Source organism: Ascaphus truei, chromosome 6 (assembly GCF_040206685.1).
Source record: "Ascaphus truei isolate aAscTru1 chromosome 6, aAscTru1.hap1, whole genome shotgun sequence".
Taxonomy (NCBI): Eukaryota; Metazoa; Chordata; class Amphibia; order Anura; family Ascaphidae; genus Ascaphus; species Ascaphus truei.
This window is the reverse complement of record NC_134488.1, coordinates 90,743,410-90,865,080: the sequence shown is the minus strand read 5'-3', so window position 1 is coordinate 90,865,080 and position 121,671 is coordinate 90,743,410. Positions and strand designations below refer to the sequence as shown.

The 121,671-nt window shown below is 42.8% G+C and overlaps 2 protein-coding genes across 7 annotated transcripts in view; one reads left to right on the top strand and one right to left on the bottom strand.

Annotated features, from left to right (window-relative positions):
- KAZN (kazrin, periplakin interacting protein) overlaps positions 1 to 21,440 on the bottom strand; it is a 411,605-nt gene extending 390,165 nt beyond the window's left edge. The window contains exon 1 of one of the 5 annotated variants that reach the window (XM_075605079.1): positions 20,939 to 21,440. In XM_075605079.1, coding sequence (XP_075461194.1) covers positions 20,939 to 21,005 — 67 coding nt within the window. In that variant the 5' untranslated portion in view covers positions 21,006 to 21,440. The remainder of the gene's footprint in view (positions 1 to 20,938) is intronic. The other 4 variants (XM_075605083.1, XM_075605080.1, XM_075605078.1 and 1 more) reach the window with 4 other exon arrangements.
- An 18,300-nt stretch (positions 21,441 to 39,740) lies between these two features.
- LOC142497373 (membrane-spanning 4-domains subfamily A member 4A-like) lies at positions 39,741 to 101,778 on the top strand. Of its 2 annotated transcripts, XM_075605075.1 has the most exons (7): positions 39,741 to 39,896; positions 53,281 to 53,455; positions 61,908 to 62,036; positions 69,464 to 69,520; positions 75,435 to 75,602; positions 98,167 to 98,286; positions 100,803 to 101,778. In XM_075605075.1, the coding sequence occupies exons 2-7, from the start codon at positions 53,291 to 53,293 to the stop codon at positions 100,905 to 100,907; spliced, it is 744 nt and encodes a 247-aa protein (XP_075461190.1). In that variant the 5' UTR covers positions 39,741 to 39,896; positions 53,281 to 53,290; the 3' UTR covers positions 100,908 to 101,778. The 2 variants fall into 2 exon arrangements, with proteins under 2 accessions (XP_075461190.1, XP_075461191.1); XM_075605076.1 differs by lacking the exon at positions 75,435 to 75,602.
- Positions 101,779 to 121,671: the final 19,893 nt, after the last annotated feature.

The window sequence follows — 121,671 nt, the reverse complement described above, 5'->3', positions numbered from 1 at the left end:
AAAGCCAGCACTCACTACCCACGCGCCACTCGTACTGAACACCCACCCGCCGCCTCACACACGCTCACACCCTAGCAGGACACACGCCTCACATTTTTACATCGCTTATGTCACCAAAATATACATTGTACTGTGGTGTGTTTACAATAAACCATTTTTATACAACATCGTATTACATTTTCTTCCATCTTTCTTTTCAACATTATTATCCAACCTTTCCAACAAATACTCAACCTATTGTTCCATGAGATTACGTATTTGCATCCCGGGCAACGCCGGGTATATCAGCTAGTATATAGTATATAGTATATATATATATATATATATCACATGAACAGCCCAGAGACCAGTAAAGGAGACCGCAAACTGCAAGGAGTAATCCAAAAAGAAAATGTATTGGAACAATAATTACACGATAGCCAACGTTTCGGTCCCACAGGGAGATCTTCCTCATGTGAAAAAATCATTATCTATGATAAATGTTCCTGTATTTATATCAAAGCAGACTGAAACTCTGGAGAACATTTTTTTTTAAGGAATTGGAAGGTAAATGTGACAAAATCAGAGTGATAATGTGTATGTCCAGACACAGACTATGAATATATTTAGCTCGTGTGCTGTATAATATTTCAGAAACTGAAACAGACTTGGATAACAGATGTGAGATGAGCTTGCAGTCCTAAGTGTTTTCTATCTGAACTAGACCACTGTGAAAAAAACATTTATTTTATCTTCACCGCTTTTCTGTTGTATATAATAACTTCTTTCCTCAAGCAAGAGGTAAAGAAAATGTGAAAATGCCGCAAAATTAAACACATAATAGCTTTACTTGTGACAAATAGAAAAATAAAATAAAACATATGGATGAATGATCACAATGAAAAGGTCACCAGCATATATCAACACTTTTATCAATAACATATAATTTTAGCTTGTTAAAGAACATCAATGATGCATGTTCTGCAAACAGCCCATATTCCTTAAATCTAATTTTTAAATGTTCTGCTTATTAACTAAAATAAGTATTCTTATAAATAAATCCCACAACCGACAGATAATCAAGCAACAGCAATGTACCACAGGCATGGAGTGCAAATGTTTACATTTATTTGACTTATTTACATCCAACACTTGCCTTCTCCTTGCTTGTAATATACAGTACGTTTGAAGTGAAAATTAATTTATTTAAACAAAAGGAATTCTTTCCCATAATTACAATTTCCTGTTGAATAAGCTGGATAGTTTGGTTAGTTTATGAAACTCAAGAGACAAAACACATGTCAGGAAGTGGTTGGGAAACATACTTCATAGACCACGTTCCCATGACTTATAGCCCACTTACACATTTCTAGTTCGAGATGGCACAGGGTTACACTGTTTTCAGTCTAACTTAAGAAAAATAGTTTCCTACAGAAAATGATCCAGTGGAAAAACACTTCTAGGTATCTAAAGTTTAATTTATAGTTGTCAATGACCAAAAATGAACCCCTAAATGTATGCAATTTATTCATTTTGGTCAAAGGCAGGATTGCACTTTCCAGTTATGTTCCTGTTTACAGAATAAGTTAAGAGAGGAATTGTTCTTTTTCATTTATACAGACATGTTTTACCAGTAGCCACTGTGCAAATAAAACCGGGGCTCATTTGGAAGGCTGAGGACAACAAAGATCAAGTGCAAATACTGTTTTAGTTAGAGTAAAAACCAAGTTAGACACACTTGTGAAGGTGAAAAAGTAAAAAGGGAGGGGGGTATAAATAGAGTCCTTTGATGGGTGCTGCTCCTACAGTAGGATGGACTCAATCCAGGTCCATAGGAATAATGAGAGCAGAGGGTCAGGAGCGCACTCACATCCAGGGATATATAAAAAAATGGGGAGAGAAATACACATATAGTGCAACAGAGTATGATGACGATAAATTGAATTAAAAATATATATATTTCACTCACATTTGGTGTGAGTAATATAGGCCTTGTAGTTATTAGGAGTCACCACCTCAGAAGATGATTGGATAATGATGTTCATCATGAACGTGGGGAGGAGAATCCCATGACAAGAAAAATAGAGGACACAAAAGATAGTGCAGATTGCTTTATGAAAAAATATATTTTAAAAAAAAAGTAATAAACTCACAAACATAAGTCGTGTGTGAGCATTGGGACCACCCTGGTTCAGATAGTGACGAAAGTCCAACACTCCCTCCTTCTCTGGGGATCCACCCGTGGTGGCTGACATGACCCCTGAGGAAGTTCTTTTCAGAACGAAATGTGTAGGGTGAACATCACAGACCAAAGGAGGACAACTGAGCTGTTGGCGTACTGTGAGGAGTCCTTCCTTCCCTGCAGGCTCCGTTGTGGACGGCCGCCACGGGTGGATCCCCAGAGAAGGAGGGAGTGCTGGACTTTCGTCACCATCTGACCCAAGGTGGTCCCAATGCTTGCACCTGACTTATGTTTGTGAGTTTATTACTTTTTTCAATATATTTTGTCATAAAGCAATCTGCACTATCTTTTGTGTCCTCTATTCTTCATGTCAGGGGATTCTCTTCCCCACATTGCTGATGAACATCATTATCCAATCATCATCTGAGGTGGTCCCTCCTAATAACCACAAGGCCTGTATTACTAACACCAAATGTGAGAGAAATATATATGTTTTATTCAATTTATTGTCATCGTACACTATATGTGTATTTCTCTCCCCATTTTTTTTATATACCCCTGGATGTGAGTGCGCTCCTGACCCTCTACTCCCATTTGGAAGGCTGTCTAATTCACATTGAATCCTATCTCCTAGGAGTTTGTATTTCTTTGATAGGTTGTCTGACTGCTGGTTCACTTGTTTGGAAAGCATGTCCACTCAATACTTTCAGGCTCCCACTATTTGACTGCAAGAGCAACCACTTAATGTGGTCTCCACCTGTTCCTTTCAGGTGATCACGTGGTGCAATTGTGATTACGGTTCTAACTCTCCCCTTCCCTAACCAATGCCAAGGAAAAAGAGAGGGAATGAGCCAGGGAACATGAGATAAGAACTTTTGGAAAGACTGAGAACAGCACACTGTAATACTGCCCTTTCGTACATACGTATGATATTAATGGTGCGGTTCTTGCTATTGGGGAAGTCAGAATGGTTGAGGGAAGATTATGGCTCCAGTATTGTATTGTAACAATCTTAGCTGATTGGAGTTGTTTGATACCTCTGCATTTGTCTGTCTTTCTTCAGCTTATTTGTATCTCCTTAGTTGTGGTATTGGCAATATGGGGCATCAGCCATCACAGCAAGTCTGATATCCCTTTCTCCACAACCAGTCTATTCCTAACTCAAAAGAACTCTCCAACCTGCCATAAAATCAAAGCACAATCGAGATGTTCTCTGTCAAGTGAGCTTGTGGATGCCAAAATATTGTAGTGACTGAGACATCTTTTTACATTATACAAACAATATAGCTCATTACCAAAACATCTAATACTAACCATTAAATCAAAATATATTTATGATCTGTTTTGATGTTTACTCATTTATTTCTTGAAAATATGGGAGATTTGCTTTTGATTCAGTGGAAATTGCAAAAAAAAAAAAAAAGCTTTACTATTGGAATATCAACTCTTTCTACATAACAAAATAGTTTAAGAATAGGTTTATCTTGTTTCCATGGTTTCTTTTCCTATCTGCTTTAGTGCCTGACACTCCAAGACAGAACATACTGTAGTGTTCCAGACTAAAAGCTACAAATGCTTTTAACATTATACAGTAGTATATGCTTTATGGCTCTGGCAAAACAGCTATTCACCCTTTAGGATTAGCAAATGTATATATTACAACAATAAGAGATTGAAGGCTCTTCCTCTATTTATAACAACATATTAATCTTAAATTAGATTAAATGAAAAGTATATTGGTACTGTATAAGGTAATGGGTTTCTACTGCCCTTTATGGTTTACTGTAAATACCAGAAAGAGGAGGGGAGTTGACCATGATAGTACTACTAATAATAACAATAATAATAACATATTCAATTGCATACATTTAGAGTCATATCCTTTAAATTTATTTTCACAACTCCCAAATGAAAAAGCTGAAGCATGGAGTAAAGAGAACAACAGCCATTAAACCCACTAAATGTACAGTATGCTTACTATATATACTTTGTTTTGTGTTTGGGTTTTTCCTTATGAAGTCTTTGAAAAAATCTTGAGTTCTACACACTATTACACTGTATGATAATGTTCTTGCTGCTATACGAAACATAGTATTGCAACAAGCACCGTGGTGTATTTATTCACCACCTACTTTTTTCCCAGCATGCATAGGTTATGATGACTTAAGAGACCTATATGGTCTTGAAAAACAACTCATGCTGAAAAAAATATTCATTTTTGTCCAATTTATGTAATCAGAACATGTAAATAATTCAGTTTATGCCAATAATTTGTATAATATTCTAGGATACTGTAAGGAATGGGATGCTTTTGCTCATTATTCTGTAGTGCACTATGTCAAGTTTAGGGTGGTTGCAATGGTAGCTTTGGGCAGACCTGCATGGTGTTGCATCTTCAGTAGCCGCATGTGTGGGCCTGTGTGCTCTCGCATATGCAAAACGAGAACTTACATATACCAATTAAAAATGCTTTTCTACTGGATTTCCTCTAGAAGGAAAGGATGCACAGATTTGTGAGAGGCTATAATGACTAACCCGACTATTAATAGGGTGGCTACTTCAGCTTAGGGTCCAACCAAGCTAGGGAGGGGAATGTTTTCAGTGCTTCCTGCTTCTAAAATAAGGCAGTGGGAGGCTGGAAGGCTCCGGCACTTGCACCATTTACTGGACAGGAGTTTGCCTATTGAGCAGCACTTCCATCCTTAGAGTTTTGAAAGTGGTCAGCATCGAGACATGCAATCCATAATGATGGGTATTGTAATTCTTTCTTAGGCTGCGTCCATAGAGACTTCAGCCGTGCGGAGGCGCGCGGAGGCTGAGGGAAAGCGGGTGCTTTCCCTGGCCTTAGACCGTGCACCGTCCAGGGGCATGTCGGGGGGGGGGCTGTGATGTCACGGAGCTGGTTCGCCCTCATTGGGCGGACCGCTCACGTGACCGGCCCTGCGCTCCGGCGAGCGCAGAAACTAAAATTTTCTTAAGACACACGCTTCCGCACGCTTGCGGAAGCGTGCGCGAGCCCCTGCTAAAGCCGCTCTCATTGCGGCTGCAGGGGCTCACTGCCGAGCAAGGCACACGGCAAGGCCTATAGCAAGGCACACGGGCCATTGAAAGAGGGTGGACAAGGGACAATGCAGAACGCCAGGTGGGAGTGAGGTTACAATTACAAATACCCAAGGAAGAGGCTCCATCTATCTAGATTCCAGCACAGTCTACATGAGGAGGGTTCCAGGGGTACAATCAGAGCTGTCACAATAGTCTTGGATTTTTTTTTTTTTTTAATTGTATGTTTATTTGCTGTTATATTTTTTTAATGTCTATAATAAACATTTTTTTTAAACCTAAGTAGGGCTCATTTTGTTCACGGAAAAGGGGCAAATTTCAGCAGTTTGCAAACTCCAGCAAAATGTTTATACATGTCTAGTACCCTATCTCACAACACTTATTCTGCTAATCTCATGAACAAAATGAATGATACAATTAAATGTGCTTTAAGAAACGTACAAACTGATGCTTAATGCAAACTAGTATAGCAGGTTTTTCAATCAAAGAACATACTTCTATATTCTAAAAATAACATATTTTCCTTTATTGGGTCTTACCTAAAAGGCAAGTTTTCTCACACTAGGAAATGCTAAATTTATTAGAGCTTTAGCTATGAAGCCCCAGTCTCATGTAGCAATACATGTTGGATTTACACTTCGGTCCAAGGTATGCAACATCATGTCTAATACGTGTAATGTTAATTTTTATAATTTAAGATATTCTTGTCTTCCAAATTCTGTTCCACAAGCTCAGCTTAATACATAGAGGGTGATGTATCATTTCTCCGGCTGCAAAAGTGGGGCAAATAACTTGCATCATATGTATGAAGGAAACCATTACCATTCACAGCAATTAATAAAAATGTTTTACCTTGACAGATACAGATGTAGCAAGGCTTACTGCCCTCGGTGCTGCGATTTGGAGCGGCTCATGCAGCTGCAGCTCTCACGGACGGTAGGGCAGTAAATTTCCCAGAAGGATTAGCGCTGAGGGTGTTCCTGCTTCTGAATGTGACTCCCACAGCATTAATCCTGCTGGGCCAGCCACCAGTCTGTAAGAGCTGTGCAGAGAGCAGAGAGAAGCAGACTCTCTCTGTGTCTCCCCGCACAGCTCTTACAGCAGATCTTGCACTTTTTATTATGATTTCCCAATGGGAAAAGCCCATACTTTTATTGGCCAACAGAAAGTCTATAAATGCTTCCTTGCCTGAAGAGTCTGACCAAATGCTGTGTGCCTACAATGTGACCGTGTCTGGGAGGAAGGAGGACTGAGCCAGAGGTTTAATCACAGTGAGGGCACACACTTTACAGTCTAATGTAACATGGAAGCCCACTTTAGATGCAATGATAGGAAAAACAACGTTTCCGGAGACCACGGTCTCCTTCCTCAGGTGTAAAGAACATTGAACAGCATTTCTTTATATAATTCAAATCAATATACAGTACAGCACCTATTCCCATAGCCCTTCCCCTGAATCTCATGTGGACTCCCTTGGTCAACTTGATCTCATAAACAGGATTTTTCAGCACTTCCGGTCTCACTGGTGGTCCACTTGAAGTGCAATTCGGGCACAATCTGTCAGTGCTCAACAGGTGGCAATCACAGAAAAGTCACACCCCAGAATTCTTAGCAACCCTTTTCCCAATGCACAATGGATGGGTGTCGTGTGCAGAGGTGGCAGATTTAGGAAAAATATTTTTTTAACTGGAGTCCTCCATTCTCTATTTCCACCACTGCAGAGGACCTGCCAAGAGTCTGCATTGAAATCACTGGTTCTCCAAACCGGTACTTTTCAACTACGGTTTCTAGAGAACTGGTGGGAATCAGCTCAATATCACCCCTGAGTACACTGCCTGTTTGCCTGACACTGGCTCATAAAACATCCCTGAAGCTGGCAGCAAGTAATTAGAGAAGTATTTACCAAATCAATCATGTCACAGTTTAACATAGATTATTTCATAGCCAATACTTATTAATGTAAGGGCTGCAATGCCAGTGTGTTGTGTTGCAAGTTGTCAATATTTGCCATGTGATCGGGAATGCTTATTTCAATCCATTCATTTTATAAAAGGCACAGGTTCAATTTCAATAATAGTGTTCAGATGTATGTCCATACTGAATTCACTAAGCGTCTCCTACCATTCCGGTGCTGGCGTGGAGAACACCTCACAGCTCGTCGACTTAAATGGGTTTGTGAGGTGTCTTCCAGCACCAGAATGTGTATTATGGCAGAAGACTGGAGTATTTTACTACTTGACATGATAAGAAGAGAAAAACAAAATCATTGTGCACTACAACCGTGGGATAATTTATGCATATTCACTGAGTAGAACACACACTATATCATTTTCTGCTTGCAGCAAGTAGTGTCTGACCATTAACTATTTTTCTTAAGCTCAACGTAGGCTGTGTTATAAACTGCCTCAGTCCCATGAACCAATGAGCATATTCCATGTTTCGCGGAGCAACACGTCATCATTTCAGAGGAGAGGGAGTGGCTCATTGAGTAAAGACACTGACTGGCACTGAGAGTTTGAAGCAGGGGAGCCTGGTTCAATTCCTGGTGTCGGCTCCTTGTGACCTTGGGCAAGTCACTTTATCTCCTTGTGCCTCAGGCACCAAAACCATAGATTGTAAGCTCTACGGGGCAGGGACCTGTGCCTGAAAAATGTCTCTGTAAAGCGCTGCGTACAATTAGCAGCGCTATACAAGAACATGCTATTATTATTTCACTAAAAAGTCAATTGTTTTCTAATTCAGAAAGACATAAAACTACCCAGCAGGTGTCGGAAGAGACGGAGGAATCATCATTGAACGATCAGTTTCATCGTTTGTGGGATGTGGAATCTGAATCATTATTTGGGATGACTGTGTGACATGCTAGTTCACCAAAAATATCCACTTTTCCTTAGCATTGCTTGATGTATCTGGGCTAATGTATCAAGAATTGTGCTTAACTTTTTGCCCCATATACAATAGAAAAAAAACAATGACAACCCCAATAACAGACCCATATATAATCATCGAATGTGAAGAGAAAGAGAATGCCGTGTTTGCCAGTCTGTGCCTCATGGACGTGTAGACAGATTTACACAAACATCATATGAATGGAAAAAAAGGTCCAGAGCCAATAGATAAAAAAATATAATGCACAGTGTTATATATTCAAAAGTATGAATCCAACGTTTAGGTCAATAGAGACCTTCTTCACAGATTAATACTTTTTAATATGTAACACTGTATATTATATTTTTGATCTATTGACTCGTATGCTCTGGATTCTGTTTTGCATCCATGCCCCATCTACAACATCTTGCAAGTTGGGGTGTATCAAAAGAACAAAAGAAGGGTTTAGGGAGAAGTTACACAAGACATACAGTAGATTATAATGAGACATAACAAATTGTGAGCCTCTGTGCATCACTTTTGCTCCCAACAATCTGACAAAACTATCTGCAGCAGATGTAAGAAACTATTTCTACATTTGATGCAACTGTGCACTGACAAATGGTGTAATCTTCAAAACACGCTTCTCTCTGTGTCGATAGACAGGTCCTAAGGGGAAGATGAATCAAAGATAAATGTGTTCGTGCTTGCTTTCTGTATATATATGTGTGTGTGTGTGTGTTTGTGTGTGTGTGTGTGTGTGTGTGTGTGTGTGTGTGTGCGCACGTGCGTGCGTGTGTGTGTAAGAAGCCTGTTTGTGAAGTGTAGCACATTTGATGTAGACTGTAGAGTGCAGACATGTTAGCCTCACCTGAGACACGGCAGATGGTTGGAATACAGCTCATTAAATTATTTGTGTCAGGCAAGTTCTCCAATAGACCCTCGCCAAACTGCAAAATAGTACACTCAGGGAAAAACTGGCGCAACGTACTTTGATGCAAAGTTCTCTTTGGCCCCGTTTCCCCCCCCCCAAATTGCCTTAGTACATAGCCCCCTGTATATCATAGGTTTCCTTCTGTAAAACCGATGCAAATCAAAGGCATAAAAACAGCAAAACATCACAAAATATATACATTTTTTTATTCGGTACTGTACAGTGATTTTTGCACCACAACTTGATACACAGATCTAATTATGCTTTTGTTGAGGCCTACCTAAAAGATCATACAGAAGTCAAAGTTGTTTTCTGTTATTTGTGCTATTTTATTATATATTCCTTTACAATAGTTGGTTAGAATAGTTGGCCCAGCCCCCGGAAAATTACTTCTACACGGCAGAATAAACATGTAAAGAACACAAAATACATAAAATATAGGAAACTATTTCATTCAAACTGAGAGGCTGTTTGTCGCAATTTCAGAGTTACTGCTGAGAAGAAGTTCAGTTAGGTAGTTATGTCGAGACACATCCAATGAGGCAAATGGAAAAGGAGGATTCAGATCGACATCAACCCTATCTAGGAGAGATGAGTGTGATATACCCTATAAAACGAGCAGAGACGTTCACTGAATGACATAAAGGCACTGGCGTACCAGCCCATGTGATTTTCTATGAACGTGTTAAGGGCAATGAAAGGGTTAATTTACAAAGAAGCCTATATCATCTCTATACATCACTTCCTGATTACTTTGAGGTTTTTCAGTCTGGCAATATATTTCTCCTCTTTATCAATGTATTTATCGTAAAAACAAAGACAGAAACAGCTGTGCCTCGGTTCTGTGGCATACGTCATCCCATATAGTAATGATTCGGATTCCACATACCGCATAACGATGAAACTCATCGTTCATTGATGATTACTTGTGTGCTACCGCCACCTGCTGGATAGTTTCATGCCTTTCTGAATTTGAAAACAATTGTCTTTTTAGTGAAATGATGAAGTATTCCTCCACGAAACATGAAATATGCTCACTGGTTCATGGGACTGAGGCAGTTTATAACACAGCCTATGTGGAGCTTAAGAAAAATAGTTAATGGCCAGACACTACTTGCTGATAGCAGAAAATTATATACTTTGTGTTCTACTCAGTGAATATGCATCCCACAGTTAGGCCGCGTCCATGGATAGTGCTTGCGGGCGGAGGCGCGCTTACACTCGGCACTGAGCCCCTACAGCCGCAATGAGAGCGGCTTTAGTAGGGGCTCGCCTACGCTTCCGCAAGCGCATGTAGGAAAATTGCCGGAGCGCAGGGCCGGTCACGTGAGCGGTTCGTCCAATGTGGGCGAACCAGCTCCGTGACGTCACTGGCCCGCCCACATGCCCCCAGACGGCACGCTGTCTAAGGCCAGGGAAAGCACCCGCTTTCCCTCAGCCTCAGCGCGCCTCCGCCCGCAAGCGGTATCCATGGACAAAGCCTTAGAGTTTCTGTTTTTCTCTTCTTACTTTGTCATGTAATCCCACATATACTTGCCGAAGCAAGTACAAAAGACCCCTACTGTAACAGCACTCGCCTAAATGAATATATGGTGTGTATATTAAAACATAACTTTGAATAGTTAAATGGGTTAAGATAAAATTGGACAATAACACATGCCAAAACAGCACATATAACCAATGGTCACTAGTATAGTGATAAAGTTAAAAGGGATATTAAATAGTCTACTCGCAATCTGAACACCAAGAATTGGTGCAGATACTTAATTAGAAGGGCTAATAAGTGGTAGAATAAGACAACCTTCCCACCACTAAATCTTAGTATGATGATAACATAGTGGTCAACTGCTTGTATGAAAAGGTTGATGTGTGGTCAGTTAGGTGTATTCATGAACACCATATGACGTTAATATTAGACCACAAGTACGAATATGCCGACAATGGGCGAACAAAAGGTAATTGATGTATATCAAAGAGCAACTGTATTAGCCCATGTGAGAGCATGTTCAAAATATAAATTCGCAACGCAAAAATAATACATCTTGGTAAAAACCAAGTTAGGCTACTGTGTAGCTAATGAGTTAATTAGTGATTTTAGTGGTGTATGTAGCCTGATGGTAGGAATAGATTAGGAAACACCACTGACATGAGAGCTCTGGCACTGTAGGTGTTAATGTCAGGTATATCTCAGGAGTGTTTAAGTCGTACAATCACTAAATCTCGAAAAAGAGCAGTGTTTAAACGCATACAAAAATGCTTCTTTTTTTTTAAACCAAATAAAATATATTGGACCACAGTATTTCCAGATGCTCAATAACCACATAGGTTAATATATAAACACCTGCTCATATAGGTCTGTATAGAAACAATTGCTTTTGTGGTCAGTTCGGTGTATTCATGAAACCATACAATAAATAATACTGAACCGCAGATAATGATATGCAGTTAACATGGAGGGGAGGTATTAAATGCAAATACACTTAAAGTGATGTGTTAAATCGCACCACTATTCACATAATTTGTGCATTCGCCTACTCAGCATGGTGTATTCATGAACACCACCGGAATTAATTAGCCGAGTAAGGTGAAAGTGCTTAGATAAGTGTATATTGAAAAATCTTGTCTGTGGGGAGAAGTTGGGCTGTCAGTAGTCTGCATTATTCTGCACTGAATAAATGTCAGCAGACAAACAGACAAGGTACTCTTTTGCCATAGCAAGAGATTGCACTATAAACCGCGATAGACATAGTGGTAACGAGCATAGTTAGTTACATTTGTGTCAGCCGCATCTTGTTCTCCCTCCCCCACCTCTACTGAGAAACGAAGTGACGTCACCAAGCGGCGCGTATGTCAAGCAGTAAAATACTACGATCATATGTAATAGACAGTCTTCTGCCATAATACACCTTCTGTTGCTGGAAGAGACCTCACATGCCCATTCAAATCCACGAGCTGTGAGATGTTCTCCACGCAAGCACCGGAATGGTAGAAGACACTTAGCGAATTCAGTATGGACATAAATCTGAACATAATTATTGAAATTGAACTTGCGCCTTTTATAAAATGAATGGATTGAAATAAGCATTCCCGATCACATGCAAATATTGACAACTTTCAGCACAATACACTGACATTGCATTCCTTACTTACATTATTCTCATGGAGCTCTTACATTAATACAGTACGTATTGGCTATGAAACAATCTATGTGAAACTGTGACATGATTGATTTAGTAAATACTTCTCTAATTACTTGCTGCCAGCTTCAGGGATGTTTTATGAGCCAGTGTCGGGCAAACAGGCAGTGTACTCAGGGGTGGTATTGAGCTGGTTCCCACCCGTTCTCTAGAACCGCTAGTTGAAAATTACCGGTTTGGAGAACCAGTGATTTCAAAGCTGACTCTTGGCAGGTGTAACTAGTGAATGGGGGACTCCAGTTAACATTTATATTTTCCCCAAATCTGCTCTCTCTGCACACGACACCCATGCCATGGTGCGTCGGGACAAGTGTCGCTAAATATTCTGCGGCCATTGTGCGTCGGGACAAGTGTCGCTAAATATTCTGCGGCCATTGTGCGTCGGGACAAGTGTCGCTAAATATTCTGCGGCCATTGTGCGTCGGGACAAGTGTCGCTAAATATTCTGCGGCACGACTTTTAGGTGCTCGTTGGTGATTGACAGCTAATTGCATTTCAAGTGGACCACCAATAAGACCAGCAGCGCTGAAAAATCCTGCTTAGGAGACCAAGGGAGTCCAAATGAGATCTGGGGGAAGGGCTATGGGAATAGGTGCTGTACTGCTTATTGATTTGAGTTATATAAATGTAGCCAAGTCCCCTTGGACTACTGATTCCCTGGCCCCTCCAACAGTGTAAGTCCCAGTTAGGAGTGAGCAGTGTTGGGGATAAATCATGCAGGGCCTGTTATGCTGTTCTATGTGTTATGTTACCAATAAAGTTCAGGATTAGCCTGCTATTGTAAGGGGGGGTCTATGACAGTAGGTAGGCCGGCTTACAAGCCACTCCCCAGGGAAGAAGGGGGGTTTCTCCTCTATAGAATAGAGTAAGGTTTGGGGTGTAACAGTAGTTTTGGGCTGTACTTCAGAGTGTGCGGACGCAGCAGAGTGTCTCTCCCCAGAGGGAGCAGGCTGAGACCTCGCCCCAGCAGGGGGTAAGGTATTATGAAGAGCGATAGTCAAGGCCTAAAGTCTGGGTACTGCAATCAGGGACTGTGACATGTGTATATCATCATGCATGTACCAATAAACCCAGTTATACCCAATCTGGTGTTATGATTGAAATGTCCACTAAGAAGAAGTGTCCCTGAGGTTCATCCTGGAAGTGCTGTCACTGAAAGAACCACCGTGAGCCTGTCCTGATGTCCTCCCCACACCACCGCAGAGATCTCCAGCCTCCTGTTTATCAGCCAGGTATGCACCAGCACCACAGAATACACGGGTAGCGACCCAGTCTCACATAGGAAGGGGGGAAAGGTGCTACATTTGGAGGCACTGCTGACATAGGCATCAGGACATGCTTTTGCAGCAGGATGGACATTTGTTTATTATATTAATCATGTGTGCTTAGGACTCTAGGGAGTGCCGAGGACTGGGGTCTAGGCATCTAGGCCTGGCAGCTCTGCACTACCCTCTCTGACTATCTGGTGACAGGTATCGTACGAGGGGCGATTGAGTCCCTCTGCTTGAGCAGCTGCACAGTACCAGGCAGTCCCCTTAGCGTGGGGCTGCCGCACAGTGGATTTACACGACGAACAAAGGTAGGGACAGCTCTACGATGCGTCACCGGGGAGGTTGTTGCCCAACCATATTTAACTACAAAGAAAGGTGTGGGGCTAGTTCCCTGAGGTGTCTCCAGGGAGCCTGTTGCCCACCCAACGATGAAGATGGAGGGGGTAGTTCTGCGACGCGCCATCATGGAAACTAATGCCCACCCACCTTTACCCCAATGTATGCGCGGGCCGGCATCTGAGGAGGGGAGCCCACTCCACGGGTGCCAGAGCCTCTGCTGGAGGAGCTGCAGCCATGCACAAGCGGCCCCCAAAAGGGAGCTGCATCATGTTCTTTCACCATGCAAAATGGCGGTTCCCGCCGAAAACGGGAGACCGCATGGCAACTGTGCAAAAGTTGCAATACTTTCACTGCAAACCTATGGATTTGGCACAGAGCCTGGCCGCGCCCTTCTGGTAAAGTTATTCGGGATTGGCGCGAACGCCAAGTCCCACCCTGTTCTCCCAGTGGACTATCTCCAAACCAGAGGGAGGAGCTGTGGGCGTATCTCTCTGCTGCCGAGCTGCGGATACAGAGATCTAGCCACAGACACACGTGGTAGAACTACTGCACAGTCGCATGCATACTCGCTCCCTCTGTAAAGGACTTTGACGATGGAGGAAAAAAAAGGGCGTTCAATTCGTTCTCCCTGGAGGGTTGCTGCTACTACCCAATGATGGGGGAACTCACTCCGCCTGGTCTGCCCGCAGTGTGCGCGGGTGGAGCCTGCACTGGGATTTGCTTCCTGGTGCTCAGAATGTACCACACCGTACCTCCGTTTCCAGGGACCTGGCACAGAGACGTCTACCCCTCTACCGACCAACAGATATCACCGGGTTCCTGCAGTGATTAGTGCAGATGGCTGGACAGATCTCCGAAGCCCCTCGGCTTGATTACTAGACTATGCTCTAGCACCCGGTGAGTCCCGACCTCCGATGTGGGATTCGCCGATCGCTAAGTACGGACTCTGGGGCAGGGTCGCTGGGAGTGCTGGGAACTGAGGCTAGTGTTTCATCCAGCCCTGCGGGAGTTTTCATATCAGACGTACCTGTGCCCACACCGCCGGTGTGCGGTCACGTGAGTCCCCTTCTACCGTCTCACCCATCCCAGCTCCGATCTACGCCTTGAAGAGGCGAGCCGGTGCCTGGAAAGGCCCGGCCGAACAAGGCTTGCCACGCCCTTGTCGCTCTGCTCACCCCATGAGGAACCATCTGCTGCTGGATCAGCTTGTTTCCTGCCAAACATCGCAGGTGCATCCATTGATGCGGTCTCGGACGAAGCCTCCACCGATCCCGAGGCTGCGACTCCGTTGTCCCTCTTGAGTCCTATCTCCTATCCGGGCGTACCGACCTAAGATGTCGTTCCGCGCTAGAACGAGGCTCGTGGAGGGATGAGCCAGCTCTGCCTACAATGCCAAGCCGTCTGCGAGGCCTGAGATCGCGTCATGGCCTACGTGGCCACCACCTACGGGGAGTGCCCGTACAGGGTGATCAAAGCTGATGAATATTCAATGGTGATACCGGCCGGTACTGCTGTTCTCCCGGCTTCTACATCCGCCCCTGCTTCGGTGGTGAGTACCCCCATGGCATACCTCTTTTTGCAGAACTGCCGAGCTCGGAAGCAGGGGTCTGATCAAACATGCCGCTCCATAGAAACCCAGGTCCTGGAAGACATTGCCCAATACTAAGGAGCTGTTGCTCGAGCTCTTGGACGTGGGCAGCAACTGGCCTTGTTACGGACAGCTTACCGGCTGCAACTTCGGCTGGGGTACGATGCCCCAACTGCCCAGAGAACTTAGACTTTGGAACACGGGACTTATTTTTTCTGCCCCTCGGTCTTGTTCAGTGCCGTTGCCCCACCCTGATCATTCCTCAAGTCCGGAACTTAGTCCCAAGGGAGCGGGTGGTGATCACGGTAGCTATGGTGATAAGCCCCGGTCGTCTAGTCCTGTTACTCCTGTAATGATGGTAGCCATACCCTCTGTGACAACTATCTCATGTGTGACTGATAATGTATCCAATGAGACGTAACTCGTGCCGTGGTGGGATCCGCAATTTAGGGGATATGTGCCCCACTTAAAACGAACTAGGTTCGTGGTAGAAAGGGGGTCCCAGATTTACCATTGGTGGAAGGATGGTAATTTCTCTGCGGAGCAATAAGCAGAGATAATGTGCGAGTGCTGTGCCAAAATGGCGAAGGGCCTCTTCTCCAGACCAAAAGGAGAGGACTCGACTAGTGAGCCTCTGTGGATAGGACCCATATACTGTGTAATATCAGGACAGGCCTTCGGGCACAATCTGACCAAAAGTAGTCGCGCTGATAGTGTGCTCATCCAACGATTTAGATTGGAAGGATATGATTACCCCTAACTTCCAGAGGATGTAATGTGTACGGCCAAAAATCACAGAGAGGTGTGGGTGCGTGTAGCTATTATGGGCCATGTAATGCAAATTACTACTTGGTAGTAATACACACCAATGGGAAGAACGATTTGCTTTCCTAAGTAAAACATGGCATGTAGGCCGCAATATACACCTAAACAGGGTATTATGTCGCTGAAAATGGCCGCAAGCGTTGCTACTTTGCGACGGTTACTGACAGTGCGGGGAATCTGGTGCGCAAACCTGACCCTGCTCACTATTATTGACGGTCAAAATGTACGGTGTGTCATGTTGAATTCCTTGCATTTTATGTTAAAATGTATAATGGTGGGTGGGTGTTACGCCCTCCTGCGGGGTCGGGAGGGCTTTTCAAAACCAAAGGGAGAGTGTAGCCAAGTCCCATCGGACTACTGATTTCCTGGCCCCTCCAACAGTGTAAGTCCAAGAAAGGAGTGGGCAGTGTTAGGAATAAATCATGCAGGGCCTGTTATGCTGTTCTATGTGTTATGTTACCAATAAAGTTCAGGATTAGCCTGCTGATGTAAGGGGGGAGTCTATGACAGTAGGTAGGCCGGCTTACAAACCACTCCCCAGGGAAGAAGGGGGGTTTCTCCTCTATAGAATAGAGTAAGGTTTGGGGTGTAACAGTAGTTTTGGGCTGTACTTCAGAGTGTGCGGATGCAGCAGAGTGCCTCTACCCAGAGGGAGCAGGCTGAGACCTCGCCCCAGCAGGGGGTAAGGTATCTATGAAGAGAGATAGTCAAGGCCTAAAGTCTGGGTACTGCATTCAGGGACTTTGACGTGTGTATGCCATGCATGTACCAATAAACCCAGTTATACCCAATCTGGTGTTATGATTGAAATGTCCATTAAGAAGAAGTGTCCCTGAGGTTCATCCTGGAAGCCTCAGGATCCTCTTGGACTTGAGACGCTGTCACTGAAAGAACCACCGTGAGCCTGTCCTGATGTCCTCCCCACTGCAGAGATTTCAAGCCTCTTGTTTACCAGCCAGGTATGCACCAGCACCAGCACCACAGAATACACGGGTAGCGACCCAGTCTCACATAGGAAGCGGGAAAAGATGCTGTTCAATGTTTGTTACACCTGAGGAAGGAGACCGCTGTCTCCGGGAACTTAGAGTGTACAGTATGTGCCCGTTACTGCGATTAACCCTCCGGCTCAGTCCTCCTGCCTCCCGGACATGGTCACATTGTAGGCACACAGCATTTGGTCACAGGCTCTTCAGGCAAGGAAGTATTTAGGCTTGCCGTTGGCCAATAAAAGTGTGGGCTTTTCTTGTGGGAACCTGTTTACACAGACTGTGATCACGTATCCTTGATCGCACCTGCCACAGCATTCATGCCGACACTGCGACCACCTGTGACTATCGATACCCGGGACAGACAGGTTTCTAAAGGTAAGGTTTCTATTACAAAATACATTTTGAGATATGTTCTTGCTGCTCCCCCATCTGCTCTCCCCTGTGCTCCCCCCTCCCTGCACCCTTCTGTGCTGTGGGCTTATAACGCTTTGACCAAATGGTTTAACTAAATGACCCTTACTTATTAGAATACAACCATTTAAATATTTTACTATATATTGTCTGTCACATTGGATGTAGCATTGGGTATTTTTGTATTTTGTTGTAAAGCTCAATTGTACTAGCAAAAGGCTATAATCAAATGAGGAAAATGTGAGCTGTCTACACCAGTGATTTTCAACCGGGGTTCCACGAGCACCCCTCAGGGGTTCCACGGCCGCCAGGGTGGGACAACTCTGCCAGTTGTCCCAGGCCTGGTGGTGCGGCGGCACCCCATGTAGTAATGACCTGGTGGCTCCCGAGCTCAGCAGCAGCCGCCGCCTAATCACTGCTATCCTTCCTATCCTTCCTCTCCTTCCTCTCCCTGCTCCGGTTGGCGCCGGAAGACGTGTCAACATCCAGCTGACAGGAGGGAGAGGAAGGATCAGATAAGAGCACGCTGTCAGCCCTTAAAGTGTCTGTGTGTTAGCAACCTTAAAGTGAGAGTGTGTGTATAAGTGAGAGGGGGGGGGTTGTGTGTGTGTGTGTGTGTAAGTGAGAGGGTGTGTGTGTGTGTGTGTGTGTGTGTGTGTGTGTGTGTGTGTGTGTGTGTGTGTGTGTGTGTGTGTGTGTGTGTGTGAGGTGTGTGTGTGTGTGTGTGTGAGAGAGGGGACAGTGTGTGTAAGTGAGAGGGGAGAGACTGTGTGTAAGTGAGAGGGGTGTGTGTGTGTGTGTGTGTGTGTGTGTGTGTGTGTGTGTGTGTGTGTGTGTGTGTGTGTGTGTGTGTGTGTGTGTGTGTGTGTGAATGAGAGGGGGAGAGTGTGTGTAAGTGAGAAAGGGTGTGCGTGTGCGTGCAAGGGGGAGAGTGTGTGCGGGAGAGGAAGCGTAAGGGGGAGGGTGTGAAGGGTGTGACAAACGGCTTACTCCGGGGCTCCGTCGTTTGTCCGGGACTGTTTAGAACACGGTCTTTTAGGGTAGGTTAAATGATGAGGCGTCACGTACTGTTCCTTTAAACAGGCTATGCCTGGTTTATTCAGTCCCAGGCACTGAGACTGCCACAGTGCATACAACAGAAAACAGATCAAAACCAAAAGCTGCTCACCTGAGCGATAACTTAACTTAGATATCCCTGACTCAGGGTTGGAAGTGGCTTTTCCACTTCCAACATCAAAACACAGTACCTTTTGCAGTCTTACACAAATGAACAGAAAGATTGAACCTGTTTGGGGAAGAGGCTTCTCCCCTCTGTAGTTCAGCAGCCTTCCAGCCTCCTGGCTCTTGTGGGGAGACCAGAGCAAACAGGAAATCAGTCTTTCATACCTGATTCCTAATTAGCATGACAGGTGACAGAAATCAGGCAGCAGACAAACTCTGGTCTGGATCTCTCATCCCTCAGTTCCAGCGCTTGCCAAACTGTGGGATGGAGTGTATGTATTATAAGGCTGCACTCCAAGGCCAAACAGGATAGAAACTGTCTAGTATCCTGGGAGCCCTATATACGGAATTTATTACCATCCCCTGGTTTCTGTCACAAGGGGGAAAGACAAGAGGTGAGGGGCGACAGGGGGTGGAGAGGGGCAAGAGACAGGGGTTGAAGGTTGGGGTTCCCCAGAATTTCACAATCGAATTTTGGGGATCCCCAACCAAAAAAAGGTTGAAAACCACTGGTCTATATGATGCCAACACATAGTACCAACTGTCTAGAATGTATTTTTTATTGTTGTACTAACCTCAAGAATTCCTTGGTATAATATATATACCTGATGAAGGGAGGTTTATTCCCCGCCCTCCCCTCCCCCCAAAAAATGTTGTGTTAAAACCTCTGCACATTAAGCTGTGAAAACAATAAACAGTGGATCCTGCTACTTTGGAGTCCCACTATCTTGTGAAGTTACTTTCACGTTTGTTGTACTGCTTAATGTAGGCGGTTCCAACAGGACGCTGCCTTGTGCATATCAGCACCAGAGTTATGCCGATGGTGACCGCAGGAAAATCCAAGTATATGTGAGTGTGCCTATATCGAACTGTTTTATGTTAATATATATATATATATATATATATATATATATATATATATATATATATATATATAGCAACTGTAAATATTACTGTATGTTCATTTGCATGTCTTAGACAGGTCTGCAACCCTGTCTTTCCCCATTGTCACCCAGCATACAGCGCTTCTACTGCAGCAAGGGATTCTGGGAAATGACATGCAAATGAGCACTCAGTGCCACCTTTTGTCTCAAGCTCGTATTTGCACAAGCAAATCCTCAAGCCAATGCATGCTGTTTTAAACACAGCTTTTAGACAAAGGCTGGGATGAGATGCAAAGCCATTAAACCCACTCACAGACATGTTTCAACTTTGATGGGTATCATCAGTGTGAGGTTGGTCTTAATGGCAAAGCAGGTTTGAGACTAGACAAGGTAATCACCACTACTATTAAGGTTATGGTGGGTAAAAAAAGTGACAAAAAATATTTATATACATATATACACACATACACACGCCACCTGCAGCAGCCAATGAGAATAGTAAGGGCTGCCAAAGCAACAACAACAAAAAGTTGATAATAGGGGTTCACATTTGGCTTTTCCAACCCATGTGCATTCATACCTTTGGCACAGAATCCACTGGTCCACTTATATACCATGAATTGTTCTCTACTCCCATCAATTCTTGTGGATGGAGAGTATGAATGTTTATATGCGAGATGGTTAGGTTTGTGTATGTTTCCATGCAGATGTGGTTCTATTTCTCTAACTGCATCTCCAGTATGTTTCAATCAGCAACAAAAACAACCACCACTTTGTCCTTCACCTGATTTGTTATGCAACCTTATAATTTGAGTCACACAATTCTAAGGATTAACTTGAACAAAAATAACAATCATGACTTTCTGGAACATATTTTTTTATATCAAAAGGTAAGTTATTCCTGTGTAATTACAAGATAGTGAAAATAATAAACAGCATTGTATAGTATAAGGTAATAAAAATGCCCTATGTGTTGGAGGTCACACATAATTAAAAGTTCAACATTCCTATTAACTTCAGGAAACCCTGCTTAGCATTTTTGTGACTAAATAAATGCTATCTAGCACACCCCATATTTCATGCATGTGCACAATTCTGGGGAACATTTGATAAACCAGAAAAGATGAATTCACACTAATGTCAACATATGTCTTATTTATGAACCCTGCATATTTTAATATCACACCTACCTGCCTCCATTACTTCACACTGCTGTCCAAAGACCTGGGAGAAGGTGACAGGCCCAGCTGCGTCCATAGCTCTGAATGTCACGTGTCTCTATCCAAAATGCAAAGGTAGTTTGTTTGCCAATATGACAATTCTCCCCCCCTGTCTGATTCAAAAAAACAAACATGTACACTGTACACAAAGCATCAGTTGTCCGAGTCCCAGAAAGCCTCCCCGCTTCTGTCGCTATACCCTTCAATCAGATGCAATGAAAGAGGGTGGGGGGAAAGCCCCCAGTGGCAGCTGCAGACCGTCTTGTAAAACAATTTCAGCTATCGCCTCCCAAATGCAATATCTTGCTGTATTTGTGTCATGTTTGGTAGCCGGGGCATATTCCCAGATCAGAGTTGGATTGAAGGTTGAATTTGACCTGCTTAAAATTCCAACAAGATACTGTATGTTAGATCTTGATGTTGTGCGTGTGAGTATTATGATGCCTTTAGTGATCTGCAAGCCTCACATCGACTTGTGGCTGCACACACGAATGTCTCTGTATGTACTACTAGTGCCTGCCTTTTTCTCAGCCTCGCATAAAAGAGCTAATGCTATTCTTCAAGTCGGACTAAATGAATGCACAATTGCTATTTTGGAACATCAACACACAGAGGATGTTTCTCCCCAGTGCGTCTGGATCAGGGATTTTCTGAGTCTCGGTTTCCTTTTTCCAGAATGATCTGCACTGTAGTGTTTTGTCAAACTGAGTGATGCTATAAGAAGAGGTTGTCATTGCAATTGTGGGTACAACCCCCTCTTAATCTGTTTCAGTGAATGAATACATTGCAGATGTGGTTTTTTTTAGTGTTAGGTACTGAAGATATGCTTTGCTTCTCTGCAGTGATCACACTCTGCGGTGGCTGTCACCATTCTGGAAGCCTGGCTGAAACTGGTGATGTAATAGCTATTCCATGCCTGACTGCATGCAAGAAACACCGAAGTCATGCCAGGGATAGGTACATCCCTCCACGAATATAAACATGCTTGCCCCTAAAAATATTTTGTTGTTCTGTTATTTTTTTCTTCTTTAGGAATATAGGCAATAAATGGTCATGGAGTTGCCAGTAAACTGTATTTTAACTTTAACTCTCCAAAGGGGAGCAGAAAACACAAAGGGAATGTTCATGCTGATGACTCTGTTAGCCATTTAACATACCTAAATTGTAATTCACACACTATTGACAACGCTCCTGATAAAAATGATTTCACTTCCAGAAGTACTCTTACCAAAATTAGAGAGAGAGATGTATTACCAACCCCCTCCCTAGCTAGAAGCCCACTAATAGATGCACTCCTGTGATAATAAATGTTATGTTTTAATTAAGAGAAACTACACATATATAATAAACATGAATCGTGAAATAATAATAATATAACGTTAAGTGAATTAAAATAAGTAGGAGTAGGTCTGGTATTAGTGAAGCTGACTATCAGGTGTATAGCCCTAGTGTCGAATAATATAATCTTAGACAACTCCTAGAATTAAATAGGCAATCAATCCACCTGTAGAACCTATCTCATCTTGTACATTATGTGCATTTTATTTGCTATTCCTTTCCTATTGGTCTAGGTGTGCTGATGTTGACACACAGGAGTAATCCACTTACCACCAACCTATGATTACACCAAGCTGACCCGTATCACTGTAGACTATTATCACTTAGTTGTTAGGAGTAAAATTAAGCAGTGATGTTGGAACTGTGTCATGGTTAGCATTTCGTTTATATCTAGCTTAGCCTTTACCATCTGACTATCACATTACCACTTATGTTTGCGGTTTGCTTTATACATTGCAATCTTTGGTTGGTTTTCAGGTATGCTGTGTGAGGGTTAACATCTCATTACACAAGGAGCACATTTATACCAATTTAAGTAGTTACACCTAATAGGATTAGTTTCCCTACATATAGTTAGGTTCTACAGGTGGATTGATTGCCTATTTAATTCTAGGAGTTGTCTAAGATTATATTATTCGACACTAGGGCTATACACCTGAAGTCAGCTTCACTAATACCAGACCTACTCCTACTTATTTTAATTCACTTAACGTTATATTATTATTTTTTCACGATTCATGTTTATTATATATGTGTAGTTTCTCTTAATTGTTATAATAAATGTTATGTTTTAATAGCACAGGAGTGCATCTAGCCCAGGAGTGGACTTCTAGCTAGGGAGGGGGTTGGTAATACATCCCTCTCAATAATTTTGGTAAGAGTATTACAGTCAGCCCATCTGATGCACCCGATGCCAATCTAGGCATTTAGGGCGCAAACCATTTTTTCAAAACCACTTTACCTTCACTTAGTGAGCAGTATATATACCCTCTGTGTCACTTCCAGAAGTATATTCAAGAACAAGACTTTTTTTTTTTTATAAACAAAGATTATTGTTCTTTTGGAAGTACTGTAACAATTGAAGTGGCAATCCCACTTTACAACCACTTACATAGATCTCCCTGTTCCTAGAAACACATTGACCTTTTTTTAAGACTTTGTTCCTTTAATAATGTATTATTTCATTTTCTGTAGAAAAATGTACAAAGTAACATTCAGAGGTATGTGACCGCAAGCTGTTTATCTGCAAATACAGAAATCAGTGAGACACAGCGGCAAGTAGTCCTGGGTCCTGCAGGCCATAGCCGCATCATCTCCGTGATTTAATTTTAACGAGTGCAAACATTCAAACAAGTATACATTCATACATGCACTGATATATATTCTCTTGAAAAAGGGTTTTTGAATGTGTAAGTATTTTACTGTGTATTTCTGTCATGTTGGCTGTAGCATTGGGCTTCTCTGTCGTCTGTAAACATTCAAAAACCCTCTCACTTGTATAGATAGAAACTCATACAAATACATAAACATTCACACAAAGTGATACACACACACACAAACACACACAAAGATAGTAATAAACACACTGATACTTCCATACTCATACAGAGCACACACATTATACAGTATATACCATCATCATCTTCAGCCCTTGCCGGTCGACTGCTAAATGAGGGCTTCCCACTGATCTTTCAAATGAAACAAATTGGACTCAGTAATAATATATGCACCTGGATTGAAAACTGGTTAAAGGACAGACAACAGAGGGTTGTCATAAATGGAACTTTTTCAGGTTGGGCTAAAGTCGTGAGTGGAGTACCTCAGGGATCGGTACTGGGACCCGTGCTTTTTAACTTGTTTATTAATGACCTTGAGGTTGGGATCGAGAGCAAAGTCTCCATCTTTGCTGATGATACTAAATTGTGTAAGGTAATAGAATCAGAGCAGGATGTAATTTCTCTTCAGAAGGACTTGGAGAGACTGGAAACGTGGGCAGGTAAATGGTAGATGAGGTTTAATACAGATAAATGTAAGGTTATGCATTTGGGATGCAAGAATAAAAAGGCGACTTACAAATTAAATGGAGATATATTGGGGGAATCCTTGATGGAGAAGGATTTAGAAGTGCTTGTAGACTGCAGACTTAGCAATAGTGCCCAAAGTCATGCAGTAGCTGCAAAGGCAAACAAGATCTTATATTGCATTAAACGGGCAATTGATGGAAGGAAAATAAACATAATTATGCCCCTTTATAAAGCACTAGTAAGACCACACCTTGAATATGAGTACAATTTTGGTAACCACTCCTTAGAAAAGACATTATGGAACTAGAGAGAGTGCAGAGAAGAGCCACCAAATTAATAAGGGGGATGGCCAATCTAATTTATGATGAGAGGCTAGCTAAATTAGATTTATTTACATTAGAAAAGAGGCGTCTAAGAGAGATATGATACCTATATACAAATATATGCGGGGACAGTACAAGGAGCTTTCAAATTAACTATTTATCCCAAGGGCAGTACAAAGGACTCGGGGGCATCCCTTAAGGTTGGAGGAAAGAAGATTTCACCAGCAACAAAGGAAAAGGTTCTTTACAGTAAGGGCAGTTAAAATGTTCTTGATGAAACTCGATGCAGTGGTGTATGTGCTGACCACATTAAAGCGTGTTGTCTCAACCTTCCTCCTTGAGGGTGTCAAGAGTGTATACCTGTCAGTCTGTCTTACTCTGGACAGTGCATCTTCAATGTCAGCTGGACCATAGCCCCTCTCGTAGAACTGCTTTGCCATTTGTATTAAACCATTATCCGCTAGTTCTGGGTCACTTGTAATTCTCTTGACTCGTAAGAGTTGCGAATATGGTAATCCCTTTTTGAGGGGTATTGGATGGTGGCTGGATGCGTGTAATAAGGTATTCTTGTCCGTAGGCTTCAGATAGACTCTAGTTGCAAGTGTATCCCTATTTTATAAACCACCGTATCGAGGAACGTGATTTTCTTCGAACTGAAGTTCATAGTAAATCTAATTGTAGATGGTATATTGTTGAGGTAATCAACGAACTTCAACAGCTGTGCTTCCACGCCATCCCAGACGATGAAGATATCATCTATATAGCGGACGTACTTCTTGATGCATTGTGCAAGAGGTGCATCATGCAATATATGTGTATGCTCATAAACATCCATATACAGATTTGCATATGAGGGTGCCATATTCGAGCCCATGGCTGTACCCATGAGATGTAGAAAGTAGCTCCGTTCAAATTTGAAGAAATTCTTATGTAGAATTATTTTGATGAGAAGTAATAAGAACTCAGCTGGAGGGCCCATATAGGTCTTGAAAAGCACCCAACCATGCCCGGATCGCATCAAGTCCCTCGTTGTGTGGGATATTAGTGTACAAACTGGACACATCTAAAGTCACAAGTAGACTTTCAGTTGAACCAAAAGGGAGATTTGTGATCTTTACAATGAAATCTGTAATTTCTTTAATGAATGATTTCATATGTGCCACCAGCGGCTGCAAGAAAAAGTCCACATACTGCAAACCTGTATATGGATATTTATGTGCATACACATATATTGCATGATGCACCTCATGCACAATGCATAAAGAAGTACGTCCACTATATAGATGATATCTTCATCATCTGGGATGGCGTGTACCCATATGCACCAACTGCCATACACCGGGGTTAGCAGTACTCCACATACTCTTTAGGTGGGTCTGGCTCTGTGGACACTGGGGTGGTTAGGTGCCCAGGGCACGCTCAGTACTTTGGAGGGGGACTCCACCGGGGTGGTGTATATTGTGTGGGTACTGTATTATGGGGCCTTGTATTGTTATTGTGTTGTTTAGTTATATGTGTCAGTAAAGATAAGTTAGTTATACCAGTGTGTGTATCCTTATTCACTGACGGTATTGGTTCCTGTGAGGGGTTATCCTGCAGCGCTAGGATCCCTCCCAGGTGGAGGCGTTGTATCCGGTAAGAACGAGATCACCCCAGGCTCCCAGTGGCGGAGGATTAGGCCTCCTGTACGCCTGACAGGTACTTAGCACGTGTAGTTCCCTTAGTTACGGGGAAAGGGGTCTAGATAGATATAGATATATTTATATACATACACACATACACACACACACAATGCGCACATACCTCTTGTTTATGTTTTACAGACACTCCTCACCTTCTCCCGTAGAGAGGGAACTTCAGACTACCACATTGCAGAACAGTTTTATATGTATTGGCTAATTACAGAATTGGCAAGAAGCTCAGAACCTAGATGGAGGGGTCAAACAGCTCCAATAAAACTATTTAGCAAAATATAATTAGGCGAGCTCAGACCTACCACTATAACCAAATGTGTCAGTTACACTACAACTTTCAATACCTTTATGATGCATTCTACAAGGGAATTGTAGATATGTTTACACCACAGAAGATGTAAATAGAAACATCAGTAAACAGAAAACCAACACAAGAAGCTACATTTTTAGCTTTCACTTTTTTAAGGAAGTTTTTTTAATAATTGTAATTTGTCAACAATACAACTACATTACTCCCATCTAGTAAATCATTTAAATACACTTTTCATATCCAAATTAGCATATTTCCCAGGTATCCCCCTCCCCTCATAGAGCAGGGCTTAGCAACACCTGTTCTGTGCCTTTGACAGAACGGCCTCTCGTAGCATATACAGTATTTGGCAAAAATGTGGAAAAAGGAGGGGGAAAAATTCATCAAAATCTTGGCAAACACTTTTGAAAATATCTGAATTTCTTCAAAATGTTGATAGGCAACACTACTAAGCCAAGGCAAGTTGGGTTCCAACTGAGCTACATGTAACCATACACATGTATTTCGTTTCAATATTGAACATGTGGAGTTTTTGTTGAAGATTTACACAAACATAATTATCTTTAACCTGTCACATGTTCTGTATAAAAATCAAGTATATAAAAACTATATTATATGAAAATATATATTTTTTAAAATACATGTAAAGAAGAACTGTTTTTTTTTTTTTTTTTTTCCAAAGATTTTTATTAGGCAAATACTTATTTTACAATGTACATGTCATATATGTTAATACAGCCTAATACAAGTTTTCTCCATTTTTTGGTTAAAGAAACCAGAAAGAGAGAGGAAAGCCCATCGCCCCCCTGACCCTCCTGGGGTTGTGAGGGGGGCGCGAGTATGGAAACAGAGAGTCAGAGTATAGAAAGGGAGAGAGGGGAAGGTGGGGAGGGGGGGGGGGGAGGGGGAGGAGGGGGAATACCTGTTGCTTATCGCGTCCTCAGAATATTTCTATTGGAGTTTCTAGACTCGTTCTTTTTACTTTTCATTTTTAAGTTAGGGGCGTGGGGGTGCCATATGGGTTAGCCACGGATCCCATGTTTTATTAAAGGAGTCCGTGGATCTTTTCAGAAAGGCCGATAATTTCTCCATATTCATTACCTCTTGTATCCTATTTTTTATCGTTTGTTTTGAGGGGGGAGACACTTTCTTCCAGGCGGCCGCCACTGCACATCTAGCCGCTGTTAGGATGAAGGAGATTAATTTACTTGTTGGTCGGTCCACATTTTCTAGGGGCCTGGCCAACAGGTAGGTCAGCGGGTCAACAGGGATCTTGAGGCCGGTGACCTCTTCTATTAATTTTTGAGTGGTTCCCCAGTATTTTTGAATTTCCGGACATGTCCACCAAATGTGTGCCATGTCCCCCTTTTGACCGCAGCCTCTCCAGCATAGATCGGACGCCTGTGGGTAGATTTGATTTATTCTAACTGGGGTAAGATACCAGCGGAACAGTATTTTATATATATTTTCTTTGATTGTGGTACATATGGAAGTTCCTGAGGCGTTCTCCCAAATTCTTTCCCAGTCCTCTCGGTCTATAACTATTCCTAATTCTGCTGCCCAATGCAGCATATAGTCATGTATGGGGGCTTCTATAGCCCTTTCCAATTCTGCGTAAATTTGTGTTATAAGACCTTTCTGGTGGCCTGTTTCTCGACAGAGCCGCTCAAAAACTGTGAGAGGGGGAAATTTCAACGTTGGGGATAAGGTTCGAATAAAGTGCCGAATTTGTAGATACTTGAACACGTCCAACCTTGCTATTTCATATTTGGTTTGTAGATTTTGATAGCTCAGGAATTCTCCAATACTCAAGAGGTCAGCGATCGCTCTAATATTTTTTGCTTTGAATTGGTCGAATTGTCTGGGCTCACAACCAGGAGGGAATTTCGGATTTTTGTGAATTGGTATGAGTTGGGATTGGGGCGAAGTGAGCTTAAATTTATATTTGCATCTCGTCCAGGTCTCCCATGTGTGTCTCATTGGGCCTAATTTAAATTTACTATTCTGCATGTCTTCCCTGTTCAGGGACCAAAGGTAAGCTGGTAGTGAAGGCGTCCCGGCGTAGTATGTTTCTATATCTAGCCAACAGTATTGGTTTGGGTTGGCATTCCAGACTACTACCTGTTTCAATTGTGCAGCTAGGTAGTATTTTGTGATGTCTGGGACCCCAAGTCCTCCTCTTCCCCTTGATGCCATGAGAACTGTTCTAGCGGTTCTAGGTTTCTTACCTTGCCAAATGAAGTGGAAGATTAGTTTTTGTATATTCTTTAATTCTGAGCCAGGGATGTGGACCGGGAGCGTCTGGAAATAATATAATAATCTGGGGAGTATGTTCATTTTAACCGAGATCATCCTCCCGATCCATGATATTTGATATCCTCCCCATTTCGCTAAGTCTTGTTTAATTTTCCGGAACAGGGTCGGGTAATTTTGTTGATATAGGGATTGGTAGTTCCTCGTTATCTTTACTCCCAGGTATTTGATACTCGAGGAGCTCCAATGGTAATTAAAGTTTAATTTGAGGAGTTTCACCTCTGGCTCTGGCAGACTTAAATTTAGTGCTTCCGATTTATCGTTATTGATTTTATAGCCTGATATGTCTCCAAAATCTCAGAGTTCTTTTTGGAGGTTAGGTAGGGATGTTTGAGGTTGCGTTAGGGTTAAAATGACATCATCTGCGAATAGTGATATTTTGTGCTGCCTGTGTCCAATTTCTATTCCTTTGATGTCTCTATTGGTTCTTATTGCCGCTGCTAGGGGTTCTATGGTTAATGCAAAGAGAAGAGGAGATAGGGGGCATCCCTGTCGAGTTCCATTAGTTATCTCGAATCTCTGGTTACTGCCCCCTGGTAGTTTTACTGTTGCAGATGGATTTTGATATAATCTACGGACTCCTTCTAGATATGCGTTTTTGAAGCCGAATTTGCGCATAACATGGTCCATGAATAGCCAGTCTATTCTATCGAACGCCTTCTCTGCGTCCAAGCTAAGGAGTAGTGCTTTGGTCCCTGTGAGATGGACATGTTCAATAATGTCAATTATCTTTCGGGTATTGTCCGAGGCCTGTCTGCCTGCTACGAATCCCACTTGGTCTTTATCTATTAATCTTGGTAAAATGGGATTCAATCTATTTGCGAGTATTTTGCTATATAGTTTGAGATCACAATTAAGCAGGGAGATTGGACGGTAACTTCCACATTGCATCGGGTCCCTGCCTTCTTTGTGTATTATGGCCAGGGTGGCCAGGGACATTGACGTGGGGATTTGATTTCCTTCCATAAAATCGTTGAATGTTCTTAGGAGATGCGTGGATAATACTGGCAAGAATCTCTTATAGTAGACATTAGTGAAGCCATCTGGGCCAGGAGACTTAGTGATTTTTAATGATTTGACCGCCTCTTCCAGTTCCTCTTTTGAGATCTCAGCATTGAGGACTGTGTTTTCCTCCTCCGTTAATGTGGGGAGCTGACATTTATCTAAGTATTGTGCTATTAATTCGGATGCTACTGATTCGGGGCGGCCTTTTTTGGATCTTAAGTTATAAAGTTCGGTGTAAAATTTTGTGAATTCGGCTGCTATTTTATTATCACTATGTTGTATCTCACCAGACCTACTCTTGATCGCCGTGATTTGGGACCGTTTATGAATCCCTCTTAATTTAGTCGCTAGAAGTCTGTCTGCTTTGTTCCCTTTATCATAATATTGTTGGTTGGTCCATTTGAGGGCTTTCTCAACATCCTCCAGCTGGATTTGTCTAAGTTTTGCTCTAGCTGTTGTCAATTTTTTATATATTTTTTTTGAGGGGTTAGCTTTATGAGTTTGTTCTATTGTTTTGATATCATCTGTGAGCTCCTTTATTAGTTTTTGGCGGGCTTTTTTCCTGTGGGATGCGATGGAGATGATTTTCCCTCTAATGGTTGCCTTATGGGCTTCCCACAGGATTGCTGGTGAGGAGACGGATCCTGAGTTTAAAAAAAAGTAGTCTCGAATAGCAGTTCTGATCTCTCTTTCTATCTCAGGATGGTTGAGTAGTGAGTCATTTAACCTCCATGAGTAATTTGTTGTCTTTTCAAAGGGTGTTGTCAAGGTTATGGTAATCGGGGCATGATCAGACCATGTGATCGGTCCTATGTCGGAGTCAGTTGTTGCCGCCACCACATTTTTTTGTGGCCAGAAAGTGGTCTATTCGAGAGTAGGTCTGGTGAGGTGCTGAGTAAAAAGTATAGTCTCTCTGGCCCTGGTGTTGGGTTCTCCAGATGTCCACCAGTGAGAACTCACTCAAGATTCCCCTAAACCTTTTCCCTGTGATCTGGGAGGGGGTTGTACGGGGGGGACCCATTGTGGTCGATCTGTCCTCGGTAGGGTTGAGGACCATGTTTAGGTCCCCTCCCACTATCATCGATGACAGATATCCCGGTCTATGCCCTCGAGTACTTTCTTTAGGAATTCGGTTTGGTTCTCGTTTGGGGCATATACATTGATAAGAGCGATCGCTGAGCCCGCTAAAGAGCCATATACCACTAGAAATCTACCCTCTGGGTCCGCAGTTGTTTTGATATGATTGAATGGGGTGCCCTGTCTGATCAGGACAGCTACACCCCTTTTTTTACTAGTAAATGATGCGAAAAAACACATTGGGAACACTTTTTTGAATAAATTTGGGGGGTCTTGTGATGTGAAGTGGGTCTCCTGTAGAAATATGATGTCCCCCCCTGATCTTTTCATATCTTGGAGTGCTAGCCTCCTTTTTCGGTTATTCTGGAGGCCTTTTACGTTGAGTGAGGTGAATTTAATTGTGGTTTGGCTAGCCATTTGGGTTCTTTTTTAGATAGTACCGTAAGGCCTCATCTTTCCCATTTGAGAGGCCCTGATTCAGTGAGTCTGAGTCTCGCTTATATTTCTGTAGGTGTGGGAGTTGCAAATTTTTTTTGGCTGGAATGGCAATTTTAAGCTGAGATGGGGGGGCGTGGGGGAGGGTCAGTGGGGGTAGGGCAGAGATCAGCTGGGACAGAGTCAGCTGATAGAAATAGGTTATAACGAGGCCTTGAGAAGGCCTCAACAAACTTTTGCCAGCTTTAAAAACAGCCGGCATTTGGGCTATAAGAGCCCTTCTGGGGTGGTTCCGGGTCAGTCCACCGTTGGACGTCTGAGGGGTCCAAACCCTCTATAGAAATTACTTTACCCCTTTTTTTACGTAGGTCCTCAGTCCACAGGTGAGGGGAGATAGGGGGGGGAGAAGGTGTGAGTCAGGCAGTTTAAACATTTCGCATTTTTGTACAGCATCTGTTATATAACATTACATCATGGTCCCACTGTGCACATTTTGATTTTCCACCCAAACAGTTTCCACTTTCTTCTGTGAATTTGCTACGTCTGAGTGGGGGGGGGGGATGGGGTTGGGGTATGTGTGGATGGGGAGGGGGTGGGGGGGGGGTGGGGGGGGGTGTGGATGGGGTGGGGGGGGAGGGGGGGGGTTGGGGGGGGGGTGTGGATGGGGTGGGGGGGGGGTGTGGATGGGGTGGGGGGGGGAGAAGTGGGGGGTGGGGGGGGAGGGGTAGGGGGGGGTGGGTTTGGTTTTGGGGAGGGGGGGGTGACGGAGCCTTTCTAACAGTACGGGCTTATCACATTTTTGTATACTGCATCTATTATATCACTTTTTTGCAATAAGTATGCTATGTATCATCTGGAGATCGTACGTTTAATTCACAACTTTATATAATGGAGATTAGTCTAGGCACATTTAGTTTTCCTATGAGCCTTTGCTTCCTCTAGGTGCTGTTCCAAGGGAGGACATAGGTACATATAATTTATTACATACATTTTTCAACTTTTGTGTTACATCTGGGGGGGGGGGGAGTGAAGGGGGGGAGGTGGGGAGTGGGGTGGGGTGGGGGGGTTGATGAGACATTTCCAGCAATAAAGACACTGTACGTTACCTCACTAGTACCACTTTACCCAATAAGTATATTATATGCTGTCTGGAGATCAGTAGAGGCACTTTTAATTTCCCTTATCTATCTTTGCTTCTTCTGAGTGCTATCCCACGGAAAGATTTAGGTGCATCTCATCCGTTGTATGTACTCCTTAGCTTTTGTTTAATACTGGTGGGGGGAGGAGGGGGAGGAGGTGGAGGGGGAAGAGGGGCGGAGGGGTGGGGAGGCATAGGTGCATCTCACCCTTTGTATATACTCCTTAGCTTTTGTTTAAAACTGGGGGGGGGGGAGGAGGGGGGGAGGAGGAGGGGAGGGAGGGCGTAGGTGCACCTCACCTATTGTCTATACTTCTCATCTTTTATATAATACTGGGGTGGGGGTGGGGGTGGGGGGGGGTGAGGGGCGGGGGGGGGAGTGGGAGGGGGGGGTTGATGAAACCTTACTGACAAAGCAGTCATTTCACATTTCTATATATCGCTTCTGTTTTACCCCTCTTTGCAATAGGTATACCATATATTGTCTGGGACTCAGCCCCTATTTATTTAGTTTCCTAAAGAAGAACTGTTTTTAATGTGGTACATATGATGAGAAGTGGCATTATAAATAATTTTGTTCTCTACTCCCATTAACTGTAATGAAGGTATAATGGATGCACTAATGTGGTTCCAGCTGCATACCTTCTTGATTTAGTCTTCTTTTTACAGGGTTCCAAGTTTCATTGACTGACCCCAAAACTATTCTGAGCCTCACCTGCTGTTCTTCCCTGCAGTAAGTGTTCTTTAAACCTCACTGTTGTAAAACTTCTCAGAACTGAGAGGAACTTTGTTAGAAAGGACATTCTCCTCCTCAGGGAATTTGAACTTCCTCAGCCTGTGCTTTGCTAAAGATGCTGTGCCAGATGTTCACTAGGGTCTGAAAAGCATCCAGACTCCTGGGGACATGGATGTTGCTTTCATCTAGCTGCCTGCCATCTCCTTGTTAACCTGTGATTTACATTACATTGTTTATAACTATTTATGTACCCTATCCCTCCCCTCAACCCCCCCTCCCCCACTGCCCATCCCTCCTGTGTAGGCTACTAAAAGCAAACCATGAGTTATCTAATGAGAATAGAGGTTGGGCTCCACCCAGTGGTGACACAACAATGTTGTTTCATCAGAGGTATATACAGATGCAGCGGTCATAATTTTACGAAATCACGCAGTTTACACCTCGGAATACCCATGTGCTGGCGCGAGATTACTTCCAACCGTACCGCCTTAAGACGCGAGTGCATAAAATGTCATTTTAGTGTTCTGTCTTTTAAACACCGGAAATTGACACATTAGCACAGAACTGAACACATTACAATTCATTCATTTCATTGCATATAATTGCACACAATCCATAAAATTCAAACAAAGCAACCGCGATAAACGCGCGTGCCTGGGGCGATTGGCCGCGTTCATGTCGCATGGAGTACAGCAGCGCACGCGAAAACGTCGCCGTGATGCCTTAAAATAATGGTCGCTGCATCTGTAGGAGACTATGGGGACTCTGGAGAGAGTTCTAGCATGGCAGCAGAAGAGAAACTTCTGAGCATAGAGGTAGGGAAAATGTTCCCCAAAGAATAAGTTTAGGTCAGGCCCCCATTTTATTGGAGAGATTCTTGGCATAGTTTTGTCTTCAAGAAGGAGAGTAGGCAGAGAGGAGGCCCCCAATAATATGCACTCGCTGATCTGTGTGTAAGCAATAGAATAGAGGTAGGAGAGGAGGCAGAGGGTGTCTCAAACGCTGTGAGCAAATTCAGTCCCAGACACAAAGTTGCAAAATGGGTGATGTAAGAGATGTGTGCAGAGGTACATTTAATGGAGACCGATTAGAGTGAAATTAAATTCTTGCTTTATTGTGCCTGTTCCTTTAACAAGGCAAAACATACAAAAAGAAACAAAATAAAGGCCTACTCCACTTTGGAGAACAACTAAACCTTTACTCCAGCCCTCTCTAACTGTGTGGGTAGCTAAGCTTGTTACCACCCTAAACAAATATATATACACACAACAGTCCAACAAGAAAGTCTCTTATCTGTTTCTGTTGTTATAGCTGTAGGGGAAGGCCTCTCTGTTCTGCTAGGTCAGCATCCTTGTGTGCTATGGCACTGTGTCCAGGTGTCTTGCTGTCAGCATACAGTCCTTTTGTGTGCATCAAGACATCATATTTTCCTCAGGTCATCCCAGTTGTGGGCTAAGGAAATCTCTGCCGTCCTCTTTCTCCTTATGTCAGCCCAAATGTGAGCTAAGGAATTTCTCTCCTGTTTCTCACATCAGGTTTTTCTAAGAGTCCTAATCAGCCAGGTGGACTCTTGTTGATTGCCTGTGTGCAATTAACCAGCACACTGCTGGATATAGAGGCTGTTTCTCTCAAACAGTGATAAGTCCCTGGTACATGTGAATAAAACTATTTAATAACATCTTATGGACTCAAACTAAACCCTTGAGAAAGCCGTCTACGTGAAACGTACATCCCTAACAGGGATAGCCTCTGCAACGGTCGCTCCGCAACAGTATCTGCCTTCCAGATGATCACTCTGAGTGATCACACACCCCAATCCAACATATGGAACCAGTACCAGGGCAGCAGGTTTTATAATTAGTGCATAACCTTCCCTCCCTTCCTGTCCAGCCGCTGCTTATCCCAAACTGTGTGATTAGCTATCACTCAAAGCCCAGTCACAATCAGGCATGTACAATGCTCCTGCTCACCTGCATAGTACATTTGTTTCCTCTCAGCAGCGGTTTTGTTTCTCCAGGACTAGGATCTTGGTCTGCATCCATAGATCCTACTCAAAACTCCTGTAAAGTACCATGTTTACTATTTTAGTGGTAACAATAGCCTCCGTTGCCCATACTCTGTGTGCCTGCACAGGCATTGGAGGCCTAATTAACCCTATGTACCGTTTGGTTCTGTTACTTAACATTGGTTTACCCTCTGAGTGCACATTTTACTTATCTACATGCTATATATGTTGGCCCCAAGTTCCTTTATTTTAATTTCAGCCCATAGGACGTTATTACATTGTTTTATTCACCCATTTTGCAACTAGGTGTTTAGCCTGTCAGCTGGTACAGGATGCTAGTGATGTCAAGTATATATAGTGAGGGCAGAATATTCAGGTCCCTGGAGGGGTCAAAGAGGAAGGATCTCACTGTACATAGTGTGAGTCTTATGTGTAGAGCTATATGTTTGAAGACGTCTGGTCACCTGTATTGTTTTATAGTTGTGAGTTGTGTAACTACATTTCTTGGGCCCCTTACAAACATTTTGAAAGGGCCCCCTTCAAACATTTTGAAAGAGCCCCCTACAAACATTTTGAAAGGGCCCCCTAAACTAAAACACAAAATAAATGTAGTTTATACCGGAGTATCCATGTCAGCGGCCTTGCGAACACCCCTCCTCTCATCCTCACAGCCCTCCCTCTCATCCTCAGTATTCTCCTCTCATCCTCATACTCACTCCCCTTACTTTCCCCCACTCTCCCCCATGTCTCACTTCCTTTCTTACCCTTCCTCCCTCTTGCCCCACCTCTACCCCCTTCCTCTCTCCCTCACACAACACCGCTCCTCAATCAATTCACACAGACACTCAATCTCACAAACACACAAGGCCAGTACAAGGGTATTTGGCACCATAGGCGAACCCTCAGATTGCGCCCACGCCCTCCCTCCACACACACAATTAATTTTCAGATTTTGTTTTTATATCTAACTGAAAATGTAAAATGTTATGTATAATAGATTAATTTTTACACACTCCCCCCTGTTCCAGTCATTCTCTCTCCCCTCATTCTCTGCCCCACTCTCTGTCATTATCTCCCCCTCTCTCTGTCATTCTCTTTCACCCTCTCTCTCATTATTACCACCCCTTTCTCTGTAATTTTCTCCCCCCTGCATATTATTCTCCCTCCCCTCTCTCTGTCATTCTCCCCCTCTGTGTCATTTTCTCCCCCCTCTCTCTTTCATTCTCTCCCCACCTCTCTCTAACATTCTCTCCCCCCTCCCTGTCATTCTGAACACCCTCCCCCCGGTGTCTGTCATTCTCTTCTCCCCCTGTATGTCATTCTCACCACCCCTTTCTCTGTAATTCTCTCCCCCATCTCTCTTCTGCTGATACAGACACAGGACAGCCACAGAACGCACACATGCGCACACACACAGCAGAGCAGTAATCCCCCCACACACTCAATTCTCCCCCATACACACACACTATAAGAGATCTGTCTGGATAGCTAAGATGGCTGCTGACAGGAAGTGCCTCACACTCTTACTGAAGCTACCGCGTGACCATCTTGCTTCCTGGCAATTCCTGCCCTCAGTTCCCGACAGGAAGTCAGCCTCTCTTGGGCCCTCATTGCCAGCAGCTGCTTATGGCCTTTAAATAGCAGGTAGTTGCTCCCTGGCTTTGCTCATGCAAATTACTCTGTACCTGGTTCTGCTTGAGCTCTGAGCAACACTGTAAATAAGACACCTCAATGTAGCACTCTTTTCGAGGCGGGTAAAGAGGGATTACATCTATCTATCTTTGATATGCTTGAATCCAGTGTTTCCATTAAAAAGCCAAACATTTATTTTTCACAAAATACAAGTACAGTATGAAAGCACTTATTTAAAAATAATGGCTTTATTGTTTCCTTAAAGCATATGATGTCTCATATAAACTTTTTACTTTCACGTAGTCAAGTACTGTACAGTGCATCTCTAAGCGCACCAGAACACACGTTTTGAATCAACATGTCATTGGTGCAGATCTAGTGCAGATCCTGCAATTTAAAAAAAAAAAAGTTGTGTGTGAGCTGAGCACGCACATTGTAAGTGAAACCTTTCTGGTGTTTTGTCACAGAAATTGTATTTTGCGATGGTGATTAATTCAATGAAAGATTTGAGTATAATTAATTTCATTTATTTTTGTGTTCAAATTTCCATATTATCAGTGGGAATACATGATATCATTGACATGATAACTAAAGTAAGATACATATATTTTGGGTTTTATAGTATCTAAATGCCGTTACTCTCAAAAGTGTCATTCAATGTAAATCATAAAAATCAAAACACAATTTCAGTGACAAAACGCAAAGCAGTTTGATTTAGAGCGCGCATGCTCAGCACACACAATTTTTTTATGTGCAGACCTAGAGTACCACCATTTTTAAAATGTACACACCAACAGTTCCACTTTTCATTTTTAAATAAAAAGGGGATTTGAAAAAAAAAACTGTGCCCTAATGTTTCATTTGTTTTATTTCAGTCAATTTGTGACAGTACAAACAAATTCCCAGCAATCCGTGACAGTACCACTGATTTTTCTAAGCCACTCTGACTGGTGATCTCAGTTTATCTTTCCTGGTAAAATATTTTATCAATAAATATATTAATCAATGCCAGTTTACATAAAGATTACATTAGTTTCTTGATTTATATTTGACATGTTTAATTACTAATAACCCCTTTTACTGCCCCAAGACCCAGCAATTCATTCTCCTTTCTTTTGTCATTTTAAGCATTGCAACATCTGTTCCTAGTGTGAAATGCACTCTAACTTCATATTCATGGTGTCTTGATGTATTTCCTGATAAATATATTTTGTGCATGGTGAACAGCATGCTCCATATAATAGGTAGGTGGGGGAGGGATGTCTGTTCCCCTTGTGCTCATGCGCGGAGGCCCGTGGCCTGTGGTGCACATGCGCAGAGGTCCACAACCACTTGTACGCATGCGCAGAGTCCCTTGCATCCTCCGTGCAGCTAGAACAGTAAGTTATGTGCACGTCAGTAGCGTGACATCACTTCCGTCACGATTTTTCATTACTAGCCAAGAGATTTTTCTCATCAACACTCTGTAGGTGCCAGCAAAGAAGGTTCACCAATATATTAAAAGTATTGTAGAATAATATATAATTGAATGCAGGTTAAGACTGGATAAAAGCTCACTAAACCTATCCGATCGCAGCGATTTCAATGTTTTTAGTAAACCTCAAATTTAATACTAATGTGTAATAATAGGGAGCTTACAAACATACAAAAACATATAACTGGAGAAACGGAAAACAGGGGGAGCAAGGGGTTAACACAATCAAGATGACTGGAAAAACAATCGTAGATGAAAAACCCAAAAGAAGGCTGAGCCTCTTCAGGGAGGGAGAGGGGGGGGGATGAGGAATTATAAATAATAATTCAATACTTACACGGCCAAGTGTAAGTACAGATACTAAAATGGTATCTGTGGGGTTCCACACCCATCCACATCGATCACCAGGACTAGATGCAGATATTCACTCACGAGCAGAATTCCAGCAGAGTTCCCTCTGTGTTGTGAATGGCCCGGTTCCGCCCCAGTATGGTGGTTTAGATATAAGGTAAGTGAGGCAATTGTGTCAGCATACAGATCCCCGTATTTATTAGAGTATAATAACTCACAAAGCACTCACATAAAACAAGTCCCAGGTTAACTGCCGTAGCAGGGTGAGGCGTCCTGTCGCAGATGACGCTGTCTCCGCGTCCGGAATACAGGAAGATGGAAGCACTATGTGCAACTGCGACCGCGTCTGCTTCACACTGACGCGGTCGCAGTTGCACATAGTGCTTCCATCTTCCTGTATTCCGGACGCGGAGACAGCGTCATCTGCGACACAGGACGCCTCACCCTGCTATTATTATACTCTAATAAATATGTGGATCTACGATTGTTTTTCCAGTCATCTTGATTGTGTTAACCCCTTGCTCCCCCTGTTTTCCGTTTCTCCTATTGTACTAAGGGTCTTGGATGGTCCCTATTTGGGGTTGAAGCAGAAGGGACTCCCAGGTCATCTTTCATTGCATAGAGAGACCTTATTTTGTTGGTAACAATATTTATTTCATTTCATTTCCATTTTTGATTTAGAGCTTAAGGTAAGCGCCTGGTTTTCTGTTCTATATAAAAACACATAACTATATGAAATAACGATTTCAAAGATAATAAGGGTTCTATAATTGGTTCTATGTTGATTTAAAACACAAATAATGTATGGCATAATTTACAATCAGAACATACACTCCCAGTCAATTTTATTTCTCTTGAGTAGGAAACATTCACAGTTAATTCTTTCCTCTGTGTTCAATTGGCAGGAAGCCCAGGACAACTCACAAAAACACATGACTCCTCCTTTAGTAAAATCGCCATTGGATTTTTTTTGTTCTTTGTAAACAATTTTACAACTTGCACTGAGCAGTTTGACAGAGGAGATTTCAAGTTAAAAACCATTCTGCAAAACTCAGGAGGAACTGCAAAACAAGGTATTTTAAGATTGGCAGCATACTGTAAGTAAGCGAATATTGAACAGGGGAAACGCAAAAGGCGATAATGTGATAGAAATATAGATTTTAGGAAAAGAATGGTGTATTACTTCTTTTCTGAAGGGCTGAAAGAGAAGCTTAGCGGTAATGTCACTGTCTTTGAAGCAGGGGATCCTGGTTTGAACCCAGTCCCTGCTTTTTCTGATCTTAGGTAAGTCACTGTTACCCTGTGCCTCAGGCACCCTAATTACATTGTATGCTCCACAGCAGGGGTGTGCAAAGTGGGGGGTGTGCCTCCCGTGGGGGAACAGAGAATTTCCAGGGGGGGCGTGGTGGCTACAGAGATCCCGCGTTCTCCCCAAGGCATTTAAATGAAATGCAGGGGGGTTCAGCCCGAAGCCTCTGCTGCTCCTACCTGGTCTTTGGCGACATATCACCATGATATCCGGCATCAAATGACGCCGTGGGGGTCACGTGACGGCGCGTTGCCATGACAACGTGATGTCACATGACCCCCACGGCGTCATTTGACGCAGGAAAAAAGGAGGTTTGGGGAGTGAGGTAAGCAGGCAGGGGGGGGCGCAGGTTAAAACTTTGCGCACCCCTGATAAACAGTGCAGGGACTGTTTATGTATTGTTCCTGCAAAATGCTATATCCACCTCTGCATACACTGCTAGCACCATATAAGAATGATAAATCGTTATTATTTTCTGCATCCCTTCCATTTCCATCTATAGGAATGTAAGTTGCCCCTCCTTACATCTCAGCCCTAATTTCTCGTTATGCACCATCCAGACTCTTGCGTTCTGCTCAAGGATGTCTTCTTTCTACCCCCTTTGTATCTAAAGCCCTCTCCCGCCTTAAACCTTTCTCACTGACTGCCCCACACCTCTGGAATGCCCTTCCCCTCAGTACCCGACTAGCACCCTCTCTATCCACCTTTAAGACCCACCTTAAGACACACTTGCTTAAAGAAGCATATGAGTAGCACTGTGGATATTCTGAACACATGATACATAAAGCTTGGCCCCCTGCAGAAGCACTTACCAGAACTCCCTCCTACTGTCTCTGTACGTTCTCCCTACCAATGAGACTGTAAGCTCCTCGGGGCAGGGACTCCTCTTCCTTAATGATACTTTTATGTCTGAAGCACTTATTCCCATGGCCTGTTATTTATATTATCTGTTATTTATTTGATTACCACATGTATTACTACTGTGAAGCGCTATGTACATTAATGGCGCTATATAAATAAAGACATACAATACAATACAAGTGGTACGCACATCAGTGCCTGTGCATTTATTTCTTTTTGATTTACTTAGTGCTGTTTAAGTGCTATAAAATTGATGTACAAATACTGTACAACCCCCACCCCCCCACAAAGACAAATGTGCCAGTAAATAATGGTCCATCTGTATTGACAGAGGTTTTACAAAACTCTCGTTTCTACATGACGTTTAGCATGTCTTTAGCATACTTTTGTCTAACAGTCTGTCTTAGTAAATTGTGCATGGAATTACATTTAATTAAATTCTGTAGCTGCTGAAAAGAAACGTATCTATTTTCTATCTAAGCTCAGATAAATTCTGCACAGAACAAGCAGCATAGTATTTTAGGAATGGATGAGTAGTATGTCAAGTTACATAGCACAGATTTCCTTATGGAACTCCATGTATATATCTATACACATCACAGTGCTGGAGAGGTTCAGCGTTATTTAAATGAATGGGACTAATCTTCTCCAGCACAGGGTAAAGGCTTCATAGCATGTTGAATAAGGGCTATTGCTTAGTGTGTGGGGCGTGGTATGTGTGTTAAATATTACATATTACCCCAGTTTAAGTCCAAAGTTGTTTTTTTGTTGAAAAGTTAGCATACAGTATGTCTGAATGAACGTCAGATATGAAAATATCTTTGTGCTGAAAGAAAAAATATGCTCATTCTCATCTGAAATTCATTAAAAACATTACAAATCATCTGTCCAATATTAGTATAATCGAGCAACCAAAAATGAAATCTAATTGGTCACTATCACGTGTACAGATGCAGCGGCCGTTATCCGATCCTTTACTGAATTGGTTTTCGAGATTTCCCCGAATTTCTCTCAAAATTTGCCTCGGCAGACGAATGGCCCATCGGATTAACACAGCAGGGCTCCCGGCTATGTTAATCCTACCAGGGTTTACCGGTCTGTGAGAGACGTGCAGTAAGTGATAGGCTGAATCAGTCACTCTAACCGCATGCCTCGAACAGGCGATCGTAGGGGTATTATTTAAAATCTAACACTACAGTATTCTAGCAGAGGGTCTCCGGAGCTGAACCGCATTGATTTCTGGTCTGAGACCGCCTGCTTCCCAAGATACAGGCCCCGTTATGGGGTGCCGGTATCCCCACCATGTAAAAATCCCGAATCACGTGACCGTGGAATTTTCACATTGAGGAGATACCGGCAACCTATAACTGGGCCTGTATCTCGGGAAGTAGGGATCCCTAAGACTGAAATCAACTTTGTTCAGCTCAGAGCCTTGCTCCCGCACACTGGTATCAACCACCCCCCCCAAATAAATATTAACTTAGCGGATAGCTGCTAAGGTAATGAAGCTGCTTACATTTTATTTTTATTCATAGTGTGAATGAGCAGGGGGCTCCTGAGCTGAACAAAGTTGGGTTCAGCCTCGGGACCCCCTACTTCCCGAGATACAGGTCCCGGTATGAGGTGAGGGAAGAATAAGTGCGCAACCCAAAAAACAACTTAAAAGTGTTGAAAGACTAATATCTAATTAAAACAACAATTAATGTGAACCCCTATATATCGTATCGTACTATGCACACGATATTGGGCACAACCCTACTGTGGAAGTGAAAAAAGTATAAAACCATACAAAACCGTGGGTAAATGGCGTATGCTGCTATAGTTAGAGAGTGGCTCGGCACTCCCACAAACTAGAGATAAAAGACAAGAAAAAAAGCGCATAACGCAAATAGTGAAGTATATCAAAAAACGTATTTAGTATAAAAAAGGGGTAAGTATTCTGCGTACATCAATATAAAAGAACATAAGCATTTTGTGTATATAACACGAGTTTACCACACAGCTGACATCAGGGTGGGCAATAGAAGAGGATCTCTCAGGTAGGTGGCCTTCAGCAGTCTCCAGACATCATCTGGGTCTCTCACACTGACTGCAACTCGTGACCATCATCCGGATCGTCTCAGGTTAACGGGTAACAGGCACTCAGTTGTCGTCTCAGGAACACTCGTGGCACTTGTAGAAAAAGTCCTCGATCAGCAAAACACACTCTGTGTGTAGTTGAGGAAAAAGTTTGCTGATCGAGGACTTTTTCTACAAGTGCCACGAGTGTTCCTGAGACGACAACGGAGTGCCTGTTACCCGTGAACCTGAGACGATCCGGATGATTGTCACGAGTTGCAGTCAGTGTGAGAGACCCAGATGACGTCTGGAGACTGCTGAAGGCCACCTACCTGAGAGATCCTCTTCTATTGCCCACCCTGATGTCAGCTGTGTGGTAAACTCGTGTTATATACACAAAATGCTTATGTTCTTTTATATTGATGTACGCAGAATACTTACCCCTTTTTTTATACTAAATACGTTTTTTGATATACTTCACTATTTGCGTTTTGCGCTTTTTTTCTTGTCTTTTATCCCCGGTATGAGGTGCTGCTGGGGCCAGCACTGCTGGATTAAACCAGTATGTCGTATCAGTTTGGATATGAGACCTCACCCAGTCTGTTAGCTTTTTGCTCGTCAACTTTTTTTTACATGGCAGCTGTCTGCTTATTCTCAGATACCTAGTGTTGCGTCTTTCCCTGTTTTCTTTCATATGCCTTCTAGTTCCATAGATCTAGAGGTATCTTCTTGTTTTTGTCTTGTTATTTCCTTTGCACTAATTGCCCCCTGATTTTAGTTTTTTCCCCTAGCTACCATAGCTTTTTGGTGTAGCTCTGCACATTATGCAGACTCCCTTTTGATTTCCCACTCTTATTTACTTTAGTGTAACATTAAACCCTTTTAGTTTTTACTTATTTTGGTCTCCTGTCTTTTGTGCGTTTCCGTATTACCTCTGAGGGTTCTATACATCCTGATAAAATTACAACTATCTTGTGATGTGGAGATAAGTTGTAATCATCTCAATTGTTCAATTACAGTATGTCTATTACCATTTTAGTATGTCCCATCTTACGTGCTCCTTACAATAAACTATTGCAAGTAGAATTTCACACATACATATAAACAAGGATACAAAACTTTTATACTGTTCTTCATTTGTGCTTCTGAGCAATGTTTCTCTGCAGTTAGCATCTGATACCATACAAAACTAGTTATTGTTACAGAAGACTGTTTAATGTATAAAGTAAAGATACCAAACCTCTGGAAGACTCGAACAAGACCGGTTTATGTGAAACATAGTAATGACGTGGAATTAGAGTGTGAGTGCTCAAACTAGTGGGAAGAGAGAACTGGAGTCCAATAGTGCGGTATTTATTGTACCAATATGTCAAACAATAAAATACTTATACTAACATGAGGGACAAAAGCATACAGGCACGAAGTGATGCTAGCATTCCAAAGTCACAGGCAGAATGGTGACATCACATGCAGAATAAGATAGAACATATAGTAGTGAACTGCACTAAAAATGTGACTGGTGATGCTTCATTTACAACACAATATAGTACTGGATGGTGATTTGTCAGTTTTATTTTGCTGTCTAGAGTTATTCAGACGCTGCTTGATTCTGCAAAGCATGATAATAGAATTAGTAGGTATGACAGGATGAAGTCAGGTACTGGTAATTATGCCTGGGAAACATACAACATATATCTGAGTCCTTCATCCAGCACTCAGAAGGTTAACCCAGTAAGAATAGTTGGGCAATCAGGAAGTAAGCAGAGACAGTTGACAATAAAGCTTGATAAGGAGGCTAATGCTTGTAGAAGGTGGCTGACTCAGACTACAGAGCTGTCCTGTGCAAGCACTTATCCAGATGGATTTCATACCCTCTCTCTACGGGACAGAGCATCTCATACAAAGACACAGTAAGAACTTTGATATTGTACCATGACTATTGTGGGGTATGTTTAGGGGTTGGGAACTGGCCCGATAGATAGGGCTTGGTGTTTAGCAAGTTCTCCCTATGAGGAGTAGGTGTTCTTTTCATACGTTTTGTTTTGCCTTAAAGGGACAGTGTGCCCAAATATTTAGTTGTGCTTTGAAGAAATAAAACCACTCAACATTTGCTTTAACCTGAAACTGCACGTGTGGACTATTGTCTGACCTCGCCTACAGGCCAACCTGCCACAGCAGGTCATCCTGCCACTGTCATTCCAAAAGTTGTGTGGTCACAGTGCTGGAATTAATTTCAGGGTGTGACTTTCCAGTATTGGCTGGATTGTAATTATCAGCCTGTATCTGGTTTAGCAAGTCCTGGCTGTGCCCTTATACAAGAACCTTTGCAAACTGAACTGTTCTGGGGAAGCAAGGTATTTGACAACTTTAATACAAAGTTCAGTATATTTTTAGGTAGATTGGTAGGCTGGATTTAATATACAAATATTTCTGCAGCTTTGCACAAACCTTTTGCTGCTCCTCCAGTGATAAAATATCTCTTAAAAAAATTATAGAAATGCTGTGCGAAGAGTGATTTATCTTATTCTCCTTTCTAGCATTGTGAATGTGTTACTCTATTCGATCATGTAGGCTCTTAATTTGGGGGGAAAGGGGAGGTACAGTAGAAGGTTGGGATGTGTCTCTAGAAAATGACGTTTCTAAAGCTCTATGTATAAAAGCCTGTTCCCAGCTCCAGGAGGCAATCTGGTCCTAAATCTTGAATGGTATAGACCGAGCTGTGAGACAGCATGTTACACTAATTATGTATATTGTTCAGTTGTTTGCATGTGTAACACATGTCCCCTCCCCTTCCCCCTCTGGGAGATTACACTGCTACTACATGGTGTGGTGCAGACCTGCTGGCTTACAGTTGACCCGAGTCTCCCGCATGGTGGTAGGGGATGTCAGGACAGGCTTCTGGGGCATAACTGATTTGTACTCACGGTGCCGGCGCCCCCATCTCTTACAGACCCTAAGGATAAGTTGAAATCCCTGCAGGAGAGTTTCTCAGCCTTCCCTCTCATAGATTTCAGTCTCAGACAGGAAGGTATATTGAACAACTGGAACACTTTATTAGCACACTTCAATGATACAGCAACAGCACTCAGCTTAGGGCCTTCTCTCTCAGGATGTCCCTGGACCTTGCACTCCCAGCCAAGGGCACCAGGAGAAGTCCTAGCTATTCCCTTACTTTCTGGTGGAGTAAGGGGAATAGTCTCCCTCCACTCCCCTAAGGGAGAGCCACAAACTGACAGAGCCCTGCACAGCTTGGTATGGGTAGACCTGCCTCTCTCATGGTAGAGGCAAACTGAGTTAAATCAGGAAGTGCAGCTCATTAAGTACAGGCAAAGCAGGAACCACCCCCGTGCCCCTGATTGGACACAAGGCCTGGTTGCACTGCCTTCTCTGTGAATCACTGAGGCTGCCTAGAAGTGGGGAAAATCCATGATTACTCCTGGAAAGCCTGCTTTTACTAGGGCTTACTGCCAGGAGGAGAGCAGTCTAGTAGTCCAAACCAGCCAGGGCTACACTCTCCCTCTGGTTGAATCCAATGGTCCCCACTTGGACCTAACTTGCAGGGCCATCCTGTAGGCAAGTAACCTGCAACAATACATCAGACATTAACATGATACACAGTTAATACCTTCATAGTACCTGCATATTATTTACCCACCCACCTTGGATGGTGACAATTAATAGAACTGGGATGTCTCCAACGTGGAGAATCCCTGCACTCAATAATAATGTCTGGGGTCTGGTTTCCTCACCGTACGACCCATGTGGTCAACTACCTTAACAAAATAGGATTTAGTAGGGCCATTTTCTGGACGGTATTCCACTTTGTTCATAAATATGTTCCTACCTACACTCCAGACCCTCATGAGGTAACATATCCTCTCTTCTGTGTGGAAGGCAGAACTACTGTTCTTAGACCACAGAAATCTATCACCGCGTCTCTTAGCCATGTGTCTCATTGCTCCTCAATCTCGAGCATAATTGGTTCTGCACACAAGGATAGTCATAGCCATGAGATTGCATACGACAGAAAAACACAAAAAACAGCGCACAACGCTCATAGTGTAGTAAATTAAAATGTAATGAAGAAACTTGTTAGTTTTGAAATGCGTTGGATAGTACTGAGACCGAAGTGATCCGATTATCCCCACATCCAAACTATACTGCTTGTTTAATTTGTGATCGGTGAGAGGTTCGGGGGTGTGGTGCACTGCGGCGCGGCTGAGTGACATCACTGACGGGTAGACGGAGAAGTGGCTGGACACGGATATGCAGTGAACCACCGCCATCAAACCATCACCACAAACTGAGTACTCGCCACTAACAAGTAGTGGAACTACAGTCTTGGGACAATCTTACCTGTACCACACTTCACCTGTATAACAGGACTGGTGATTAAGCCACAAACTTACCAGAAGGACTAATACAAGGTACCAGTGTGATGACCTGGATCTGGAAGCAAGAACTTGTGGAATACCAGATGACACCTTGCTAGAGAGTCCTGATGCTGCGGGTTGGCGCTTGGGTAACAATATCCCTTGACATGCTGTTTTAATTCTTTTCTGATGTACGCAGAATACTCACCAAATATTGTGTCATTCATCACATTTTAATTTACTACACCATGAGCGTTGTGCGCTTTTTTGTGTGTTTTTTTCTGTCATAGTTTAGGGGGTGTTTGAGCCACATCTGCTTCCACGGCTGCAGACGCTCTCTTGAATACACTCAGGATCACGTATTATATATATATATATATTATACGTTTATTCCTTTTCAATTTCACACCTCACTTGGGTTGTTTTGTGGTTAAAAATAGAGTTTTTATACCATATATATATACCATAATACTGAGTTGCACCTTAACCCTGGCTGTGCTCAAAGCTGTGACCATGCAGCAAGCTTAAGCCTATAGGGAACCATGTTAAAAATGGTTAAAAATGTTTTTTGAGGCAAAAAGTGACACTGTGTGCTCATTTGCATGTCATTTCCCAGAATCCCTTGCTGGGTGATAATGGGGAAAGGCGGGGTTGCCGACCTGCCTAAGACATGCAGATGAGCATACAGTTGTATTTGCATATATATATATATATATATATATATATATATATATATATATATATATGAGAGATGAGTGAAGGTGGGAATGGTGCAGAGCATGAAAGGACATCTGGGGGACCAGCATTCACATTGGAGAGATAACTACGTTGGTCAGTAATGTTTTTAAATATTGGTGCGTAATTTCTATGTGACAGCTTTATTTTGAAGTGTCTAAGTAGAAATTGCCCTCTCTCTTTCATAGTGATAAGCTTCTGTGTTGAACAAATTTGCTTAAAATGTTCATCTTCTCCAAACAAGACACTGGTCGGGCTGTAGTGAATACCTTGTACATAGTACCATAGTTTCTCAGCTGGAAGGGTTAATTTTGTGCCCTGATATGTTGTCCCAGCATTTGTCTCATTTGAATTCAAATAAATGATTTAAGGAACATGAAGAGTGTGGCTATTTCTCCTTCTTCCTTTTCGTTGTGACATTGTGTCGGTTGGGGAATCACGTCACAGAGAAGCCATGGACCACAGCAAACTGCATTGAAAATCAACTCTGAACAAGAGTGCAGGACAAGTATTTTTCTTTAAGATGTTTATAACTACTATTATCAATGCAGCTTTCTTGACCATTTTCCCTATGGACAATCTGACCACATTGATGTTGGGTAGCAAGAGGGAGGTCATTCATACCCAACTTACATATATTAGTAAATAAGCACAAGTGTACAGCATACACAAAGGTGGCTAACTCCAATCTTCAAGACCACCAACAGGACGGGTTTTCAGGAAATCCCTGTTTCAGCACAGGTGACTCAGTCAGAATGACTGACCTGTTGGTTTCCCTTGAGGACTGGAGTTGGCCACCCCTGGCATACAATGTATATATTTGGGTTGTTAAAATACACCTTTGCTAATGTTTGAGGGACTTGAAATGTTATTTTGATGTGGCACATGGGAATGTAGGATAAGTAAAAAGAATATTCAATCTGTTATTCGAGTCCAATATAAAACAAATGTATAATAATACAATAATGCAGTGACCCGGCGCTAGAAGTGACAACAATACCTCAGTCCAATGATATGTCCATACAGATTGGGAAAGTTCTCTTAATGTTCCAATTGGAAACGAAGTGATGGTTCAGTTGCTAATTCTTCCTGTAGTGTAATAGACAAAGGGAGAGAAACCATTGTGCAGCCACAAGTACCAACAGGCTACTCCAAAAAGGGCTTAAAAGTATTAAACTTACATAAGTATTATGTCTATGTTCATTTGAGAGAATCTGTGCTTTAGCCACCTTCCTCTCCTGGACCTCACGAATCCCTGTGTTGTCAGTCATACGTCAGTTCACTCTCCTGTTAGCTCACAGCCTGATCACTCAAAGGTGATCTCCGTGGGTTCCCGGAAAGTAAATGACATAGGAGATGATAGTGGAGATTGCTAAAAACTTTAATGACGTTAAAAACAGTAAAAAACAGCCGAAGGCTTACTCACATAAACCGTGCTGTTACAGAACAGCTGACAACGTGCCGTCCGCAGCTTGTTAAGGTGAGGGGTGGTGGATACTGGCTGATCGCGCTCTCACTGCTCTCAGCTCCAGAGACTATAGCTTGTCTTCGCGCAACACACTGACGTCATGCGACGGCGCCCCCTCCAATCTCCTTGCTACCGGACACCTCAGTAGTTGGTTAGGGTAAGGGGTGGTATAACTGGGCTGATCGCGCTCTCACTGCTCTCAGTTCCAGAGAACTTTGCCTGTCTCCACGCAACACACTGACGTCACACGATGGCGCCCCCTCCACTCTCCTTGCTACCGGACACTTCAGTCTCAACTCCTCCCTCTCCAAACGCGTTTCGTGACTCAAAGTAGTCACTTCATCAGTGGTGAGGGGGAGTTCCTAACTACTGGTGTATTTATACCATTGAGGGCGACATACGCCCCCCCTGGAACCAATTGGCAATTAATACAATAAAAAATGAAATGCACCCATATTATGCAACATGATTATTGCCACTAGGGAGACAAGCCCTGGGATTAAGTGGCAGTATATCAGGCATAAACAGGTGATGATGTTGCATTCCAACTAATATAAAATATAAACAATTGGATCATTGATACACAAATTCTTAACTGATTGTATGTTAATACATGTTGATAAATATATAAATGAACACAGACAAGTAAATCTGGCAAGGGCCGAGATCGCTCAATCTGCCAAAAAAGAGGCCAGATCAAAATCTATATTTAGGCCATGGGGTGACAGGGTCCTCAAAGTATAGATCCAAAAGGTCTCCCTTTTGGACAAATAATTGAGTCTGTCACCCCCTCTCCAGTTGGCTTTTGGGCACTCTATGCCCCTACAAATAAGTCCCTCTGGGTTCTGATTGTGTCTCCAACCACTTCAAAATTAAACACAATGTGTCTCCAAACCTCTTTTTATATTGTATACATGTTCTGCCTGCCTACATTGTAGCACTCTCCCAGTCCTCCCCATGTATTGTAGTCCGCAGGGGCATTCCAATAAATATACACAATATCTACTTTTGCAGTTAATAAATGTGTCTATACTATAGCTGTTACCTGTCACAACTGATTGGAATTTACTGCTCTTAATACTATAGGAACATCCTATACATTTGGAAAAAGTGTCCAGTCCGCGCTCTTGCTCTTTAAGAAATTAGAATGGTAGTTCCTCTCTGATCTTTTGCAGCTCTTGATGTTGAAGGTGTCTTCCCCCACCTCCAATGTGGATCTCTGCAGAGAACTCCAACAGCGATACCCAGTTCCAAGAAAAAAGAAAAACACAAAAGCGCACCAAGATTGAGATATACAGTGTATTATAAACAATAACATTAGTAATATACACTTACATGGATTAAAACTTTAATGATCCTGATCACGATCGTGACTTCTATGGTGAGGCAACAATTGGGATAGAAGGGGGTGAATTCCGTCTCTGCAAACAAGCCCCGCGCGCTGGGACTGTGTTTTTGGCTATGCTGCGTCTTCAGCTCCACACGGTTGTCAGCGTGATGGCCTGCGTGACGCGCATGCGCGGCGGATGAAGCCCCCAGTAGTAGTCCCGAAGATGCCTGCCCGTTTTCAGTTTTGGATCGTGATTATAGAAATAAGCACTTGTGTGAAGACTGGCTGTATAGAGTAACAAGCCAGCAACACGTGTCAAACGTGCGGGTGCGCGGATTCCAGCGGAGGCTGCTACACGCCGGTGTGGATCTATGTTCCGGGACGATTTCCAAACAAGGACTGATGTCTGCCCCGTCTTGAGAGAGAGTGAGACGGCTTCCGCAACCACCAGCTTGGCGTAGATGACTGCTGATCCCCTGCACCCTATAACCGAGTGAGGAGTGCTGCTTGCAGCTGTCTGCTGGTGTGGTATACCCAATTACCAACTGCACATTTTTATTATATTGATGTACGCAGAACTTAATTCTTTTTTGAGTAAAATTGACTTTTAACTATACTTCACTATGTGTGTTGTGCGCCTTGTTTTCCTGTCTTTTCCATAGCTCCTGGGGTGTCGAGACACCCCCAAGAAGGGCTGCAGATGCATCACTAGTGATCTTTCCACATCCAAGGTTGATTAATTTGTTCATTTCACTGTGCACTGTACACTGTTTAAATGCTTCACTAATTATTAGCTGCGCACTAATCACTTATTCGTCTATTGATACCACCCCTTACCCTAACCAACTACTGAGGTGTCCGGTAGCAAGGAGATTGGAGGGGGCGCCGTCGCATGACGTCAGTGTGTTGCGCGAAGACAGGCGGTAGTCTCTGGAGCTGAGAGCAGTGAGAGCGCGATCAGCCAGTATCCACCACCCCTCACCTTAACAAGCTGCGGACGGCACGTTGTCAGCTGTTCTGTAACAGCACGGTTTATGTGAGTAAGCCTTTGGCTGTTTTTAATGTCATTAAAGTTTTTAGCAATCTCCACTATCATCTCCTATGTCATTTACTTTCCGGGAACCCACAGAGATCCCCTTTGAGTGATCAGGCTGTGAGCTAACAGGAGAGCGAACTGACGTATGACTGACAACACGGGGATTCGTGAGGTCCAGGAGAGGAAGGTGGCTAAAGCACAGATTCTCTCAAATGAACATAGACATAATACTTATGTAAGTTTAATACTTTTAAGCCCTTTTTGGAGTCGCCTGTTGGTACTTGTGGCTGCACAATGGTTTCTCTCCCTTTGTCTATTACACTACAGGAAGAATTAGCAACTGAACCATCACTTCGTTTCCAATTGGAACATTAAGAGAACTTTCCCAATCTGTATGGACATATCATTGGACTGGGGTACTGTTGTCACTTCTAGAGCGGGGTCACTGCATTATTGTATTATTGTCTGTTAAATGAATTTGTGAGTTATTTGTTAGGCAGGGACCAGACGGCAGCTTATATATAATCACAAGTAGATTTATTATCACTTATATTGTAATCACAAAATTAATGGTCACAGCGCTGAGCTTTAGGGTATAAATTCACTATTCATAAAACAAATGTAAAATTGTATTTATTTATAAAAATGTTTTATCAGTTGGTATAGAGTTTTAGCAGATTCAAGTGCAACTGCTGTATAATCATACATACAAAATCAAACAGTGGACTAATGAACACCCTTACAATATATTCATAGCATTCAAATATTTTACTGTCTCTATTTTGCATAGAAAGTGAACTTGTAGATTCAGAGTTACCCATTGTAACTAACACTTCACAGTAACCCATGCCTAGGCCAAGTTGTCTTACTATAATAATTGAATGTACCCTGTGATATCAATGCTACTGCTTCTCTCAATTTTCTTTAGGGACATTTTGCTTATGTAGTATATTTTGTAACCCAGCCAAAAAATAGTTCACAGCCCAAGGAAAAAAAAAAATCTCCTGAGTAATTCAATGGTCAACCTTCACACTTACACTGCTTTATTAATACTTACAGAACTGTTTGATCACAAACAATATGCAAGACAGAATATATATACTGTATATATATATATATATATATATATATATATATATATATATATATATATATATATATAAAAACACCATCCCTCCCAAAACTATACAGTATGTCAAAAAGGGAGGACAAATCAGATGTGTGAGTTAAACATAGAAAAGAGAATTGCTGTCAGATTAACTTCTTCCCTGTTCTTTCTTGGATTAGGTGGAAAACCATGTCTTCAGCACCATCAGATCCAGGTAGTTTTGTGATTATTACTCAAGTGCGCCCACAAACCAAACCAGGAGACGCAACTGTGGAAGGTCAAAATGAGAATGTACAAGCCACTATGCCTAAATCACTCACAAGATTTTACAGAGGAGAACCTGAGGCTCTTGGAGTAAGTACTTTTTATTTGAAATCGAAATAAGAATGGGAAATTCTGTGGTTCTGCTGGAGCACTCGTGGCGACGCCTTATATTTTTGCAGTTGACTTTATAAAAAAATAGGTTTGCTCCAGGGAGGCCCTGTTTCCCAAGATACTTTCCTCCGGGCCTGAGGGGTTAAGTAAGGACCTAGGGGGTAAAGGTGGGGTGGGGGTTGGATGCCTGTCCAGAGCCAGAGGCTCAGTTACGGCCCAGTGGGGTGTTGAATATGGGGGGGCCTGATGCCTCAGGTATAACACGTGGGGGGGGCCGCAGCCTGTACCCGCGGTTGCCGGTATCAGGGCCGGGGGGGAGTTGGATAATCCACATTGTTAGGGCCTGGGCGGGAGGCTTTGGAGGGGGGAGGGAAGGTACGTGAGGGCCTGCCGCCTGCTGTACGGGGTGGCAGCGGAGGAAGAACCAGGAAGGTAGGGCCGGGGGCGGATGCCTCAGGAATTGCACGTGGGGGGCCCCCGTAGCCTGTACCTGTGGTTGCCGATAGTAGGGCTCAAAGGGGGGGTTCACATCTCCCACTTGTACCTTACATCCCTCACTTGTACCTCACATCCCCCCTTCTACCTCACCCCCCACCCACACTTGTACCTCACATCCCTCTTGTACCTCGGTCCTTACCACCTCCTCCGCTGAACATCGCGCGTGCCTTCTGTGCAGTGTCTACAAGCCGCCGAACTTCGGGCGCAGACCTGCACGGGAGGCCGCTACAACAGTGGAGAGTAGCACCTGCTGCAACGGGAGAGGAATTCTGGGGCCCGGTAACCGGACACAGAGTGGCACAATGGCTCTCCCCCCTTGTTGGCTGCACTCACGGCCGCCGACAGTGTCACATGACCAGCAGCAGGGCCCGGGCCCCCTGACTCACTGGGCCCAGGACACCAACCCCGGCAGACCCCCCCATGTTGGTGGCCCTGAGTGTAGTACCACTTTCCTCTGACTCCACCAGGGATCCCCTCCGTCAATATTCTGTCTCATGTTCCGCTTCTCTGTAGCTGGGTTTACTCGCTGATCAGCTCTCCTGTCTTCATCTGGGACACACAGAGGTTCCTCTGTGCAGGAGGCTCTGGACACAGCCTCACTTCCTCAGCTCAATGCAGATCTGAGCTGTCATGGCAGCCCCTTGCATCGAAGGCTCACTCCCCCTCACTGTCCCTCCTCCTTCACCAGCTTTCTTACTGCTTAGCATAGTCATATGTCCTTGGAGAGGAACCTGCTATGGGGCTGTGTTCTGTTGTTGCTGGGCAGACATAGGGGTTACATCCTCCCCCCTGCTAAAACGTTGATGTCCTCATCAACGAGGATAACACTGCCGTAGTACATTTATCTAATCTAACAATTACCTCCTCTCTAGGCACATAACATCATGGGTACAGGAGAACCAATACTCAAACAGGTCTGGCAAATTGCATGTTTGTTACAGCAGAGTTCTACAATTCCCATTGTCTCCTATTTCTAGTGTTACGGTGCGACCCATCTAGCAGTACTAACCTTGGGGATTTCTGTCGAGACTTCTGGAGAATCATAGGTCAGTCCCATGAGTGGTCTAGCTTCCCTTTTGGGACGTGACACTAATACTGGGGGTACGACTTCTATCTCCCCTGCCACTTCAAATAACCCATATGGTACTGGTGACTCATGTATTGTGGGTCCTACACTTGAGGGAGGCTCACAGCTATCTATAACTGATTCCCCTTCAGCCTCATTGTCTTGTTCAATGGGACCCATGTTGGTGAATTCCTCTGCTTCAGGATGCAACTCAATAATAAGATATCGTTCTCTGTCCTGGGACCCTACTGGCCGCATTGGGGAAACCTGTTGAGGGAGAGGTTTTTATTCCCTATCCCGGATATTAGATAGATGCCCTAGCATTTTCTATCCTGGATATCCCTCATCACTGAACTGCCTACAATGGCTTATTTGGATTAGTAAAAGAACCCTGTCCTCTGTTCAATCGATCACTTCTCCCGGGTTGATTTTGCTTCTCCTGGAATATTTTCTTTCACAGGGCACCATACTAACTGACCTATTGGCAAAAGGTGGTTCCTATGTAGGTTCTTTGTGGGCCTACATCCCTTTTCAGGCCTTAAATCGATAGTCTGGAAGTCCGTGTATTTTCTCTACTACCACAGAAGGCTCTAGTTTCCAGCATTTCACTATTTTGCGTCTACCTGGTACCCCCAGATTCCGGGTAAGGACGCTGTCTTGTACTTGAAGAGCACTCTTTTGTCATAACGGCTTTTGTTTCCACGATTATTATGCCGCAGTAGAGGCGAACCTGTATGCTTGTAACTGTTCCCTGAGTTTCTGTACATATTACATGTATGTGGTCTGTGTCGTGCTATCTACTGCCACTTCAAAACACAGGCCATTGGGTAATCGGGCTTCCCGTCCAAACATTAAGTAATAGGGTGAATACCCGGTGGAGTCATTCTTGGTGCAGTTATACGTATGGACTAGGTGGTGCACATGGTCATGGTGGACACCAACTTATCAACACTTTTTTTTATATTTTTGGGATTCTCGATTGAACACAAGGAGCAAAATAAATTGTGATTTATTTCCTTACTAGACAAATACACAACAACGTCAGAATAAACTTAATACACTTAATACAACACTTACTGGGATGGGGAAACTAAATAAATTGTCCTTTGCAAGAAAGCGCAAGAAATGCAGTCTCTGTTAAAAGTCCCGTGGTTAGATCGCAAGTTGACGATTGTAACAGGGGACTTATCCCTGTTCAGTAATGTGCCTTTAATCTAGCAGTGTGGTAGTTAATTACTAAACACCACCTGCCTGATTAGATTGTTTACAAAAACCTGTTTGTTCAGACAGGAAGTGACTCTCCTTAGCTCTGACTGAGAGCTGACCTTTGGAGAGACAGAGCAGAGGTTCTTGAGTCCCAGGAGAGACTGACCAAAAGAAACCCAGATCTCTGGAGCTGACCAGTCTTGAGCTCTGCCCAGCAGAGCTGATTTCAAGACAAAGGGAAAACTACTACACCTGAAGCTGAACCAGGAAGTGAGAAGAGTTTCCCTCCGAGAAACAGATAAGACTTTTATTCTTAAGAGACTGCTTATATCTGCTTATTTCATGCTATATGTTTTGGGCTGCGAGAAATGCTTGACTAAGGGAGATGTGAATTATTGCATAGTGTTTCACTAGAAATACTCCCAAGTGAATAGAAGCTTTGTTCCCCCCCTGTGTTTGGATGGATTTACTGATGAAAAGGAAAAGGCACAATAAAGCCTTATTATAATTTCACATTATAAACGTCTCCAAATTGTGTACCTCTGTGAACGTCCGTCTACAACGATCTAATAACTTTCCCAAATCAAAGAATTTAGTAAAGTTCATAGGCATTCATTTGGAAGTCCCCAGGGCTAACGAATTCCGAAGTTTGTGGTAAATTCTTGGTTTCGATGGTATTAACCCCTTGCGTACTGGAACCGCTACCGCTGTGCTTGAACGAAGTCCTGCGTAAAGTGTAGTCACATCATGAATCATATCTGGATCACACTGGGGATAGTCCGGCGGGCACAGTTATAGGGTGATCTAATCCATCCTTAACATGTATACCCAATCCCCTCTGTCTGAATATGTAACCCACCAATCTCCGTTTTGCCCGCAGTTGGCAAAACCAGGCAAAAAGGCTTTCCGGTGTGCAAAGCGCATGTGTCAGCTTGACATCCAGGCAACTTGGCATACCTGGAATACACCTCTTTTGTTGGCGCCCCTTAGTCTGGGGTTTGGTCCCAAGGTGTCATTGGCCCGGGATCTGGCACTCATCAGGATTCCGGCCATGTTGACACTTTGGTGCTCTGAGGTTTTTCATCCCTGTCACTTCGCTAGACTGAGGGTCTCCGGCTTAGCGGGACCTCTTTGAAGTGCAGGATGGAAAATACCCTCAGCTCATTCACCCCTAGCAAATTTACATGCCAAAGAATTTTTTCCCGGGCTCACAGAAAAAACTGTTCCTGCCTGTACATTTTAAATTCACAGTATTACACACTTTATTTAAACTTCATGTTCTAGATGTACCACAACTGTAATATATATATGTATGTTTGTGTTTTACTTATTTATACTTGCACACTAAAAATCAGGGTGCTAGGTGCCTCCGTTCGCGAGTTCTGAGTTAGCCCCCTTAATTGAAAGGCTTGCTTGTGGGGAGTCAAGTTCACCTACTTCTCACGTCAATTGACACACTTCCCACGGCATTAGACTTTCTGCCTTTCAAGTTACGGGGCTAACGAGGTACGGATACATTTTATCGGTAAACCACTTCAAATCTAACCGCAAGCCAATTATTCAATTGACTTGTGGTTACGAGGTCGAATAGATGGAAGCATGGGTATCCATTTCTAACAGACCTCTAAACCCCAGCCACGCTTCTTCAATCAGCGCTGGCTTTGGCGCTCACAACTCCATCTTGTGTCTCAAAAGAATATAACATGTATTGCATTCACTTCTTTTGCAGTAGGCAGAGAATAGCCTGCAAATGGGTTTAAGAAGGCTGGAACAGGGCAAATACAGCAGTTATAAGGAAAAGGGGGTTATATTAGCGCAAACCGTAATTTGATGTACACGTAAATGTTGAGTCCCACACACAGTGAAGTCCTGCTGCCAGAGATCTTAGAGGTGATTCAGCATCCTCTACACAATATCAGGTATGAAAAAAAAGGGAGATTCTCCGTCGCGTGGTTTCACTCATGATTCCAGGACACCTGCAATAAGAAAAGAGAACAAAACCACAATGAGGAGGGGTCAGAATAAAACAAAATACAACAACTTGGTTAGTTCATTTAGGAAAATGCACTCACATCAAAAGGTTGCTCCTTAGGAGAGATGGGAAAAAGTTCCTGATGGTGCCAGTAACGTTGTGTTCTGCATTCAGCCCTGGAACTGGCCGTACTGGAACGTAAAGCAGGTGGCCCTTCATGTCAGTCTCTAGTAGGTTCCTGGGTCTCCTGTGTCCAGGAATATAGGTTTTTGGGTGTCTTGATCTCAGCAGAGCCTTTCTGCTCAAGACCTCTTTCTTCTTGTCAGCACCCTTGTATACTGAGGAAAACACAGCAGTGCAGTGCAAATACTTTTAACCTCTTCATTCCCAATGCGAGTGGGCTTAATCAGCAGGGTATAATACCTTTATTTAGGCCTGATTAACCCTCTCCTTGCCACACACATGCTGACTCCATCATTCCTTCCCTTGATTATTTAGGATGCCCATCATATTCAGAAGGGTCCCATTGAATCTCTTGAGTGACGGATCCCCCTGTGGGTGGAAAGGTGTGGTTCTGGACTTCTTTATCCTACAGATGTGCAGTAATTCCTTGATGAGTCAGCTTTCGAAGTCCCGTCCTTGCTGGCAATCCATAATGGACAAAATATTTGTCCCAGAGCACTTTGGTGACTATAGTGGCTCTTTGGTCCTTTGTTGGGAATGCTTGTACATACTGGGTGAAATGATCAGTGACCACTAGAATATTACTGGTGTTCTTGCTATCTGTCTCTAGAGACAAGAAGTCCATGCAGACCAGGTCCTGTGGTCCACTGTTGGTGATATTGATTAATGGTACGACCCGGGTGGGCAATGTCTTTCTCAGCACACACATTCCACCGATCTTACAATATTCCTCATGCCATCTTGGGCCAATAGAATCGATCTTTCACTAATCCCATTGTTTTGTCGGTGCTCAAATGGTCATGATCATCATGCAGGGAACATAGCACCACTTGTCTATAACGTGGCGGTGAGGGCGTACCCAGGCCAATAAATAAAGGTATGTCCGGTTGGGTGCCCCTGAGTCAGATTGGGAATTGTAGAGTGTCAGCTCGGCAACCCAGCAAGGGTGGTAATACTGCAAATCTATTCAAAATGCCTGTGTCTCTCCCCCCAGGTATAAGGGGGCGAGAGTAATGCTATGTATCAGCTGTATAAGACATGTAACAGGGTTCCCCTGAGTCATAGTGGGTAAATGTAAAGTGTCAGCTCTGCAGCCACTAATGGCTGCAACCCTGTAATTGTGTTAGAACGGTCTGTGTGTGTCCCGCTAGGTATAAGGGGACAACATGTATAAGTCATGTAACAAAGTTCCCCTCAGTCATATGGGGTAAATGTAAAGTGTCAGCTCTGTAGCCCACTGCTGGCTGCAAGCCTGTAAATGTTTTAGAATTGTCTGTGGGTGTCCCGCTAAGCATAAGGGGACCACATCAATACCCGGAGTTACATTGTATATGTCTCCCCCAGTTATTTATCAGTTTTAAGTATTGTCAGTGTTTCATTGCCAACCGCAGAAAGGAAAAAAGTTTTAAAAGTCAGCAGCCTTTTGCGTAGCGCATAAGCAGTGAGGTAACTTTGGCTGGAAACATCCTAGAGCGCTGAGTTTTTGAGGTGAGTGCTGCTGGGGTAAAACCATTACAAAGGTTATCACACAATTTTTACAAAGCCTTATAAAAATTGATGAATTAACGTTACCCTAGTTGAACTATTTTAACATTATAGACATAAGGGGATTTTTCCTTCAGGCGTCCAGAACAGGAGGTAACACTTAAAGTGTAATTACTATGCATTAAAATGCATGGCAGGAAATCCAGTGAGTAAGCAATGCATAATTTAGACTCAGGCTTCTATGGCCCCCTTCTGATTCGGTTCCCCTCTGTCTGGAAACAGACCATAGCTCAAAAAAATTAGCCAAGTAAGGTATCCAGTGGGGAGGGGGAGAGGTAACCAGTTTGTCCCTGCCAGATGTCCAGGTGTCAGGGGGCATGTAAATATGTATGGTGTAAATACCTATATGAAAAAAGGAGACTTTTGGTATACATCCTTTGATCAAATAATGCCAAGCCTGCTAACCACGTCAAGGTAAGTCTCATTATAGCAGGTCCCTACGCTAAATGCATACTAGTGTTATGTGAAATAAGCCCAGAAGAGGCTAAAATATCAAAGCATATGCTTATATAACCTAGTGCAGTTAAAAACTGGTATATACCAGTACAGATACTCACATGTCTGCAAGTGAAGTGAAATAATGGGACCTTGCTGGGAGATTATATACCTGGAAGAGGAGTGGCTGGCCTGCCACAAACTGCTCAATAAGCAGTTGCAGGTGATTGGCTAAATATATTAAATTACACCATAGTAGTGTTGCCCTCTAGGAGCGTGCTGCTAAGGATTAAAATCGGCCCAACAAATAATGTAAAACAAATATAATCACTGCACTTCTCCACGTGAGGAGCATGCAGCTAGTGAAGGATTTGGCCATACAAATGTGCGAAACAAAAGTGAATCCCTGAGCTTCTCCCTTTGGGATAGCAATCAATGGGGAATATATATATATATATATATATATATATATATATATATATGTATGGTGTAAATACCTATATGAAAAAAGGAGACTTTTGGTATACAATCACCTGCAACTGCTTATTGAGCAGTTTGTGGCAGGCCAGCCCCTCCTCTTCCATGCAAAGACACTCCTTGTTTAAAGGTTTAGGCCGGGGATTTTAGCACAGAAGACGTTTTAGAAATGGGTCTTATCGCCTGGCAAACCTGTTTCCATCAATTACTTGTTCAGTATCTGTGATGTTCCTAGGGCCGGCGCAAGAGGTTCATGCGCCCTAGGCGAAACTTAAAATTTAAATTTTTTTTAAAAAAAAGATAAAAAATAATACAGTAGAGTCCTGGTTATCTGACCTAAATGGGACCAATGCCGTGTCAGATAACCAATAATGTAGGATAATATGGAAAGTATTATCAGACATTTGCGCACCCCCCACCCCCCTTCACTTACCAGGCGACACAGCGGGAGTGGAGCGGCACAGGAGTCAGGTAGCGGAGCGGCATAGGAGTCAGGTAGCGGAGCGGCATAGAGTCAGTTAGCGGAGCGGCAGTAAAAGACGATGTCAGCGGAGGGAAGACGTTGAGACAGCGGGCGACGGTGGCTTGGCTGGGGCAAGTGAAAACATTCTATCGGAGCAGGAGAGCAGGAGACGGCAGGGGAGGTACGCTCTGTAACACCGGAAGTTGACCGGTGTATGACTTCCGGCACCTGACTTCTGTTGCCGGTGCTACAGCGCGTACCTCCCCTGCCGTCTCCTGTGCTCCTGCTCCGATCGGATGTCTTCACCTGCCACAGCCAAACCACCTCCACCCGCTGTCTCAAAGACTTCCCTCCGCTGACATAGTCTTCTACTGCCGCTCCGCGCCCTAATAATATTATTATTAATATGCCCCTAGGACCTTTGAGCCCTAGGCGACTGCCTAGGTTCACCTAATAGTCGGGCTGGCCCTGCTCCGAGTTATAGCAGGACAAGATTTCCATCATTTTCAAAATACTACAATAGAATATTTCCTCAATATTTTAGGATATGGCTTTCACATGTGTGCTTTCATTTTGTCTTCTACAGGTGACTCAGATATTTTCAGGAATAGTTGAAATTGTTCTTGGCGTGGTTTTAACTGTAGCCTGCAGAGAGAGCTGCTATCAACTGCATGCCCTGACTGTCCCTGGCGTACCATTGTGGTCTGGAATAGCGGTAAGAAAATGTATCTATTCAAACTCATTCAGGGATCACACTAACTCACAGTTATGGGTCATTGACGCATTTAATTTTTGCATCAAGAGGAGGAGTTAAGGAGCAGATCAATGACATATGTTAGAATGCAATGCAGCCTTCTGGTTGCTGTATTGGTCCTGAAAAAAGGAAAAAAAAAATTATAGGTTGTAATGCCTTTTAATAGATCAACAAAAATGTGTCATTAATTTACATTCTAGTGTACATAATTTTTGTAACCAGAGACACAAGACAAACTTATTCACGCATATTTTGGAGAAATGTCAGCACTTGGTTACCTGTAGTATTATAAAGGGGAAGGTATTACAAGGAGGATTCACTGGGACATGATAGTACATGGATGGAAAGGATAAATATCAGTGCATGTAGGGCCAGGTTTCATAATGACATCCAAAGCTAAAACTATTTATTACAATGGTCCCAAAAATGTACAACTTTAACTCATTAAATTGTCTTCTTTAGGCAGTGAATCCAGAACTACAAAAAAAAGTGTTTTTTCAAGATAAATAATAAAGTGTAAATACTTCAATCGTGTCAGCAGCAGAGAAATACTGGGGAAGGGGCATTTTGGGGGATAATCAAAGTTGTTCCCCCAAAAAGTAATAATAAATCATTTATTACTTGAACCTGATGACCCTCAAAGCAGCACGTGAAGACATTTTTTCCTCCATAGTACAAACTTTTATTACATATATAATGAATGCTGAATTATATCATACCAGTCCTTTGCCAGTACGGCATAAATCTGCACTGAAATAATAATATTATTATTATTATTATTAATATTATTATTATTATTGAGCCCCATTAAAACGTTCAAAAGGAATTTGGAGGAAAAAAAACCTGAAAAAAACAAAAAAACTGTGTGAGCATATTCACGTCTCAGAAAGGTCTGTAACCCTGTTTTGCACCACTATCTTCTTCTATTAAGTAAACCCACTCACAGACAGTTGTTTCAGCCTTTTGAATCTCATCAGTATGATGCTGGTTATACTGGCTTTGCAAATTGAAGCTGGGATAGGTTTCAACCACACCATAAATAAGTTCTGGGGCTAAAAACCTGTGAGTAGGTTTACTGGCTATGTACTTAACCCAGGCTGTGCTGAAAAGCTGTGTAATGCAGCAGGCATAAGCTTATAGGGGTCCATGTCAAAATGGATTTGAAGCAAAAGGTGACACTGTGAGCTCATTTGCATGTTATTTCCCAGAATCCCTTGCTGCAGTGGAAGCACTGTATGCTAGGAGATAATGGTTGAAAGGCAGGGGTGCAGACGTGTTTGAGACGTGAATGTGCTCACAAGTGATATTTTTCATTTGCTGTATGCTATACGGTGGACAATTTGTCACTTTTTTTTTTTTACCCCCCCATAACTTATTTAAGGTGTGTTTGAAACGAAAAGAGAATTAATGAAAATAGAAAACACGGTTAATAGTTTTCTTTCTGAATTTATAGGCACCCATTGCCCTCATCCACCAGGAAACCTTAAACAGTGGATACACATTGTGACACCTTCATTGTTTAAGATGTTAAATAATATTTGATTTCTTTACTGTATATAATGTAATATATTTTTACTGTATGCAAGTGAACCTGGTCCTAATGTTTACTTTTTATGTGTCCTATTATTATGTATTACTGTTTGTATATGGATGGGCAATACAAATAAACATACACATACATACATACAATAAGCATATTACAAAGATAAGTAGAAAAGTGAACTTTGGATAACCATGGATGTGGGGAACCCATTGTTAGCACTGCAAACAACTGCTTATATTGTACCTAGAAACCCCACTGTACATAATGCTCAAAGCATCACATCCCCTGCTCACAGTTACTGTAGGAAGTACTGTAATAAGAAACTTTCTGTTGGGCAAAGAAGAATGTTTTCTGCCTATTACAGTATTCCTGTGACTTATAGCTATTGTAATGAATTCTGCTATCCTGTGGTAGTTTTTGCAAATCAATACAACTCATTGGGACAGATTAATCAGTATCGCACCCTGATCTGGGTTTAACTACTATTCAAGTCTATGGCAGTTAACGTTGGATTAGGGTGTACTAACCGCATCAGAGATTGACTAATCCCGGCACTTCAATTAATTAAACCCCTGGATATAGTCAATTGAATTACCCCAGGAGTGTATACATTTGCGCAGAATGAGTTGATCATTTAGCAGAGAAGACTGAAAACTTTGGGAAAGTTTTTGAATTTGGGATATTAGCAACTGTTAGAAAATGTGCGATGATTTGAAAACACTGCAGAAAACGTACTAAATAGAGTTTCCCTGAGATAGGGAGAACTGGGGCTCTAAGGAATGGGATACACTATAGGGAAAAGAAAAAAAACTGGTTTGATAGTAGTTTAGTTTCCTTCCTTAAGTCATACAGGTATAATATGAGATACAACCCCTTTAGCAACTATCCATAATATCAGAAATTCTTAATGAGTCTTGTGGAGGATAGCGTTGAACTAGGGTGCCACTCTGTATAGAGTATATATGAGCCAAGTACTGTATGTCCCAACGCACATATAAACCTCCAAATATATCAAAACAGTCCAACAAGATAAAGTATTACTCACAGAGAGATGACCTTCTGTCTTAGTTGAATCCAAGATGATGGGAATCTTCACTTGCAGGGTATAAGTCCTATGTGCGATGCGCAGGGAATGATGAGCAGACAGAGAAATTGTCAGGAAGCCAAAGCGCTGCACCACAAAATGAATGAGCTAAGTGTACTTTGATAAAGCTCCGTGGAGCGAAACATGTCAGTGTAATCCTCTATTTTTGGAATAATCATTTTTTAACTCAGGGAAAGGAAAATGTGAGCGCTGTCCCTTGATATTTCTCCCTTTAATAACGGGATCTCCCTTCTGCTCCCAGTCTCCTGTGATCAGCGGGGTACACTCAGTCACAAAAAAAATAAAAAAATAGGAGCGCATGGAAAGAAACAAAACCGAAATTAGTACACAAAATCTTTATAAGTAAAAAGAGACAGAACATGACAGGTAAAGATCACAATGATCAAATGATCCGTGACAACCACAGAGGATAAAGGAACTGCTACAAACAGAACCTCACGACTAGGAAACTCAATGCTATCCCTAGATGTAATAGCAGGGGGAAAGTCTGGGGCAAGATGATACAAATGCACACAGACCTCAAGCTAAAGAACTCCTGTGGAGTTCTCGTGGAGTCTCAGAACTGCAGCACGGATGTCCGTCGTCGCGTCGCTGCGTATGACGTCACCTACGCGTTTCATGTCATATGACACTTCTTCAGTGTATTGGTCATGTGATCCCTGGGTATTACTTAAATACCTGGCTAGAGGAACTCTATGCCAATAGGGATCACTATAACGGATATAAAAAAATAGCCTTCCAATCAACTATTACAAAACATACTTATTACAAAATGATAACCCATAACAACACTAAAAAAATACATCCCAATGAAACATCACAAAAACAAAAAATCGGGAAAGGGGGGAGGGGAGAGGGGGGGGAGGGGGGAGGGGGGGGAGGGGAGAGGGGGGGGAGGGGGGAGGGGGGGGCGGTAAATCCTACATGTGTGAACTAATCATGTTAAAGTAAACTGGGATAATTATCCCATAGATTATCACCACTAAATTAATCCTACACACCACATGTTTACCCATATATAATTATTACAAAACATTTATTAGTAAAAATTTCATATAATCCATTTATTTAAAAAAAATTCAATAATATAATAAAAAATGATACAAGTATTAAAAAGGAGTCTTACATTTTAAACTCTTTCTTAAATGAGTTACCTCTCTGATTGAATTGGCAGACTTATATGGAAATCATCAAATAATCAAAATTGTAGACTACTGTATACATGGGCAATTGTATGTCATTTTATGCATAAAAACATACACAATATTCAAATGAAAACGCACATTATGTATCTACACGGGGCTCATAGATAGGATAGCAAACTGTGCAGAAACAATTATATACAAATATGTGTATATGAACACATGCACAAAATCACATACATATATACATATATATATACATATATATATATACATATATATACATATATATATATATATGTATATGTATATATATATATATATATATATAAATATATATATGTAGCCCTTTTTGTGAACCGGCCTGACCCACCCAATCTCACATTGGCCCCTGTGGTCTAACCGGTCCCTTTCCTTGTGGCACACCTCTTCTAAGGGACTACTGGTAACTGTATAACACCTGTGGCTCCAGGAGATCCGAGCCTCCGCTAGCTGGGAGCCTGGGGAAACCTTTACCATTTACCTGGTGCAGCGCCTCCACTTACCCAGGATCCCCGTTATGAAAGATAGCCCTGGGTAAGAAATACAACAACAACACATATATAATACTAACACTTTACTGAACACACATATAACACATTACATAACATCAATGCTCTATCCGCATCACCTTAACCATATCACCTCAGCCCAATGTCTGGTGTTCCCAACCAGTGTCCTGTGCTCCCCCACACCCAATGTCCCGTACTCCTACGAGGGTCGTGGGTGACTGCGCAGTCACTAAATTATCTATTAGGCCTGTTGGTGCACATGTGTAGAAATACCTTCCGAGCACTCCGATGCTCGGGCCTGCTACACTCTTCTAAAAGGGTCAGACGTGCGAAGCCGCCGTCTGATCCTATCCAGGTACTTCTCCAGGACCCCAACAAGGGTCCCACCGCTTCACGGGAACACAACCGTCTCTCGGTAACACACCGTCTCACGGGAACAGCAACCGCCGCTATCCCTATCTATCCCTAACGTGACAGGAACCCTAACCTAGGGCCTGTCCCTGATGAACCGCAACCTGGGGTGGCTTGGGGAAAACTCCTAGGGCCTGCGGGGTTAATAACCTGCCCCCCTCCCCTACTACCCAAGTCCCTAACTGTAACCTAATAACTCACTGATACTAACAGCGCCTGCAGCCGACACACAGCTCTCACAGTCAGCCTGCAGACAGTAACCCACGCTGCACACACACTGCACTCAGTACACGCAGCGTCAACATGCAACACTCATACACAGCAACCTGGAACCCGCAGCAAACACACTGCACACACTCAGCATCCGCTGCACACCCTGTGCCTATTTGTCAGTGCTCACAGCACTACCCGCTGTGGCACTGCCAAACCTGCACCTACACACCTAAGGGTGACCTTCCCTATCTAGGGCCGTCCCTCTTCAGTTACCCCCTGCCCTTACCGGGAATTGGGGCCTGCCTGGGGACCTAAGGAGAACCCTTACCTGGTGCAGGAGCCACGCGCTCCCTACACCCTTCCTACTCCTTCCTCTGCTTCTTCCTGACTCCTGTGCAAAGCCCGGGAAATGTATCTATATTCCCGGGCTGAGCTTCCTCCAGCCCTATTGGCCGCAATGGAGCACCTGACCTCTGTCTCCCTATGCCTCCTGGGAGTTGTAGTTCCCAGGAGGCTGTCTAAGCATTGGGGCCGCGTGCGCACTTGCCCTGAGCATGCGCGAACCCCTAATGGCCGCCTCAATCCTTTCCTCCCCTGTCCTACTCTCGCACGATCTCTCCCTAGCTCTGGGGTCCTACCTGCGCCTACGCGAGCACTGCGCATGCGTGAACCTACGCGCAATGGCGGCGCCCTCTGCACAAGCCGCCGGGCCGGTAGCAACGCGATCGCGGCCTTAGCAACGGCCCGATCGCGTCCCCGGCAACCGGCCTGCGCCTCACAGTCCCGCTCTGCTCCCTGCACTGGCCCCCACCCTCGCAAAGTGCCGGCGGGTCCGTCGCAGCCTCCGGCGGCACCCGCTACCGCACGGCACTCGCGGAGGGGGGCCAGAAAACTTAAATATACCTCGGGGCTACATATATATATATATATATATATATATATATATATATATATATATATAATATATATTATAAAGCTCACAAAATAGATTATTAACCCATGAACCACTCAATATACACATTAGTGTCTCTGTACACATCAATGTTAATGTAAATAAATATCATATATTGTCATAGATTTAATTTGTACCTTTAGGTTGTACACAATAATTCATTTAATTGATACATAAAGATGTCATACTTTATACAGACAAGTAAATATAATGTATGATATAGATTATAAATATTAAACGCACTGGGATATCATCAGACCACAAAATGCTCATTTAAAAAAAAGGGGCCAATTCGATAACTTCATTTAAGCCACCAAACGATTTGCTTCCCAGGGTATACTGTATATCCAATATTGCTCCCTTTGGAGAAGTCGATTCTCCCTATCGCCTCTCCTAAGGTCTCTGGGAACAACTTCAATCCCCCTGAAATGTAATGTATCCGCCCTCCCTTCATGATGGGTTAGAAAATGTTGAGCTAGATTATGGATGGTTTTGCCCTTGTCTAGATTTTGCTGAGCATTCTTAATCCCATTAATATGTTCACAAATGTGAACCTTCAATGGTCTGATGGTCTTCCCTACGTAAAAAAGTTTACAAGGAGAATCAATAATATAAATGACAAAGGTAGTCAAACAATTTATGAACTGACCCACAGCATAGTTAGTGCCACTTTGAGTATCACAAACCATTTTTTCTTTTCTCATATATTTGCAAATCACACATCTGCCACATGTGTAGTTTCCAACAGGTTTGCCAAGGAAATTTCGTGGTGCGGTGCTTTGGCTTCCTGCCAATTAATCTATGGAACTTACTTAGAAAGCACTTGGATAACAACTGTCACAAATATTTTGAGAATATACAGTAATTGACAAATATTGTTGAATAATGCAAAAATAAAAACAGATCTTAGAAAAAGACACAGCCAAAGACACTGCTAACTCAAGTGGTATCGAATATTCTTACCGAATGGTATCTGACTTACAAGAACTCTTTCTGAATACCGTGATAACACAAATGTCAGACCTGTCGGTTGGAACATGCCAAAACGGTTTGATGTGGCAGTGATCTTATCGAAGCTACCTGAATAGAGTTCCCAGCACTAAAACAAGAAATAATAAGTCATGCACATAGGAATACGTAAAAAAAAGAAAATGTTTTACTGAACTGAACCAAATAGGCATACAGTACATAAATAGAAACGCGCAGTGCATACACAGGATAAATAGTGATACTGTAAGTAAATGAAAATAAACGCAGTGCATACGCAGGATCAATGGTGAAAAGTAGAAGTCCAAGTGAAATTGGACTGATAAGCAGTAAAAATAAGGGGGGTAGGGGAATGGGAACGTAGTGTGAAAAACACGAGGGGGGGGAGAGGAAAGAGAAGGGAGAAAGGTTTATCCATCACACTGGTTTCCATGAGTCAGTCAGCAGATATATATTAACATTCCTTTTTTTCTCCTCTTTTTAGTATATTATTTCTGGGGCAATCTCTCTTGCGGCTTCCATCAAACCAACGCTGGGAAAGGTAAGGTAGAGGAATCTATATGAACTATGGATAAAAAGAAAGGAAAGACCCTGTTGGCCTGAATATAGTACAGTCTCGCACATAATATGATCCTAAAGTTTTGAAGCTGTTCTACATGAAAAATTAAAGGTATTAGGCATTTTTAGGGAAAACACATAGCCCTATATTCGGGCCAATACGGTACGTCCGACTATAAAAACACTAGAGTCCATATTTACCAAGTACTTTTATGTCATAAGATATCTTGTGGGGCTGGAGACACCTTATAGAACAGTGACATAAATAGGCTCTAAGGTGACCTTCAGCACCAGAATATAGAAGACTGCTCAGTAAATATGGCCCTATTTGCCATCAGAAGTCTTTTGATACGGGGAGTACTACTAGTTTTGTATTTAGAAACCTAAACAATCACTGAATGTTTAATTTACACACTTAGTTAGTTCTTTTTAAACGAACAGGGGTTTATTTAGGGGTGCGCAAGATTTTCTAGGGGGAGCACGGCGCTTACAGGGCCCCGCGCTTTTCCTCAAAGCATTTCAATTAAATGCCGGGGAGCGCGGGCGCGAGGCCTCTGTAACTCACTTACCTGCTCTCTGGCGGCTTATGGTGACGCGGCGTCAAATTACACAGAGGGGGTCACATGATGTCATTTACATCAGAAAATACAGACAATTGGGTAAAGGGGGGGGGGGAGAAGAGCAGCCAGGGGGGCGCAGACTGAAATGTTTGTGCACCCCTGACTTAAAATTTGGTCTAAATGTTCCATAAATTGAGTTTTCTTTTGATCACACACAGACACTACTTTTTTTTAAAAGCCAGCTTCAGCACTGGATGTTATGCATTACACAGAATGTTTCAGGCATCTAATAACCTGAGCAATAATTCAATATTATCTCTTATTGAAAATATACTCTTGTTGTATATGTAACCCATATTCCCCCGCCCCCCCCCAATCGCAGATAGGGTGTATATGAGGGGATCTATATGCATTACCCAGTGTGGTGCTTTACCTGTTAGGCTCACAGGAGGCCTAAGCCTCCGCCACGGAGAGCCTGGGGCACGTATGACACAATATGAATAACTTCGTACTTGGTGCAGCGCCTCCACCTGCGATGGCTCCCACCAGAGGGGGAGTGGTTTCTCACAGGAAAATATATATATCACTCCACACACCGTATGTAAAACAACCAATGACTTTACTGTATAGCATATGCACATATATCAACAGGTGTCCCTCCCTAGAGGAGACACTAACCACTGCGTCTCGCAGGACGCTACCTCCACCTCCAACGGATGATCCCACCCAGTGTCCAGTAACCCCACACAGTATCACCCCTCCCTCAAGTGAGATATTGTGTATACACAACCTATATGTGTGACTGCGTAGCCACTATGTCCCGTGTGAATATGATATGACTCGTTGGTGCACTTGTTGATTACCTGCCGGGCACTCCGGTGCCCGGGCCTGCCAAGGAACTTCACAAAGGATCCTGATGTCGGCTGTATACAGGAACTACTGTCCGGGGTGATCCCACCTGGATGGCTACGGCAGCGACGGTCTGAGCCCAAACTTCTGGATGGACGCGCAGCGTCTGCTGGATCCCTAACTGACTCTGGATAGTAAGGGGCAGGGTCCCTAACCTGGGGGCTGTCCCTGACACAACTCGCACTACTGGGTGACTCAGGGCTAGCTGGGGCCTTGGGGGCTGCTGGCCAATGCAGGGAGTCACTGACTCCTGCACCCTACCTCCTTCCCCTAGCTTCTCCTGGCGCCAACTCCTCCTCTCCTCCAAACCCCGCGAAATGTCTCTCTTTTCCCTGCAGGGCAATCCTCTAGCCCTATTGGCTACTCTGGGGCACCTGGTACCTTCCCCCCTTAGCCTCCTGGGAATTGTAGTCCCGTGGAGGCTATTCCTATACTGGGGCCGCGTGCGCGATTCCACTGCGCATGCGCAACCCCTCAATGGCCACCGCAACTCCCTGGTCTCATCCGCGCGTGCGCAATCATGCCGCATGTGCGCACAACCACAATGACGGCCCCCGCTAGCCGGGTACGCCGCAGAGCCTCCTAAGGCTCGCAACACTCCCTGCTCAGGCCCCCACCTTTGGAAGCAGCCGGCAGGTCCGTCGCTGGCTCCGGCGGCACCCGCGACCGCGCTGCCACAAAAAAGGGGGGTCTCTAGGAGCCGCCGGGGACCGGGGCTACATATAAAATACATCAATTTGAATATTTGTAAAATACAGTATAAACACTCCAAAAGAAATTATGTATTATCAAGCAAGAAAAGTTCTTTAATGGAGCACTTTCCCCGCCAAAATATAAAACACCTTTTTACACCATAAATCCTGTCACAAAATATAAAGGACCCTTGGAGGGGTATTTGTTTTTCTTGCAGACACAAAGAAACATCGTGAAATAAAAGCGTTTATATTATTAATGGAAAATCAAATAGAAAAGATTTGAAGACTGGCAAATAAAATCTAATCTAAAAGCGGACAATAGATATAACATTTTGTTATGAATGAATCACACTGTAAGAAGATCACACGTTCAGAAATGCTGGTATTGTTACTATTATAATGGTCACATACACACATCAATCATGCAATGGTATCCTTTTATAAAATATAATATCATGTCTTGTACTTGTCCCATCCCATCGTTAAAGCCGGTACTACATTCCAATGAAAAGTATTAACCTCTTCATGACCAGTTATTTATTGACAGTCCATTCACTCATTGACATGAACGTCGGATCACTGATGTGTTGAAAAAATAAAATAAAAAAAGCACAAATATTCTACCAAATAAAGGCCCAGATCCACAAAGGGGTGTGAAGCTTTAGCACGCCTTTACTCCCATTCATATGATAGGGAGTAATGGTAAAGATTAGCACCCTTTTGTGGATCTCAACACCTATTCTCTTCTAGACCCTCTACAATCTGGCTTCCGCATTGCTCACTCTACTGAAACAACCCTCACTAAATTAACCGACAACCTCCATGCTGCCAAAGACAGAGGTTGTCATGGAACAAGAATGATATTTCTGTTTGACCCCCTTCTTCTTGTCAGCTCCTTAAAGCTGCAGTTCAGTCTTTTTTTTTTTTTTTTTTTTTACATTTATTTTTTTACTTCAATAGTTTTATGTGTGCAATCTCTAATTAGCTAAAGAACTGTATAGCTGCAGGTCAATTCGTTTTCCATGTATTGATAGGTCGAAATTTGGTGACATATTAAAAGCTGGGATTTGTTTATAATCTGCTTGACTGGCAGTGGAAGCTCATGAATATTCATGAGCACTCCTGCACTGACAAGTGCTAGAGGGAGGGCAGGGCTGACAAAGGGGTGTGCCAGAGCTTGTGACAGGACATGAAGGGGCTGTGCCTTAGCAAATGGCTGTTAAAATAGAATACAAGAAAATTGGTCTTTCAAAGTTGTTTTTTTAAAAACAGAAAATGCTAAAAGTATTTTTTCTTACTACAGAACTGATTTATTAAAAAAAAAAACACATGCAGGATATTGACTGAACTGCAGCTTTAAGTTCAGCTGCATGCATTTGTTCCACACACATACACAGTGCATGTGTGATGTATCAATATGTTGCCCTTTCTGCCTCTGAGCATGTAACCAGTGAGTTGCTACAGCAACCTCTTAAATTCTTCTCAGAATGGGCTATTCTGCCCTCCCCCCTGTCTTTGTTCACAGATAGTCTGTCCCAAGACTATTCCTTTTACCCACATTGCTCCTCACTTCCTTTTCCACCCTGGAGACAGTGAGTACAGCACCCATCTCTGTTACTCTCCTATGGCAAGGCCATCTCTTTCTACCTGTTTCTAACTACAAATCACTACTACACACCATCCACAAGAGCCTGTATTTACTGCTGCTTTTCCAATAAAGGGAAGGAAATATTATAGGACTTGGAGTGATTTGGAAAGGGAGCTGAGTTAATGCTATCTGGGGTAATTCACACATCCCACGTGACCCTGGCTTCAGAATAGAGGTCATTACACTCTGCTCAAATTACTCGACCTCTCTGCAGCATTTGACACCGTGCACCACCCTCTTCTCCTCCACATTCTCCATACTCTTGGTATTCGGAACAAAGCTCTATCCTGGATCAAATCTTAGGCTGAGTCCATGGTGACTCAGCCTGTGCGGAGGCGCGCTGAGGGAAAGCGGGTGCTTTCCCTGGCCTTGGTTAGTGCGCCATCCTGGTGCATGTAGGGTGGCGGGCTAGTGACGTCACGGAGCTGGTTCGCCTTCATTGGGCGAACCGCTCACGTGACCGGCCCTGCGCTCCCGTGAGCACCATAACTAAAATTTTCTTAAGACCCACGCTTCCGCATGCTTGCGAGGCCTTACCTCTCCCATCGTACTTTCAGTGTCTCTTTTGCTAACACCTCCTCCTCTATCGATCTCTCTGTGGGGGTACCCCAGGGCTCAGTCCTGGGACCCCTTCTCTTTTCACACTCTCTCTAGGTGACCTAATCACATCTTTTGGGTTAAAATATCACCTCTATGCTGACGACACACAAATTTACCTCTCAACCCCTGACCTTACATCTGCTATATAGACCAAAGTTTCTGAATGTCTCTCTGGAATATCATCCTGGATGGCCCTCCGCCGACTGAAACTTAACATGGCAAAAACAGAGCTCCTTATACTTCCTCCCAAACCTGGCCCTACTACCTCCTTCCACATTACTGTTGGAAATAGGATCATTCAACAAGTAGCCCAAGCACGCTGCCTAGGGGTCACACTCGATTCCTCTCTCACATTCTCCTCTCACATTCAAAACGTTTCTAAAACTTGGTGCTTTTTTCTCTGCAATATCACAAAGATACGCCCTTTCCTCTGTTACTCGACTGCTAAAACTCTGACTCAGGCCCTCATTGTCTCCCGTCTCGATTACTGCAACCTCTTGCTGTCCGGCCTTTCTGCCTCTCACCTGTCTCCCCTACAATCTATCCTAAATGCTGCTGCCAGAATCACTCTACTCTTTTCTAGATCTGTCTCCGCGTCTCCCCTCCTGAAATCCCTCTCCTGGCTTCCGATCAAATCCCGCATCTCACACTCAATTCTCCTCCTCACTTTTAAAGCTTTACACTCTTCTGCCCCTCTTTACATCTCAGCCCTAATTTCTCGCTATGCACCATCCCGACTCTTGCGTTCTTCTCAAGGATGTCTTCTTTCTACCCCCTTTGTATCTAAAGCCCTCTCCTGCCTTAACCCTTTCTCACTGACTGCCCCGCACCTCTGGAATGCCCTTCCCCTCAATACCCGACAAGCACCCTCTCTATCCACCTTTAAGACCCACCTTAAGACACATTTGCTTAAAGAAGCATATGAATAGCACTGTGGATAATCCTGGACACATGATACATAAAGCTTGGCCCCTTGCAGACGCACTTACTAGAATTCCCTCCTACTGTCTCTATACGTTCCCCTACCTACCAATTAGATTGTAAGCTCCTCGGTACAGGGACTCCTCTTCCTTAATGTTACTTTTATGTCTGAAGCACTTATTCCCATGACCTGTTATTTATATTATTTGTTATTTATATGATTACAACATGTATTACTACTGTGAAGCGCTATGCACATTTATAGCGCTATATAAATAAAGACATACAATACAATACAATCTGAGCCAAAGATGTCAAAACATAGAGAGAAAGATAGGCGGATGAAATTACAATGTGACTAATTCATACACAATACAGAATGCAGGTACACACAGCCAGCTGCCGTTAACCACTAGTACATTTGCAGTAGTGTAACATCCGTTAGCAGACCGTATACAACAATTGTAATCCTTTGGCAATCAACAAAGTTGACGAACATATAGTAGGACACAACTCATCATGGTAATAATTTCCACCAAATAATCACCTGTTTTTTTTTTCTAGATGAGATGGAGTCTTGGCCTGAACATTTTCAGTGCAATATTAGCTGCTATTGGAATTTTAATATATGCACTACTTTTAGCTCATACTTCATACTACTTTTTACATGGCGATTCCTACTGTTCATATTATAAAACAAGCCAGACATGTGCAGGAACTTTTTCGCCAAAGGTAAACTCCCTCTATTGGTTATTTTATTTGCAAAAAGACACTGAACTGGGAGAGAAATGGGAAAATTATCAAGAATGTTCTTTTGTTTTGTTTTGTTTTTCCCACTAAAACGTGATATTTTCTTAATAAATTCTTGTTGCATTTTTAATGCATACATAGGGCAGCAGAACGATACTTTACAAGCAATACAAGGTTTGGGTAGCAGAATGTGTATAGCCATACAGCTAGGGTTGTTTACATGCTTCTGATGAACCTACTGTCCAGGTGGTTTAATGAAAATAAGAAAGTTGTTAGCAAGTAGATATATATGTGAATTGTATAATGTTGCCTCTGTATATGTATGTATATCTTTATTTATATAGCCCCCACAGTGTACTCAGTGGTCTACAAAAGTGACAAAAAAAAACAGTAAAGTGAATTATAATACAATAAGTGCAACCAAGTCAGACAATAAGGAAGGAAATTCCTGCCTCAGAGAGCTTACAATTGAAGTGGAATGTTGGGAGACTTAGAGACAGCAGGTGAGGTAGTAAGTGCAGTAGATGGAACTGCTTAGCCACAATGGTTGGTAGGAGCGACTGTGGGTGTGGGACATTAGCCATGAGTCCAGGCCAGGGGCTGGCTGGAAAATTTTAGCCTGGGGGAAAGTCCAACAATCAGGCCCAAGAATCAGGTGGCCCACACACCATACATAGACGTATGGTACGCACACTAGATACATGGACTATACATACATGCATCCACACACTATTCAATGAAAAAGCTCTGCACACATACAAGAGCATAATATGCGTGTATAGCGTGTATAGAGTATGGCTCCTTTTATGTTGAAAGCACTCCAGTAGTGAAAGCAGTTGTGGCTGGTGCTAGTACCATATAGATAAACAGCATACAATACCAGTTGTGAAGTGGTAAAGAGACAACCGCACTCAGCATTTCAAACAAAGAATTATATTAGTATAGAAAACACTTGCACATATAATCGACGTTTCGATCCCGGATCAGATGCGCATGGTTTCCAAGGTAACCACGGACGCTAATACGAGGGGACTATACGCTCCTGCTCCATGAGACCCGGATGAACCGAGCAGTTGCTTAATACTTAAAGGTTACTATGGTAATACAGGACGCTTCCGAGCACGGATCACGTGACGGACTTGTAACCAATAGCGGGAATCTTCACACAGCTGCTGCTTCATTTAATTTGAACTGTGTAGTCATCTGTTTTTTTGCACAATTTAATTGTAATTGGTAAGTGTGTCTTTAGGGTATGTCAATGAGTTTCACTTGTTCTCTGCACCCCCCTTGATAAAGGTCCCGCTCCGGGATCGAAACGTCTATTATATGTGCAAGTATTTTCTATACTAATATAATTATTTGTTTGAACTGCTGAGTGCTGTTGTCTCTTTACCATTCACAACTGGTATTGTGCGTGTGTGTGCGTGTGTATGTATATAGATATATATATATATATATTGTGACAAACGGCTTACTCCAGGGCTCCGCCGTCTGACCGGGACTGTTAGAACACGGTCTTTTATGGTAGGTTAAATGACGAGGCGTCACGTGCTGTTCCTTTAAACAGGCTATGCCTGGTTTATTCAGTCCCAGGCACTGAGACTGCCACAGTGCATACAACAGAAACACAGCAAAACAAAAATCTGCTCACCTGAGCAATAACTTAACTTAGGTTTTCCCTGACTCAGGGTTGAAGTGGCTTTTCCACTTCCACCAACAAAATAAGGTACTTTGCAGTTTTAGACAAAAAGGAACAGAATGATTTAACCTGTTTGGGGAGAGGCTTTCCCCCCTCTCTGCTTCCTGCAGCCTTCCTGTCTCCAGGCTCTTGGGGAGAGGGAAGAGGAACCAGGAAATCAGTCTTAAATACCTGATTTCTAATTAGCAGGACAGGTGACAGAAATCAGGCAGCAGACAAATTCTGGTCTGGATCCCTCCTCCCTCAGTTCCAGCACTTGCCAAACTGTGGGATGGAGTGCATGTTTTATAAGGCTGCACTCCCAGGCCAAACAGGATAGAAACTGTTCAGTATCCTGGTAGCCCTATATATGGAATTTATTACTATCCCCTGGTTTCTGTCACAATATATATATATATATATATATATATATATATATATATATATATATATATATATACTTACTGTATGTACACACATTTTGTTACTGTATATACAATCTGTAATAACATAGAATTCTTAGTGAAGGAAGATATATCTCTCTGGCGCCTATAATGTACCCCGCATAAGTGCAAATTGCAAATTATACGAATGTGTTTATAACAAAGTATATAAAATATAGAATTCTTACACGAACATATTCAGACTTATGCACCTAACCTTATCCAGGTAGCTGCGCTATACACAAATTGGGCATACAGCAGTATTCTTTTATATTACCACATCCCATATTTGAATGGATATGTGGTACATGGCAGTGGGAGCAGAACAGAATATATCTTCAGTTCCAGAAAGGATGAAGTAATACACTTGAAACATGAGCATAATCATTACTGCAGTGACCCTGAAGGGATCAGACACTCACTAGCACATAGGTGAGTAGTAACACACACACAGACACACACACACAATGGTCCGGATCGGGCTTCCTAACCCTACCAACCTTGCCATCAGGTACTTCTACATAGTAAACCCATTTAGCCCCCATTTCATCTGTATACTCGGTCTCGTAAATGCTCCGACCAATGTGCCATATGCTCACTATATTATCTAATCTTTCCTGATCTGCAGTAATCCGGGCATGACCATACTGAGCTATCTGAGCCTTGGCTGTACATTGTAACCAGTGTCCCCTAAAGATATCAACAATATTCCCTGGGACAGGGAGGGAGCAGCCTCGTAGGTAGGGTCAGATAGGAGCTCACACACCACTTTCATGCAATGGAAGTCCTTTATTTCCCTCACAGGGGAAAGCAGGTTGCAGAATACTTTCAAAGGAACAGAATCATGGTTTAAAGTGAAAAGCATACATCTACAAAACCACACGAAAGTGTTTAGTCTCTGGCAACAGAATGGAAGTCTGGGTTCTCCAACAGACAGGCAATACCCTGTAGCCAAATGTTACCTGCTTTCCATCAGAGGCTGAAGCTTTGGTGCAGGCTGTATGTTTCTGCCGTTTCCAGGAAAGTCCCTCTGAGCAACTTGGATCCTCTACTTTGCAGGCTGTGTTGTCCGGCAGCTCCTTCAGGTTCATGAACAGGAAGCCCTGTACTTTAGCAGCCTTTTAAAGGGCTATTTTACTCAGGAGCTAATTGCCAACAGCCTAACAGAGCTTACAGCTAGAGTGTGGTCTTCAGAGCATGCACAATGAAGAAGTGTAACCCTTAACTCCCTCACATACCTCCCCCCTCATAGTAAAGCCCTGGTTCCACTTCGCCAATAAACATCCCCCCCACCCCCCCTTCTTGGGACAATAATTGGCCTGGTGGCGGAGTCTCAGTGGTACCGGAGAGAACAGACCACAAATGGACTAAACCAATTTTGTGTCTGTAATTTCTGCTTCAGGGAAAAATTCTCCCCCAATTTAACAGTTTACTACCTTTGTACGGGGCCTGCCCATGACCCAAAACGTAACTCTCTATCTCCTGGCTTAAAACCCCTTATCAAGGCCTCACAATCACAATGCCATTCCTGAGCTACTCATAGGATTCCAGGTGCAAACACCCCTAGTCTACCTAACCTTTCTCTACTGTTCAACACATACCTTCCTACACTGCCTGCCCTTGGGAGCTGGTCTACGCACTTTTTATTTGCCACATCAAGGAACGCTCTCGGTTGTCTTCCATACAGCAATTCAAAACGACAAAGTCCTGTGGAATACTGGGGAACCTCCTGGATAGCAAAGAGAAGTTGCAGAAACAATTTACCCCAATGCCAGAAGAACTTTGTCTTTTTTTAAGGGTTTTACTGAAGCATTTGACTAGACCATCTGTTTAGGAACAATAAACAGGGATTTGTACCAAGTTCAACTGTACCACACCACAGCCATCCCTCATGAGTCTGTATACTGAAATTGTCATCTGGTCTCTTAAAAGTTCAATAGGAATCCCAATCCAGGAGAAGAATATAATTAGTTTGGTAGCAACATTTACTACTTGGAGAGCAGCTGTCTCTTCTAACTTGTACTGCTATTTGGTTCCTCTAGGGCGGAACTTGGATGAAAAAATTGCTGAGGGTGAGCAATTCCCCAAGGATAACCCCAGTCTCTTCATAATTTCCCAGTCTCCAGGTATCGTCACTACTGGAGACCTTGGGCTTTAATGTATTTTTCTTCTTCTTTGACTTACATTCCAAGTGCAAGTACTCAAAGCTTCCGACTAGATCCATGGACCTGGTGAAATGTTCTTTTAAGACTGTGGTCTCCTATCCTAGGAACACTTATTAGCCTCTGTTAACATAGATCAACACCTTGATCTCTGCTCACAAACCAATAAACTACCTACCAGGTTATCTATAGTGTGCTTCAACAACACAATAGTATTACTCCTATCAGCTGTTTGCATTTTATTCATGGTACAGTGTTTCAGTTATTACCTTCCCCCCCACCTTCACTGGTGGGTTTCCCTCATAGAAGGTCCGCTAAGGATAGTGTATGTACACGCTCATACCCTATCCAGCACTGTCTACAATCCGGGGTTCACCAACTTCAACTTGATTTATAGAGGTTGTTGAATTATTATTTTTTTTAAGTCCTATATTTTATCATTAATCCCAATAAACTATTTTAATTAACTCATCAATCATCCAATTAGATTAGAGTGCTATAAATTGGGTTACTTTTCTCTCCAGTGTGTATAGGAAATGTTCTTTTCCAAGAACATCTTAATTCCCATCAGCAACTTTGGTTTTTCCCTTTGGGGCAATTATAGGGCCCTCGGGGCATGAAGCACAGTATTTCGCTACCTCTTTATAAAATCCTAGCCTCGATGTGTAGTCGATGTGAAGAGAAGACAGGTTCCAAAGTCTTTGTAACTTATGCACTCACCCAGTATCTCCAAGTATTCGCTCTAGTTCCTCACGCTTAGCTGCTCGTGGAGGAATTCTTGGTTGTTTATCTTTCCATCTCTCCACCTCCTTTTTCTTTCTTTTTTTTTCTCGCTTGGCAATGAGTACTTCCATGAGTTGTCCGTGTTACTCATACAACCATCTGTGTCTGGCTCAGCATCATTTAGCACCATTACATCAACCTTGGCGGAGTTCTCGTCAACTTTAACTGTACCCCATGGCACCACTCTTTCGCAGTCAGAATACTTGTAGACTTGGGCCTCTCTTTCTTGACATTAATTTACACAGACGAAAGCACTGCTGGATAACCAGTGATGCCTTTTCCAGCGTGAGATAATGGATATGTTTCTGTCTCATTCTAGTCATAGACAATCTTTATAGCAGCTGCTTTGATAGTAATGAATCTGTTTTGGACCATACTTTATGAGCATGGTAGCATGCCTGGATTTGTATTACACTTTTCAGTCTCATCTTCGTTCTTCTTTTCTGCATTTTGTGGAAAGCAGACTGGATCCCTGAAACAGCACTGTAGATACAGTTATTGGAACAAACCACTTGCTTGGTTCTGTGGTGGGATCTATATCTGAACTGAATCACACCAGCAGCTTTCTTCATATTCCTGTAGCGTCTTTGCTGCTGAATCTTTCTGACCTTTGGCTGGAGAGCAATTACACATTGCTTCAAATGTCAATACTTCTCACTTTGTTGTTGCATTCTCCAAACTGAAGAACGCAGATGATTTATTATGGCGACGATCTTTCATCCCTCTGAAGGCAGCCTGTATGATGACCGTTGTGGAGCATTTGCGCAGATACTGTAACTTTCTCTCTCTATCCTTCCTTGAATAAGAGCTCTGTAGTATTTCTGAAATGTTAGAATGCTTCTCTTCTTTCTGTCAGATTCCGCTCTGATCTAACAAAATTCATACTGGAAATATAGGGATTTGCCTATGTCCTGCTCCAAGGTGGCCTCTACATCTTAAAGTGCTAATTACATACAGTACTTGACCTCCTCTTATAGATTCTTGTTCTCTATCGGTCTCTAGAGTTTGCCCGACTCCTTCAAGGGCGTTAAAATGCATACCTGTATATAGCGCTATGCCAGTGCTGAAACCGCGAATCTCCTTCTGAAGACTTCTAACTCAGCCTGTGCCTCTTCATCCCTGGCGGCAGCAGCAGCATTTGACTGCTCCAGGTTAGTCCTAATTTCCCCGAACTCACTCAGTAAGTGATCCTTTGGCTTCTCCAAAGATACACACTTAGTGATCGCTGGAGACGGACCCCTCTGTAGCTCAGTCTTAGCTTCTTGCTCCTTAACCAATCATTCACGGATGAGATCATTGTCATAGCCTGGCACTGTGTAGTGCATGCTCTTGTGCATCTGTAGCCTGGCTCAAGGAATCATCAACCTTTTGCCATCCTTTTCCACCTTCTTTTGAATCCATGCCTTCATGTCTGGATATTCTGCCATTCCCAGGAGGATTCCGCCAGTCCTTCTAGGCTGCTGAACATCTCGGCTTCCTTCTGACATGTGATTTCCTGACATTGGAGGCTCATCATTTAATGTTTCTGCAACTTCCGCTGTGAGTTGAGAACCTCTTTTCTTTTTCTGCTTTCTTTTCTTTGTTTCGGTAGGTTCTGAGGCATGAGCAGTATTGAGCTCACTTTCATTGGATAAAACTTCTACATTTTCGCCTCACCCACCACACGTTGCTTGCTGTGGCAGTTGCTGGAGATAATATTCCTCATACTGCTGGAACTCATAGTGACCCTTCATACTCGAGAACGTAAGGAAACTACTCTTCCAAGTGCCCGGGGTCCTCGCACTCCCAACACACTATGGGCATTTTACGTTTGCATCTTGCTGTCGCTGTGCAGCCTGGACTTCAGCAAACCACCTGTTAAAACTTTTCCAGATTTTCTTTTCTGGTAAATTTCCACATGTATTCTTTACACTGACCACAGGAGGAGCAACAAAACTGATGGCTTGATGTACTTTTACATCAACACTTTTCACACACATACTACAATCACAGCTGGTAGTCATATGTGGTGTGGCAAACTTTACTTGCAGAATCAGTACCTCTCATGGGTCAGTTGTGCAGTCCGGGTTTGTTGCTTTATCCAGCGCAGGAATCCTGGTCTTTCTGCTTGAATTTGTGGCTTTTTATTCTGGTGTCCTCTACATGTGTTTCTTCTGCTGACCACCAGAGGCGCTGTATCCCACTTCAAACACCTGTGATGGAGCGGCCTCGTATGTAGGGTCAGAAAGGATCTCGACTTCCGGTATGGCACAACTGAGCACAGTCGCAGGTGGCTGAGCTCCAGTGTAGCCTCACTCTGCAAAGCAAAATCACGCTGCAAAACGTCAATAAAAATTTAAAAAAAACCTTGTGATCCACAGCACAGTCCCTGGAGCACCATGGCCAGCTATCTGGGAAGCAAATAAGCTGGGACAGCTAAGCAGCAGAGAGAAGAGTTAGAAGGAAACAATTCTCCTAAAATAGCCACTGAGGGAAGAGTTACAAGGCATGGAGAAATAGAACAGGGTGCAAGCGCTTAAAGAGACAAGCTCTGATTATGCTGCTATGGCCAAAGCACTTTCAAAAGAGCTAATGCCTGCATTAAATAAGAGTTCCTTGAAGATTTTAAAGAGGAACTCTCCTTGCAAAATGTAAGATTGGGAGGGGTGGAGACCAGAGTGGGAGACTTGCAAGATTATCTGGGAGAAACTCAGTCAGAAGTCCAGGAACATAAAAAGAAAAATCAAGCCTTGGAGGAAAAGGTAGAAGATCTTGAAAATAGATTCAGGAGGAGCAGTATAAGAATTATTGGGATACTGAAGTCTGTAAAACCATATCAACGTATGGATTTCTGCTCAAAATGGCCCTGGAGATTTTGGGGTTACCTTCGGATATGGCTACCATCAAAGTACAAAGAGCCCATAGACCTGGCCCAGCAAAATATCAAGGAGAAAGACAAGAGCAGTGATGGCTAAATTGCTGGACCTTAGTGAAGAAAAAAAAAACAGACTTTTGCGAGCTTACTGTATAATGACTCAGGAGGAAATGCAAATGAGGCATCCAAGATATTAATTTTCCAGGACTATTCGGTGGCAGTCTCTAACAAAAGGAGAGAGTTTGAAAAACGTTGTAGCTCTTTGTTTTAACAAAACTAGAGATTTAATCTGGGGTTTCCAGAGACTCTGACTTTTCACGACGAATGGAGAAATTTTTTTTACTTAGGCCATGGAAGCTGAAAAGTACACTCGAAATAATCACAAAGATATTGAGGACAGGTGAGCGGAGCGGGATCAGAGGCGTATACAGGTTCATCATTCACCAATCGGAGAAAGAGGTCGCAGCGAGGATACGGCACGGAGCTGGTTGCAGCAGAAGATACCTGGTTTAAGTATCAAGACCTAATTATTGGTCTTTTTGTTATAATGAGTATATAGTGTATGGAGGGGCTGATTTCTCTAACTGTTCTTCTATAGTCTGAGACTATATGTAGATTTTAACCGTGCCGATATGTATGTTCAATATTTTAGGGTTACAGGAATGTTACAGGAATCAATTCCCCTATCAAATGAAATACAATTCTGAAGCACCTTAAGCGTCTTAAAGCCAAAGTTGCATTAATTTTGGAAACTCATCTAGATGTGACAGAAAGTGAAAAACTTAGGAGAGACTGGGTGGGTAAATGTACTGTATGTATTCCCCAGCAGTAGGGAAAAAAGGAGTAGCCATATTAATAAACAAATCTTTACCATAAAATAGAAGATATAATCATCTCGGATCATGCCCCAGTATGGGTGGAGGTTAATATGGGACAGAGAGCGCATGGAGGTAGAATATGGAGATTTCCTTCTTACTTGTACAATAACCACATTTAACGCATTTCATCTAAACAATTGGCTTTATTTTAAGGAAACCAATGCGTCTCATTGCAATGAGGAAAGGTTATTTTGGGAGACTGGGAAGGCAGTTTTAATAGGGAAAATAATTGCATAATTAAGAGAAGGAAGGATATTGATTTGGAGTTCTCTAAGGCGAGCAAAGAGTTGAATATTAGATTCTATGCTTTTTAAGCTACTTAGAACCACAAATAACAGAGAATGTTATATGAGAGCTATGGATAATTGTGAGGTTTGGCTGCATAGGAAAGAACAAAGGACAATACAGTTTAGAAATCTAAACTTTTACACGTTTGGAAATAAAGCAGGGAAACATTTGGGCAATATGGTAGAAAACCTATGAAGTCAAACTATACTCTGAGAATAAGGAAAAATCGGGAGATATCATCCTAGAGAGATAAATAAGATTTGTCAAAATTTCTACCAAAATGAATATACTGTAGTAAAAGTAATATAGACGAAGAAGCACAGTGTGTTTTTTGGGGAAACATTAAGCTCCCTAAGTTAGACAGAGAAGAGCAGTTGATCTTAAATGCTAGTATAATGAGTGAAGAGAGAACATTCTAATAAACATCTTAGAAATGGGAAAGCACCAGGCTCAGACGGATTCATAGGGGAGTTTTATAAAATTCTCATTGATGAAATTGCCCCCCCCCCCCTTAGAGAAGTGTTCAAAGAAATTCTAGATAAAGAAGAATATATGGAGATGGGTAAAACTGCCTTTGTAAGAATAATTCAGAAAGAAAGGAGAGATCCCATTGAACCCAGAATCCTATAAACCAATCTCTCTTTTGAGCCAAGATGCAAAGATACTGTAAAAAATATTGACCAATAGACTTTCTACAGTTGTACCTAAATTAATACATGTAGATCAGGCGTGCTTTGTAAAGGGCAGAGCGTCTGTTAAAAATATCAGAAAGGTTATAACAGCTATAAACTAGACAAAAATGAATACGCAGACCAATAAAGATAATATAATAATATCAGTGAATGCCGAAAAAGCTTTTGATAATGTAGGGTGGGATTACCTGATGAATGTTCTGGGAAAAGTGAGTATTACAGGAACCTTTCTTGGTTCGATCAGAGCAATGTATAAAGACCACAAAGCAAAAATAATGGTAGCAGGCTTACTATCACAGAAGATAGGGCATTTCAGAGGAACAAGACAGGGCTACCCTTTATCCCCCCTGCTATTTAATATTGCGATTGAACCGCTTGCTGAATATTTTAGAAATATGATGGAGTTTAAGGGAGCAAGATAGCCGTATTCATGGATGATTTATTGTTGGTTGTGTCAAATCCAGAAGAGACTATAGAAAAAAATACACCAGGTATTCGAAGAGTTCGTAAAATGTTCGGGTTTTAAGGTGAATGCAGCTAAAACTGAAATACTAATCCTATCAAGTAAAAACAATATGAAATGGGTGGGAAAATGCCAATTCAAGGTAACCAGGAAACAACTTAAATATTTAGGAATCTATATTGATCCGGAGGCTAAATATCTTTATAAAAATAATTTGGGGGCAATCATCACTGAAATAATCACAGAATTAGAGGGGTGACAAAATGTACCACTTAATCTTTCCGGAAGATGTCAGATGGTTAAAGTGGTCAGTTTTGCAAGATTGATCTACTCTCTAGAGATATTACCAATATTATTGAAACTCTCCAATGTTAAACCTAGAAATTGCTTTATTTAGAAGTTTATCTGGAGAAAATGGAGAAATAGATTTGCTATTAATAAATTATGTCCGAAGAAAAAGTGTGTGTGTGGGGGGAGGGGACGGGGGGAGAGGAGCCTAATATTAGAAAATATAACCTTGCCTGTGTAACAAGACATGCAGGAGATTGGATAACTGGAAATAGCAATTACTCATGTCTAGAATTAGAGGAGCAGTTAGTATTCCCAGAGAGTCTCCCAGGGATTTTACATGTAAAATGGAGAGGAATACCAATGGAAGCCCGGTAATTTAATATTGAGAAAACAATTTTGGCTATCATGCACTTGCTCAAAAATTTTAACTATACAAGGGAATTTAAGGTTTCCACCAGGAAAGATGCCGGTTTCTTTTCAGATATGGAGAGACAATGGGATTGCTCTGAGTCAGTTGGTAGATGTGAATAATGGTAGGTTCTGGATGTTCCAGTAACTGCACAAAAGGCGGGGGGTAAGGGAGTGATCGACTAAACCATACTAAATGTGTATTAGTGTAATAATAATAATACAATTGATAATGAAAGGTAGGTGAAAGGTAGGTGCAACTGTGAACTGTGAACTGAAGTGAATCAGAAAAAACGAGGGGTACAATGGTTTGTACACCAAAAGAAATTCACTTAAATGCACACTTACCAAAATTTAAAATCTAGCCTTTAATAATCAATCCTTAAAACATATATTACCAATATATAAATGTGAAAACATATAAAAATAGATTAAATAAATATCTAGTGCAACCAAACAGTCTTAATATATGTGCTCAATGCTGGAAAGTAAAAGACTGCACGGATGCTTATCAGCCTGAGTGAGCAAGAAAGCCCACTACCACATTGATCAGCCTAATGAATAATAACCTTCATAAGGGTGGTTGGCTCAAAGTCATAAGCAGAACCTAGACTAGTACTGCAAGTCCTGCCTGGCCACTACCCTATATATGTATATATAGTTTGCTGATCTAATGAATGGCTGCCTAGTACTGTATTAAAACACCCCCATGAAGGGGGCTGACATCATCAAACACGCGTCCAACGCGCGTTTCCCTCCTGCTACGGAGCTTCGTCAGGGACAAAATTTTGTCCCTGACGAAGCTCCGTAGCAGGAGGGAAACGCGCGTTGGACGCGTGTTTGATGATGTCAGCCCCCTTCATGGGGGTGTTTTAATACAGTACTAGGCAGCCATTCATTAGATCAGCAAACTATATATACATATATAGGGTAGTGGCCAGGCAGGACTTGCAGTACTAGTCTAGGTTCTGCTTATGACTTTGAGCCAACCACCCTTATGAAGGTTATTATTCATTAGGCTGATCAATGTGGTAGTGGGCTTTCTTGCTCACTCAGGCTGATAAGCATCCGTGCAGTCTTTTACTTTCCAGCATTGAGCACATATATTAAGACTGTTTGGTTGCACTAGATATTTATTTAATCTATTTTTATATGTTTTCACATTTATATATTGGTAATATATGTTTTAAGGATTGATTATTAAAGGCTAGATTTTAAATTTTGGTAAGTGTGCATTTAAGTGAATTTCTTTTGGTGTACAAACCATTGTACCCCTCGTTTTTTCTGTTCCAGTAACTGAAAGAACAAATGGGACTGCCTCAAACATATCACTTCCCTTATACTATATACAAGTAATGTATTATTGCAAGAGTATGGAAAGCTATAAATCAGATCTATTGGGAAAATATATTTTTGATGTCTTTTTTGAGGATGTCAATACTACCAAATATTCTATCTCAGATTTATATGATTGGATTAGGGTCAAGGACTATGGAAGGGATGCGACGGTGAGGGGGTAACCAGGCTCTAAATAAAGATTATTGGTTGCCCCTGATCCGAGTATAAAGGTTCAAGAGAGTTAGCTCTTGAGCCCAGTAACAGTGTATGCTTTACATGTACTTTGCGTTGATAAAGTATTTATGTGTTTTTATCATCTTTCCGGGCATGTCAGAGAGTAGGGATTGCTAGGGAATGAGTTTCAAGGGGGGTTTTGCTTAGGAATTGTTTTCAGAATGTGCCTAGGTAGCTGGGGTCCGGAGTTGTCAGTTCCCCTAAAAATGTACCTGGGAATCATGCCTGATTCTCGGATACATGTAGGCACATTGTCCCGGCAATATTTTCCCTTGAAAATGCTTGCGAAACTCAGTTAATGCCCAGGTAGCCCAGAACCTCTATTGGGTTGGGTGCTCCAACCGTAGATAAGGTTGTGACGGGACTCTCAGGGTCCAGTCTACGTCCAGTAGGTAGTGTGTGGGGAATACAGGCTGATAGAAATAAAAGTATACTTTTCTATTCTATTCCCCATACCCAGGGCTTAGGGATGTATAAAAGTCTATTTTATTTAATACATTGAAATGTACTGTCGTGTACTGTAATTAGCTGGGACTTGGTTCTGAAGATGGGCTCGGAATCTATGTTCAGACAGACTGTCAGGGCTACCAAGTTGGTGCCAGTAAGTCTGCTGAGCATCAGAGTTCAAAGTAACCAGAGGATGCCAGAGGAGTTAAAGCCATTAGGGTGGCAGGGAAGGGCTCAAGCACCCAAGTCCGGAGGACAATGGCAAATGTCCGGGATGCCATTTGTTCTGCCAGACTTAGGGGAGCCTGACCCAGCTCATTATCTTGTTTTGCTCAATGAATTATCCCGGTAAAAAGGTGTAAACTGCCTGGTCTCCTGTGACAAGGGATCTGTCACGCTGCGCTCACCACAAACAGGACGGAAGACCGCGGGGCTGAGGTGGGGATGGATAGGCACCGACCCACAACCACGCAGTCCTGTCCGGAATGCGTAGTCCTAGTCGTACCGCGTCGTAGGGTTGGAGAGGTCAGGGTAGTCAGGGTACTTGCCGTGTTCCAGGGTTGGGGAGTCCGGGTAGGTAGAGTTTCGTAGCCAAGGTCCTGGGTAATAGAAGGTAGAGTAGTCGAGTAACGAAGCCGGGGTCAAAGTGCTGGAGAGTGTAGAAATCCAAGTAACAGGCAGGGTCAAACAGGACAGACAAAGTTCAAGACAAAACTAGACAGCAGCGGTGAGCACAATGCATAAACAGGAGTTTATGCTCTGCAATGAAGGACAGGCAGAAGCAGGTATATATGTGGGAAGGGTCCAATTACCTTGCAGGGGTGTGTACTGATCCACCAATGGTGTCAGAGAGACACTGATCAAAAACAGCTTGCAATTAGGCTTTCCTGATGCTAGGTCTGGTTGCCGGGCAACCCGCGCGCGTGCGCGATGCGCGTCGCGACGTGATGACGTCATGCGGTTTACTCAGCAAGTCTCCGCCTGTGGGAGGCTCCAGCAGCTCCCTCACGTTCTCCTGCTTCCTGGTTGCCGAGCAACCCGTGCGTGTGCGCGATGCGTCTCGCGGAGCTCCGCCATCACGCCGCTGCGCCTGCACTGCCCTGGCAGTGCGTGGGCGCATGACTCTGCCCCATGGTGCTTCCCTGAGTCGGTCTCCGCGCGGATCAGAGGCAAGTGTGACAGGATCCCCCCCTTGAGGGGAGACCTCCGGGCGAACCAGAGATGGTTTCTCAGGATGCCTACGGTTGAAGGCAGAGATGAGGCGGTTGGCATGTACCTGATGATGAGGAATCCACTCTCTCTCCTCTGGGCCATAGCCTCTCCAGTGTACAAGATATTGTAATCCTCCTCTGGATATTCTGGAGTTGAGAATGGTCTGAACCTCGTATTCTTGTTGGCCCTCTACCAGTATGGTTTGCGGAGGTTTAGATTGTCCTTTGGAGGATGAGTCTTGATGATAAGGTTTGAGAAGGGATGAGTGAAATACAGAAGGAATCCTCATATTTTTTGGCAGTTCAAGCCGATAGGCTACTGGGTTGATCCTTTTGGTGATGCGGAATGGGCCGATAAAACGTGGTGCCAGTTTGGGTGAAGCTACCTTTAGCCGAATGTTTTTGGTAGATAACCAAACCCTTTGTCCTACAGAGTACCCTGGGACCTCTCTTCGGTGACGATCCGCTTGTCTCTTGTGTAATATACCAGCGTGCTGTAGATTCCGATGGATCTTCTGCCATAGGTCTTGTAAGTGGCGAATCCTGTCCTCTGCGGCCGGGACTCCAGACTTGGAGATGAGGGAAGGAAGTGCCGACGGATAGAAGCCATAGTTGACCATAAATGGTGACTGTCGGGATGATTCGTTCTGTAGATTATTGTGGGAGAATTCTGCCCATGGGAGAAGTTCCGCCCAGTCGTCCTGAGTGTCAGCGATAAAGCACCTCAAAAACTGTTCCAGAGACTGATTGGTGCGTTCCGTCTGTCCATTGGTCTGGGGGTGATATCCTGATGAAAAGTGTAGGGTAACATCCAGATTTTTACAAAACGCCCTCCAGAACCGGGAGATGAACTGGGATCCTCTATCGGACACTATGACCTGAGGGGACCCATGAACCTGAAGATCTCCCTGATGAAAACTTCGGATAACATTGGTGCAGTGGGTAAACCCTTCATAGGGATGAAGTGTGCCTGTTTGGAAAATCTGTCCACCACCACAAGTATTGTGTCCATGCCTCTAGATTTGGGCAACTCAACGATGAAGTCCATCGATATATGTGTCCATGGACGTACTGGGATGGGTAGTGGTTGAAGGAGACCTGCTGGTCTGTTGTGTGGCGTCTTGCTTCGAGCACAAGTAGCGCACGTGGCTACGAAGGCTTGTATGTCTCTCCGCATGTAGGGCCACCAGAATGTGCGTTCGATGAACTCAGTAGTTCTTTTGGTGCCAGGATGGCCTGCAGTCTTGGATGAATGTCCCCACTCCATGACTCTCCTCTGGAATTTACGGGGAGTGAACAACCGGTCCTCCGGAACGTTGAGTCCTGCCGGGATGTTGTTCTGAGCCTTAGTAATGTCCGTTAAGGCACTAAAAGTATTTGCAGCCAAAATACAAGTGGAAGGGAGAATGGTCTCCTGTTGATCCACCTTGTTATCCTCTACCAGGAACTGTCGTGACAAGGCGTCGGCTTTAATGTTTTTTGAACCAGGGATGTAGGAAATGAGGAAGTTAAAGCGAGTAAAGAATAAGGACCATCTTGCCTGGCGAGATCCTAGTCGCCGTGCTCCCTCAATGTACAGAAGATTCTTATGGTCCGTAAGTATCGTGACTGGCGACTCTGTGCCTTCCAGTAAGTGCCTCCACTCTTCCAAAGCCAGCTTGATAGCGAGGAGCTCCCGGTTACCTACATCGTAATTCCTTTGGGCGGAGGAAAACTTCTTTGAAAAATATGCACAAGGATGAAGTGGAGCTTGAGGATTCTTTCTCTGTGAAAGTATAGCACCTGCTCCTACATCGGAGGCGTCGACCTCCAAAAAAAAAGGTAATGAAGGATCTGGATGGGTTAAGATGGGTGCTGAGGCGAATGCCGTCTTTATTCTCTCGAAAGCCTGGAGGGCCTTCTCAGTCCACTTTGTAGGATCAGCTCCCTTTTGTGTGAGTGCCGTGATGGGTGCTACTACCGATGAGAATCCCTGAATGAACCTCCGGTAGTAGTTAGCGAAACCGAGGAACCTTTGGATGGCCTTGAGGGAGAGGGGACAGGGCCATTCGAGTACCGCCTTGACCTTGGTAGGATCCATAGCAAGACCGGTATCCGATATGATGTAGCCGAGAAAAGAGGTGGATGTTTGATGGAAATGGCATTTCTCGAGCTTGGCATACAAATGGTTCTCTCTTAAACGCTGCAGGACTTGTTTGACATGCATCATATGTTCCGGCATGGATCTGGAAAAAATTAATATATCGTCCAGGTATACTATAACATGGTGGTCCAGAAGGTCTCTGAAAATGTCGTTGACAAAGTCTTGGAAGACCGCAGGAGCATTACACAATCCAAATGGCATGACCAGGTACTCGTAATGCCCGTCGCGAGTATTGAATGCTGTCTTCCATTCATCTCCTTCTCTGATTCTAACCAGATTATAGGCTCCTCTGAGGTCCAGTTTGGTGAAGATCCTGGCTCCCTGGAGTTTGTCGAACAATTCGGCTATCAACGGAAGGGGGTAGCGTTTTTTTATGGTGAGTTTGTTGAGGCCCCGGTAATCAATGCAGGGTCTGAGGGTTCCGTCCTTTTTTTTGACGAAAAAAAATCCTGCCCCCGCAGGTGATGAAGATTTCTTAATGAACCCCCTCTGGAGATTCTCCTGAATATATGTTCTCATGGCCTGGGTCTCAGGAATCGATAGTGGGTATGACCCTCCTCTGGGAGGTATGGCCCCGGGTAGAAGATCGATAGGGCAGTCGTACGTCCGATGTGGCGGAAGTACCTCTGCTTGACGTTTGTCAAAGACATCGCGGAAATCTTCGTATATCCCCGGCAGCTGTACCCTGTCAGGATCCGTGACCTCCATTCCTGCCACTGCCTTTGGAGCAGACATGCAATGTTCCAAGCAAAAAGAACTCCAACGAAGTGGTGTGGCCTCTGTCCAGTCAATGACAGGATTGTGGATCCGGAGCCACGGAAGTCCCAGAATGATGTTCGAGAAGGGGGTGTGAATGACATCAAAGGTTATAGTCTCGGAGTGAAAGTCGCTAGTCATGATGTTAAGGGGTATGGTTTGTAAGGAAATGATCGCGGGCTGCAATGGTCGTCCATCAATGGCTTCAAGACCTACCGGTCGATTTTTGGGTACCAACGGTATTTTATTCTTGAAGGCGAACTTTTGGTCCACGAAGTTTCCTCCTGACCCCGAATCCAGAAAGGCCCGTGTCTGTACTGTGAAGGTCTCACCGGATATGGAGATAGGTAGATAAAACCTCGTAGAGGGTTGAGGAGGGGAAAAAGTTGCAGTACCCAGCGTGATCCTCCTTATACTCACTGGGCTTTGGCGTTTCCCGGCTTCAGCGGACAGTTGAATACCAGGTGGCCGTTATTGCCACAGTAGAGGCATAGTCCCGCTCGTCTTCTCCGTTGCTTCTCGATAGGCGAAAGGCTAGTTCCTCCCAGCTGCATGGGTTCATCTAGAACGGGAGTTGTGGAGAGTAGAGAACCTATGGTGGAAAAGGAAGATGATTGTATACCTCGGGGGTGTTTGTTTCTCTCCATCCTTCTCTCTTGGAGGCGCTGATCCATCCGGATGCACAGGTCTATCAGGTCCTCCAGTCCAGCGGGACGATCCAGAGCTGCTAATTCATCCTTCAACCGTTCGGACAGACCCTGCCAGAAGACTGCAGATAGAGCCACATCGTTCCAGCCGGTCTCGGCTGCCACCGTCCGGAAGTCCAGAGCATAACGAGCCACAGTACGGTCTCCCTGAGAAATATTAAGCAGAGAAGATGCAGCCGTAACCTTCCGTCCTGGGGTGTCAAACACCCTTCTGAATTCGGTGATGAAGAGAGTGAGGTCAGAGATCAAATCTGGGCGTTGCTCCCAGATAGGGGATGCCCATGCCAGAGCGGCGTCAGTCAGCAAGGAGATTATGTATGCGACCTTTATTCGTGAAGAAGGAAAGTGAGAGGGCATCAGCTCAAACTGTATGAAGCACTGGTTCAGAAACCCCCGACAACCGCTGGGATCCCCTGCATACCGGTTGGGCGCAGGTAGTCGTGGTTCGGAGGTAGGTGTGATAAGTGCAGGAGTGGCTGCGAGTGGGACGGGGTTGGTGGTAGATACAGTTAAACGTCTAACTTGTTCAGTCAGGGTATCCATGTCTTGTTTAAGTTGGGAAACTAGTTGTTCTTTGTGTGTAAATGAGCCGGTAAGTTGCCGGAAGCATTCCTCATGGGTGTCTAAGCGTCGGGCCACCTCAGCGGCGTCCATGTTTGTTGGGCTGAGCATATTGTCACGCTGCGCTCACCACAAACAGGACGGAAGACCGCGGGGCTGAGGTGGGGATGGATAGGCACCGACCCACAACCACGCAGTCCTGTCCGGAATGCGTAGTCCTAGTCGTACCGCGTCGTAGGGTTGGAGAGGTCAGGGTAGTCAGGGTACTTGCCGTGTTCCAGGGTTGGGGAGTCCGGGTAGGTAGAGTTTCGTAGCCAAGGTCCTGGGTAATAGAAGGTAGAGTAGTCGAGTAACGAAGCCGGGGTCAAAGTGCTGGAGAGTGTAGAAATCCAAGTAACAGGCAGGGTCAAACAGGACAGACAAAGTTCAAGACAAAACTAGACAGCAGCGGTGAGCACAATGCATAAACAGGAGTTTATGCGCAGCAATGAAGGACAGGCAGAAGCAGGTATATATGTGGGAAGGGTCCAATTACCTTGCAGGGGTGTGTACTGATCCACCAATGGTGTCAGAGAGACACTGATCAAAAACAGCTTGCAATTAGGCTTTCCTGATGCTAGGTCTGGTTGCCGGGCAACCCGCGCGCGTGCGCGATGCGCGTCGCGACGTGATGACGTCATGCGGTTTACTCAGCAAGTCTCCGCCTGTGGGAGGCTCCAGCAGCTCCCTCACGTTCTCCTGCTTCCTGGTTGCCGAGCAACCCGTGCGTGTGCGCGATGCGTCTCGCGGAGCTCCGCCATCACGCCGCTGCGCCTGCACTGCCCTGGCAGTGCGTGGGCGCATGACTCTGCCCCGTGGTGCTTCCCTGAGTCGGTCTCCGCGCGGATCAGAGGCAAGTGTGACAGGATCTAAGTAAAATGTTCACTAGATGGGATAAAGATTTACCAGGAGTTGAAGGAGTTGACCTGTTAGTCAAAGGGTTAAAATTATGGTGTATGAGGAGTGGAGAGAGATACAATATAAGATACTGCGTAGGGCCTAATATGCTTTTGATATTAATTGTAAGGGGATAGAGAAATCTAAAAATAAGTTCCCCAAGTGCTACCAGGAAAGAGCAGATTTAAAACACTGTTTATGGGATTGTCTGGTTATTTCAGATTTTTGGGATAAGGTTCCACAGTATATACAGTACAAGAAGTTATTGGGTACCTACAATTGAAGAGCCCTTAGCCTTGCTGTTTGGAAATATGGAAAGTTGGAAAGAGGTTAATGTGAGGAACAATGTCCCAAGGCTAGCAGAGATTGTCTTGCTTGCAGTAAGGAAAACAGTGATGGTGAAATGGATAAAGCCTGAACCCCCCACTTTCGATATTTTAAACGATTATCTGAATAAATTGATGATGATGGGCAAATTAGAAGCTGAGAGGAATAAAGAATTAAGAACCAAGACATTTTTTTTTAAATTGGGAAAAGTTTATTGATACAATGTCACAACAAGATAGGGATTCAGTCATACAGACATTTGAACATACCTCTTGGGGTCTCCTCAGACTCATTGTGATGGGTCACAGATAATTTTGCCCTTGAGGAAATATGATAGTACAGAGCTCAATGGGGAGATAGTAAATGGGGAATTTTATGCCAGATTCTGTTAGGAGGCTGTGTGGTGATAGCGTTGATCTTAATCTTTGAAAATGCTATTAACTGTTTTTTCTTTTTATTATTATTTGTGTTAATGTGTTGAATTTTGAAATTGTAAGTTTGAGCAATTATAAAAATAATTTTGTGTAAAAGTGTGGGTTTTTTCTTCTTCTTGTATCTTCTTGTTAATTTTTCTGTACTGTAATGTTGTTTAATGTTTGGAAACCTAAAAAAAAAACTTAAATTAAAAAAAAAGGATCTCACACACCACTTTCTTGCAATGGAAGTGCTTTATTTCCCTCACAGGGGAAAGTAGGTTGCAGTACACTTTCAATGGAATAGAATCATGGTTTAAAATTAAACAGCATATGTCTGCAAAACCACACATGAAAGTCCTTCGTCTCTGGCAACAGAATGGCAGTCTGGGTTCTGCCACAGACAGGCAATAAATATCCTCCTGGTAAAGTTTACCTGCTTTCTAGCAGGGTCTGGAGCTTTGGTGCAGGCTGTATGTTCCTGCTTTTCCCAGGAAAGTCTCTTTGGGCAACTTGGTTTGCAGGCTTTGTAGTCCTGCCGTTCCTTTAGTTTCAGAAACAGGAAGCCATGTACCTCAGAAGCTTCCTGTCTTTTAAAGGGCTATTTTACTCAGGAGATAAACAGCTTAACAGAACTTACAGCTAGGGTGTGGTTTTCAGAGCCTGCACAGCGAGGACCTGTCTCACAGGGACATGTGAGTATCCATAGCCGCAGGTCTCCTTGACACGACCCCGGATCAAGCTATCAACCCGACTCACCCATGTTAGCTTACGGTCCATCAGAGCATCGGGTAGAACCCAGACCCAGACTTCTCTTTGGGAAGGTCAGCCATAACCATGTCCCACTGCACATCATCACTGAAAAATAAGCGATCATCTAGCTCTGCAGTGTGCCCTATATAGGCCTCGTTTTCCTCCTCAGAGTTCATAGGGCTCCCGCCCACCATTGTTCGTTGCCCTCCGGTGGTCCCGCTGAAATGGTATCTAGAGGCATCTCAGCAACCATAGGAATAGGTATAGCATCGCTCCTCTCTTCTGGGGTGGTACTCACGGGTTCAGATTCGCTCACTTCTTCCACAGACCCAGGTCGACTTGTATAGGGAGAAAGTGCCTCCGGTTCTTTTGGAAGTTCAGGGATGGGGCCGCCATCTCTGTTCCAGCCCCCATTCTTTTGAGCAGAATTGATCAATGACTCAATTGTCCAATGAACATGCGGCTGCATATGTATGGTAATCTGCACTCCGTACACTTGGCCTTACTGGACAAGGCTTCTCCTGGACGTCGACATCCTAAACCAGCAGAAAACAAAGAAATAAATCACTTACCCCATACACATTGAGGTCCTTCAAGGTCCAATGCCCAACCATTTCCCCCCCCCCCCCCCCCAAAGTAGAAAAATCATCCAGTATTCGCAACTTGAAAAAGTAAACAGATACACAAATCACATTGCTAAAAATAAAATAATCCAGCGACTACAGCAATTCATCCATGTCCCTCAACAACCCAACTTTAAGGTAATTAGAGCCCATGAAACTATCTTGCGTCTAGAATAATCCTCTTTACATATTTATTCAATCTATCTTTATCATCTGTCTTCATACTGGCCACCCATTCTCACATGTCCTCTCTGTGCCGTTGACTGAAAAAATATTCTAGGGTGTGGCACTTTTATAATGCCTGTCACACAGCGTGTGGTAGGGGTCCATGTGGCAAATCAAACAATTAGATTGGTTGATTTACCACATATTAATCGCTCTTACCAATTAAGTCAGACATTGCTGGGATTTTGTTTTACTATGTGACCATCAGTAAGTGCAGCTACTATGTGATAGCACGCTCTGACTGTTGGGGAAAAAACATCCCGACACTACAATACAGCAGCTGCCAGCACCCAACTATGCTTCACCTTGTTCAGATGTGTGTTCCGGGGTCCTATCTTCCCCTAAAGCAGTTACTTTGGATGGAATGTAGACGTAGAGTGAGGGACAGTCCCTGCCGACACCGTACCTCTTGTGGCTTTGTCCAGTGGCTCCTCCTTGGAGCTGCAGATTAGAAGAAGCCAAAAGCAATTCCTAAGTACTTTTCAGAAAAAGCACACAAAAGCAGCCGTTTTATTCAGCGTAGAAAAATGACACTATCACCGAACAAAAACACAAAAAGTGCACTGATACCTCATATAATAATAATAATAATTATGTAAGACAATAACAAAGTCATCCCTTTGCCTGCCACAGACATTTTGGTGATAAATGCCTCAGGTGGATGTTGTTCTGTTCTCAAGGATTCTTTTTTAATGTGTCCCGTATAGGCACTTTGCAGTGTAATTTAGCACCACAAATAATTATCTAAATATATTATGCCATTGAAACATACGCAGAATTTGCTAATCACTTATATTGATAATACACAAAAGGCATCTGAACAGATGTAGTAAAAATCACCCTACATTTCAGTAGATTAAAGAATTGAAGCATATAGGGAATTGTTTTTTCATTGTCTAACTTTTCTTTATTTTTTGTTTTTTTGCCTATAGATTGTACTTCTGGGGATCGTTGTCATTTTATTTGTTTTTACTATTTTGGAATTCTGTATCTCCTTATCCACATCTGTTTTTGGATGCAAAAGTCTGTGTCGGACTTCTTTCAATGAAATGGTAGGCTTAAGTCACAAAACTGCATGTATTTGTTAACTTTTTACAACACGTCATACTGTGGTATCCACAACTGGAGGGAAATATGACTCACAGTTATTAATTAGCAGAGACTGGTTTTGCACGTTTTATTCCCATACTATGCATGATAACTGGACTGTTGTTACAAAGGTCATATCTTTATATCATAGGTAATGCACACCTATTAGTATTAGATTTAAAAGAGGTTACCGTGTGCTCATGGAAATGAACATGCAGCTGTCTATCCACATCAGGTAAAGAAAAGAATTCCCAGGCACTGCAAAAATACTTGCAAAAAAAGGTGCTTGATTTATTGGTTACAATATCTTAAAGTAGGTATCGAACCAACGTTTCAGCAAATACTGACTTTCATCAGGGTGGAGTGCCTGGGATTTCTCTTCTTTATCTGTAGTTACAAAGGCTCATCAGTCATTCATCCATCCTCTATTTTTTAAGTAACTACAGGCCTCCACTTAAGGGGACATCGCAGTACTGTACTTTACAGTCAGTTTGGGAACAACTACAATTAAATACAATTATTTTGTTACACAAGAGAGACAGGAAAAGCCAGAGTTATAGTAATACACTCCCCATTCACAGCAACCTGAGATCCACCTCTCTTCTCTGTGCCGGGCTGAGAGAGGAGAGAGAGTAGAGGCGGATCACAGCCTCACAATCTCCAGACAGCATGGGACTCGCCAGCTGAGCACCCTTGGCAGAGGGTCCCAGAACCCCGGTTCAGAAACACTGGAATGCACCTTATGTACCAAACGCCAAACTCATTGTTTTGTGCTAACAAAATATGTTATATGCAGCTAATAATATTGGTAAGTTAAAGTGATTTGCTTTAATCATAATCTGTGAGAGGCTGCGATACACTTTGAAAAGACTGCAAGTGATTGAAATGTATATACACCGTTATGTGTTTAACACATTTCTGATCCTAGCATTGTCGGTGGTTCGACTTATTTTTAAAACATGGAATAATGTTCATAAATTGAGATTTTTTTTAAGAAATAGACATACAGTAACAATAAAAAAAAAGTACTCAGTAATTCATTTATTAGCATTTAGGATTTTGTTTAACTTTCTGAGTTTGTTGCTGGGATCAGGAGTTTGCGGAAGTTATTTGAACAAAATGTGGGTTTTAGAGGTTACACATACTTTTTATAGATTAGCCCAATGTGCTAAAGTGTACTATTTCCGTAAATCATACGAGGGCAAACAAATTATAAATAGACTTGCTACAGGAAGCTTTGATCTATTTTTCTGAAATAATATATTTGCTGTTGAAGTTATTTCTTTATGAATGTGATGCAATGTGACATTGAAGCTTCTTACGGCCCAATTCCTGGGTTCAGAATAAGAGTTTTTGTTCTGAGATTGTAAAACGGTGTGATCAATTATCACAGAGCATCATAGACTCAGTAATCCCAGTATTGAACATAGAACTTCAGCAGATAGAACAACTTGGCCTGCCCAGTCAGCCCAATTCATACCTATATTATTCCTTTAATTGGTGACCACCCTCTTGTCAGTTTTGGGAACAATCATTTATATGTAACCCCTCATTTTATCTTCATACTAATGGTTAGATGCTAAGGTGGGGGCCCAAGTCTTTCTCCCCTTTCGTAACGGCTGGGTTACTGTACTTTTTTCTTTTTAACCATCTCGCCTGATCTGTAGATTCAAGTCGCCTGTTATTTTCTGTTTCTGTTATCACTTATCAAGCACGTGGCCATAGGTCAGACAATGGAAACACAATGTAGGACTGTAAATAACACTGGTATTTGTAGTACACATTTTAATAAACAAGCAGATACACATATGATTCCTCAAATGGATGATCATTCATCAACATACATGATGTTTATAACACATAAGATGCTGCGCAGGTGTATGCCAAGGTCTCTCCCCACTAACTCCTGACCCTATACTTAAGGACCCTGTGTGTAGGTGCAGGAACACCATTGGAGCTCTTGTAGATATTGTTTTAGTGTAGCAGGCCTGCATCTTCGCAAAGACTTTGTTACCCTTGACTTGTCTTGTTATGAGATCCCCTTCTGTAGCTACTCATGCCTCCCGGTATCAGGCAGACCCTTACTCAGTGTTGGCTCCACTTATCAGGTAACCCACCATCCGCTAAATTGTACCACTCACGAGCTGTATCCTGGATCACTGCGAATCACCCCAAAATCCCTCTGAGGCACAGCAGCTCTTGCTCTGCGGGCTCCACCAGGGCCTCTTAAAGATTTCCCTCCTCTAACCCCTCCTCTCCAGACTCCAATGTCATTGGCTGAGGCCATGTCCATCAATAAGTCACATTGTGAGCACACCATGGAGAGGAGCCAGGTAGGGGGAAGTGTGCGTCTCAGCTGCATACACTTACTAGAGGGTTACATATACAACAACTGGATGGTTAGTTTGGATAAAAGAGTAAGGTTTGTGCATACTGTAGTTACAATGAATGCCTAACGATAGCTTTACATTTTTTTCAGTCTGTCGTAATATATCAAAATGCTTCATTGAATGTTGGCGAGGCGGTTGCTGCGGCTGCTGCTGCTAATGCAGAGTCTTCTGATTATGAATTCAAGACCAAGTGATATATTATTGTTGGCACAATTAAAATGCTCATGTATGTGTTATCTCCTTATAGCCTTCAGTATTAAAACAATCAATTAACAGTCAAAATATTATTTTGAAGGGAAAATATTAAATCCTTCTTGAAAATAAAGACAGTATTATGCAGATGTGTCTTGTGAAAATTGCACCTTACTAACATGGCCCAATAGTGAAGAACGCATTCCACTGATTTAATTTTTTTTACATCTTCGTTTGTGAAAAAGCTTGTATGACAACTTTCTATATGAACTTAACTGCAGAAAATAATGTGCAATTTCAAACTTCACTATACACAAATAGTGTTTTTCTTTTTTTTTGTATACCACTAAAGAAATAACTGAATAACATTTGAGAGAAAAAAAATACAGAACCTAGACATGCACCTTTTGTATATGGCAACCCTGAAGTCTCCCTATCAAACAATGCCCATTGTAGGTCCAGATTCACTAAAGTGTGCTTAGCTTTAGCATGTCTTGGGCCTAAATCTACCTGCAGATACAGCTGCCCCAAACTCCTTAAATCTTAAAGTAGCATTAATCTACCCCCATGATTTCCAAGTCATGCTGTCAGCGCCAACCTGTTTTTCACTAATAAATGAGACTTTATCTTTATATGAGTTAAAGCTCATGGAAATAAATTGAGCAGAACGTGTGAAAGGAGAATCCTGCAAAGCAGAGAAGACTACTCTACAAGGATTCTGATTAAGTGATACTTCCCTTCTATTTTTGTACCTTATATGCAACATTTATTGTACAGAGCACTTGTCTATAGTATCTTATATACAATGTATTTGAATATGTTTGTATTCTTTACATTTTTTTGTGCTGTCAAATAAAGACCGTTTTCAATGTTTGTTTATTTTATTTGTTGAACAATAATAAACAATATTTAAGGGAGAGGGGGAAGAATGATGAGAACTGTAGAAGATGAGTAGAATGTGATAAGGATGGTTATAAGGAGGAAACGTAAGAATATTACAATTGTTAATACTGGGAAAGACCAAACAATTCACAAGTCCAATATCCTGTCTACTACAGGGGCAAGTACTGAAGAGCTGAGGTGAGTGCAGCATAGAACATAACCCCCTCCCTTTAGGTGCGCCCATCCTGTTTATAGCCATGAATTGATCTGATCCTTTTATTTTTTTTTGTAACTTAAATTTGATTCGTTTTGAAAATTGCATACAAAAAGAAAACGATACATAGTTGACAAGTGAATATTGTTAACAGGTAGTTATAAACACCTGATCAAAATGTTCTTGTCAAATTAACAATTCAAAATATATTGGAGGGGTGGGGGAGGGTGTGGGGGGTTACCCATCCATTTTTCCTAGTTAATGCAATGTCATTGCTCACTCCAGTCTGGCCAGGGGGTGATCTCCCCTGTGGGCCCAACCTCAAGGTCTCATCATTTCTGTTTCCGAACCCCTCTTCTGCCCTTCCATCCATCAAGGGAGAACGCATTTCCCAAATATCAAAGCATGATCCTGGCATTGCTTATCCCGTGGATATCTGCCTGGGTCAACCAAGGCAGCCAGGCTTTTTGGAATTTAGAGCCAGAGTCATTAACCAAACTCGTTAATTTTTCCATCTGGCAAACAAACCAAATTGTATTTCAAATTTTGGGTATGGATGGACTTTCTTGCTGTTCAGTTAGTTAGTTCAGAGTCAGTTAGGGACACACCGGACGCTGCGCGTCCATCCAGAGGTTTGGGTTCAGACCTCCGCTGCGGCTGCTGCAGCCATCCGGGTGGGATCGCCCCGGACGGTAGTTCCTGTATTCCCTCGTCATCAGGATCCTTTGTGAAGCTCCTTGGCAGGCCCGTGCACTGGAGTGCTCGGCAGGTAATCTACAAGTGTACCAACTATATCATCCATTCATATAAGACGTAGTGGCTGTGCAGTCACACATATATTTATCTCACTTGCGGTTGGAGGACATATTGTTTGGGGTTACTGGACACGGGGCGAGATCACCCGGTGAAAGGGGGTAGTGTCCTGCGAGACGCAGTAGTAGTGTCTCCTCTAGAGAGGGACACCGGTTGATATATATGATCAAGTACGGTTGCTACAGTAAAGTTATTGGTTTGTTTTACATGCTGTGTGTGTGATATATATAAATTGGCCTGCGAGGATCACTCCCCCTCTGGTGTGAGCCATCGTAGGTGGAGGCGCTGCACCGAGTACAAGGTTACTCCTATTATTATACGTGCCCCAGGCTCCCCGTGGCGGAGGCTTAGGCCCCCTGTGAGCCTAACAGGTAACGCACCACACCTGGTAACATTAGGTTCCACGCACACACATGCCATATGCTCTTGGGTGGGGGAATACCCGTTACATTCAAATTTTCAAGTGATGTATTCATAATACTTCTTTGTTGCCTCCTTTTAAAAAACTTTTGGAGGAGAAGTTTCCTTGAAAAAAGATTAACATCCTTCATAGTTTCAAACAGATTTATCTTGCTAGTGGGGCAAAAAGATAGTCCTTTACTCAATACTTGTAAATGACATGTATTTAATACCCTAGAGGATAAGTTTATGACCTGTGCTGTTTCTGCTTTTGTTTGTTCTTCTTTTTGTTGGATTTCTGGTAACCTGGATTTTTATATCTCCATACCTTCCTGTCTTTAACTTAAAAAGTTTTTTAAAAAGGAGGCAACAAAGAAGTATTATGAATACATCATTTGAAAATTTGAACCCTACAGATTTAGAAAATTTAGCGGCTCTAGAGGACCTGTTGTCAGAAAGTGACAGACCCCCAGGTGAGGGCCCGTTCACTCAGTTTAAGGCTAAAACTACATTCACACCACCACACTAAACTAGTGCACAAGTTAAAATATTTACTGAACTAGTTACACGTGACCTAGAAGATTTAACTACAAGACCAGTAAATACAACTTGAGCACTAAGGAACACTCAGCCCTTAGGGAATTGAGTAGTGATGACACCGTGGTGATAAAACCATCAGATAAGGGTGGGAATGTTTTGGTGTTAGATAAACCAGCATACATGAAGGAATGTTTGAGATTGTTGTCAGACAAAACATGCTACAGAATACTTGACAGTGACCCCACTCTAACTTTTCAGAAGGAATTATTGAATATTCTTGAGACAGGGAAGACGAATAAAGTTATTTCCAATAAAGAATTAGAGTTTCTGTATATTAAGAATCCAAGGGTAGCCACATTCTACCATCTACCAAAGATACATAAGGGGAAGAACCCACCCCCTGGGAGGCCAATAGTGTCTGGCATTGGGAACTTGACAACCAATGCCAGCATCTATGTGGATATGTTATTGCGCCCATTTGTGAGTTCCTTACCGTCCTATCTCCGAGACACCAAGGATGTGTTATTAAAACTTGAGGACGTTACTACCAGTCCTAACACATTCTTGGTTGGTCTCGACGTTGAGGGACTTTAAACGAGTATCCCACATTCGGTTGGTATGAGAGCCATTGCCCATTTTCTGAGATCTAGAGGGCAGCACATAACGAATTTATCCTCCAGTTGCTGGACCTCACCCTGACTAAGAACTACTTTGTGTTCAATAACAGATATTACCATCAGATCCAGGGCACCGCGATGGGGACCACCTGTGCCCCCATCTATGCCAATTTATATCTAGGCTGGTGGGAGGAAACGGTGGTCTTCAGTGATGCCCTGGAATCATATACTGTGTTCATTGAATTATGGGTGAGGTTCATCGACGATATTTTAATGCTGTGGAAGGGCACCTTAGATCTCTTGAACGAATTTGTTGATTTACTAAACACGAACCAGCATAATTTGAAACTCACTATTGTCTCCAGTCTTACAAGTATTGACTTTCTGGATATAACAGTCTTTAAAGGACTCTATGGGGAAACTGGAAACTACTATATTCAGAAAAAGTACTGCGACAAACAGTCTACTTAGAGCAGAGAGCCAACATCCCAAACATGTGATTAAGGCGATTCCAACAGGCCAATATGTATGCCTACGGCATAATTGCTCAAGTATATCTGAGTATAAGGAGCAAGCTAAAATCATGACAGATAGTTTCCTTGAACGAGGTCATTCAAAGTGGAATCTGAAACGAGCCTATAATAGGGCACTAGGCACAACAAGAACTCAACTTTTGGCTAATAAAGCCCCGGGAGATTACAACAACAACTACAAACCTATACGTTTCATTGGCACATTCAGTGACCAATGGGGTTCGATCTATCGTATTTTCAATAAACACTGGCACATCCTCCTGGAGGATGATGACCTGAAGGATACTTTGTCAATAACACCTAAGCTCACTAGTAGGACAAGTCAGAATTTTAAGGACATTCTGGTGAGAAGTCACTTTCAGGTCAAGTCTCGCAATACATGGTTAGATCAGAAACCTAAAGGTTCGTATGCTTGCGGTCGCTGCAAAGCCTGCAGGTACGTGCCTAAAACAACTGAGTTTATGGATTCCAAAAAGACACACGTTTTCAAAATAAAAGATTACATAAATTGTACCACAGAGGGAGTTGTGTACCTTATTGTTTGTTCCTGTGGCAAATTATATGTGGGTAAGACCTTTAGACATTTTAAAACGAGAATTCTAGAACATCTTGGATCCATAAGAAATTCGAAGGTTACACCATTGGCACGTCATGTAATTAATGAACATCAGGGCAACAGTGATCTATTGATTTTTATTGGCATTGAGCACATTCCCTGGGGGCAACGCAAGGGAGATTGGAACAAGATCCTACTGCAGACTGAATGCAGGTGGATCTATACACTGCAGACATTGAGCCCTATGGGTCTCAATGAGGGTTACATATACACTTCATTTATATGATATGTTGACGATACCACAATTATGGACATATGTTTACTGTTTATTAATAGGGGGCTCCTGGTATACAGTTTAAAACTAGATGTCTGTTTTGACCGAAAGAGCGGACAAGATAGGTTAGATCATTCCTACATCACTAAATCATCTAATTTGTGATACATTAATATCTATACGTGGGCCCCTGGTGTGGTTGGTATTAAGATCATTACTTTTTTAATAATTATGTTTATGTGTATATGGGCCCCCATTGAGTGTCTGTTTTTAATGCATACTGTTCCAACCTACCTGCGTGTTAACAATAATTTACTATAAATCTATGTGTCCTAATTGAATTTATTAAGATGTCTTTAGAGGAGGAATACTTAGTACATTTATTATATGTTTGGGACAAGTTATTAAGGACACCATTCGAGTATCTTCCATTTTCTTTATTTATTTTTTTAGTACTCTTTATTATGTTTTCTTCTGGGCTGTATACCATGTCATTGGTGTGTGGTAGGGGTGCCTTTAAGAATCGCCAGATCTGTGGACATAAAAGAGGGCAGCGCTGCTCTCTCTATCACCTCCCACCTTGAGAAAGCGCCAGCCCCTTATGCGCGAAACGTACGTCGGACATGACGTCATCGCGTTGACGTCGTGTAGGAGGAGCAAGGGTGAGATCGTTCCTGATCACTTTTGATGGGGCAGCTAGAGCTAGGTTACAGCGGGGCTCTGATTGTGCTTTGATTGTGCAGGTATTTAGCCTGCAGTGTGTGTATTACACTCACTATATCCTGAAATGCCCTACTGTGCTGGATAACTATTGGGGGACAAATTAGAACGATGGATGTATAACAACTAGTACAGGGGTATATTTGACATGCTGTGTTGCATTTATAGCTGTTTATATGATAATTGCTTACTAAGATATGGTACACAGCATTTTCCTATCGGCTTTATATTTATGAGCACTCCACCCTGAGAGAAGACAATTTTCTCTATTAACCCTGTAATGTGTGCATCACACCCATTACATCTAGTATTACAATAGATATTACAACCAATATATGGTCATGTGTGATGCGCTGTGCTGCACCCTAAGCTGTTTACATTACGATTGCTATCTATCAGGATATGATTTAAGACAATTATTCATTGGTCCTAAATATAAGAGCTCTCCATCTGGAGACAAGTTAATTATTTGTATTAACCTATTGTGTCTCATATTTAGATCAGGACATTTGGTCAAGGGATATATAATGTTATATTATTTTGGAATTATCCCTAGATATCCCTGAACCTTACTCACCCGTTATAAGTGTTTTAAATGTTTTTATGATAGTTTGAGTTAGTGTTACTGTGTCGAATATATAATTTTTGATTAAAGTATTTATTATTTTTTATTTGCATTGGTGGTAACTGTCCTCCCACAGTGTTGGGAGCGGTTACTTGATGGTACCCCTTACAGCCCATTTCACTACATTGCTGAAATTAAATTGTTATCTATACATTACCTAAGATTGTGGTGAGCGGTATTTCATTAAGTTATATATATATATATCTATTAGCAATATATACAAGTAAGGTCTGCGCTCATGTGTGAATAGCCAGAAATATAGGAAATCTAAATATAGACTAATAATGGATAATGATTATATAAAAAAATATAATAATAATTATAATTATAATAATATAATATATCCTTATAAAATGAAATTAATATACCAATAGTGCATAATGGATGTCTAATAAAAACAGCTAAAAAATACAATTTAAACAAAAAAATGTGTGTGGTGCAGTGAACTTTCCTTGATCTGCTCAATGCAGATAGTCCTATAGAGTCCAACAAATAAGCCCAATGATTGGGGAATAACAGTAGCAAAATTAGGACCGACAGGCAGCTTCTTTAAAAGGGAACAACCACTTCCCTCTCCACCTGCATAGAAAGATAAAAGGAAAAAAAAGCGCCAAATCCTAGTGCATTACTGTGCAAAAATCGATATATTTAATTCCCAAAAATCTCAATAAAAATGAACTCACAAACATAAAACATTTAAAAGCATTGTATGAGTAATACTCATGCTCCTAGGACCAGGAAACGCTGCTTTGCTGCTGTAATCCCTCCGTGACTCCACTGGAACAGAATGCTGCCTCCGTTGTTCACTGCCTGCAGGAACTGACGTATCAGGCGCTCCACGATGGTCTCTCACCGGGTACACACCACCAGTTGATCTTTGGTTCCCACCGGGGACGGTAGATGCCGCGGACCAGCGGATGACGTCACGGGAATCGTGCTGGATACCGGACCGGTATAGATTCAAAGCAGTTCGATAGTAAGCGTTGGTGAAAGTCCACGCGTAGGGAAGGTGTGCAGTATCTTTCTATACGTCAGTTCCTGCAGGCAGTGAACAACGGAGGCAGCATTCTGTTCCAGTGGAGTCACGGAGAGATTACAGCAGCAAAGCAGCGTTTCCTGGTCCTAGGAGCATGAGTATATCTCATACAATGCTTTTAAATGTTTTATGTTTGTGAGTTCATTTTTATTGAGATTTTTGGGAATTAAATATATCGATTTTTGCACAGTAATGCACTAGGATTTGGCGCTTTTTTTTTTTCTTTTATCTTTCTATATATATATCTATATATATATACATACAGACATACACACACACACAATGCGCACGTACCTCTTGTTTATGTTTTACAGACACTCCTCACCTTCTCCCGTAGAGAGGGAACTTCAGACTACCACATTGCAGAACAGTTTTATATGTATTGGCTAATTACAGAATTGGCAAGAAGCTCAGAACCTAGATGGAGGGGTCAAACAGCTCCAATAAAACTATTTAGCAAAATATAATTAGGCGAGCTCAGACCTACCACTATAACCAAATGTGTCAGTTACACTACAACTTTCAATACCTTTATGATGCATTCTACAAGGGAATTGTAGATATGTTTACACCACAGAAGATGTAAATAGAAACATCAGTAAACAGAAAACCAACACAAGAAGCTACATTTTTAGCTTTCACTTTTTTTAAGGAAGTTTTTTTTTAATAATTGTAATTTGTCAACAATATAACTACAGATGTACAAAATGTTCTTAAGTGCTATCTGAAACTGGCAAATCTGGGATTTTTATTGCTACTGTGATACTTGCGGTGTGTGTCTGTGTGTGGTAATTAAAGTCTATTGGTCTGCCTAATGCAAACGGTTGAAATAAGGCGGTTGAATTCATGTGGCTCGTGTTCTGCCTCTCTTACCTAAAATGTCTCATTATTCCAATCTAGTAAATCATTTTAATACACTTTTCATATCCAAATTAGCATATTTCCCAGGTATCCCCCTCCCCTCATAGAGCAGGGCTTAGCAACACCTGTTCTGTGCCTTTGACAGAACGGCCTCTCGTAGCATATACAGAATTTGGCAAAAATGTGGAAAAAGGAGGGGGAAAAAATTCATCAAAATCTTGGCAAACACTTTTGAAAATATCTGAATTTCTTCAAAATGTTGATAGGCAACTCTACTAAGCCAAAGCAAGTTGGGTTCCAACTGAGCTACATGTAACCATACACATCTATTTCGTTTCAATATTGAACATATGGAGTTTTTGTTGAAGATTTACACAAACATATTTATGTTTAACCTGTCACATGTACTGTATAAAAAGCAAGTATATAAAAACTATATTTGATGAAAATATTTTTTTTTAAAAACACATGTAAAGAATAACTGTTTTTAATGTGGCACATATGATAAGAAGTGGCATTATAAATAATTTTGTTCTCTACTCCCATTAACTGTAATGAAGGTATAGTGGATGCACTAATGTGGTTCCTGCTGCATACCTCCTTGATTTAGTCTTCTTTTTACAAATCTTTTTTTACAGGGTTCCAAGTTTCATTGACTGACCCCAAAACTATTCTGAGCCTCACATGCTGTTCTTCCCTGCAGTAAGTGTTCTTTAAACCTCACTGTTGTAAAACCTCTCAGAACTGAGAGGAACTTTGGGGCTTATGCAGAGAGGAACGTTATTTAATGTGAAAACGGCAGGAAAATAGCCACAGAATTGGAGCAAGTTATGGTCGTATGCTGAAAGCTGCGTTACCTCATTTTTCTGATGAGATTCAAAATTGCCAAGTTTTTCTGGCTAGATTGAACTCGCTATAATATAGGGCAGAATGGCGAGTTGCAGTGCATCTAAGCTACCTGCATACCACCCTATTTTAACATGGCGAATTTACCAATCTCGCCACGTGTTTGGCAATTTTTAAAGTAAAGAAACCTGCTGTGGCGAATTTTATGAATCTCTCCATGTTCTATGCAGGACAAGCTTCTCTGGTATGTATTTTCGCCAAAATATGGCGCTATTTCCCTTCTCTATCCTCTCTGCATAAGCCCCTTTGTTAGAAAGTACATTCTCCTCCTCAGGGAATTTGAACTTCCTCAGCCTGTGCTTTGCTAAAGATGCTGTGCCAGATGTTCACTAGGGTCTGAAAAGCATCCAGACTCCTGGGGACATGGATGATGCTTTCCTCTAGCTGCCTGCCATCTCCTTGTTAACCTGTGATTTACATTACACTGAGGTGAGGGTACAATGAGGGGAAGAGTCACATGAAATTTAATCATTGATTGATACAACAGTTTTACAGATCTTTGTCTTAAATAAACAATGAAGTAGATACTTTTATAATGTTGTTTATAACTATTTATGTACCCTATTCCCCCCCCCCCACCCCACCCACGCCCATCCCTCCTGTGTAGGCTACTAAAAGCACACCATGAGTTATCTAATGAGAATAGAGGTTAGGCTCCACCCAGTGGTGACACAACAATGTTGTGTCATCAGAGGTATATACAGATGCAGCGGCCATAATTTTACAAAATCACGTGGTTTACACCTCGGAATACCCATGTGATGGCACGGGATTACTTCCAATCGTACCGCCTTAAGACGCGAGTGCATAAAATGTCATTTTAGTGTTCTGTCTTTTAAACACCGGAAATTGACACAGTAGCACAGTACTGTACACATTACAATTCATTCATTTCATTGCATATAATTGCACACAATCCATAAAATTCAAACAAAGCAACCGCGATAAACGCGCGTGCCTGGGGCGATTGGCCGCGTTCATGCCACATGGAGTACAGCAGCGCACACAAAAACGGCGCCGTTATGCCTTAAAATAATGGCCGCTGCATCTGTAGGAGACTATGGGGACTCTGGAGAGAGTTCTAGCATGGCAGCAGAAGAGAAACTTCTGAGCTTAGATGTAGGGAAAATGTTCCCCAAAGAATAAGTTTAGGTCAGGCCCCCATTTTATTGGAGAGATTCTTGGCATAGTTTTGTCTTCAAGAGGGAGAGTAGGCAGAGAGGAGGCCCCCAATAATATGCACTCGCTGATCTGTGTGTAAGCAATAGGATTGAGGTAGGAGAGGAGGCAGAGGGTGTCTCAAACGCTGTGAGCTAATTCAGTCCCAGACACAAAGTTGCAAAATGGGTGATGTAAGAGATGTGTACATTTAATGGAGACCGATTAGAGTGAAATTAAATCCTTGCTTTATTGCGCCTGTTCCTTTAACAAGGCAAAACATACAAAAAGAAACAAAATAAAGGCCTACTCCACTTTGGAGAACAACTAAACCTTTACTCCAGCCCTCTCTAACTGTGTGGGTAGCTAAGCTTGTTACCACCCTAAATAAATATATATACACACAACAGTCCAACAAGAAAGTCTCTTATCTGTTTCTGTTGTTATAGCTGTAGGGGAAGGCCTCTCTGTTCTGCTAGGTCAGCATCCTTGTGTGCAATGGCACTGTGTCCAGGTGTCTTGCTGTCAGCATACAGTCCTTTTGTGTGCATCAAGACATCATATTTTCCTCAGGTCATCCCAGTTGTGGGCTAAGGAAATCTCTGCCGTCCTCTTTCTCCTTATGTCAGCCCAAATGTGAGCTAAGGAATTTCTCTCCTGTTTCTCACATCAGGTTTTTCTAAGAGTCCTAATCATCCAGGTGGACTCTTGTTGATTGCCTGTGTGCAATTAACCAGCACACTGCTGGATATAGAGGCAGTTTCTCTCAAACAGTGATAAGTCCCTGTTACAGGTGAATAAAACTATTTAATAACGTCTTATGGACTCAAACTAAACCCTTGAGAAAGCCGTCCATGTGAAACGTACATCCCTAACAGGGATAGCCTCTGCAACGGTCGCTCCGCAACAGCATCTGCCTTCCAGATGATCACTCTGAGTGATCACACACCCCAATCCAACATCGGGAACCAGTACCAGGGCAGCAGGTTTTATAATTAGTGCATAACCTTTCCTCCCTTCCTGTCCAGCCGCTGCTTATCCCAAACTGTGTGATTAGCTATCACTCAAAGCTCAGTCACAATCAGGCATGTACAATGCTCCTGCTCACCTGCATAGTACATTTGTTTCCTCTCAGCAGCGGTTTTGTTTCTCCAGGACTAGGATCTTGGTCTGCATCCATAGATCCTACTCAAAACTCCTGTAAAGTACCATGTTTACTATTTTAGTGGTAACAATAGCCTCCGTTGCCCATACTCTGTGCGCCTGCACAGGCATTGGAGGCCTAATTAACCCTATGTACCGTTTGGTTCTGTTACTTAACATTGGTTTACCCTCTGAGTGCACATTTTACTTATCTACATGCTATATATGTTGGCCCCAAGTTCCTTTATTTTAATTTCAGCCCATAGGACGTTATTAAATTGTTTTATTCACCCATTTTGCAACTAGGTGTTTAGCCTGTCACCTGGTACAGGATGCTAAGTATAATCCAAACCACTCGCCCTGTAGGCATGATGACCAGTGATGTCAAGTATATATAGTGAGGGCAGAATATTCTACATTCAGGTCCCTGGAGGGGTCAAAGAGGAAGGATCTCACTGTACATAGTGTGAGTCTTATGTGTAGAGCTATATGTTTGAAGACGTCTGGTCAACTGTATTGTTTTTTTAGTTGTGAGTGGTGTAACTACATTTCTTGGGCCCCCTACAAACATTTTGAAAGGGCCCCCTAAACTAAAACACAAAATAAATGTAGTTCATACCGGAGTGTCCATGTCAGCGGCCTTGCGAACACTCCTCCTCTCATCCTCACAGCCCTCCCTCTCATCCTAAGTCTTCTCCTCTCATCCTCACCCCTCTCATCCTCACACTCACTCCCCTTACTTTCCCCCACTCTCCCCCATGTATCACTTCCTTTCTTACTCTTCCTCCCTCTCGCCCCACCTCTACCCCCTTCCTCTCTCCCTCACTCAACACCGCTCCTCAATCAATTCACACAGACAATCTCACACACACACAAGGCCAGTACAAGGGTATTTGGCGCCATTGGCGAACCCTCAGATTGTGCCCACTCCCTCCCTCCACCCACACAATTCATTTTCAGATTTTTGTTTTTATATCTAACTGAAAATGTTAAATGTTATGTATAATAGATTAATTTATACACACTCCCCCCTGTCCCAGTCATTCTCTCTCCCCTCATTCTCTGCCCCTATCTCTGTCATTCTCTCACCCTCTCTCTCATTATTACCACCCCTTTCTCTGTAATTCTCTCCCCCCTCTGTTATTTTCTCCCCCCGCATGTTATTCTCCCTCCCCTCTCTCTGTCATTCTCCCCTTCTGTGTCATTTTCTCCCCCCCTCTCTTTCATTCTCTCCCCACCTCTCTCTAACATTCTCCCCCCCCTCCCTGTCATTCTGAACACCCCCCTGCTGTCTGTCATTCTCTTCTCCCCCTCTATGTCATTCTCACCACCCCTTTCTCTGTAATTCTCTCCCCCCATCTCTCTTCTGCTGATACAGACACAGGACAGCCAAAGAACGCACACATGCGCACGCACACGGCAGAGCAGTAATCCCCCCACACACACTATAAGATATCTGTCTGGATAGGTAAGATGGCTGCCAATAGGACGTGCCTCACACGTCTGAAGCTACCGTGTGATCATCTTGCTTCCTGGCAATTCCTGCCCTCAGTTCCCGACAGGAAGTCAGTCTCTCTTGGGCCCTCATTGCCAGCAGCTGCTTATGGATTTCTCCCTGGCTTTGCTCATGCAAATTACTCTGTACCTTGTTCTTCTTGAGCTCCGGACAACACTGTAAATAAGACACCTCGATGTAGCACTCTTTTCGAGGCGGGTAAAGAGGGATTACATCTATCTATCTTTGATATGCTTGAATTTCCATTAAAAAGCCAAACATTTATTTTTCACAAAATACAAGTACAGTATGAAAGCACTTATTTAAAAATAATGGCTCTATTGTTTCCTTAAATCATATGATGTCTCACATAAACATTTTACTTTCACGTAGTAAAGTACAGTACATCTCTAAGTGCACCAGAACACACATTTTGAATCAACATGTCATTGGTGCAGATCTAGTGCAGTTCCTGCAATTTAAAAAAAAAAAAAGGTTGTGTGTGTGCTGAGCATGCGCATTGTAAGTGAAACCTTTTTTGTGTTTTGTCACAGAAATTGTATTTTGCGATGGTGATGGTTTTTAATTCAATGAAAGATTTGAGTATAATTAATTTCATTTATTTTTGTGTTGAAATTTCCATATTATCACTTGGAATACATGATATCATTGACATGATAACTAAAATAAGATACATATATTTTGGGTTTTAAAGTATCTAAATGCTGTTACTCTCAAAAGTGTCATTCAATGTAAATCTGTAAGGAATCAGAGGTCGCAGCGTGACCCTCCATTACCACCCGTGGCCCCCGTTGTCTCCGTTCCAGTCCCCCTCCGTCGGTACCCCCGCTGGGCAGCCGCTGCTCCGCACGCAGCGGGTAAACATGCGGCTGCCATTAGACCTGCACGCGCGCTCACCAGCCTTACAGAGCGCGTGCCAGGCACTCATAATTTATTCACCCCTCTGGGGCTTAGACCACGCCCCCGACAATCACACGGCTCACGAGCACACTCCCCTGCCTGTCAGCTGTTCTCAACATACCCTCATCAGCACAACCTATCCAGTGCTGCTCCACACACTCCTCCAGCCCTGCCTCCACCTTCCATTGGTCAGCCCACCTTTATAATCCCCATTCTCCCTGCTGCACATCGCTCTGCATAGTCTTTGCTAGTGGATGTGTACTTTGGTTGTCTCTTCGTTACAGTGCTACTCAGGTTCTGACCCCGGCTTCCTCCTGACTACGCTGCTTCTCAAGTCCCTCGAACCCGGTTTGTACCTCGACCTCCCGGATCTCTCTACTCCCTGATCTCTGCAACCACCACGGCTCTTCTATCCTCCGGAACTGGCAAGTACTAAAGCAATAGTCTCCTGGCCTGGCAATGCAAATACCACACTCCGGACACGCTCCATCTGCTGCGGGTGCATGTATACTTACGTTCCACCTCAGTGGTAGGGACGGGTCTGGTCTGCGGGCAGCACACCGTAACAAAATCATAAAAATCAAAACACAATTTCAGTGACAAAACGCAAAGAAGTTTGATTTAGAGCGCGCATGCTCAGCACACACAACTTTTTTTATGTGCAGACCTAAAGTACCACCATTTTTTAAATGTGCACACCAACAGTTCCACTTTCATTTTTAAATAAAAAGGGGATTTGAAAAAAAAAAAAAAAACTGTGCCCTAATGTTTAATTTGTTTTATTTCAGTCAATTCGTGACAGTACAAACAAAATCCCAGCAATCCGTGACAGTACCACTGATTTTTCTAAGCCACTCTGACTGGTGATCTCAGTTTATCTTTCCTGGTAAAATATTTTATCAATAAATATATTAATCAATGCCAGTTTACATAAAGATTACATTAGTTTCTTGATTTATATTTGACATGTTTAATTACTAATAACCCCTTTTACTGCCCCAAGACCCTGCAATTCATTCTACTTTCGATTGTCATTTTATGCATTGCAACATCTTTTCCTAGTGTGAAATGCACTCTAACTTCATATTCATAGAGTGTCTTGATGTATTTCCTGATAAATATATTTTGTGTATGGTGAACAGCAGGCTCCATATAATAGGTAGGGGGGGAGGGATGTCTGTGTCTGTTCCCCTTGTGCTCATGCGTGGAGGCCCGCGGCCTGTGGTGCACATGCGCAGAGGTCCACAGCCACTTGTACGCATGCGCACGTCAGTGGCGTGACATCACTTCCGTCACGATTTTTCATTACTAGCCAAGAGATTTTTCTCATCAAAACTCCAACAAAGAAGGTTCACCTATATATTAAAAGTATTGAAGAATAATATATAATTGAATGCAGGTTAAGGGCCTCATGCAGTAAGCGACGATTATGTGAAATCGGCAAGCTTATCGATTAGTCATGTTATTGGCGTTTTTCCCTCTCCGTATGCAGTAAGTGCCGAATACATTCAAAATCAAGCCGAAAACAAATCCGACCACTCTCACGATGATGAGCCGATCACACACAGGTGTATCGGCGTGCGTGGCGGGGTGCTGTTAGGTTGCACAATCACAAATCTTGCTGAATCAGGCGAAACAAGCATGTATTTGATTGCGCGCCATATTTAAAGGCAACGTGTACTGCTAATCATTCTCTGTGTTGTTGGGAGTGAGAGAGAGAGAGACGCACAGAGCTGGACGATTGAAGATTTGCATATTGACTGAGAGACTTGTTGTGTATTGGGTGAGCTTTGTCCTTTGTTGTTTTGTTTACATCTTTGTCTTGTTTTATATGTGGAAGTGGTTCGTGTGATTGCCTGTACATTTCTTGTCAGTTTTTTGTGAGTGCTGGAAGTATGCCCGCAAAGCGTGGGAATAGTGATGCTGGTGGGAGTGGGACTGCTACTCGTGCGAGTACGCGTCGGAGTGAACGTTCTGTTCAGGGGAGTGATGTTGCTGGTGCACCGAGTGGTGTTGCTGAGAGTGGGAGTGCTGTTGCTGGGAGTGGGAGTGCTGGTGCTGCGAGTGGTGTTGCTGGGAGTGGGAGTGCTGTTGCTGGGAGTGGGAGTGCTGTTGTTGGGAGTGGGAGTGCTGGTGCTGCGAGTGGTGTTGCTGGGAGTGGGAGTGCTGTTGTTGGGAGTGGGAGTGCTGTTGCTGTGAGTGGGAGTGCTGGTGCTGGGAGTGCTGGTGCTAGGAGTGTGAGTGCTGGTGCTAGGAGTGTGAGTGCTGGTGCTAGGAGTGGGAGTGCTGGTGCTGGGAGTGCTGCTGGTGGCGCAGTTGCTGATGGGGTGGATGGTGGTGGCGTGCTTGCTGGTGGCCAGCTTTTGGAGGCTCTTCCATTGGAAGAAGGAGAGTCCAGTCAGCACCAGCCAAGCTCTGACCCTAAACCTGCTCGGAAGAAACGTGTGGAGAAGCCACGTAATCCTCGCTTCAATGACCAGGAAAATACAGCTCTTGTCACTGGCATTCTGGAGCACTATGACAGTATCTATGGACATTTAGTAGGTAAGTGTACCTTTACATTTATTATTCAAATACATGTGATCCTAGGTCATCTGAGTTTTGTTCATATGCAAATATGGGTACACAATATCTTTCTATGTTCATTAGTCTGGAAACACAGCTTTTTATCATGCCTTACAAGGACAAATAAACACAGGCGGTCAATTTGCCAGAACTGCATACAATATGAATGCAACCTTGCTTACATGTATAGGTTTAGTAGTGAATGCTCATGTGCTTCACATATTACACATAAAACAGCATGTTTGCTATCTCTTGGAACAGCTAGCAGTGTAGGAAACTGGTGCTTATATTATTATTAATTCACCTCATATCTTTTATATGTTTTTCAAGGGCGGACAAGTGCAGCAAGCAAAAAAGAAATGTGGGACACAATAGTCATTGGTGTCAATGCCTGTGGGAATCGTGTCAGGGACAAGTATCATTGTCGGAAAAGATTTGATGATATTAGGTCCAAATTGAAAAAGAAAATACAAGACCAACGCGTGCATGCTACTGGCACTGGAGGTGGGCCCACACCACAACGTCTCATATTGACTCCATTGGAGGAGCTGCTTCGGCCAAAATTACTTACCGTCGTCGTGGAAGGCTTGGCTGGTGACCGTGACATTGGAATTTATCCGTCACAATTTCCAGCAGGTGATAAATATTACTGTACTAGGCGTGTCGTTGCTTACACTTATTTTGCATATTTACACTGCTTTTTATACTGTCTTCACAATATAAGCATACCTGCATCTATATATGTATATGTCTGATTCTGTATATATATATATCTCAAAATAGACATATATGTAGTAGTCCTACTAAAAGCAGTAACTAATATAGCACGTGCCATTGCGTGCTCATTTACATGTGAATTCCCAAAATGCATAGCTGCAGTGGAAGCAATTGATGGTGGGCGAAGATGGGGAACAACAGGGTAGTACACATGTGTAACACATGTTAATCAGAAATTATTACTAGCTACAGGTACAGAACAGAAATATGTAGAATATTATTGTGTATTTTATTTATTTTACTCCGACAAACATGACATTACTGCCTATTTTAAGCATGCATCAAATATATTGCATGCAACGGCCTACAAACATCACTTGCACTAACACATCTATAGTTGTTTATGAAAAGGTCCATTTTTGCTTTAACTCATATACAGACAGCATAATGAGGCACACGTATCATATTTTATGTCATTGTTTTCATAACTTAAAAACTGCACACGACTATTTAGCTCATCTACCATTGTGTTAAAGCAGCTGCAATTAATATCTCATCACAGCATACACTTCAACAGAGGGGGTGGGGTTCAGCACACACACTAATTGCAGCCTCATTTTAGGGTCAACTTAGTTCACACCATTTTCACCTGTTTCAAGTAATTAGGCTTTTTGGGGAAGGGAATACCGTTATTACAACCTGACTAGCACAACTGAAGTTAATCACACTCATTTGAAAGCTTCACTTTAGCTACTAAATGCCCCAACAACTCATTACTTATCAAAGCGTACGTCACACATTAGTTCACTCATATCTATAGTTGAACTACTATCAAAGACACATTATCACACACTGCATGTGTTGTCTTGTTGAGTCACAGCCACATTCAGGTGTGCCACATCTTCGATTAATGTACCACACATATCCTCTACCAAAAACAACACTTTTTGCAATATGACCACCTTCATGATAACCATTGTGAATGGTCATCTCATGATAGTTATGTACATTATGATACTGATATCACTACACAACATATGATTTTAAGGTACAAATTTAATCTATTTATCCTCACGCATTACTGCAGAAACATAGTATGTTGTATGTTAGGGAACTCAAAACTTCTAAGTACACAGGCATGTACAGTGTTATTACAACTATTTATGTTCACTTTCACACACATTTTCGGTTAAGGAACTGATGTTGTTAGTTAATCATAAATACAGAACATACAATAAGTGTTTGTTCAATATTTACACATGTAAATGTCAAACTTATGTTATTGTTATATATAGTTGCCCCTGGAGGACATGTGTCACCTGAGATGGAACAAGTGTCTTCACCTGGGTCAGCCAGCTCAACACAACTACAAGGTGAGTGTATCAGTTGGTGGCCATATAATATGTGCTCTTCTATATGTTATGTTGTCATGTTCATTATTTGTTTTGCACATCTTCTTTAAATAGGATTACTTAGTGTCAGTGAAAATTAAGTGTAAGGCAACATGTATTGTGTTAGTGATGTGAACTATCATGTAGGACTTCTGAGTTTAGAGCAACTTTTCATTCATTCATATTTCATACTGAGTCCAAACATTATTCGTAAGTCAAGGTAGTTTTTAATGTGAGGTTATAAAACGTATGCTAACATGTTAGGTGTTACTTAGGACACAGTACAATTACATAGTAACACAGCATACATTAACATGCCATTTAATAATGTGTACATTTCTTTTTAGAACATCATGGTGATGAGGATGATGAGGATGATGAGGATGACGCCGCAGAAGAGACTGAAATACAATCAAGTGACCATGAAGAGGTGCCAATAGAAACTGTTGTACCGCCAAATCGTCCATCAACTTCCACATACGATGCAATTGTAGCTTCAGAGGGAAAAATAGTGGACGCAGAAAATCGTCGCCATTCAGACATGATGACAGTGCTGGAAAGGATGATTGGACTGCAGGAAGAAACAGTATCACAATTGGCACATCTCCACAGAGTCTTCATTGAAGTGCCTAAACAGTTGCAAAAAATCAACACCTCATTCGAAGCATTAGTTGTTCAGCAAACCCAAGCTAATTACTGGAGAATGACTAATGTACCCCAATTCAACACCTCACAGGCTGGATCATTACATGCTGGCCACTTCTCACCACATTCATCTGATCTTCAGTCACCAGGTCCCAATGTTACCGGTCAAGTAGCACACATTGGTGTGCAGGTTCCTGACGACATCCTACCGCTGCCATCTGTACTACATCACCAGCTGACACCTACAAAGGAGGCCACAAAAACACAACAGCACAAGCAGTTAGTACTGACCAGGAAAGATGAAACGGACCAACCATGTGTTGTGCACGGTGTACCAACTTGCTCACATGTGTCACTGCCCACAAGCCCTGTTGGTGAACAGTCACTGCCCAAAAGCCCTGTAGGTGAGTCACTGCCCACAAGCCCTGTAAGTGAGTCACTGCCCAAAAGCCCTGTAGGTGAGTCACTGCCCACAAGCCCTGTAGGTGAGTCACTGCCCATAAGCCCTGCCCGTGAAGTGCCAGAGGCCACTCAAAGTGGCTCTGTTGTGGCGAAAGTTGGTGGCAAACGAAAAAAAAAAATGCAAGAGACAACAAGCAGGCCTGTTACTCGCTCACAAAAGGAACAAAAAAAATAAATGTTATAATTCACTCAATATGTCTCTGCCCTTGTTTTGTTGACTTCACATTATCTAATTAATATTGTATGTATGCTGAAGACTGTGTTGTTTCCAAACTTTCAACTATGTTCTTGTACACGTGAAGTTTTGGAAATGTTAACACTCAATTAATGAATAGTGTTATAAATATTTATGTATTAATCGTCTGTTCAGTAATGGTCCACCTGGAACCAGTTGCAAAGTTTAGAGAAGCTGCCATTGACTTTGCAGCAAAACATTGCATTTGGGTGTGTTAATTGATGTAAGAATTGCATATGCATATTAGTCACATGCAATTATAAAAACACCTAAGTAACTGCAAACATCTTTCTTGTACGTGTACAGCAGGATTATGTGTAAATTATTACTTACCTTTGCCTTGCTTGGGCATTCTAATGTTGTCCTTTAATCATTTGTGTGTTCTTGTTTCAATAACATCTCAGAATGTATAATAATATATATACACACACACACACACACACACACACACACACACACACACACACACACAGTGTGTGTGTGTGTGTATATATATATATATATATATATATATATATATATATAGTACTATATAAACTGGTATACATGTATTTTACAAACTAATACACTTCATGCTTCCTTGTGAAAGCACACTATTTTAATAATACAGGCCTAATGTTTGAGAAATATCCTAAGTATGAGACTCTAACAGTATTGTGCTTAAACAAATGTTTATTACTTCATTCAATCATGTTTCTCACCATTTAAATAGGTTTCATACAAGGTATACTTACTGCCATCAATGTTGTGTGTACTCCTGCAATATTAAAAAAAAAAATATATAATATATAAATATATATATATTTTTATAAGAGAGATATATTTATATATATATATATATACACACGTATTTAAACTCATGCAGACAGGGAGTTAACCAGACTTTCACATACACACAGAAATGTAAGCGGGGAAAAAACAACTGTTAACCCAATTAGATTTACAAATCCAATTGGCGTTTGAAATAAGGAGTCAAAGTAGTTAGTTTTGATGACCTTGACAAGGAAAAACAGGAGTTTGTTAGCCATTCAGCACATTCATTTTGATGAGCAAATAAC

What these genes read in the sequence shown, in the direction of transcription:
- LOC142497373 (XM_075605075.1), top strand. Translation starts at nt 53,291, where the DNA reads ATGTCTTCAGCACCATCAGATCCAGGTAGTTTTGTGATTATTACTCAA. An exon ending in CATTGTGGTCTGGAATAGCG is followed by an intron (nt 62,037 to 69,463) that starts GTAAGAAAATGT and finishes TCCTCTTTTTAG; the next exon opens with TATATTATTTCTGGGGCAAT. An exon ending in TCAAACCAACGCTGGGAAAG is followed by an intron (nt 69,521 to 75,434) that starts GTAAGGTAGAGG and finishes TTTTTTTTCTAG; the next exon opens with ATGAGATGGAGTCTTGGCCT.